The 105,477-nt window shown below is 46.0% G+C and overlaps 1 protein-coding gene across 7 annotated transcripts; it reads left to right on the top strand.

Moving 5' to 3' along the window:
- Positions 1-56,433: 56,433 nt before the first annotated feature.
- Positions 56,434-101,376, top strand: PDGFRA (platelet derived growth factor receptor alpha). Of its 7 annotated transcripts, none has more exons than XM_019799804.2 (23): positions 56,434-56,611; positions 66,304-66,364; positions 67,963-68,280; positions 70,616-70,876; positions 72,056-72,186; positions 73,398-73,569; positions 73,662-73,851; positions 76,982-77,097; positions 78,042-78,168; positions 79,253-79,446; positions 80,100-80,194; positions 80,404-80,536; positions 82,767-82,871; positions 83,260-83,370; positions 84,010-84,163; positions 85,030-85,196; positions 87,809-87,924; positions 88,265-88,387; positions 89,727-89,838; positions 91,153-91,252; positions 91,367-91,472; positions 92,787-93,028; positions 93,545-94,592. In XM_019799804.2, the coding sequence occupies exons 2-23, from the start codon at positions 66,313-66,315 to the stop codon at positions 93,573-93,575; spliced, it is 3,156 nt and encodes a 1,051-aa protein (XP_019655363.1). In that variant the 5' UTR covers positions 56,434-56,611; positions 66,304-66,312; the 3' UTR covers positions 93,576-94,592. The 7 variants fall into 7 exon arrangements, with proteins under 7 accessions (XP_019655363.1, XP_002919416.2, XP_019655359.1 ...); XM_002919370.4 differs by lacking the exon at positions 93,545-94,592 and adding an exon at positions 98,317-101,376 and having other exon boundaries at positions 56,435-56,611; XM_019799800.2 differs by lacking the exons at positions 56,434-56,611; positions 93,545-94,592 and adding exons at positions 56,889-57,788; positions 98,317-98,464.
- The last annotated feature ends 4,101 nt before the right edge of the window (positions 101,377-105,477 follow it).

The following is a 105,477-nucleotide window of genomic DNA, read 5'->3' as shown; positions in this document are numbered from 1 at the left end:
GAACTCCTGTTCTCTGAGAGGAAGTCTTCTCCCAAAAGGAAGGGCAGAGCTGCATAGAGCATTCTCATCCAGGCTTTACAAAATTCCAATCAGATGAGTTGGTCCCATCTTGCCAGGAGCAGAGAGAGGCTGGAGAGGCTGGAATTAATCAAAGCAACATCAGGAGTGGGGAAAAGCATTCTCTATAACAAATGCCATTTTATTCCTCTTGTCGCAGTGATTGGCTCAGGATGCGTAACAACCCAAGCCTAAGCCAATCAACCTGTTGAAATTTCCTACCTTCAAATGGCATTCTTAGTATCAGATAAACAGTCTTAAAATTTGTATGGAACCATGAAAGACTGAATAGCCAAAGCAACACTGAGAAAGAAGAACAAAGTTGGAGGCACCACGCTCCTTGATTTTAAAGTATATTACAAAGCTACAGTAACCAATATAGCTTTAGTTACATACACACACACTTTATTTATTTATTTATTTATTTATTTATTTATTTATTGCATAGTATTGGCAGAAAAACAGACACATAAATCAATGGAACAGAGTAGAGAGCCCAGAAATAAACCCATGCATATGTGGTCAATTAATTTATGACAAGGGAGCCAAGAATATACACTGGGGAAAGGACAGTCTTCAATTAAATGGTGTTGGGAAAATTGGAGAGCCACATGCAAAAGAATGAAACTGGACCAGTATCTTATACCATCAACTCAAAATGGATTAAGGGTGCCTGGGTGGCTAGGGGCTTTGGTTAAATGTCAGACTCTTGATTTTGGCTCAGGTCATGTTCTCAGGGTCAGAAGATCAAGCCCTGCATTGGGCTCCATGTTCAGTGGGGAGTCTGCTTGAGATTCTCTCCCCCTCTCTCTGCCCCCTCCCCTGCTCACTCTCACTCTCTTGCTCTCAAATAAATAAATAAATAAAATCTTAATAAATAAATAAATAAATAAATAAATAAAATCAATAGATTGGTGAGAATTACAACAGTCTGAGTGAATTGTGAGGGTTTGGTACTTGGAACGGGCCTTGGAAGAGAAGACCTCTTGTTGCAATCACTTTGCTTCCATGAGGAAAGTCAGCTGGAGAATGAAGCTAATGTGGAAGAGACCAGGGTTGTGAAAATCAGGAAATAGAAGATTGGAGCCCTGATCAAAATTAACCTGAAATGTTCCCAGGGCTTTTTCAGTTAAATAAGCCAAGAAAAAATTTTTTTTATCATTTAAGCCAGCTTGAATTAGACCTCCTGTTACTCCAGCCAAAATTATCCTAATCAAACACGTATATCTCATCTCTTCTAAAACTACACTCATTTCCTCACCTCTGGGAAGGTTTCTATAATTGACCCTCTGCATCTTTATACTTGTCTACTAACATTTCCACTTTACCTGCTATGTGCTATAATTTTTGCACTTAATTATAACTTATTATTAGTGCTTTGATAGTATATTTTTTCATTCTCTTTTTCTTTCAGTCTGTGTCCTTATATTTAAAGTGTGTCTCTTACATACAGCATATAGTTGAGTCTTGTTTTTGTTAAAATCTGGTCTGCCAATTTCTATTAGAGTGTTACGGCATTCATATTAAATTAACAACAGATACGGTTGATTTAATAGTTGTTAATATTTTAAAAATTTCCTCTGTTCTGGGGCACCTGAGTGGGTGAGTCGGTTGAGCGTCTGACTTCGGCTCAGGTCATGATCCCAGGGTGCTGGGATTGAGCCCCGCGTCAGGCTCCATGCTCAACGGGGAGCCTGCTTCTCCCTCTTCTGCTCCCCCTGCTTGTGTTCCCTCTCTTGCTGTCTCTCTCTCTGTCAAATAAATGAATAAAATGTTTAAAAATTTTTCATCTGTTCTTTGTTTCTTTGTTCTTCCTTTCCTGTCTTTTTGTTTGTTTGTTTGATTATATAAGCATAACTTAGTATTCCATTTTATTTCCCCTACTGGCTTTCTAGTAATACCTCTTGGCATTATTTTTAGTGGTTACTAGTCTAAAGTTTGCAATATGCATTCTTTTTTTTTTCTTAAAAGAGCAGTTGTTTTTTTGTTTTTGTTTTTTTTAAAAAGATTTTATTTATTTATTCAACAGAGATAGAGACAACCAGTGAGAGAGGGAACACAAGCAGGGGGAGTGGGAGAGGAAGAAGCAGGCTCATAGCAGAGGAGCCTGATGTGGGGCTCGATCCCATAACGCCGGGATCACGCCCTGAGCCAAAGGCAGACACTTAACTGCTGTGCCACCCAGGAGCCCCTGCAATATGCATTCTTAACTAATCCTTATTGTACCATTTCGTAAGCAATCTACGAACTTACTCCAGTGTAGTTAGTTCCATTTATTACCCTTCTGACCTTATGCTGTTGTTGTCACATATTTTTTCTCATCTACTACAATACATTGCCATTATATTTACTTTCTTTTTTTTTTTTGAATATTATATTTATTTATCTGACAGAAAGAGAGAGCATAAGCAGGGGGAGCAGCAGAGGGAGAGGGAGAAACAGGATCCCCTCTGGGTAAGGAGCCTTATGTGGGGCTCTATCCTAGGACACTGAGACCATGAGCTGAGCCCAAGCAGATGCCGCATCACCTGAGTCAACCAGGCGCCCGTTATATTTATTTTAAACAGTCAACAGTCTTCCAAAGAAAAAAAAATTTTTTTTAAGATTTTATTTTTTTATTTGACAAAGACAGCCAGTGAGAGAGGGAACACAAGCAGGGGGAGTGGGAGAGGAAGAAGCAGGCTCATAGCAGAAGAGCCTGATGTGGGGCTCGATCCCAGAATGCCGGGATCACGCCCTGAGCCGAAGGCAGACGCTTAACCGCTGTGCCACCCAGGCGCCCCCCAAAGAAAAAATTTTTAAGAGTATTTTATTTTTGTTCACACTTGTGCTCTTTCCAATGACCTTTAATGGATTCCTTCTGGAATCATCTCTCTTCAGCTCAAAAAATTTCTTCTAGTATGTCTTCATAGCGCAGGTGTTTAAAGGACAACTTCTTTCTGTTTTGTTTTGATTTTGTGTTCATTTGTTAAAGGGTGTTTTCACAGGGTGTAGAATTCAAGCTTGACTGCTCTTTTTTCAGATGACAGTCTATCGTTTTTCCGGCTTCTATTTTTTCTCTGATGGGAAGTCCACCAACATTTTTACTTTTGTTCTCCTATATCGTTGTCCCTTTCCCCCCAGTCTGGCTGCTTTTAGGATGTCTCTAAGTACAATTCTCTTTTTATTTATCTGGCTTAGTGTTTACTTAGATTCTTGGATATATGGGTTTGTTTCTTTCATGAACTTTGGAAAATTCTTTGCCATTACCTCTTCAAATATTTCTTTTTGCCCCAGCCTCTCCTCAATTCCTAGATTTCAGCTATCTATATGCTAGATTACTTGATATTGTCCTGCAGGTCTCTGGTCTCCTTTGTTCCATTTTTTTCTCTCACAATTTTATTTCTTCTTCAGTTTGGATAATTTCTATTGACCTATCTTGAGGTTCACTAGTTCTTTTCCCTGTGATATATGTCTGCTCTGAGCTCATCCAATGCATAGTTCATTTTAGACACTATAATTTTTTAGAGTCTTCTTTTTAGAGTTTCCATTTTTCTGCTGAGATTCTCCATCTCTTTGCTCATTTTGTTCATCTTTTATCCAAATTCTTTAGTGTATTTTTTTTAAGATTTTATTTATTTATTTGACAGAGATAGAGACAGCCAGCGAGAGAGGGAACACAAGCAGGGGGAGTGGGAGAGGAAGAAGCAGGCTCGTAGTGGAGGAGCTTGATGTGGGGCTCGATCCCACAACACCGGGATCACGCCCTGAGCCGAAGGCAGACGCTTAACCGCTGTGCCACCCAGGTGCCCCTCTTTAGTGTATTTTTAATAGTTATTTAAAATTTCTTGTCTGCTAATTCCAATGTTTGGCTTATCTGTGAGTCTGCTTTCCTTATTTTTTTCCTCTTGATGATAAGTCATACTTCTCACTTTTTCATATATCTTGTCATTTTTGTTTTAGACATTTTGTGTGTGTTTGTTTGTAAGTAGTATTCACCCCCAGAAAAGGCAATGCCCTTTCCTCTAGCAGCAAACCAGGTTGATGGGCTGATCTCTTCAGTCTACTCAGAGCTTGGGGCTGGCACGTTGGTTAGTTTCAGTTCAGTTCACCTCTCCTATCCGATGTCTGGAGCATAATCAGTTTCTTCCCTCCGGCAGAGCTTTGAAATCTAAGCACCATTAAACATGAGATCTCTGAGCTTTCCAGTAGAGTCATCAGCTTCTTGTGCCGCAGGAGCCAAGCAGGTAATTTAAACACATGAAGTCATCCAGTCATTGCAATCTGGAGGGTAGGGGGAGCCACAGGTCAACTCTATCCTATTGTTACCATGCAACGATTTGAGTCCAGCACACAGAACCTTTTCTTTTTCTTTTTTCTAAAAGAATCCTGCAATTGAGAACTTGCTGTAAAATTTCCCAATATTTAGTGTTGGCAAATAATTCAAAATTCTTTTAAAACATAGTTCAGCCCTAACAAAATACATGTTAGCTTGATTCAGTCCATGGACCACCAGTTCTCAGTCTGCAGGGTAGTCGAACTTCTTCATTGTAGACAAGAAAGAGAAGACCCCAGGGGCGCCTGGGTGGCACAGCGGTTAAGCGTCTGCCTTCGGCTCAGGGCATGATCCCGGCGTTATGGGATCGAGCCCCACATCAGGCTCCTCCGCTGTGAGCCTGCTTCTTCCTCTCCCACTCCCCCTGCTTGTGTTCCCTCTCTCGCTGGCTGTCTCTATCTCTGTCAAATAAATAAATAAAATCTTTAAAAAAAAAAAAAAGAAAGAGAAGACCCCAAAGTACTTAACCTTACTTCAGCAAAGAGGGCTTTCTGAAGTTAAAAGAAAATGTTTTAATTCTTAGAAATTTAAAAATGTTTAAATTTGGTTGCTCATTTATTATAAGGCCTTTTTGTCAAGGGTTTTGCAAAGTTAGGAAATACAGAAACTATCCATCCAGTTGTATGTGGCAAAGAGGATTAGCTTGGGTGCGGGCAGTTATGTTTATATGTTGATTTTCTACTATGTAGACAGGTACATCAGTGGTAATTCCAGATAGGTAAGGAAATAGGCAAATTTAAAACATCTCAAACATACCGGTTTTTAACTTACAGACATATACCAATTTTGTTCTGTATCTCCTGAGAAACATAACTATTTCTTCCTACAGCTGACTTCTGTGGGCATGAGATCTGCCAGAGAATAAGACTATGAGTATATATTCCTTGAAAAATTTGTTGCATTTCGAATTGATTCTTTTTAATCTTTTCAAGCCAAACTCTTATTTGCTATTTATAGAGACCTATTTGTTTCAGCTGTTCATACCTGTTTGTAATGACAAAGAAAGGACAGTCAGTATCGCTTCCTGCAAACCATTTTAATATTCCTGTTTCTCCAGACAAAGTGACCCTTAAATAAACATAATTATGGGTGCTGGGGTGCTATATTTTGTAATTAAAACCTAAAAATCCCTCCTTGTCTTATCTTCCTCTTCACATACATACATATACTCGTCCCTTCCTACCCCCTGCAAGCCCAGAACCACAATTCTGCAACTAACTGAGATGAATGTATTTTATGATGCATTTATTTCTCTCTCCAAGCTCTGAAAGAAAAACTGGCTAGAAGCCAATGAACATTAAGAACTCATTTCTTGGCAAGCAGCTACTATTATTTGTTCAAAACATATTCATAGAGTTGCCACTGTAACAACTTGGAAAGTAGATTAAAATCACACCATCCTTTTCCACCCCCCAGTAACTTTGCATTTCAATGCCTCCCTGAACATTTCAGGAATAATCAACAGGACTCAGATTTTTCTCTTTCAGCTCGAAGGCTAGAAGTTTGAATGATAGAGCTGTCAAGTCTTGGAAGATTTGACTGAACTCCTCTTTCCTCTCTTGCCCCTGTAGGCCTTCCCTAAGATTCTGTCTTTCTCTTGTTCCTCACTCTTTTCCTCAAAGCTCTTGCATCTCCCGTGGTGTCAATGATTTCTTTTATAAGATCAATGATTGGGGCGCCTGGGCAGCTCAGTCGGTTAAGCGTCTGCCTTCGGCTCAGGTCATGATCCCGGGGTCCTGGGATCGAGCCCCATATTGGGCTCCCTGTTCAGTGGGGAGTCTGCTTTTCCCTCTCCCTCTACCCCTCCCCCTCCCCCTCGCTCATGCTCTCTCTCTCTCAAATAAATAAAACCTTTTAAAAAAAAAGGAAAAAACCCCCATATGCTTAAAAATATATATATAGCAACGATTAGTGACCTTACATGGGATCAGTGACCTCCTGTTAGAAGATTTGCAGATCTAACGTCACTCTCTCTGTGTACGACAAAATACACACAACACAAAATTTGCCCCGTAACCCTTTTTAAGTGTGTAGTTCAGTGGCACTAATGCATTCGCATTGGCGTGGACCCATCACCACCATCCGTCTCCAGAACTTTTCATCTCTCCAAACTGCAACTTTTTATCCATTAAACAATAATTCTCCATTCCTCCCCTCACATGGCCCCTGGAAACCACCATTCTACTCTGTCTCTACAAATTTGACTGGTGTAGGCACCTCAAATAAGTGGACTCATACAGTATTTGTCCTTTTGTGACTAGCTTATTTCACTTAGCATAACATCTTCAGGGTTCACCTGTGTTGAAGAATGGGTCAGAATTTCATTCTTTTTTAATGCTGAATGATAGTCATTGCATGTGGACACAGCCTTTTGTTTATCTGTTCATCTGCTGACAGATATTTGGTTTGTTTCCACCGTTTGGCTGTTGTGAATCATGCTATGAACATGGGTGTACAAATATTTCTTCTAGCTCCCTCTGTCCTGAGCACCGCATCTCCAGCTGTTGCTGGACGCTTTCCCTCGGCTGAGCTGTGGCTGACCCCTCCTTCTGAACGAAACCCCCATCCCCCCCCCCCCCCCCCCCCCCGCAACGCAGGCTTTGGAAAGACAAGGTATCTTTACTTTCATCCATTTTTATTGTCACTGCCTGAACTTAGACTCTTAATATTTCTACCTCTTAGTTTCCTTAATTAATGAATTAACTGACTCCATTAGGCGTGCTGTGTTTCCCTACACCAACCTTGTAGCTATGCCACTCTCTAAACCAGGAGAGCCCTTCTTTCCTCTGTACCTTGCCATCTTCTTGACACCTTCCTGTGCACTCCAGCTACCCTTCTTGGATCTCTTCGGAGATTGTTATCCATCTCTCTTTTCAGAGCAAATAAATGTCTTGGAATTTTTTGTCCACTTTCCTATGCTGTAGTTCCCCAACACGGTTGTGCCTGTTGGAGAGCAAGGACTGCATCATTTACTCAGCCATTCTGCAGTGACTGAGTATCTACATTTTTGGCCCCGTTCTAGGCTCACAGACTAGCTTGTGGTATGCTCCCTGCTTTTAAGATGCTCACTTTTTAATGGAGATATAGCACAAAAGCAAATCATTATAAGTCACATGAAAATGTCTTTAGGAAAACCTTGGGCAAAGCTAACTTTACCAAGGGGAACTGAAGAGGTCGTATGCTTCCTGACATTCTGCATTGACACATGACCCACTGAAAATTACAGAAGTTCCTTGTGGGTGATATCTCATGATTTTCACAATTGATTTTTCTCTTTGCCTAGAGAAGCCTTTAGCCTTTCCATACATTTGCCGGCAGTATCCATATGTATATTTTTTTGTCTATTTAATGTAAATTCAATTTGCCAACTTACAGTACATCATTAGTTTCAGATGTAGTGTTCAATAATTTATCAGTTGCGTATAACACCCAGTGCTCATCACATCATGTGCCCTCCTTAATGCCCATCACCCCGTTACCCCATCCCCCCACCCACATTTCCTCCAGCAATCCTCAGTTTGTTTCCTATAGTTAAGAGTCTGTCATGGTTTGTCTCCCTCTCTGATGACTTCCCATTCAGTTTTCCCTCCCTTCCCCAAAGGCCTTTGCCCTATTTCTTATATTCCACATGTGAGTGAAACCATATAATAATTGTCTTTCTCTGATTGACTTATTTTGCTCAGCATAATACCCTCCAGTTCCATCCACACCGATGTAAATGGTAAGTATTCATCCCTTCCGATGGCTGAGTAATAGTCCATTGTGTGTATGTGTGTGTGTGTGTGTATATATATATATATATATATATATACACCTCATCTTCTTGTGTGGGCTCTTTCCAGAGTTTGGCTATTGTGGACATTGATGCTATAAACATTGGGGTGCAGGTGCCCCTTTGAATTACTGCATTTGTATCTTTGGGGTAATACCTAGTGATGCAGTTGCTGGGTCATAGGGTAGCTCTATTTCTAACTTCTTGAGGAAATTCCATACCATTTTCTAGAGTTGCTGCACCAGCTTGCATTCCCACCCACAGAGTAGGAGGGTTCCCCTTTCTCCACATCCTCACAAACATCTGTTGTTTCCTGACTTGTTTATGTTAGCCATTCTGACTGCTGTGAGGTGGTATCTCATTGTGATTTTGATTTGTATTTCCCTGATGCCAAGTGATGTGGAGCATTTTTCATGTGTCTGTTGACCATTTGGATGTCTTCTTTGGAGAAATGTCTGTTCATGTCTTCTTCCCATTTCTTGATTGGATTATTTGTTTTTTGGGTGTTGAGTTCGATAAGAAAAACAGTCTGGGTCAAAGGAACTGGAATGACGATCCTCACTTATAATTCCACTTGGTGATGGATACATGTAATTGCCCCTCCCAGTGCTCTGGTGCTCCAGGGGGCAGGGAAGTGTCAGGGTACATGGGTTACATTCCAGAAACTTGGATGATTGATGGGGGAGGGGTTGTTTGGAAGACACAGGTGATGGCACTCAGGTGGCACTCAGTTTGCAAAAGAAGGCATGGTAAAAATCTGAGATGATGTCATTTTAATGGGGGTGGGAAACTGATAAAGAGCTACCTTCATTTCTCTTCTCTTCTCAGGAGGCCCATACCCGAAGGCCTGCTCAGTATAGTTGGTTTCATGGGTCACAGAAGGAAAAACCTTTCCCTACCTCCGTGGGAAGATCTACCACTACTGGGATGCCATCCCAGCTCATTAATGCTGTGTCTGCTGGTGTTCCTCACCTGTAGGTTCAAGTAAATGTGAGGCCATTCATTTCTTCATTGATTCATTCGTTCCTTCCTTCATTCAATAATCATTTGTGGAAGCTTTATGTGAGGGGCTCAGGGTAAATCACACAAATGGTGTTTAACCTTAGACCCTGTGATACGTTCTATGAAGAAAGTGCACGTGCTGGCCATAAAGAAACATGAAAACGGATCCTCTGAACTTGTTGAGAGAAGTGCTTTCCAAGGCGATGACATTTAAGTTGACAGAAAGCTGAGAAGGAGCTGGGCACCCTTAGAGTAGAGGGAAGAATGTTTCAGAGGAGACAGAGCAGGGTGTGAGGATCGTGGGCTGGGGGGGTGCAAGTAGGGAGGGGAACTAGAGAGCACAAATCCCATCTATAGGGAACACTTTGATGTAGCCAGAGTACAGACGAGGCTACCAGACTGCCTGATTCCAGGACCAATTCTGCCTCTTACTATGCTGTGACCTCATGCAAGTTCCATTCCTCAGTTTCCTTATCTATAAGATGGGGATTAAAAATAATACCTATGTAACAGAGTTTCAAGAGGAGACATAAACTCAGATTTTTTAAAAATAAAATTTACCAGTTTTCAAAATTTGGCCACTAATTTTAAAAGGATTTTTAAAAACTGGGCAAGCATCTATGAACTCATTGCCTGGGAGTCATCAGTTGGCAGCCTTTTGCTCAGGACCCCATGTGCCACGCTACCTAGTTTGGATTTTTTCCCTAAGTGGGAACTCATTGAGGTGACATGGTCTGATTTATGTTTTGAATGTGATGTGACTGCCCACGAGAAGATGGATTAGAGAGGGTAGCAGTAAAGCAGGAAGACCTGGTAAGACTTCAGCGTGGTTTCTGGAAGGACTCCAGAACATTTGAATGCCCTACCTCTCCTGATCAGTTGCTTCCTTTTCCATCCCATCCTACCAAACTCCCATTAGTTCAGAGTCATTTTTTAAGATTGTCCTAGGTCTTCATTTACTTAAAAAAAAAAAACACCAAGAACACCATAGACTGTCTTTTTAAGAGTTAATTTAAGATCACAACAAAATTGAGTGGAAGGTACAGAGATTTCCTCATTACTCCCTGGCTCAACACGTACAGAGCCTCCCCCTTTTCAACATCCTACATCAGGATTACCATTTTTCACAATTGATCAACCTACATTGACACATTGTTATAACCCAAAGTCCCTAGTTTACATTAAGATTCACTCGTTATTATACATTCTATGGGTTTAGACATGTATCTACCATTATGGTATCAGAGCCAGTAGTCTTACTGCCCTGAAATTCCATAGTGCTCAGCCTATTCATCCTTCTGTCCCTCTTACCCCTGGCAACCACTGATTGCTTTGCTGTCTCCATTTTTGCTTTTTCCAGAATGTCATATAGTCAGAATGTTCAGTATGTAATCTTTGCAGATTGGCTTCTTTCACTAAGTAATATGCACTTAAGTTTCCTCCATGTCTTTTCATGGCCCGATAGCTCATTTATTTTTTACCACTGAGTAATATTCCATTGTCTGGTTGCCCCACAGTTTATCCACTCACCCATTGAAGGACATCTTAGTTGCTTCCAAGTTTTGGCAAGTATGAATAAAACTGCCGTAAACATCTGTGTACAGGTTTTTGTGTGGACATACTTTCAACTCTTTTGAGTCAATACCAAGGAGCACAATTGTTAAATCATGCGATGAAAGTATGTTTAGTGTTGTAAGAAGTCACCAAACAGCCTTCCAAAGTGGCCACACCGTTTTGCATCTCCTCCAGCAGTGAGTGACACTTCCTGATGTTCCGTGAGCTTACCAGCATTTGATCTTGTCGGTGTTCTGAATGTTGGGCACCCTAATAGGTGTGTAGTGTATCTCATTTAAATTTGCGTTTCCCTGATGGCACTTGATTTGAGCACCTTTTCATGCGCTTGTTTGCCATCTGTATATCTTCTCCGGTGAGGTGTCTGTTAAGGCATTTGGCCCATGTCTATCTGGTTGTTTGTTTTCTTACTGCTGAGTTTTAAGAGTTCTTTGTATATTTTGGATTTAACTTTACTTTCGGAAGCTCCTCCCCACATTATCTACTCATTTACTCATTCATTCATTCCTTCATTTAACAAATACTTATTTTTTTTTAAGATTTCATTTATTTGTTTGAGAGAGAGAGCAGGAGAGAGAGAGAAAGCATGAGCAAGGGGGAGGGACAGAGAGAGAGGGAGAAGCAGACTCCCCGCTGAGCAGGGAGCCTCATGCAGGACTCGATTCCAGGACTCTGGGATTGTGCCCTGAGCCCAAGGCAGACACTTAACCGACTGAGCCACCCAGGCGCCCTAACAAATACTTATTTAGTATTGTCCTCCGTGCCAGCCACTGTTACGAGCACTTTACATTTAGTTCTCAGAGCTTTCTAGAGGTAGATACTATTACTATCTCATTTTACAGATGTCTTGCTCCAGGTCACACTTGTGGAATGGTGAAGAGTTTTTATCTGGGCAGTCTGGCTCCAGAAGGCACTCAGTGTATTTATTTGTTGGATAAACGGATGATACTGAGATGCTTTTTCTATTCACCCTTTCTCCCTGGTTCTCTTTTGTCTCTTCCCTTTCCCTTTATCTCCCAATCCCTCTTCTTTCTTGTCTTCCTCAAATTCATAATCTCTTCACCTGACAAGAGATATTTTCCCTCTTCTTGTTCATGTATTTTGAAGTGAACGGCTGCTATTTTTTCCCTCCAAATTATCATCCTCATTTTCATTTTTTTTAAAGATTTTATTTATTTATTTGACAGAGATAGAGACAGCCAGCGAGAGAGGGAACACAAGCAGGGGGAGTGGGAGAGGAAGAAGCAGGCTCCTAGCGGAGGAGCCTGATGTGGGGCTCGATCCCAGAACGCCGGGATCACGCCCTGAGCCGAAGGCAGACGCTTAACCGCTGTGCCACCCAGGTGCCCCATCATCCTCATTTTCAAATACGTGCTCATACAATACTGCTCCCCACCCCACCCCCCAAATATACGGCAGCTTCAGCAAATGGAATCATGAGTTAGAGGCATAATACTTGCAAACATAATAATGTTGAATAAAAATAGAGGAGAAAGAGAAGAATTCTACTTTGCACTGGAAAAAAGATAGTGGGCAATATTTCTCAACTGTCTTGACATTCTAACTCTCTCAATAAAAGATAAATATGATTTCCTTTAAACGGTTTGCTTGTGAAATATTTTCATGTTTCAAATTTGTTTTGGTTATTAAGCTTATGTAAGCTAGTAAAGCAGAAATTAAGTTAGAAAAGTCTCGTCAGGGTTGAAAGTGGCAATAACTCATTAATCTAGACCTCTTTAAAATGAGACAATTTCTTGCAATGAATGTTTTTAGTTCCTGAAATGCTTGTCACTTGAGACCATGCAACTACCTGTAAATACAAATGGTCTTATTTTCCTGTGGATAAAGCATTTAATACTATTTTGTACTAGAGGTAGTGTTTCTAATGAGAAGTCTAGCTGCTCGTTGTTGGCCCCATGAGGTCAGGGAGGTATACATTGAGAAGAGGAGACTCTATTTTGCAAGGGGAAAAAATGATCACCAAGAGGTCAAGTGACCTGACATTGACTAGAGGAACAAATGAAGCTCTGGAGAATTCTAAGAAAGCCCAGATTTCTCTTCTGGAGATCACTGGCCCTGAGGAACAAAGGAAAGGTGAAAGCTTAGTTTTTCCTATGTTGACAGTTTTTTTTTAAAACCTTTTAAATCACGTATGATACTGGACTATTCCCCACTCTTTTATACCATTAGGGAATATGTTTAGAATAGCTTTCCTGGGGGCACCTGGGTGGCTTAGTTGGTTGGGCGACTGCCCTCGGCTTGGGTCATGATCCTTGAGTCCCAAGATTGAGTCCCACATTGAGCTCCTTGCTCAGCGGGGAGTCTGCTTCTCTCCTTCACTCTCTCTCAAATAAATAAATAAAATCTTTAAAAAAAAAAAAGAAGAAGAGCTTTCCTGGTATTTTGTGTTGTCAAATATGGCGAGAGCGCCGTGTCACAGAAACAACAGTCCACTGAGTTCCCGACTCCTGGCCCTGCCGACAACCAGCTGCATGCCCTTGGGCGCGTCCTCACTGTTCCAGCCTCCGTCCCCCAACCAGCAGGAGGAAGACGTAGAACAGGAAGATCATGAGCTTTTTTCAGTTGTAATAGTCAGCACCACAATTCTTTTGCTTTATTTCCTTTTCCTTTTTGTTCTTTATAACAAGCTCGCAAGACACACTTCACAAGAGAGAATGTGCAAGACACCGTTGAAGTACATCACTTTCTCCCTTCTGGTTTGGGTTAGGCATCTAATAATTCCTTTCTAAAAAAATGAGTTGCTCTGTGTGTTTTCACAAAAAAGGAGCAGTTCACAATCAGTCTGGGCCGTAAGAGAGCGCCCTTCCTGCTCAGTGGAGGGAAACCCTTCTGTCCGGCAAGGGCAGAATGACTGGCTGACAGGTGAAGAGGCTGCAAGGGTCCCTGGGCATTAATCTGTTTGATTTCGTTCTGGCACCTTGACCGTATTCACCAAAGACCTGGACCTTTCCTGTATACCACATGGACAGTGAATGGCTGCCTTTCATTCTGCTTTGCTATTAACTCATATCCATATATGTGTACCAAATTTCTAGAAAATAATGTGTACAGCATGGGGAATACAGTGATGTCAAAAGCACTTCCCTAATCTACTGAGATTTGGATGGGCATCACAAAATGTGCTCTTTCTTTGGGGATATGCAGCTTGTCTTCGCCTTTGTTTGGATCCTTTTAGTCATGAAGATCAGGACACTCAAATTGCCCTTAGCAAAATGAGGAACTCCACTGACTTTTAACGTTGCCTAGTCCAGGCGTAGCTGGATTTCACTGGAGTCATGTCCATTTGTTGGCTGGATTCCCGCGTGTTGACCTTGCTGTCAGGCAGACCTTTGCTGGGGAGGTGAAATCCAGCCAAGCAGCCAGCCTCATCTCGACAGCTTGTGTTCAACAGCATATAGAGGACCCGTTGCCTGGTCCCTTCAGCACAAGTTGTGGCATTAGCTGAGTTGGTCTTCTCGAGTGGAGTGCCATCTCTGAACAAGTCACAGCGGCTGTGGGGGTTGGTGGCGCAGGGGAGCAGGGGTGCTCTGATAGGCTGGGCTTAGTTACAGGTCAACAGAAGGAGCTGAGAATGTGGTCAACCTCACTCCTTCGAGAGGCCGCGACTGAGAGTAGTGGAGGGGGAGTAATATTTCCAAAGAGAAGGGAGGGATGACATCACCCCAAGAAGAGTGAATGAATGCTCGGCAAGCAAAGAGGACCAGTATTGACATAACCTCATCACATGAACCTCTTGATTCAGAAAAATAAGTGAAGGGGGTCTGGGCAGGAAGAGAGGACCAGGAGACATACCAGGAATGGGCTAGAAACCCGACCAGCCCAGGATTGTCTTGTTCTGAGGACTGATTGGACTAGGTACTATATCCACCACTTCTCTGGTTATCTTCATCAATATTACAAGTTAGAACTCTGACGAATCCTTAGGAAAGCTGCTCCTTACAATGCATACACAGAGTTTTAGTACATTATTGTCTAAATGTTGAAAAGGGTTTCTTTTTTCCCTCCCTCACTGCATTTTGGCTTTTCATAGTGTGCAATTTTGCTGCGTTTATAATCATTATGTACTTTGTTTGGGGAGAATGCATTTTGTCATAAAAGCTTTTCATACAACTAGAGGAATGATCAGCCTCCCTATCAATATTCCAGCACAACCCGCGCCTTCCCTCCGAGAATATTTAAAATAGGTTGCGAAACTCAGATGTAGAGCAGTTGCAAAACTAACACCAATTGGATTCTCTTAATTGAGAAATAACTAATCAGTGCATGACAATATTAGAGCACTACCAAAAAACCCTCCACGTATTCCTCTCACTTTCCCTATCACAAAGTTACCATTTAAACCTAGCTTTGTTTGTGATCGAACAACGTAGCCCTTATGCACAAAGTGAGACTAAACTAACGCAAAGACTTTTTTCCCTATGAATAGGAAAAATGAATGTTTTTTTTTTATTTAAAGGAAACTGTATTTAAAATGTAATTTTTGGAAAATATAATAAAGTCAAATATAAATATTGTGAACAGATGTTTCTTAAGAAGTTTCTGAAATGAATAGTCACCATCTGGAGCCATTTACAATAAGAAGAAGGTAAGCATGCACCTGTTCCTTTCTTTAAAAGGATGTAATCTCTGCACCAAATTATAAACAAGTATGGCAGTTTCCATAAAAATGCAATATTCAATTTGCCAAAACTGTTGAGAAAAATATTGATAAGAATGTGGTTTTGAAAAGTGTGCTTCTAAAAGGCCCAGTCTCTTCCGATTTCATTGTGTACTTGCAATGTTTTAAAGATAAAACTCTTCAAAGTGGGTGCATGTTCCACCATGTTGGAGACAGACACAAGCCGGAATAGCCATGGCCACCACCGCCACCGCTGTCCAAGGTTTCTCTTCACCCGTCGCCACGCTGCAACCCCGTCCTCTGCAGTGTTGTGTTCCAGCAACTTGCACTAAGAGGTGGTTTTTTCCTCCATCCTTTGAATCAGGACTAACCTCGTGACTTGCTTTGAACAACAAAATGCAGGATAAGGGACAGCCTGTCTGTTCCAGATTTGACCTCCAGAGGATTTGCACACTTTCGTTCTCTCTCGTGGAGCCCTGCCACAACCATGTGTATAAGCCCGGGCAGCCTGCTGGAGGATGAGAGACCCCATGGGGGAGAGCCCAGTTTTCCCTGCAAAGCCCATCCTAGAGCAGCTTGCAGCCAACCGACCCCCCACATGTGAGGGAACCAGCCAAGATCAGCAGAAGTGCCTCTATCATCAGCCCTTAGCCTTTTGCCCATGGCAGGAGGATCGTGATTTTTTGATGACCAGTGATTGACAGGGGATGATGCCAGTTGCTAAAGAATTTGAACCTCTGGCTGCTGTCCTTTTATCATCTCCTTGAATGATAAGCAGGTACAGTCGCAGGGATGTAGTTCAAAAGAGAAGACGTGGGGACTTACAGGTAGATCTCAATATGCAGGTTGGAAAGTTTGAAAACATGAAATAGGAAACACAAACTTGGTGTAGGAATATGCTTAAATGACTGAATAGGATAACCTATATTTATTAATTTCAGCATATTTTTTAATATAGTTACAAACCTGGCTCATCTCTTTGTTGAAACCTGTCCCTCCACAAGTGAATTTTCTTGTTTCAACAGTTGCTTCCACTTGCTGTATGTTTATATTTAAAATTCAATTAATTAATTTATAAATTAGTTCTACTTGCTTCCTGGCTAATTAATCTTAATTAGAATAGTTTCACTGTAACCACATTGATTGGGTTATAGTAACTCCACCAGCAGACTGACGTGTTAGTTACTGACAATGGATTTCAAAGAATAGAACAATCAAGGTTATTTTTCACATTTGTGATGATCATTTACTGGTTACCTCCCTGGCACCCATCTTCCACTTTCCCTTCTATCCTTACTACAAGATTTCTTTCTCTTAGTCATGTGATTTGGGTGGGAATACCCTTACTCCCAATTCCAGGGACAGGCTCTGGTTGGCTTCTATCCCACAGCCACATGTGGTTGTTCTAGGATAAAGCACAACACAATCAGAGTCAATAATATGCAAGGAGGTGTTTGTTGGATTTCTCGTTTGCAGAAGCTTGGCTGTTTCCTAGCATGATGTGAGATCTGGAATTATGGAGGGCATTTTTCTATGAGATTCTGGAGTTGTCAGGGGGCCACAAAATGAGACCTAAGGATGACGCCACACCATAAAAAGCAAAAAAGAGAGATAGAGAGAAAAAATGGGTTTTTGAAAACGCTGATTCTTGTCCTCCTGTCTGCTAGCCAAACTCAAGGATCCCAACCCAAGCATCCTTCCCCCGTGCCCCCAGCGTGTCAGCAAACTTCTCCCCAGCCTGAGTCCCCTCGTACCTCTCTCTTCTGACACTTATTACATTTGTGGTGACTTATTCAATGTCTATCTACTCTCCTGGACCTTAAGTTCCTTGAAGGTGGGGACTGTAACTGTTTTGTAAATTTTGCCCCTGCACTTTAATTTTCCGTTGGAAAAAAATACTTTGCAGAAAGAAAATGAAATGCGAAAAGCACCTTCTTTAGGATGCTTACCTAAAAAAGAAACACAAATCATTCCTTTTTTTAAGAAAAAAAATCATGTTTACATAAGCAAAAAGAACTGGAAATGAGCTTAAAAGGAAAGTAAGTGTTTTGCATAAAATAAATTTCTTAAAAATATATTCCTAACTCATAAGATAAGGAAGTGTATACAAGAGGCACCAGGGTGGCTCAGTTGGTTAAGCATCAGACTCTTGATTTCGGCTCAGGTCATGATCTCAGGGTCATGGAACTGACCCCGTGGGGCTCCATGCTCAGTGGGGCATCTGCTTGTGATGCTCTCCCTTTTCGTCTCTCTCTGCCCTTCCCCCACCCTCATGCGGTCTCTGTTTCTCTAAAATAAATAAATACTCTTTATTTTTAAAAAAGATTTTATTTATTTATTTGAGAGAGAGAGAGAGAGAGAGAAAACGAGTAGGCGGGAGGGGCAGAGGGAGAAGCAAACTCCCTGCTGAGCGGAGAGCCCGATGCAGGGCTCGAACCCAAGATCCTGAGATCATGACCTGAGCTAAAGGCAGATGCTTAACTGACTGAGCCACTCAGGTGCCCCAATAAATAAGCTCTAATTAAAAAAAAAAAAGAAGTGTATACAGATGCCCTTTTTAAAAGAAGATTTAAAACCCATTATTTAAATAAGCCTCTTACAAAACAATCAATTCGGGAAAGCAAAGAAGTAAAAACTCTGGAACCTCTCAAACATAGCTCTATTTTTGTACCTATTTGTTAACTGCAGAGGGAATTGCTGACACAAAAAGTTAGATAGATGGTGTAAATTGGAGGCAATTGCTAATAACAATGTTGCAAGTAAAAAATTTGAATTATAAACGTTGACTAATTGTCATTACATGCAATTTCTTTTGATAGGATTCTTTTAAAAGTAGTCCAAATTTTAGTTTAATGCACTTAAAAAATAAAATTTATGCTACCTATCAAAAGAAAACGTGGGCTGATTGTTAGTTCAGCCTTTGTATTTAGGGTAAATGAGTCAGAACCTTCCAGCACCTAAGCTTTTCATAAGTGGTAAACTAAGATTCTCGGAAATCTCTATTAACCCTTTCTAGCCACAGAAGCAGTGTTCAAGACACTCCAGATTGAGAGCTGTGCTAATGGAGAAGACAGGAGAGCCCAGAATATGCATGGAGTTCCTTCTCCTGTTGCACTCAGCCAAGTTAGCCCCTATGGCCGTCAGTTATCAGAGCCTTACTTTCAAACAGGCAGTTTTAAAACTTAGCATATTATAACTATATTTAAGGCCCCAAATACACCACACATACTTTTAGGTATTTTGTGATCCTGATGACAATAACGGATACTCTTCATAGCACAATGCTAAGTGCCCTGCCTACATCACCTTCACCTTCACCACAATCTCATGTGATAGCTACTACTATTTATTTCCCTTATGCAGTGGAAGCAACGGAGGCTCCGAGAGATTAAGTAACTTGCCCACAGTCACACAGCTAGGGGGAGCTAGAATTACCAGCCATGTTTTGTTGCTGTGTTGTTTTGTTGTTTTGTTTTGTTGTTTTGTTTTTATTAAAGCTCTGTTGGCCTTTTTTTTTTTTAAGATTTTATTTACTTATTTGTCAGAGAGAGAGAGAAGGAAAGAGCACAAGCATGGGGAGCCGCAGGGAGAGGGAGAACAGGCTCCCTGCTGAGCAGGAGGCCCAATGTGGGACCTGTTCCCGGGACCCCAGGATCATGACCTGAGCCAAAGACAGACGCTTAGCTGACTGAGCCACCCGGGCACCCCACCAGCCATGTTTTCTGCCTCCGAAGCCAGTAGATTCAGCCACAGTGGTATACTGGCCTTCGTCAGATTATGAATTTGAATGGCACTGTTCTGGTAAAGCGTTGGGGATGATACCAACCTCAGATTATGCAATGATAAAAAGCTTAATTTGATACCATATGGGATTTTTCTAACTTCCCTCAGGCAGTATTTTTCCTCACAAAGAGTTTAACAAACAAAAATATTTCTTTAAAAGAAAAAAAAACACATTTCTTTCTTCCAGGAAATGAGAGGACTTCTCTTATCTCTGAACAAACAAAGGCTATCAGTATGGGTTTGATTTTCAAATACTTCTGTTTTAAAATAGTTTAAATTGTAATTGTGTAGATAAGCCCTGCCCGTCTCCCTATCAGTCAGGAGCGAGGATTTCCTGGAAGGCAGTCTAATGGGAAAAGCTGCGCACTGCCCTGTGGTGATCTGCCCCGGGGATGATGGAATTGACACTTCCAAGATGAGAACATTTTCCAAAAAAATTAATTCCTCTTAAGCAGAGAATTGGGAAGCCTGCAGTCCAACTCACAGCAGCAGTTTTGATACCTGTCCCGTGGCAGGTGCTGTGCTCCCTGCTTGTATCTGGTTGTCTGTCCGCTCGCTGCCCCCCCACAGAGCCTCCTGGGCTGGTTGGAGTCAGACTGGGGCTCTACTGAAACATACATGAATCTCACTCTTTTCCTGCGTGTACCCAAAGACACGTCATTAGGCTCCTACTAATGGCAGCGGAAAGAGAAGCACACAGGTCAGTCCCGACGTGCAGCATGAAATGAGTAGCAGGCCAGGGGTGCCTGGTGGCTCAGTCCGTGGAGCATGGGACTCTTGACTTCAGCTCAGGTCATGATCTCAGGGTCGTGGAAACGAGACCCGCTTCAGGCTCAACAGGGAGTCTGCTTGAGGATTCTCTCCCCCTCTCCCTCTGCGCTCTCTATCTTTCTGAAATAAATACATAAAATCTTTAAAAACAAGCAAACAAAAATGACTAGCAGGCCATTCAATGAGTTGACACCATCCCACTCCACCTCTATGCCCTGCCCTAGGCCCGTTAACACCCGATGTGCCTCAGGACAGAGGTGGATGGAGGGAAGAGGCAGTCAGGGGCTCCAGAGGCCCAGTGAGGAAATGACTAAGCACCACAGAGGAGAAATAATGAAAGCAGTGAGCGCTCGGGAACTTACGAGCGGCTAGCTCTCTACCTTTACAACCACCAGCCCGGGTAAGGTGAGAGGATTGCATTTCCCAGATGAGGAGACTGAGACTCAGGGAGGTCACGAAAGCAGAGCAGACTTGGGATTGAAGGCCGGAAACGTCTGACTGTAATCCAACGCTCTTTCTACTGCAGGACTGATGGTGTGTATAGAGGCTGGGATCCAGAAACTCACTGCCTGCTGGAACCCCAGGATTAGGCCGCACTGCCCAGCACTGCGAGGGCTGGGACAAGCATGGGGCATGGCTCTCTGCTTGCCGGAGGATGTAGTCTTACTTGCTCTGGGACTCTGGTCCAACAATTATTTCTACTCTTGACTGCATTTTTCCATCTCTCTCCTCACTTATTAACGGGCTTACATTTTCTTGATCTTGATAAAAAAAAGCCAAAACCTTTTCCTTGACCTTGCTATGCCTTTAAGCACCTGCCTTATCTGCTATTTGTTGCCCTATCTCTTAAAAGTGGTCTACACTAGGGAGGAAGGAATGGGAAGTTCTGGTTTAATGGGTGCAGAGTTTCAGTCCTGTAAGATGAAAAGGGTTCTAAAGATGGACGGTGGTGGGGGTTGACATTATGACCCTACTTAATACCACTGAACTGTACACTGAAAAATGGTGAAAATGATTGTCAACTATGCTTCAGTAAATGCAATGATCAAGATGATAAGTTTGATGTGTATTCTATTACAATAAAAAGTTGGGGGGAACCTGGTCTCTATACCACCCGCTAATGCTAAGATGATCAGCGGGAGCTTCTGGAAGACGGGACTTTCAGTGCTAAAGCTTGGAGCGTTCTAGACAAACCAGGACAGATGGGGACCATGGCACCATTCATCCCTCACACTGAGCTATGTTTAGATTTCACCTTAGGAATCTGCCTTTCTCCTTCTGCATCCACTGAAACCTACACAAGCAGGTAAACCTAACGGTCTGTTTTCAGTTCTGCAGCCTTTGACTGGTGAAGATTTCCTTCTTGAAATTCCTTTTTAAAATTTTTCTTCCATTACCATCTAGAGCCCACAGCTTTATGATTTTTTTCTCCTAACAGCTCCTTCTCTTTTTCCTTCATTTACTCCTCCCGGTACTCCCAAATCCTGGCCTCAGACCACATGAGGTTAGGCAGGTCTGGGTTCAAGTTCTACGCCTTTATTTGGGAATTCCATGAACATGACAAGTTATTCAACCCCCCTGTGTCTCGGCTTCCTGGTCTGTAAGATCGAGTTAATCATACCTACTTACAGTGTACCCTAAGAATTGGGAAAGGAATATTTAGAGCATGTAACGTATTCTGGGCAGAAAGTAAGACCCCAGTAAAAGGAAGTTATTGTCATGACTTCGTTGTCTCTTAGCTTCCACTTTCCTTTCTGTGCTGCTTACTCAACTGCTGCCTCAAGTTCCATGACCGTATTCTAGTCTGTCTTCCAGCTCTGTCAACTCAAAAATTTTAAGACCAAAGCCGCCATTTTCCCCTCACACCAACTTTAAGATAAAGTGTCTCTTCCAGTTTCTAGGATCCCCAGGGATCCAGGTTCAAATGCCCCTGGCTGTCTTTGACTCACTCTTCTCTCTCCTCGTCTACATCTAGGCAGTTCCAGATCTGATTAATTCCATCTGAGGTGCATTTTTCAACTGTCCCTCTTCTCCTTTTGATTCACTGTGTCACTGCTGGCCCCCTGCCCCCATCTTAGTACCCCGTTAGCTTATACCTGGACTATTTCAACAGCCTCTTAACTGACTCTTCAACCCATGAAGATCTGGTGCCTGCTTCTGCCTGGATACTTTTCCTAATGCAAATCTCTAAAAGACCTTCAGAATCGGGGTACAGACTCATTCGTCTGGTTTTCAAGACTCAAGTCTCAAGCCTTTCCAAAATGTCTCCATGAAATGATTAGCTCACACATTTGCTTAATATATGCTTTTTGACTATTCAGATTCCAGCAAATTCCAGGAGAAATCATGATGCTGTTTCTTCCATGTGCTCCAATCAGGATTTGACAGCATTTTTCAAAAACATTGCTCTTCTCAAAGTCACTGATGACCCCACACCACCAATTCCTATAGTCTCTTTTCTGTGGGTTCATGTTACCCCACCTCTGGACTGTAGGATTTTGTCTTTCTTTACACACTTCCTCTCCTTTGCCATACTGAATGGAATGAAGGCTAATTCTAAAGTTTTTGGCCTGAGCAACCTGAAGAGCAACTATGAATAAGGGAAGGGATGAGCTGTGTTAAAAAACAAAATTCAACTGAGTGAAATGGAAGATCTAATTGGCTTAATTAGGTGATTCATGAATCAGGCAGCATCCCACCTAGCAGGTAGAGAGATGCTCCAAGGTGTAGTACAAAATGGAGTGTTTTTATAGGAAGGAGGATTGTGCAAAGAAGTTACTAGCAAAAGAAGAGAAAGGATTATTTCAGACAAAATCACTTTCTCTAGGGAACAAACAGGGGGTCTTATCATGCAGATTACCTTGTCTTCCTTTGTGCAGGGGTGGGGATGCAAACTGCCCATGTGACAGATTACCTCACTGGCGCTGATCAGAAAGTTCCTGACTGACCTTTTAAGACTACAGTCCACTTCTGGGGGAGGTTGAAGCTACAGTTAGGTTAGGACTTAAGCCTCAGTATGGTAATTTGGCCTAAGTGACTTTATTTTGGGTCTGTGGTTTTCTTTTTGACAGCTGGAAATATAGAAATGGTGGCTGGAGATGGGATGGTTGACTGAGACTATGGAAGGGATGCTTAATACAAGATTATGGGATGAGAAAATCTACAGATCACCTTGGGAGTGAGTGATTGAGGTAGGGTAGAGACAAAATCATTAGAAATGAAGATATTTTAAAAATGAGAGGCCAAGATTTTGGGAAGAATATTACAGACAGTGAAATCAGCAAGCATTGTGACATCACCACATACAACTCATAATACATGTTTAGTCAATTAAATTGGGGAGGGAATATTTTGTAGAGATATCTTAAGAGGAGTGTTTAGATTACAGCATTACTCTAAGAATACATTCCCATGTCTTATAGTTTAGATTTGAAGTCAGTAAACTTTTGCCAAGTAGTAAATATTTCAGCTTTCAGTTCACACAGACTCTGTTGCAATTTCTCATCTCTGCCATTGCAGCACAAAACAGTCATAGAAAAAAAGGGAGGGCACATGGCTGAGTTCTAATAAAACTTTATTTATAAAAACAAGTGGAAGGTCAAATCTGGTCCACCAGCCATAGTTCCCTGATTCCCAGTCTAAATCAATGTTGCCCGGGAGAAATATAAATCAAAATGCCAGCTGGTCACTTTTCTAGCCTCTCTTGCAGCTATACGTGGTCATGTGACCCAATTCTAGCAAATGGAACCTGAGAGGACATTGGCCGAAGTGACTTCTGGAAAAGCAAAATGACAGGTGTGGAGAAAGCCTCCTCCTGGGCCATAGCAGATGTGTAAGGACTGTAGCTGTGGCGGTCCTCTTGTGCAAGAGGGCCCACCTAGGACAAAAGGTGACCCCAGAGGTTGGCAGAGCCAAAATGGAAAGCACCCAGGTCCCTGATGATGTCGTTGCACCTTATATAATCAACAATCATATCAGACTTCCTGTTAAGTGAGCTAAGGAGTGTCCTCATAGCATGAAACCTCATTAAGTTTTCATTCAGCCAGTTGCCACCAAAAGCAGCCCAGTTGGGGCGCCTGCGTGGCTCAGTTGTTAAGCGTCTGCCTTTGGCTCAGGACCTGATCCCAGGGTCCTGGGATTGAGTCCCACATCGGCCTCCCTGCTCTGCTGGGAACCTGCTTCTTCCTCTCCCACTCCCCCTGCCTGTGTTCCCTCTCTCGCTGGCTGTCTCTCTCTCTCTCTGTCAAATAAATAAATAAAATCTTAAAAAAAAAAAAAAGGGAGCCCAATTACCCTGAGAAAATGTTTTAGAATCCTTCTGTGTCTCTGTTAGTCAGGGCTGTTTTGGTGGCCACAGGAATCCAACTTCAATTTGCTTAGCCAAACAGGGCATTTTTACAATTAATATACATGGGTGTTTTGTGAAACTCAGCAGAAGTATGACCGGCTCTCAGAACAGTTGGAACTGTCAGGATTTTCTCTCTGACTCCATTACTGTGTCTCACCACTTTGAGGTAATAAATCGTTGGGCATTTGTCAGAAAGAAAGAAAGAAAGAAAGAAAGAAAGAAAGAAAGAAAGAAAGAAAGAAAGAAAGAAGGAAGGAAGGAAGGAAGGAAGGAGGAAGGAAGGAAGGAAGGAAGGAAGGAGGAAGGAAGGAAGGAAGGAAGGAAAGAAAAGAAAGAAAGAAAGAAAGAAAGAAAGAAAGAAAGAAAGAAAGAAAGAAAGAAAGAAAAAGAAAGAAAATTTAAACCACAAATGCAAGCCACGTATGTAATTTTAAATTTTCTGGTAGCTACACTAAAAATGTAAGAATCATGCAAGGTTAATTTTAATTATTTATTTGTTTATTTGCTTATGTATTTAGTTAAGATTTTATTTATTCTTTTTTGAGAGAGAGAGAGCAGGAGCGGGGTGAGGAGCAGAGGGAGAAGCAGACTCCCTGCTGAGCAGGTAGCCTGATGCAGGGCTAGATCCCGGGACCCCAGGATCATGACCTGAGACAAAGGCAGGCGCTTGACTGACTGAGCCACCCAGGTGCCCCAAGGTTAATTTTAATAGTATATTTTGTTTAACCCAATATGGACAAAATGTTGTTTTTTAAGTTTACCATTTGTTTATTGCCAGTATATAGAAATACAGTCAATTTTTACCTATTGATTTTATATCATTTAACTGTCCTCTGACTTAGTATTTTCTTCTTAAGGTTTTCTTCTTAGATGACATTTTCCCCCAGTAGGTGACGTATTGACAATATTAAATCTCCACTCCATTTACATTGTATACTTCTTAATTTATAGAGGTCTCTTGATTTATTTCATCAGTATTTTGTACTTTTCTGTGTAAGGATCTTGCACACATTTTGTTACATTTATACCTAGGTATTTCTCTCTTTTGGGGGGTGCTATTGGGAATTATCCAAAATATTATTTCTGTGTGTAATGAACATAGAAAGTATTCAGTTATTTTACATTCTTTTTTTCAAACTGAGTCTTCTAAATGTCACGTATTTGTAGTACATCTCAATTCACATTAGCCATGTCTCAAATGCTCAATAGTCATGTGACTAGTGGCTGCTATATTGGACAAGGCAGATCTGGAATTTTTCTTGCTTACTTAAAATCACAAGCTAAGTGGAAAATAGGGAGAACTTAACTAAATTTGTATTGAACCATTTGCTTTGGGTCTCTAGAGTCTGTGCTTTTACAGATTTTTTGGTAGTAAAATTGTTGTGAGTTGTTTTGGCAAAGTTGAGTTGATTTTAAAGGAGTATCCGTTAAGGCAGGCTACATCATGCCGGGGTAAGCATCACAGAATGTATTATAACACGACAACATAATCAAGCACATAAGCAAAATGTCCATTATGANCGGGACTTGCAAGGAGAATGAGGAGAATGAAGGCTCCATTTTTTTTTTTTTTTTTTTTTTGAGAGAGAGAGAGAGAAAGGGTGCATGCACGAGTGTAGGGGAGGGGCAGAGGGAGGAGGAGAGAATCTTAAGCAGGCTCCACACCCAGTGGGGAGCCTGACCCGGGGCCTGAGATCATGACCTGAGCTGAAATCAAGAGTCAGATGCTTAACTGACTGAGCCACCCAGGTGCCCTGAAGGCTCCATCTTAACATATGATTCAAGGTCTTAAGGCAGGAAAGGGGCTGTGTCTCTTAAATTCACCTGTTTGGAAGGGTAGCATGTTATCTTTGTCCACATTTCATTGGCCAAATGAAGTCACATGGCCAGACCTAACTTTAAGGATGGCAGGAAAGTGAAATCTGACTTCGTGCTTAGAAGATCAGAAATTTGTGTGATTAACCCTAATATTTATAACAAGTTGGCAACCTGCAAACTTCCCCAAATACCATGTATTGAAAAACAATCATCATGTAATAAGTTACTATTTGATATGGCTGCCATGTAAAAATACATAAAATGGAAACCTAGGGTCAGGAAGTTTTCAATAAATAATGCTGGGATAACTGTTTATCCAAATAGGTGGGAAAGCAGAAGTATATTCTTATATTACATCATATTCAAATGTCGGTTCTGGGTAGATTAAAGACAAAAACAAAACTCTAAAACTTTTAGGAGAAAATATAAGAAAATATCTTTCTAAAGCCCAGAGTTGGGAAGGATTTATTAACACACAAAATGCACAAATCATTCATCCATTGATTTATTTTTCCATTTACTTAACAAATATTTGTTGAAAATCCTCTGGACGCCAGGCATTGATCTAGGCACTGGGAATAAGAAGAGGATAAGACAAGGGGTGCCTGGGTGGCACAGCAGTTAAGCGTCTGCCTTTGGCTCAGGGCGTGATCCCAGCGTTGTGGGATTGAGCCCCACATCAGGCTCCTCTGCTATGAGCCTGCTTCTTCCTCTCCCACTCCCCCTGCTTGTGTTCCCTCTCTCGCTGGCTGTCTCTATCTCTGTTGAATAAATAAATAAAATCTTTTAAAAAAAAAAAGAGGATAAGACAAACACAATTCCTGATCCCAGAGAATTTATAGTTTAGTGGAACCAAAGAGACAAAGAGGATTGCAAAATGCAATGAAATTACATTTAATGATGTTATTACAAAACTTTAATTTAATTACTTTTAATTATATGAAAATGAAAAATCTTCTAAAGAACAAAAGTTGTCACCAACAAGATGACAAGACAGACCACAGGCTGGAAGAAAATATTTACCATGCACACAACAAAAAAAGATCAGTATCTGGGATACATAAAAACTCTTCTTAATCTAAAAGAAAAAGACAGAAAACTCAAGAGAAAAATGAGCAGTAAATATAGAAAAGGAAAGCTGAATGGTCAATAAACATGATGAGATGAGACATTCAGCATCATTCATAATGAGGGAAATGCAAATTACAAGACACTTCATGCACAGAAGATTAACAGAAATCACATGTATGACAATACCATGTATTGTTGACCAGTAAGACCTCTTATAAGGGGCACNGGGGCACCTGGGTGGCACAGCGGTTAAGCGTCTGCCTTCGGCTCAGGGCGTGATCCCGGCGTTATGGGATCGAGCCCCACATCAGGCTCCTCTGCTGTGAGCCTGCTTCTTCCTCTCCCACTCCCCCTGCTTGTGTTCCCTCTCTCGCTGGCTGTCTCTATCTCTGTCGAATAAATAAATAAAATCTTTAAAAAAAAAAAAAGACCTCTTATAAAAGGCTGGGGAGAGTGCCGATAAGTATGACTATTTTAGAGAGCAATTTGGCTAAGCCTATTCCTACCCTTCCACCCAGTAATTGTACTTCTTTGTACACAACCTCAGTGCAATTTTTGCAGGTGAGCTCAAGGGAACAAAAAATGTTTATTGTAGCACTGTTTGTGATTGTGAAGAAATGAAAACAATTGAACTATCCATCAATAGGAGATTAGATAAATAAATACACTGTAATATGTTCATGCTACAAAAACTTTCAGCAGTTGAAATAAAGGACCTTGAGCTGCCTGTATTAAAATGGACAGATTTCAAAATTATAATTTTGAGTAAAAAGAACCAAAACTGAAAACAAAAGCAAGCACCATGCTACTATGGTTTCAGATGATACTAGGTTCTCGAGTTCTAAAACTTGCAAAACAATGCTGTATCTTGTTTATGAATATAAACCAGATTTTAAAAAGGATAAAAACATACTTGTGAATGAAAATATCAGATTTCAGGAGGAGAGGAGACAAAGGAAATGGGAAAGGAGAGGGATCTGCTATTATTTTTTTTAAAGACTTCTATCCGCTTATTTGAAAGAGAGAGAGGAAGAGCATGAAGGAGGAGAGGGGCAGAGGGAGTAGCAGATTCCCCGCTGAGCAGGAAGCCCTGACTTGGGGCTCCATCCCAGTACCCTGGGATCCTGACTTGAGCTGAAGGCAGATGCCTAACCGTCTGAGCCACCCAGGCACCCTGAGGAATCTGCAGTTATTATTATTTCAACATCATCAGAATATTACAGAAAAAAATTGAAACTGAAATTACAATATGGCAGCCCATGGGTCCCATCCCCATGCTTTTATAAAACCACTTTTTTGCACACACAAAAAAAAAAAAAGAAGAAGAAGAAGAAAAGAATAAGAAAAAAAATTACAGGACAAAATTTTTTTTTAAAGATTTTATTTATTTATTCGACAGAGATAGAGACAGCCAGCGAGAGAGGGAACACAAGCAGGGGGAGTGGGAGAGGAAGAAGCAGGCTCACAGCAGAGGAGCCTGATGTGGGGCTCGATCCCATAACGCCGGGATCACGCCCTGAGCCGAAGGCAGACGCTTAACCGCTGTGCCACCCAGGTGCCCCTACAGGACAAATTTTTAAAATTTGAGTCATTTAAGAGTAAGTGGTTGATGACGTAATAATGCCCATCAGACTCAGACACTTTAGGATGTATTTTCTAAAACAAGAACATTTTCCTATATAACCAAATACAATCATCAAAGTGATGAAATTAGAATTGATATTGCTACTAGCACATCTTCAAACCCCATTCAAGTTTTGCCACTTATATCAGAACAATTTGATACAGAATCAAGCACTGCATTTAGTGGTCATGTGTCTTCTTTTTTTTTTTTTTAAGTATTTTATGTATTTATTTTAGTGAGGGAGGATAGAGACAGCACAACTGGGGGGAGGGGCAGAGGAACAGGGAGAGAGAATGCCGAGCAGACTCCATGCTGAGCACAGAGCCCAACGTGGAACTCGATTCCAGGACGCCAAGATGGTGACCTGAGCAGAAATCAAGAGTAAGATGCTTAACTGACTGAGCTGCCCAGGCACCCCAGTGGTCATGTGTCTTTAACCTACTCTCTTATGGAATGGTTCCTCAATCTTTCATTGACTTTTATGGCCCCGTTGCTTTTGAAGATTATAAGTCAGTTATTTTGTAGAATGCCTTTCAATTTGGGTTTTTCTGATATTTCCTTGTGGTTAGATTCGTGTGGTACATCTTCAGTGGACTGTTACAAAAGCGAAACTGTGTTGTTCTCATGGTTTTTCAGATGGCGACAATTTCAATCTGCCTTAATAATAATGTTCATTTTGATAATGTGATCACAGTGGTGTCTCCTGGGCTTCTCTACTGTGAAGGTCCTCCCTTCTCCTTTAGCATTGATAACTGTCTAAGTATCCCGTTCCTCTTCAAACTCTCAGTTTATTCATTCGCTTATATTTGTATTGGCTCATGATTCCTATTTTACCAAATGGGTTATAATTTATTACTATTATTATTTAATTTTATGTTGAAATCATATCCTTTTTGACCATTGGGAGCCCATTCCATCTCACTTCTGTGTCCTTTGACAGATCTTCCTCACAGTTTGAACACTCTTGGTTTCTGGCACAAGATGTGTGTTCCAGGCTCAACTTTTACTTTCTTAGTCCTAGCTCTAGAATCGACCAGTTCTCCAAGAAGCCCCCATTCCTCTTGGTAGAGAACAGTAATTAGAAGTCAAGCTCTGTGTACTAGGTGTGCTCATTGTGAATGGAGTGTCACCGCTCCCAGTGGACAGAGCTAGGACATATACGTGTGTATATATATACACATATATTTACATCTATTGTTTTTGTTATCTCTAAATATGGAAAGCCTTATGTTTTCACCAACACATCTAATTCCAGCCCAACACCACAGAGTTTATTCTAGTTTTCTCCCTTTCCATAGAAACCTGTCTCCTATTATCCTTATTATATTTATTTGATCAATTCCCTGAAATATAGCTTGTCTTCTATCTCTTCCATCACCCTTTCCCCCATGGGGCAACTTTCCTCTCCTGTTTGGGCTCTGAGTCCCCACACCAGAGGTTGCCCCTCTGTGTAGACATCATCCTCACCCCTTCTGGGTTCTGCCACTCCATACCCTTTCTTTCATGTGGGGGATCCCATGTATCTGTTGTGCTCAAGCTTCACTTCTCCACACTGGGCCACTAGGGCTTCCTCTCTTCCCAATCATGGCGGCCTACCAGGCTCTACCTACCTAAAGGGAAAGAGGAAGGGAGAGGGGATAGGAAGGGGAAGGAAAGGAAGGGGAGGGGAGGAGAAGGAAGGGGAAGAGCAATCAAGGGAAGAAGGGATGAGAGGGGAGAGAGAGGAGGGAGGGGAGAGGAAGGGAAGAAAAGGAAAAGCAACATGTGGCGTTTTATCTCTAAAAAAAGTAAAGACAAACATGGTGAAATGTTTAGATTTGACAAGTTTGGGTAATTAATGGGTATGTGAATGTTTTCTGTAGTATCCTTTGTGACTTGCTTTTCAAACTGTATGTGATAGTTTTTCTTTTTAAATTTCCAGTCCATCACAGGCTAACACCTTTGTAAATACAAAAGAGATGAATATCTAGAAAAATGAAATTAAAAAACCAAACACATAAGAGATAGGACACCTAATTTTTATTATTAGAATCAACAGACATAGGTGACACTGTGAAATTGCTATGAAAGTTTCTGAATGCATTCTCTCAGTTCTGCACTCTTCCCTCTGTTGACCAGAACCGTGTGTGAAGCAGCAGCTGTTCCTGGCGTCCAGTCTGAGTAGTGCTGTTGTCCACGCTATGTTTTTAAGATTTTTATTTTATTTTGAGACAGAGAGAGAGAGTGTGTGTATGAGGGTGTGCTCACGCATGTGTGTGTGGGAGGGGCAGAGGGAATCCGGAAGAGAGAATCTCAAGTAGACTCCCAATTGTGCATGGAGCCTGAGTCAGGGCTCAATCTTACTGCCCTGAGATCATGACTTGAGCCAAAATCAACAGTCCGATGCTTAACCCACAGAGCCACCCAGGTCCCCCTGCAGTCCACATTTTTGATGCAGGCTGGCTGGGTCCAAAGACCCAGAGTGGGATCCCACAGGACCAGCCAAAAGGGTCCTTGGCTTCACACGGGATATAGTAATCAAACACGAGCTGACAGGACGTGAAAGCAGAGTTTATTGAAGACAGAGAGAGTATAGATACGGACAGATGTCTGGAAGACTGGAAAAGAAAGGAAAGTCAGTCTCATCTTTTCTTGGGGCCTGCAGTTTTTACTAAGGAGGGTGGCCTGGTGCATGTGTCTTCTCAGTAATCCAGGAACAAAGACGAGTGTTTAGCTGTCCTTGGTAAGTCACTTAGGCCCTGAGCCAAGGGTCTTGATGAGTCAGTGGTCTTGGACAACGTTCATGATGACCCCACCCGGTCACTCCTTAGATGTTATCTATTGTGCTGAAAGACTCCAGAGACATCATTAAATCCTTGACCTTTATAAGGACAAGACATGATCTATTCTAATAAGGACTATGTAGGGCGGGGGTGCAGGTTCTAGCAAGGATAGAAGCAGGAAAAGGAGCAAAAAAAAGCAGTTTTTCATGGGGTTCCTTCAGTTTCCCTGTCTTACTTTTTCATGCTTCACATATGAATTTTTAAAAAAAGATTTAAAAATATAAGGGGCACCTGGGTGGCTCAGTCGGTTAAGCATCTACCTTCCGCTCAGGTCATGACCACGGAGTCCCTGGATCCAGCCCCGTTTCCAGCTCCCTGCTTAGTGGGGAGTCTGCTTCTCCCTCTCCCTCTGCCCCTCCCTGCTGCTCCTTCTCTCTCTCTCTCTCACTCTCTCTCAAATAAATAAATAAAATCTTTAAAAATATATTAAAAATATAGATATATAATAAAACCAAGGGCCCTGCTTCTGCCTTGAAAAGTCAAAGGTGTGCCCTCGAATTTGCCTCCACATGATCTTTTGCAGGCATTCATTCTGTCAAAACACCTTGCCAGAATAAAGGTGTTTGGGAACTAGAAAGGTAGGGTGCTCTGACTCCCGCCTTCTGGAGTCGAGAGAGGAGGGGAAGAAAGGAGTCCGAAGACCAGGAAGAGAAGGCAACATGGCGGCGCCCAGAGCCCTTAGGAAGCGGGAGGAGGCGGGCAGGGGCTGGTGGAGGGTCTCGTTACAACAGTTGCATCTGCGTCCTGGCGCTGTGCTGGGCAAGGCAGGCTCCTTTCCATCGGGTTTCTGGCCCCTGGGCCTGAGTCATTCAGCGAGTGTTGGCGGCCACTCTGAAAACCCCACCTTCGGCTCCGAGGTTTGCAGACAGGCCATCTCCCTGGAGACTTGTCTCTTGTCATCTGTGTGGAGCGACCACGGCCCCTGTCGTGTCTGGGATCCTGCACACACAACCACCGTGGAAGGGGAAAGATAAGGAACAGATGTGAGAACCAAAACAGAGCAAAACCCGGGTACTGCTCGGTTTTCTGTACTGGTCTACACGGACAGGCGCGAACCAGATTTCTAGGGAGCTGGAGGTGTCCGCGGCGCAGATGCTCGGGGGGCCGCGGGCGTCCCCAGCAGAGAGAACGGGCATCTTCAGGGTTTCCTTCAGAGGTGCGACCACTTTGATTTGAAGATGGGCCAGGTTAATGCCCTTTCCCGGGTAGCCTCAGAGGCCATTTCTTTAAGTGTGATTTTTCCCAGCAAAATATTTACCAGCTTTTTTTTTTTTTTAAGTACATTTAACTTGGAATTTTCCATCATAGTTTCAAGTGTGTGTGTGTGTGTGTGTGTTTTAATGAACTCTTTAGTGCAGCCATGTGGGAAATATTATTCTTTATATTTCCTCTGCTAGAAGCCTTCAGATTGCATTTTCCTTCAGGCCCATGGTATTGCTCTCGGTGCCTAGAAGCCACCTTGCAAGGTGGCCCTGAGAATTTTCCGGAGGCCTGGGTGAGGCCTGGACGCCACTCCCAGGTGGTCTGAGAACAGGGTGTTCAGAAGCCAACTCAGCATTCTGGGTCTGGAATCGTTTCTCACCCAGTTCCTCAGAGCAGTGCTCCTTGTTCTAGGAGACTGTTTTCCTTCCAATGTGTGAACTGGGATTTTTGGCTGTATGTGCTCATTAAGAAAACCCATGTCACTTGTCACAAGTGTAAAAATGTTTCAAATGTTCCTGGAAAACTTTCAGCTGGTTCATGTCCATGCCTAGGTCCTCCCTATAATTTTTCCTATTCCTCCCCTCCCCAAGATGTCGAGCGGAGTTATTTCGGATGCAGAATGATTGCACCGTTTCAGCCAGGCAGACGGGCTGTGCGTAGGTAACGGATGAAGTCATTGATGTGGATTACTAACTGACATTGTAAAGTTCTTTACGGATGGGATGAGGGGGGTTGCTGGGCTGGGTTTCTGTTAGTGTGGCCAAGAAATGAGATTTACAACCCATCAAGGATTTAATACCCTTTTGCGGACATGCTCCCAATGGAGCTTATTAAATACAGAGGATTTTTTTAAAGCAAGGAAATTTGATGGGTGTGAAAGTACAGGGGAGAGAGCCTAACCTTTATTTCCAAACATTTATTTAGGGCAGGATTTTTCCCAATGAAACTCCATTTAAATGTAATTTTTTTGATGCTGTTTGATCCTATTTTTTCTAATTTCTGATTACCAACAGAAAACGTCTAGTGAGATCCTTCTGAGTTTGTAGCCAACGTTGTTTATTTTATTGAAGAAGGGAGCACTAGTCCTAGCACAATGGCACAGCGGAATACAACCCCTGGGGATTAAGGAGTATTAACTTGCATTCAAAATAATATGACTCTTCAAAGCATGAAAAGACAAGTCACAGACTGGGAGAAATGCTTTGCAAAACATGTATTTGATAAAGGACTTGTATCCAAAAGATACAAAGAAATCTTAAAACTTAGCAATAAAAAAAACAACGCAATTAACAAAGGCAAAAGATCTGAACAGATATCCACCCGAGAAGATAAGTAGACGGAATAAGCATATAAAAAGGTGCCCAACCGAGATGCCATTAGGGAATTGCAAATTAAAACAACAATGAGATACTACTATAGTCTTCCTAGAATGATGAAATACTGTAACACTGACAACTCCGGAGGCTGCCCAGGGTGTAGAATGATAGAAACGCCCATTCATTGCTGGTGGGAATGCAAAATGGTAGAGACATTTTGGAAGGCATTTTGGCAGCTTATAAAGCTGAACAGTCTTACCACACGATCCAGCAATCATGCTCTTAGGGATTGACCCACATGAAAACTACGTCCACACAATAATCTGCACGTGATTGTTCATAGCAGCTTTATTCGTAATTGCTCCAAACTGGAAACAACCACGATGTCTTTTGATAGGCAAATGGGTAGATAAACTGTAGTGCGTTGCACAATGGAAATGAGCTATCAACTCATAAAAAGCCATGGAGGAATATTAAATGTTTATTTCTAAGTGGAAGTAGCCAGTCTGTAACAGCTACATCTTTTATGATTTCAACTCTATGATATTCTGGAAAAAGCAAAACTATAGACACACTAAAAAGATCAGTGGGGGCCAGGGGTTGTATGTGGTGGGGGAAGGACAAGTAGGTGAAGAACAGAGGATTTTTAGGATGGTGCAACTATTCTGTATGATACTGGTGGATACATGACAGTGTGCTTTTATCAAAATACACAGAACCGTACAACATAAAGAGTGAATGCTACTATTAACTATGGTCTCTTAATAATTATATATCAGCACTGGTTCTTCAACTGTAACAAATACAGCACACTAATGTTAGATGTTAGTGATAGGGGAAACTGTGTGTATGTGTGGGTGGGAGGTATGGGAACTCTGTATTATCTCTCGATTTCTCTGTAAACCTAAAACTGTCCTAAAAAGTTGTCTGTTTAAACAACAACAACACCCGGGGCGCCTGGGTGGCTCAGTCCTTAAGCGTCTGCCTTCGGCTCAGGGTGTGATCCCAGAGTCCTGGGATAGAGCCCCACATGTGGCTTCATGTTCTGCTGGGAGCCTGCTTCTTCCTCTCCCACTCCCCCTGCTTGTGTTCCCTCTTTCCCTGGCTGTCTCTCTCTCTGTCAAATAAATAAATAAAATCTTTAAAAAACAACAACAACAACAGCAACAGGGCTCAAATGATCAGTTTTCATCATAAAGGAAAACTCTGTCTTCTGGTTCATCTTGTTTTTGTTCCCTTGGCTATCTTGTCCACCACTGGATCCCCATGGCACATAGTAGGTGCTCAGTAAAGACTGCTGAATGAATATGTTCACAACAGTTTAGCCAATAAAACTCTGCTCTTGTCTTTTATGCCCTGTTGGATTAGATAAAACCTTGACCAAATGCAAATCACTGTAATCTGTTGCTATGTATGAAACATTCAGTGTGTGTCAGGCATTTTTCTAGATCCTTGACATGTAGTAATTCATTTATTCCTCGAAAGAGCTCTGTGAAATAGGTACTTGTTTTACAGATGAGGAAACTGGGCCATAGAAAGCTTAAGTCATTTGTCCAAAGTTATAGGACTCACAAGTGGTAGAGTCAGGGTTTGAACATAGAAAACTAGTTCCAGAGGCCACACTCTTTGACAACTGTGCTAATGTAGGAAATGTGGGAATAAGAAGATGTATCAACAAAGAGTCTCCTTTAAGGATATTTTAATCCATTAGGATAGCATGCACAAATTCTGCAAACAACAATCGAGGGCTGAGCTCTTTCCATTGGAAAGCTTACTCAGGGCCAGCCCAAGTTGGCCCGTGTGGGGCTGCTGGGTCATTTCTCTGTGTCCTGAGCTTAGTTTTCCCATTACATACCATCACAGTGAACACTCAAGGGCTATTGACGTTACTAATTGCTTCCTCTGCGTTTGTCTACCCCCAGTTAGACTCAGACTCTTTTAGGTCAGGGATAACTTATCATACTTCACTCTCTACCTGCATGGTAGGTGCTGAATAAACACTTTTGGACTGATTAAGTGTTGGGAGAATGTTCAGTAAGAAAACAAATTTAAGTTCAACTTTCAATAAAATAGATTTAAAAAATGTGTGTGTGTGTGTGTGTGTGTGTGTGTGTGTGTGTGTGTGTGTGTTTGCTTGTTTTTTAGGACTTTCGGTGGCAAATTTGCACTTCATTTACAGTTGATTCACTGTGAAAGTCATGGTGTTTGATATTCCATTATCTTTGATGGCCCATTAGAGGGCAAAGTGCTTGAGTAAACCATTAACATACAGGTAGGGAGAAGCTCACCTTTGGATTCCTGAGTTCAGAGGTCAAGGGTCAGAAAGGTAACTAGGAGTCTGTATTGGGGAATTGGAGATCAGTGTTTTACTGAGATACTGTTACAGATTGTGTGACTGAGGGAGATTATTTAAATTTTCTGAGCCTCAGTTCCCCCAACCATTACATGAAGCTAATTCTACCTGCCCTGTCTACTTCTCAGGGTTTTTGTATCAACCGAGGCTTTGGTGAGTGAAAGATCAGGATGTCACGTAACTTGAAAGAGAGAAGGTGGGGGGAAAGGACAGGGATGAAATATTCTGTGATTCATCTTCATTTTATTCTGCAATTCTGCATCCGAGCCTTATTGTTTGAAACAGGGCAGCATAGAACACTTCTGCTTGCTGTTTTAGAGCATATAAGAGTTTTGACAGGAGGGTTAGCTCATTTGGGTCAAGGACTGTTGAAGGACACCAAGTTAACAGCCTGTTTTCTCTCTTAATAGATTTCCCTCGAATGGGCTTGAAGTATTTGTAACCACTCCACTGTCGTCCAACCGAGTAGTGAGAGCAAGTGCGTGCCGGCTACTCGTAGCAAGGGTTATAACGGTCTGTCTCCTACTGGGGGGAGTTTAAACTGTCGTTCCACAATTTTCCTACCGGTTAATCAGTGGTTAAATAAAGACCAACAGCAAGTAAATCTTAATAAATCATCCAATTCTATTTCATATTTGCTGACAGCCATCAGAGCACTTTAGGGTCATGGGTAGTTGGCAGAAACAGTGACCAGGTTGCCCAAGAAGAGTCACTATGATGGCATCTTGACTGCCCTTACCTTTGGAACCAGAAGTCAGCAAGTCAGGTTTTGAGAGCTAGGTCTAGGCTCAGGTAAGAGGTATGAGAATGGTCAAAGCAAGGATATGAGCCCCTTGCCACCTCATGCTCTCCTCCTCCATTGCCTCCCATGGATACTGCTATCAATCCCATCTGTGGGTATGAAGGCGACAGGACAGAGAACTTGTCCACTGTCCAACCATCACTGTTCTTTCTTCCCATCCCCAGAGAATAAGGAAGCCAAACAACCTTCGCAGAAGTGCCATAGGCAAGCTCCACCAGTGTGGGGACGCACTTGACGGATCTTTCCCCCACGGCCTCCTCAGCAAAGAGGGGTGGTACCAAAGAAGGAAGAGAAGGAAGCCTCATAATCAGGAGGCATTCCAATGTTTAAATATGCCCACCATCATGAACTACTTTGGACCAGAAGCCTGGGTGGAGGTTGAGTGTGTGTGTGTGTGTGTTTCCAGTCTAAGAAGAGAGACTTCAGAAAACCACTTTGCAATTTAAGGGAAACACTTTGGCCCTTAGAAGACAGTTTGTCAGAGACAATGTAATTGTCTGAAAGTATGCACTCAAAATGAGATACGGGAGGAGGGGAAAAGAAAGTATTTGGGGGGAAGGATGCCTTTCAGTGACTGTAACTTCATGAATCACACTGATACCAAGCTCTGGGATCATTCTAGATAGGGCTGCAGGGAGGGGAAAGAACTGCAGTGGGGACACTGCCCAGAGTAGTATCTGTGATAGGACACCTGCCCAAGGCTAGATTCTGGAGCCCCTCACTCAGGCAGAATGCTGTTGGAGTTTGGGCCCCCATCCATTTTTGAGCCTTTGGTGAGTGGCTTCAAAGTGGCCCAGAGGCACCCCTGGATATGTACAGCCTCAAGAGACACTTAATGGAAAGAGGCAGGGGCCTGGGAAGGGTGGAAGTTGTTTGAGACTAGGTTACTTCCTCTTTCCAGGCCTCATCTTCATCAAGGTGAAATAGAATAATAATGAGAACTTCTGAACAGTAATTCTACTTCTCGGGGTTTACTCGAAGAAGACAAAAACACCAATTTGAAGAGATATATACACCTTATGTTCACTGCAACATTAGTTACAATAGCCAAGATACGGAAGCAACCTAAATGTCCATTGACTGATGAATGGATAAAGAAGATGTGAGCTATAGGCCATGGAATACTATGCAGCCATCAAAAAGAATGAAACCTTGCCATTTGCAACTACAGAGGGAGCTAGAGAGTATTACGCTGAATGAAATAAGTCAGACAGATACCATATGATTTCACTCCTGCAGAGTTTAAAGAACAAAACAAATGAACAAACACAAGAAAACAGAAACAGACTTGTAGATACAAGAAACAAACTGTTGGTTGGGGTTGGGTTATGTGGGGGGGCAGGTGAAATAGGGGAAGGGGATTAAGAGATATACACTTCCACTTATAAAACAAATGAGTCACAAGAATGTAATGTACAGCAAAGGGAATATCATCAACATTATTGTAATAACTTTACACAGTAACAATAACTAGACTTATTGGGGGGATCATTTCATAATGTATAAAAATGTCACATCGCTATGATGTACATCTGAAACTAATATAATAAAAAAATAAGAATCTCTACCTAATAATCTGCGGGGGGCGGTTAAATAAAATAACATGTGTGAGGCATCTAACACAGTGTCTCACATGTAGTAAGAACTCCGTCATTGCCAGTAATTATCGTTTCACATGATACTTACGCTGAAGTTATTTGCATATATACAAGTCACTCCCTTTCCATTATAAATCTCTCAGGCAAGTATATTCATCTTTGGTTTTTTTTTTTTTTTTAAAGGTTTTACTTTTGTTTATTTGACAGAGACAGCCAGCGAGAGAGGGAACACAAGCAGGGGGAGTGGGAGAGGAAGAAGCAGGCTCATAGTGGAGGAACCTGATGTGGGGCTCGATCCCATAACACCAGGATCACGCCCTGAGCCGAAGGCAGACGCTTAACCGCTGTGCCACCCAGGGGCCCCCTATCTTTGGTTTTTTTGTTTTGTTTTGTTTTGTTTTTTTGTTTTTGTCTTTAGGAGCTGAAAACCTCTTGGAGGCAAGGACCTTTTCTTATTCCTCTAGATATTTGTTCCTAGAAAGGGCCTGGCTCATGGTAAACAATGTAGAAACTATGTTTGTTGAATGAATGAATGAATGAATGAATGAATGAATGAATGAATGAATGAACAGAGAAATGAACAACACACTAAAGTGAAAAGAATGGAAATCTGAGAACAGAGTGTGATTCCATGTGCCTGTTATTTTTGTTTGAAATTAATTCTCAGATCTCTGCTGGGATCTTGGCTGACATACATTTACTGGGGTTGACTAGATTATATAATTGCTGTTTTCTGTCTCTAACCACTGTGATTATGACTCAAGTAGTGGATACATTTATGGTGCTATGTAAATAATAATTATTTTAATTATGGTTTGACCTGTACAATATATTCTAACAACGTAGCTGACTGTGCATTTGTGTATGTGCACTCTCGAGAGTGGTGGAGAAATCCCCTATTATGAAGGGACAAAGGAATCTGCCCTCTATGCACACGGTAATTTCAGAATTATAACATAGAGAAGTACAATACCACTGTAATTATAGCAAGTTTGCAGAAAGAACTGGCTTTGAAATCGTATATAAGCTAAGTGTATTGTATTTAGATAATGTAAAATTTAATTTTATTGACACTATTTTACTTTTGGTGCCAGGAAAAAGGGGTAATAGCAATTTTTCAGGCTTCCTGTAAGATTATAAAAGTGCCTTCTAGATTTAAGTGTGATGTAAGCAACCACAGTTGTGTAATGTGCTCAGTCAGGTGGCTGGCATGCAGTAAGTGCTCCGTAAGTGTTAGATGTTGTCATTGGGCAACAGCATGTATGTAAGTACGCATTTAATGGAAATGACGCGCTCTTTGCATTTTCAGAATGATTTCCAAGAACTCAAATTTGATCCACATGGAACCTGGTAGACCATAATCAGCTACAGCAAATGTTATTTTTTGCACTTGAGTGCACAAGGGACCATTTTAGACAGCAGATGGAGCGGAGGATGGTTTGGGCCTCTGGGTGGGACACGAAGATGAATCTCATAGAACCTGCTTCTAAGGAGCTTACAATGGAATGAAAGAAGCAGATGCTCGTGGAGTAGTCCTAGCACTTGAACTGAGCCCTTACTACACGCCAGGCACTATTCTGGGTGCTTTGCTCCTACTGACTCTTCACAATCCTCACACAGATGACGTCAGTTAAGTAAGGTGTCACAGATAGCAAGCAGCGGACAAGATTCCAAACTGGGCTGTCTGACCCCAGTCCACACTCCCTCCCCGCTAAGGGTGTGCATAGAACAGTAACGCGAGTATAATCTTCAGAAAGGGGTAAGAAAACCGCTATAGGAACATTCCAGCCAAGAGATTGGGAAGGCTTCCCTGAGGACTGGCCTTTGAGTAGAATTTTTGAAGACGGGAGGAAAGGAATGCTAAGCAAGAGAGAACAGCTTCTTAGAGCCTTTGGCAGCCCCCACCACGCCCCACACTTCCGGAGTAAATTCCTCCTCTGGGCTCCTGCATCAACCACAGTCCCCTGCTGTTATCCTTAGTACATTGATTGCAGTTGCCTCCACAAAATATACACACTGGAACTCTCTATCCTGAGCACCTAGGAGACCCTCAAGGGCTTACTGCTATGATCTACCACTGACTACTCTTTTTCTGAAATCAGATATTTTACACCACAAAACGACATTTAATTTAAAATACCATGTGACCCACAGAAATGTACATTTATACGGTGCAAAGATACACTGAACACACAACTCAGGGATCTCCTCAGGGCAGACTTCATGTCTGAGATAGGAAGGGTGGGAGAGAGGGTGGGAGAGAAAGACTTTTCCCAGGCTAAGGAAGAGTTGTGTGCAGGGCCAGAGGTGGGAAAGAGCTTGACACATTTTCAGAAGACCAGTGTAGAAAGAGGAAGACAGTGATAGAGGGTGACATTGGAGGGGTAGGCAGGGTCAGCTGTAGGAGTCCGGGTTTTGTTTTAAATTCATCGAGAGGCCATTGAAGGTCATTAAGTAGGAAGTGACGTTGATGAGATTTATGAAAGCACACTGTCCATGAGAATGACTAAAATTAAAAAGACAAACACCGAGTTGGCAAAGATACAAAGCAAATGGAACATTCATACATTGCTAGTGAGAGCGTAAATTGGTACAGTTACTTGGGAAATTGGCAGTATCTACTAAAACATGTACATTCCATGACCCAGCAATTCCACTTCCAGGTATATTCCCAACAGAAGTGCATTCATAGGCTCACCAAAAGACAGGCATGAGAATGTTTATAGCAATATTATTCTTGTTAGCTGAAAACTGGAAACTATTTGTGTATCCAACAATGATAGAATGGTTAAATAAATTGTGAATTCATACAATGGAATGCTTCCCAGAAATTAGGATAAACAAAGTACAACTACAGGCAACAGCATGGGTTGTTTCATTAACAAATGCTGACAGAAAGGTGTCAGACACAGAAGAGTTCACCTATATGGTTCTATTTATCTATGATTCACATAGAATCTATGATTCAACGATAAAGTTTTAAAGCAGGCAAAAACCAATCTATGGTGTTGCAAGTTAGGACAGTGGGCACCTTTGGAATAGTGTAGAAATGGGTAGAAATGGCATGAGATTTTTGGGATACCAGTCATGAGTGGGTTCACTGTATATACAATCACTGAATTATACACTATGGTTTGTGTTCTTTTTGTATATATGTTATATTTCAACAATATAAGTTTGATTTGCATAAAAAATTAAGAGTTTATGTTTTAGGGGGCGCCTGGGTGGCACAGCGGTTAAGCGTCTGCCTTCGGCTCAGGGCGTGATCCCGGCGTTATGGGATCGAGCCCCACATCAGGCTCCTCTGCTGTGAGCCTGCTTCTTCCTCTCCCACTCCCCCTGCTTGTGTTCCCTCTCTCACTGGCTGTCTGTATCTCTTTCAAATAAATAAAATCTTTAAAAAAAAAAAAAAGTTTATGTTTTAGAAAGAGTATTCTGACTACTGTGTGGAGAATGGATTGACAGCTGGCAAGAGTAGAGAAGCAACCAGAAGGTGATTCCTAGTGAGAGGAACCTCTTGGCATGAGGGGGGGTACAGTGGAGAGGGAGAGGAAAGGACAGATTTTAAATATTCCTGGAAGATAAAATCAATAAAACTTGTTAATGGCCTGAATACAGGGAGAAGGAACAAAGTAAACACCTAGATGTGGGGCTTGGGCAACTGAGAGGATGGTGGTGTCATTACCTGAGATGGGAAAGACTAGGGGAGAATCAAGTTTGGGTGAAAACCTATGGTTTGTAAAAATCAAGGCTTCCCAGCTGCTCCATTGGTACAAGGCTGATCTCAAGGGAAGTGGAGAAGGTCAAAATGACTCAGAACACCTACAGCCTTGCCAGACATGGGATAGATTCTGTGAACAGAAAAAAGGGGAACATTCTCATTCAGAAAGAGATCAATTCTTCCTAGGACTTTACTGTTTGTCTCCAGTTCCTTCCCACTCCCTTCGGTCTGGATCTAATAAGCCGACCTCTGCCACCAGGAAGCGACAAGGATATCCTCACAGTCCTCTCCCAGCCAGAAAGTAGAAAGTTCCCATCTCTTCCCCTTAGGTCATAGATAGCTGCAATTAAAGAAAAGATTTTTGGGGCAGCTGGGTGGCTCAGTCGGTTAAGTGTCTGCCTTCGGCTCAGGTCATGATCTCAGGGTCCTGGGATGGAGCCCCTCATTGGGCTCCCCACTCAGCAGGGAGTCTGTTTCTTGCTCTTTCCCTCCTCCCCGCCCCTCATGAGAGCACTTGAGCTCTCTCTCTTCCTCTCTCTCGAATAAATAAATAAATAAATAACTAAATAAAATCTCTAAAAAAAGAAATAAAAAAAGACTTTCTCTAGGAATAAGAGGAAAGGAACCCAAACACCAACCAGAGAATGCAGAGGGGAGGAAAGTAAGAGTGCTCTGAGTTGTGTAGGGTCTGACTCAAACAACGGGGCACCGAGAGCCCGCAGTGCTAAAGCTGCTGAAGGCGCAGAAGACGTCACACAGGGTGAGGCTGGGAAGGCAGCCAGGACCCTTTATGGTGGCCTTTGTAGCCTGTGCCAAGGGTTCTGGAACTTGCTCTTTTTGGAGTTGGGAAAGTTAGTTGGGGGGCTGTGGTCAGTCTGGAGGAGAGATGCTGAAGACTTAAAATAGGGCGCTGGAGGCGAGAACGGAGGAAAGAAGCGATGGTGCCAATAAGATCTGGGAGATCCACCTTAATGTCTTGGGGACTGAACAGATTCAGATGGGGAAGGAGATGGGCCCGTCAAGGATCACGCCCACACCGGAGGGACCCTTGGGACTGTGGTATGAACAAGTGAGAGAACACAGGACAAGAACAGGTTTAGAGAAGTAACTTGAAATGGATCAGTTGAATCCTGACCTGGTGACAGCCTACAAACTGCTTCCTACCAAAACCCCCTTGTTGACACCATGTCCAAGCCCTATCCCCAGGCGCCGAGTGCCTGGTTCGCTCGCTGCATTTGTTCATATGCTAATGTTTGTTTCTTAATAAATAGATTTTAAACTTCTGGGAAATAGTTCTCTATTTCTTGTAATTTCTGTGGTGTCTCTTCCTGGCGACCTAGCACCCGGCCTTGCACATAGAAGGTTTCAATATGCCTTTTGAATTTTGTGGCATTTATATAGCGTGAACCGTAATACTAGAAAAAAAGGCACAGGAACATGAAAACCTACTCTGCTCCGATTACAGGAGGAAAAGCACATACTTTACTTCTGAGTTCCTTGATTAGCAATTCTGTCCCCATTATATCCACATAAACTATTTGTAACTGGGAAGAGCATGATGGTGGTGGGGAGACCATTGCTGGGAGCCAGGAGGGTGCCCGGGCCCCCTCTGCCTGAGAATGATTTCTTGTATTCATCAGAACCTCTCCTAGTCAGTGTCTGTGTCACTGCCCTTCCGCTCATGGCTGTGAGGGACTTTGGATGAGGCCGCATATCCAGAAACACTTTTAGAAGGTGTAAAACAGCATGGGAGTAAGAACTCATGAAAAATGGAATAGAAAAACTGAAATTAAAGGGAAGTGACCTGTACTTCCAGTGGTCTGTCTGGATTCGAAAGTATCAGAATAATTGAAATGCTTTTCATCTGTCTTTTGGGTAATATGTAGACACGGCTGCCCTTTATCCTCTGCATGGTAAGAAGCGACGGTGCTATGAGGACGAGCTATTTGGCACGCAGCTTTAGAATGAAACTTACAATGGTCAGGGACGGGCTGTACATTTTAACCAAGCCTCTTGCAAGTCTCTGTGCTCAAAGACCAAGTATTAAGCAGCACCTATCAGACAAGCTCTTCCTTGGTCATCCAGGTGGGGTGGGGGCAGAGAACTCTCGAATGGCAAATTCCACTTTCTCAGGTTTATTGGTGGCCTGAGGGAAAGCAGACAGCACACAGAGAGGCAGATAAGATAACCACTATCTGAAGTGTGAGTCTGCTATTTTAAATTGTTTTTTATTTGGAAATACATTCAATCTCATTGAAATATCAGGACAAAACTTAAAGATTCAACTACATAGCTATAGACAAATCATTTTTTTCAAGATTTTATTTATTTATTTGAGAGAGAGAGAGAGTGCGTGCAGGAGCAGGGGAGGGGCAGAGGGAAAGAGAGAAGCAGACTCCACACTCAGTGGGAGCCCCATCCTAGGACCCTAGGATCATGACCTGAGCCAAAGTCAGACACTTAACCGACTGAGCCATCCAGGCGCCCCAGACAAGTCATTTTTTAAGTGTGTAGAATAAATATATAATATGAATTTTTACCTGCAATAATAGAGTAGTTCAGTAGGCTAGGTATTACACCGTACGAATTGTCGATGCTTACCTGGTTTGGGACCTCCGGAATTAGCACTTACATATGCCAGAGTTGTCAAATTTACGCCAGATTCTGTCACTGGAAAGTTCAGATGACTCACACGGATCTTTGACAAAATTTATATAAGTTATTCTTTACCTTTTGCATGTATAATAGTCTCGTGTGTCTCTAATTATCACAAGGAGTACTGAAACACATCTTAAATTTACTTTTGCATGTTTTTACAAATCATGCCATTGCACCCTTATTTAGCAAAAGATGGGTTTGTAGTTGAGAATTAAATGCAAAGACTGGAAGTCATCATAATCTTGCCTGAATTCAGCTAAAATGGAAATAAGTATTGGATCTCAATTACCAAAATTCTTCTGAAAGACGTAAGCATTTGTCAGTCCTGTGTTATCTGTGTTCCTAATGACATGAGCTAACCATAAAAGCATGAGTGTTTGAGTTGGATAAATCACTCGGTTCAATTGGCCTTCCTGTTCCCAAGTGGAATAATGGTGCTCACCAACTGTATTAATATCAGGTTTTTCACAGGGCTGCCATGGAAAACCATTTGATAAGAAATATTTTCCATGAGGCCTGCCCATTTTAGAGTGCTAATTTCATAGGAAAACCTCAGAAAATTCAATCTTTTAGCTCCACAGGGCAGTCTAGTCTGTCAGAATACTGACTTTGTGGTAATACATGCAAAATGAATTATGATATTCCTTACCGATAGGTAAAATTTTTGTTTTAATGTTTGAGAATTCCAAGAATCAATACTGGCTCAACATTATGAAGCACTGTTATTATAGGAGCCAATTCTAGACATTTCGAGTTGAACTTAGGTTCAGGTCCTGAGTTAGCTTTTTGAAGTCCCGGCGGGAGGGGGGGCCTTCAACTCTGCTCCAGAGAAGCCCACAGAGGCAACAGCTCCCCACCCCTGACTCTGGGGGACAGCATGGCCTCCCTTCTCTCTACTCTGGTCTCTATGCCTTTGCTTAAACCGTTCCCTCCACAGGGAACACACCTCTCCCCTTTTTTCCAGGGTTCCTCTACTCACTCTTCAGGTCTTAGCTCAAGTACTGCCCCCAGAAAGTTCTTCCCAACCTCTGAGGTTGGGTAAAATGCCCATTCTGTGCTTTCACAGCTTTATATTTATACCTCTATGTTCTCACCTCTCACCGACCTTTTCATGTCGACTTTCGCTAGCACAGAGCCTGACATTTGGTAGGGGAGGGCAACTGGCTGTATCGCCTTAGCGTTTTAGTTTGTAATTGCATCATGTACCCTCCTCCCATCCCCCTCGCGCTGACACCCCAACCTTAGTGTTCTGAGGATGTCACCAGACAGGGTCAGACCTTCAGGATGAACCTGAAGCTTGTCGAGGGCTGGACTGGAACTGAACCAGTTTCTAGGGGTGACTGGGGAGTCTTAGGGAAGGGAGAGACCTTAACCTGGCTCCTCTCCAGAACCTCTGGGAACACTGGGCTGCTTTTTACACGCTAATGGAGCCTTGCTGAGTGGACTTAGATTCTGAGCTGGCCTCTTGCGCCCTCTAGTGGTTCAAAGTCACAGCCGGGCAGAGGGAGAACTCAAGGACAGCTCACGGGTTTTTATTCTTTCTTTAATCAGGTCTAACCACTTAGCTACCTACCAGGCAGTGAGGTCATTTCATAAATACACGTAGGGTGCAATATAGTAATTAATCGTATGCATGCACAATAAGGAACTTGGAACATCTTGTGGAATCCTTGAAGGGCCGTGGGTTCTTTATTTTGTAGTGCAAACTCTTAAAAGGCTGTATGTGCCCAGTGGATAATTGAAAATGTGCTTTCATCAAAGGCAATCATTCTGTCATTGTCAGCCTGTGAAACATTAGCTCAGGGAGCTGGATTACAGCATGTCTTCCTCTTATCTCCCCAAGACTACTCCACCCCAAGGATGACCCAAGAACCAGATCTGGCTTTGTCCTTGAGTCTCGGTTATATTCAAATTTCATGATAGGCAATCTCTAGGGAACTCAAGTGTCTCCTTTAAACAAGGACAATTCCTTAGATGAGTGTGTTCAATCATTCCGTGATTTAGTATCAGAAATTACAGTTCCTTGGGGGCACTAGAAACTGTCATTTCTAGAAACATGAGCGTATGCTTTGCTCCCTTTGAAACAGCCCCAAACACATACTTCTTGTGGGACCTAACTTTTTGAATGACTTAAAAATAATAGCAGATTATAGCTGCTTTCCTCAGAATTGCATGCCGCTTTAAATCTCACCTCCTGGGGGAAGATTCCTTGAGGACTTGGAGCAGCTCTGGCTTCCTGTGGTAGCTTCCCGCATCACCAGAGGACAGAGGGACACTTGTCACGCCTGCCATTTAATCAGGGTCTGGGTTTGTTTTCTGTCTGTCTCCCCCCCAGAAGCTGAGCCCCAGAGTGCAGAGGCCTGCTGCAACCCCAGTCTAGCGCAATGCCTGGCACAGGGGGTGGCGAGTAAACATTCGTCAGCTGACTGATAGAATCCAGAGGGGAGAACGCTAAGGAGACAGGCCACAGAGGAAAGCTGCTTTTGCTGCTTATTTTAGGGCTTCACGCAAATTATGAGCAGATAGAATATATGCTTAAAGACTCAGTGATAGCTGGGTTGGAGGGTCGAGATTAGCATCCAGAGGCCACGGCATGGCATGTTTGCAGCTGTAGATGGAAGGCAGGGAGGGGACAAACTCAAGTTCTCTCATTAAACTCCTGAAGCAATCAGCAATCAGCATCTCCTTGCCTCATGGGCCTGCATCTCTCTGCTGAGGGCTTGGTGGAAGCTGGCCTAAAGTGTGTGGATGTTGACCTGTAGGATCGTTTTATTACCTCAACATGTGGGCATGAAGTTTACCTTTCTGGAAGCGTATTGTTGAAGTCCTAAGTCTCATACAAGAATGTAAGTAGGTTGAGAATCTAGAGGCAGCAAAGAGGGCCAGAAGTGCGCAGACTGTAAGAATATGATGAAGGGTATGAACGACAATGTAATAAAGAATGAAAACAGGAGACCAGGTGAAAGGATGGGGGAGAGGGAACTAAGTCGCACTTTCTTTGTCTCTTTCAGAGTCCCTTTTCCATTACTGACTATGCAGAGACAAATTAAGTTGAATAAATGGCATGCCTGAATCGAGTGTCTAACACACACACACACACACACACACACACACACACACACACTTAGATCCCACAGGGATACTGTTATTGTGAGTACGTCAGCAGGGAGACATCCAAGCCTTGGTAGGCTTACTGGGGATGTCATGCAGCTGTGTATGTGTTTCAGCTCTTCTGCCCCAGACAGTTTTCATTTTTGGGTGGAGGTGATTGTGCTTGTAGTTAGAATGAACAAACACCTTCTGATTTTGTTAGTTAGCATCAAGCTGGGCTGCCAGTAACAGAAAAATTCAACATAAGAGGCTTAATGAGATAGAATTTTGTTTTCCCTACATTTTCAAGAAGATAATAGATCGTCTCTCAGGGTGTGTTTGAAGCTTCACAGGTCAGGGACCTTCCATTTATTGCACCATAGTGCATGGTTTCCTCTTTCAAGGTTGCCTCATAGTCTAACATGGCTGCTGAAGCGCCAGTCACATGTTTGCCTTCCATTCAGCAAAAAGACCAGATTGAGAAGGATGTGCCCTTTCCTATTAGGGACACTCGTTGGCAGTTGCACCCAACACTTCTGCTTATATACTGTTGACCAGAACTTTTCTTCATGAACACATCTAGGTGCAAGAGAGACATGAAAGAAAAGTTTTGTCCCATGAAGCAAAAAAATCAGAGGCTCAGTTATGGAGAAGGAAGGGAGAATAACTAGGGGACAAAAAATATGCAATCTTTGTCACTGAAATCATACAATATTTTTTTGGTCCCTGGAGGCTCAGTTATGGAGAAGGAAGGGAGAATAACTAGGGGACAAAAAAAAAAAGCAATCTTTGTCACTGAAATCATACAATATTTTTTTGGTCCCTGAAAGTAAGTCCTGCCTCAATCTTTCCAGGGCACGGTGAGGGAGAGAGAGCTAGTACTTGAGTACCCTTCGGACAAGGATCTGGCTTCAACCCCACTTGGATCTTCGGGTGATTTGAATCCAAATGTGGATGCAAACCTACTTTTAAGAGTATGAATGACAGGGGCGCCTGGGTGGCTCAGTCGTTAAGTGTCTGCCTTCGGCTCAGGGCCTGATTCCAGGGTTCTGAGATCGAGCCCCTTGTGGGGCTCCCTGTTCTGCTGGGAGCCTGCTTCTCCCTCTCCCACTCCCCCCTGCTTGTGTTCCCTCTCTCGCTGGTTGTCTCTCTCTCTGTCAAATAAATAAATAAATAAATAAATAAATAAAATATTTAAAAAAAAGTATGAATGACAGAAACCATAATCTAATATCGCGAGCCATCTAATAATTAAAGTTCTCATGTCTTCATAGAATGTTTATCAGCACTCAAATACAAAACTCTCAATAGGTCTGGCCACAACTTGTTCCTAACGCTGAACTTAGATACATGTACACAGCTCTTTAAATTCAACCAACTCCCATACAATCCCCTGTATGGATTCAGAGATGACAGCTGAACATTCAGGGGATGAAGATGATTCCTGGCTATCCTTTCTCAGCCTCTTCTCGCCCACCAGAAAATGCTGGAGTTACCCGCAATTCTGTTCTGGATTTTCTCCTCATTTGACTCTTGCCTTCCCGAGCTTTTTCAAATGTATCATGTTGAAGACTGGGCTCATCATTTTCCTTCCCAAATTCGTGCTCCTTTAGTTCCCGAACTGAGTAACAGCACTGGCTAAGACTCCCTCAGGGCTCACATTCAGTTAGGAAGGATGTGCATTCTACTTTCTCTTTTCAGAGTCACTTTCTCCAAACCCCCTGCCGTGAACCCCCGGTGGGGGGGGGGGCCAGGGAAGCATCCTCTCCTGCCAGATTACAGTGGGGGCCTCCCTGCCTCTTGGCATCCTTCAGTCTGATCTGGTCTAAAATTCAACTCTGCTCCAGTCTTGTCCTTACTTAAACCAATTCTGGTACTTCCCTAGAATCAAGTCCAGACTCCACAGGGCCTGGAAGGCCCCATGATCTGGCCTCCTTTTTCCTCCTCCCCATCACCTTTTCCAAGCTCTGACCATTCCAAACTTTTTTCTCTCTCTCACCTCCAAGTCCCTGCACAAGAGATTTCTCCCTTGGAATAATGGCCTAGACTATTATTTCTCTTAGGTTCAAAGAGAAGATGTCCCTTCCCTCTAAGAAGTCCCCTCTGGCCCCCAAATTGGGCTAGGCCCCTCCTACATGCTCCACAGCACTGTGCCCCTCTAAAATTTGAGTACAGCACTCTATGCAACTGTATGCCTCACTGATTGACTGTTCGGCCAGTCTGCGCAGGCTGTGCCCTTACCACTTGGCCCAGAGTCCTGGGCATCTTCGGCTCAGTAAGAATATATTGTATTGAATTGGAGCTCCTCCCAGCCCAGGCTGGAAATCCCAGTTGTACACATTCTGGAGAGTTTGGGAAGGTTGTGTGGCCCGTGATTCAAGAGTATGCCTGGTCCGCCTTCTCCCGCCATCTTCTTCATAAGAATCTCACAAAGCAATGAGTGTTATCCCAATGTGCTCTCTCAATCCTCAGCAGTGAGGCTGCAATGGGGGAAACTTTGGTGGCCAGACAAGCATATTCTAGCAACTTCCCTGAAGGCAAAGACCATATCCATTCTACTTACTACCGTATCACACTGCCAGACGCAAGGCAGATGCTCAATGAGTGTTTTTTGACTCAATGAATCGACTCCAAAGCCGAGAAGAAACTCTGATCGGCACAGACCATGAGTTTTTGATGAATTGAAAAATGGAAAAAGAAACTCTTCCAAAAGCAAGGTTAAGGGGGAAAGTCTGGTGGGGTAGTGTAGCCAAGTGTGATGTGCATGCTTGTGTCATCCTGTCAAAGTCAGGGTGTCTGTCTGGTGCACAGCCCCACAAGACAGCCAAGGGGTTCCCTCACTGATCCTTACCCCAAGTTCCCCACGCTGAGGCCCCCGCCTTCCTTCTTCTTGGCTCTCCTGTAGCCCCTTCTGGCTGGTGAGGCCAGGCCGGGCTTCTCATTTTCATTCCTTCTCTTTTTTGAATTTCATTTTATTTTTATTTTTAAAAATATTTTATTTATTTATTTGGCAGAGAGAGAGAGAGCACAAGCGGGGGAGCTGGAGGCAGCGGGAGAAGCAGGCTCCCTGCTGAGCAAGGAGCCTGATGTGGGGCTTGATCCTAGGACCCTGTGATCCTGACCAGAGCGGAAGGCAGACGCTTAACCAACTGAGCCACCCAGGCGCCCCTCAGTCCCTCTCTTTTTCCTTCCTGGCTCCACCTTCTCCTTCCCTCCCCCCTCGGGCTCATTTTCTTAGGAGGGCCTGAGACATTGGGGAGTAACAGCTGAGAACCAAGACACCCTCCCCCCCATCCTTGATTGAGAATATGAAATAGAAAACTGGCCTGGCTTTCCCCCAGCTCCTGAGGCCAATCCAAGGGAACTGGAGCTCAGTGTGATGGTGATGATGTCTGTGGAAAAGCCTGGAGAAGCGAGAGAAGGATCACATTTATTTAGCTCTTTCCTGGGCTTCATATACCTCATCTCACTTGATCTTCACAATGATCCGGGGACATAAGGCAGACCTTGTGCTGTTCGTGTACGTAGGGAAACGGAGGCTCAGAAACATGACCTGTCTTGACCAGATCACGTGGTACCTGAAGCCAGGACTCTGTAAGGCCGATTGAGGCTCTGCTCTATGCAAATTGCTTAACCCCTCTGACTTTGTTTGCTCATCTACTAAATGGGGGTAATCATGCACAACCTACAGGGTTGCCTTGGGGATTATATCATGCCCTGATTAAATAATGGGGCCCATATTCAAACTTAGGTCCTATAGTTAATGTGATTGTGGGACGAAGGTCCCAGTGGCTTTCCACTTCACAAAGCCTCTGCAGGATTTTTTTTTTTTTTTTTTAACATCACAGAGCCTTGCTGTACTCCTGGGACTTCAGAGGACAAGGCCCTTTCTTCAGTCAGGCTGACCTAAGCGCAGCCAGCCCTCCCAAGCCACAGCTGTGTGTTGGAAAGCTGGACCTCAGGCCCCTAATAAAGAGCAGACCTCCCAATCTCTTCATTCCCTCTCCCTCCCCTCACAAAGGTTTTCAAATTAAAAGTAACTAAAAGCTAAATCCTAAAATGAAGGAAAGGGGGGGATAGGAGGCCCCAAGTTACCCTGAGTTGGAGGAAGTGGAGCTCTCTCCCTAGGAAAAGGGTACCCTAAAATCCAGATCCAGAGGGGGGTTCAGTCCTACCACATCTTTCTCAGCTCTGAGGAGTGTAGGCCCACCTGGGCTGGGCTGGGCCACAAAACAGAGCTGCCAGTCTCTGGTCCTCTGTGCAGTCTGTAAGCAGGTTGCCGGGTTAGGGACGGTAGAAGACTGCAGCCGGTGGCCAGCCCCAGGGAACTGCTGTCTACTTCTCCCTAGACCCAAATCTCTGGAGAGAAAGACCCAAGGAACCCAGAAGAGACGCTGCACCCTTAGCTAGCCAGAAACCGCCAAGGAGAGTAGATGTGAGGGGAGTCCTGGACAGAGAACTGTCACCCCAAGTTACACGCTAGTCTGGACTCTTCTGGAGAACTCTTCCTCCTCCTTTTTCAGGACTTGGGCCTCTCTGCATCCTAAGCATGCAAAGAGGCTCAGAGCAAGCTTCCAAGCCTCGGCCGGGGCAGACCCGAGGCAAGGGAGGAGTCCTTGCCGCTCTCCCCCCTCTCCCCGCGGGGACCCCACATCTGTGCGCCACAACCCCACGCCTCCTCCCAGCCTTCCCTAGGAAGGTCCCTTTGCGGGGCCCAGGGAGCGGCTCTTCCAGGCGTAGGCAAGTATTGAAGGGGTGGAGGGAGGAAGGGGTAGTTAGCCCCGTTTTCTTTTGCAAACCGCCAAACGGTTTGCATTTTCAAATTGCGAAGCTAGAATTGTGTCCCCATCCCATCAACCTCATTTGGGGAAAAAAAAAATCACAAGTTTGTTTAACTGTGATTTGCACAACGAACGGCTTCGGTAACTGCTACAACCGTAAGTCTTCTAAAGCCAAAGGACATTCTGAATTCTCTAAGGAAAGCAGAATCGGGGGTGGAGCTGTAGAGCAGGGGAGTCGAGAGAGGAAACAAACCCCAGCTCAGCGGGGAACGCCCACGAAAGCCAAAGGTGTGCCGTCCGGGGCTGCGGCCGACGTTACCGAGGAGTGGGGTCAGCGAGCCTGGGAGCAGGGCGGGGGAGATTGTTTTGTTTTCAGGGACCATTTTGGTTTGGTCGCGCGAACTTCGCGAGGCCCTCTGTTTGATGGCTGGCTCTCCCTCATCTCTTTTATACCCTTGCACCCAATTTTATGTCGCCTGCGGGCAGGACGAGCGAGGCGACTCCAGAACGGCCGTGCTCCCTACGGCTTTCCCCAACTTCTAGGCCCAGCTCAGCTCCGGAGTTAGGCCTCCTTCCCAGAGGGCCGCAGCCCCCCGACCCCCCGCCCCCGACTCGCGGTTTGGGGAGAAAAATCCTCATTTTTAACCCCAAGATGATTCCTCAAGGGAAAAACACAAGTGGTTAAAATGAAAATCCGGGTGCGGGCTGGAACCTTCGCACAGCTGCCCACGTCGGCGAAAGTCACCCCTCGGCGCGCACCGGGTGGCCTGGTCCCCCGCGGTGCCAGGGGCTGGAGCCCGGGAGAGGAGAAAGGACCTCGCAGTCCGCCTGGGCCAGCGGCGCTTCTTGCCCTTGGCGGCCCCAGGACCACCCAGGACCCCGCGCGCCCAGGGAGCAATCTGGAAAGATCTTAGAACAACACGGGAAGAGCACGGCTCGCCTCCCCCTTCCATTCCTCCCCGCCCCGCCGCCTCCCGGCCTGACTACGCGGCAAACCAGTCCTCTCCCGAAGGCTCGGACAGGCGGCGGAGGCCGGACGGCAAGATTCAAACCCGCCTATGAGCCGTGGGAGGCGCGGGTGGGTGGTGGCTGCAGGGGCAGGACCGGTTTTAAGGCACGAACCGCCTCTTTTCGAGGGCCTCCAGGCCCAAAGCGGCTCCAGAGCACTGGGTTTATTTTGCTTTGGCAGGGGAGGCAGATGTTGACCTCTCTCCATCTTTGCTCGGCCCAGACTCGGCGAAATCATCCCCCCAACCATTTGCTTCCCTGCGCCACCCCCCACCGGTGCACTATCCCGGGAGTCAGCATCCCAGTCCTTTAAACCTTCTGGAATGTCACACATGGAAACCTTTAGCAAATGTTTGTTAATGATCATAACAAAGGCATCATTCAAATTAGGCAGGTAATTACTACCAGAAGGACAACTGGGGGCTCACTTGCTCATCCATTCTCCATGCTTCAAACTCACGAGGAGTTACGACCCGAAGACACCCAAGCCCAGCCTGCTTTTCGGGCCCCCTTTAAGCATCTCTGAAATGAACTGTGAAGTTACCATTTGTGGGCGGGGAGCCCAGTGCACTGGAGACCCCGGTGAGACCGGGCTGCCAGTTTCCCAGAGCAAAGCGGTCCTTCCTGGCCTGGGTAGGCTCCCTACCTTGCCTCCTACTCATTAGGGTATTTGATATAAAAACTTAGATCTCAAGTTGTCTTTATAAATAGCATGAAAGCCAGCATCACCTTTTCCTATTATTCCGCACGCTGATTTTTTTTTTGGGGGGGTCGCGCAATCCGGTTCATTATCTACAAACATTACGGTATCCTGTTAGCATTCCGAACAAGGGACTGTTCATATATTTGCCTTCAATGATTTCCTGAAGGAACATGTGGAAGTAATAGTCAGCAGTGCAGTCACCCGAACTGAAGATGCACGAGAGGCGGGCGCGCAGAAGAGCTGGGGAAATGGGGCCCCTAGCCCAGCCCTAGGCGTCTCCTCGGAGCCTGACACCCCAGAAGCCCATCCCAGAGCAGCACAAGACCCCACACCTCTCTGTGACCCTCTCCCGCTGGCTGTTCCTTGTCCAGCCTCCTGATGAAGGAGAACGTTGATGACTGTCCGACGTTCCAGGCTCCACCTGGACGCCGTAGCCCTTCTGAGAGCGTGGAGGTGGAATGGGGGTGGAGATAAAAAAATGACCCCTTCCATCCAACAGGGGAACTCAAAATTAGAGAAGGCGGGGAAGGTGAACGCGCTCCCCTCCCCCTCCGTCACTTGGAAGCCCCACTCCGCCTGGTCTGGTTCCTGGAGCGTCAGCGCCCCCTTTCCTTCGCGAGCAGAATCGTCCTCTCCCAGTACAGTCTCTTGCCTCACTCTTGGGGCAGAGGATTTGGGGCTCCGTTCAACCCCAGGGCTTCGGTAAGGTCCGTCCCACGCGGCGGGAGGGAGCGCGCGGAGGTGAACCTTCCCTGAACGCGGAGGTGGCAGGTTTGTTGTAGACGATTGCTCAAACGCCCAAGCCTGAGCCTTTTTGTGTGCGTGATAGAAGCCAGGGCAACCTCTCCCAGATTACCCCGAAAACAAAGACACGACAAGATAAGTGACTTCTAGGGAGTAAAGGTCGTTCTGTCGGAGAACGTTCCAAACCTACGCAGACCCTCGATTCTTTGTACCGTCTTTCAAACCTGATTTCAAAGCAAAACAAAACAAAACCAAAAACAAAGACCATCATCTTCATATTGGACTCAACAGTTTGCCTAATCCCATTAAAGGATTAGCAACTACCCGCCACTTTCCCTAAAAGACCCCAAATTGTAAAGACGCAACCGCTTGGAGACCTCTCCGGACAGCCCCTTGTCTAGCTGAGCTAGGAATTTCTACAGAAGGGACATTCTCGATTCCAGATGTATACTTTTTCTGTGCATTAACTGCAATTTCACGAGTTCTTTTTCTTCCTTTCAAAGAGAATGCAAAGCAGTACAGCAGGGTAGGAAAATGCCCCCTAAATCAGGAGGCAAACTCGTTCTGGAAATGATGGGCAGTTTGCATTTTCACGAACCTCTTTCCCGGCAGAACATCAACACCTCCCCCTTCCACCACCCCCACCCCATCTGGTCTGCTTCTCCCCGCCCCCCAGTTGTTGTCGAAGTCTGGGGGTTGGGGCTGGACCCCCTGATTGCGTAAGAGCAAAAAGCGAAGGCGCAATCTGGTTGCGTGGAGATTTCAGAGCGCACGGAGTTCGAGAGAAACTTTTATTTTGAAGAGGCCAAGGAGGGGGGGCCGCTTCATTTCCTGACAGCTATTTACTTAGAGCAAATGATTAGTTTTAGAAGGATGGACTATAACATTGAATCAATTACAAAACGCGGTTTTTGAGCCCATTACAGTTGGAGCTTGAGGGAGAAAAAGAGAGGAGGGGACCACAGGAGAGGACTGGAAACCGTGGACACTTTTTACTTCATATGTAGGATTTTCAGTACGAATTGACATAGGAGGAGAAGGTAAGAAAGGAGAAAAAAAAAAAAGATTTTTGTTTCTAAGAGAAGTCCCTGATCAGGCCCTTTGGGCTACAAGAGAAGTAACTTCACTCCAACTTTGGACGATGAGGGAAAAAATGGAGTTGAATTCCAGCTGTGTGTCCAGAGAGTCATTTATTTTGAATAAACTTCACTTGGAGGAAAGATAACCATAGAGTAAGAAAGTCTAGGGATTAAAAAAAACACATTTTCCAGACCTATTTTTAAAAGCAGTGTTTTTCTAACAACCCTATAGCCTACCAACGAAATTGTTTAGGCTTGCATTTTTGAGGTTTCTTTTGGGGTTGGGGGTGGTATTCGTGTATACTGGGACGAGCACCAAGTAATGCTGGGAGTGGGGGCAGAGGTGTTTGCCCTCTTCTTGGCAGTAGGTCCTGGAAGGCGACAGGTTTTTAATGAGTATTTTCATTCCTCGCCCGCGGTTTGGCGGGACAGCGCTGCAGCCGGTGGTGTGGAGCGCGGCTGGAGGACTGGGGGAGGTGGAGGGAGAAGAGCGCCGAGTGGGGCGCGGAAGGGGATGCGAGGAGGGGAGGCGTGAAGGGCTCGGCTGGAGAGGGCCGGACCTTGGGTGCCAGACGGGGGGCACATGGCGCCGGCCGAGGGCGCGTAGTACTGGACGGCGCAGAGCGCCGGGTGCGAGCCGGGGCCAGACACAGCACAACCGCGGCGGCTGCAGGACACGCAGAGGGGGCGCGGACGTGGGCGAGAGTCTGGGGGAGTCCCCAGCGGTTTGCGGGATCAGTGAAGTGAGAGGGAGAGCGGGCGCCAGTCCCGCGGTGCGCTGGGGTTGCGCGCCCTAGTGCGGGGGCGAAGGCGTAGCGGGCGGGCAGGCGGTCTGGAGTAATGACAAACACATTTGGCCCCGAGTGAAGAAGTCGTCGTCGCCTCGCATTCCAGCAAGTGGGATTTGAGGAATTTCGTACTGCGCTCCAAGGGGCCCTCATTGTGCGCTGTGGTCCCCACCCCCACTCGTCTCCGCGAGCCCCCTTTTCTCGGTGGAATCGTTTTTTTTGCGAAGCCCGGGGCTCTACTGCTGCCCAGTCCCGGCCACAGGAAGGAAAGAAGGAAGATCGCCAGAGAAGTTCAGAACTTCTCTCGGGGAAGTTAGGGACTACTCGGAACAGAGAAACTTGGTTCCCAGGTAAGAGAAAGATGGTAGGCGAACCGGCCTCACCACCTCCCTCCGGGCACCTGAGCTCAAGATCCCCCCCCCTTGGGTGTCCCTTTCCTCGCGGGGATGCGTGGCACTCGCCGCCTACACTCGCCCTGCTTCGTCCTCTCCAGTGCCTCTGTTTCACTCTTTGCGCCGGCCTCCTTGCCTGCTTCCCAGCCCCTCCTTCCTCCTCCGTCTATCCCCATGGAAATCGGCTTTTCCTTGTGAGATTAACTTCTCCCGGCACTGCGGGGGGGACGGGCGGCGTCCGCTTGGCTCGGAAACAACTGGGGTCAGCGGTTCTGTTCGGAAACTCAGCCAGCTCAGAGCCAGGGGGACTTGAGTACGACTGCCCTAGGGGCCAGGAACCCGGCCGCCTGGCCAGGTGTGTGGGAGCTCCAGTGTCCTGGCCAAGCGTCCCCGACGGGAAGAAGTCCTGGGCTCTCTGTATGTTGGCTGTGAGTCTTTCCAGCAGCCGGAGCGCCCGTCCCTCTCTCTGCCTCCCTACCTCTGCTAAGACCTCAGGATTGCAGAACGAGTACCTTGAAGAACTTGCCACTCACTCCATCTGCCAGGGTGAGAGGCAAACCTGGGCTGGAGAGGGAGCGTGGATGGCCTTTATCAGGTCCGGACTGCCCCGAGCCCGGCCCAGCTGCTTGGAAAAGCCCCGGGCTGCGCCGTGTGGGAAATGGCTTTTTGGCTCCGCAGCCGAATTGCTCAACGTTTTGGACCGACTCGTTTCGCCGCAGTCGCTCGCGACCAGAACTAGGCAGCTTTTGAGTAGGGAGACATCCGGGTCATCCGGGCAGGACAGTCAGCCGCACAGCTTGCGGGACTAACACCCCGGAGCCCAGCGAGCGTCCGGGCTTCTGGAGGGGAGGAAGAGTCTTGCGCACCGCCGCAGAGCCCTGGTGGCTCTGGTTTTAACATCCCCCACCGTTTACCCGCCTCTGACCCACTCGGACCCTGGCGCTTCTGCTTTGCATCTCTTCCCTGTTTCCTTTCCTCTTGGTTTCCCCCTTTCCTCTTGGTTTCTCTCTTTCCACTCTCCCATGATAAAGGGGCCCTTCCTCCGCTCCCCGACAGGCGAGGGTCCGTCCATCCTCGCCTTGACACCCTGGTCAGTCCCTGCTTCGAGGCTCTTACACAGTCTTGTTTATGGTTTGATCCAAGTGTAGCTGGGGTGAGTCCCCGCAGCGGAGGTGGGGGGGGTGGGAGGCAGAAATCGGGGCACCGGGAAGGAGCGGGTAGCAGACCCTCGGACCTTGCACCAGTCCTTAGGTGGACCGAGAGGGACTCGAAGCAGAACCTCGCCTCCCGGCCGCAGGTCCGCTTTCTTCCCGGGGCGCGGACTGGGGAGGGGCGCAGGAGGAGGGGCAACGGGCCGGGCTTTCCAGCTGCAAACGCGTCTGGCGCCGAGGCGGGTCCGTTTTGTGCCTCCTGGGGACTGGCCGTGGGCGGCGCGCAGCGCCTGGACGCGTCCTGCGGACGTGGTGGCCAGCGCCTTCCTGCAGACTCTAGCGGGTGGGACTCCCTCTGGCCTCCGGGGAGCTGCGACAGGGTTACATGCTGCTGATGGACGAGTGGCAGTTCTGGGGGAAAAGCTAAAGCTTGCTCGGTGACTGAAAGGTGCGGCTCTCAGCGTCCCTTGAGTCGGGCTTCGAAGGGCCCACGCGCAGCATCGGCCGTCGGGGTGCTAGGGGGGAGGTCCCGCGCGGGATTCAGGCTCCCGGCAAATTGCTTTTCTCTGCAGCGCTCTGGTCCTGGCTCTGCCGATGCATGTCTTTTGCTGAAATGGCTCTGCGGCTTTTCCTTTTGTTTTAAACTGAACAGGGAGTCAGGAATCGGTTGGAAAAACAGATCAGAGTAGCTAAAGAGGACCTCGGATTTGGGGCGCTCCCCTCCCAGCCAACTGCAGTCCTCCCCTTCTCGGAGAAAGGGAAGCGAGGGGAGCTTGCGGGAGCGAAGGTGCGCTGGGTTGCGGGGGCAGAAGCGAGCATGCGGCAGGGGGGCTCAGGGGAAGGCCCGGTTCTTTGAAGACGAGAGGTCTCAGTCTCAGCGCCCCGCGGCCTTCTCCGTGGGCAGCTGCCCGCGGCCGTGTCGTTTTTGGGCCCATAGGAGGCGCTGGCGCGCGACTGTAACCCTAAACCCCGCGGCCCCTATCCCTCCACCCCTCCCGGCCCCCTCTTAGGTCTCAGCCGAAAACAATGCAAACGCCAAGCGTCGTGCCTGGGGCTCCAGGGCCGCTGCAGCTCTGAGGCCGGGAGTGCGGCCGATAGGGACGCTAAACTCCGACCGAGCGGGCAGCCCTCGCCACCAACCCCGGAGTGACAGAACGGCCGAAGGCGTGGGGGCGGCGGGAAGGGAAGCGGCTGGCGCGGGTTCGTGTGGGGCAGCTGGGCAGTAGGCGGGACAGTGCGGAACCTCCCCGGCGAAGGTAGTCGAGCTGCCGGGCCGGGCTGCGCTGTCGGGGACCCGGAGCCTGAGCGGCCGGCGGGCGGGCAGTGAACGAGCGAGCTGGGTAAGATTCGCGGGGCTGCTGCGCCCTCTAGTGGCCATCCGGAGTGCGCGCCGCCTGGGTCTCCTGCCTTTGGCGCTCCGCGCTGGCGCCGCGTCGGAGCGCGGCGCTGAGCCCGAGGGCCCCGGGCCGACCGAGCCTGTCGCCTTTGCGGCGGCCTGAGGCCTTGGAGAGACGCCTGCAGGCACGGTGTGTGTGGCTTGGGAGGCGCTGGAGGGCGGGATGGGCGGGGTGCAGGGTTTGGGGATGGGCTGGGGGTGTCGTCGTGATTGAGCGTGGGAGAAGTGGAGGAAGGTGGAGGGTATAAGGTCCCGGGCGCTTTTGGGGAGTAGCCGCTGACTTTTGAGGCCCCTCGCAAGGTCCCCTGCCGCGCGGGAGCCCCCCGGCTGTTCGTTTGTTTTACGACCTTACGCTATTGAGCAATTGGAACAGTCGTTTCCAATCAGCCCGCGGTTCCCGGCTGCGCGGTCGGCGCGGCCCCGTGGAGAGAGGGTTTACGAGGGGTGACAATGGCCTGCGAGGGTTACGGCGTCTGGGTCGCCACCCGGAGCGGCCCAGGTGGTTCCCCTCCTGCGGGTGGGCGCCATCTCCCGGGTGGCGAGAGCGTGGGGAAACAAAGCCCTGGGTCACCCGACCTCTTCTCCAGTGGCTTCTCCTGCCGAACCCTCTGAACCTGTGTGACTGGGATAGCAGCGCCGTCTTCCGGGCTCCCGAGGCCCCTCCGCCCTGGCGGCCTCGCTCGCAGCGACGGTGCTGGTGCCTGTCCCTCACCGAATTCTCCTTGGGGCCCCGAAGACAGTGAAGCGTTTTCGGTCAACAGTTGCCCTGTTCCTGCTTCCATTCTGTGGGCTCTGAACTGAAGTCACCGCGGCAGCTAAAAGTACCATCCAAGAAAAGAAGAGATTGGAAGTTAAGATTTGGGACATTTTAGCACAGAACTTCTAGCGGTGTCTGTGTCTCCACGGACCCCGGGACGCACGTCCTTGGACCAACACTGTCATCTGCTGGCCGCACTTGAGAACTGCAACGACCCTCTGTGGGAATGGGCTTCGTGGAGATTCGAAGGAAGTTGTGGGATGAGAAAGATGCATTTTCTGCCTGGTAGGACCAAGTGGAAGATGACTGGTTTATTTTTACTACAAAGCTGCAAGAATCATTGGGCTGATCACATTTGTTTTGTGGACCTTTGTGTAGTTTTTCGCCTTAGCTCGTTCTTTGCATTTATGTAACGAGCAAAGTGCGAACCTACCACCTCTGACTATCAGAGCAGATCTGTGAAGAAGCTAAGCGGATATTTGCATATCTCTTTAAGAGTGAGGCGCTGGAGTTGGGAGCTTGGTGATCTTGAGTGCGCTGTAAGTGACTACACCCAAGGGTTCTCATTAGGAGTCACACCAGTTTGGTGACAATCAAAAGGAAGTGTCGTTTCAGGCTTCCGTGGCTCAAAGATCTGATGCAGGAAGAGCAGAAAGGTTTACGAGCTCAGATTGTCCCATAAAATGCTCCCAAGTAAAAATACTCCAGCCACCACCCATCACTGGAATGTCTGATGGAGCGCGGAGAAATCAAAACAGCGCAACAGGGTCTGGTGGGGTGTAGATTCTGGTAAACACACCCTCGGTGAAGTTGCCATCAGTGCAGGTCAGCATCTGGATTGCCGGGGCTGAAGTTAGGAGACCGAGTAGGACATTTGTCACAGGGATAAAGCAGGATATGTAATTTTCACAGTTAGAATTAACTCAGAGCCGAAATTAACTGAACCTTGGAAATCTGAATCTTGAAGTTGTCAGTGGCTTTGGGGACTGTGAGAGCGTCTCCTGTGGCCTTTAATCATGCCAGGGTGGGGTGAAATTCAAGATTCAGTGGCTCTGCGGCGGGGTGTGTTGAGCCGTTGGCGATGGGGAAGCTGGCTTTCTGAGAAGGCTAGCATGCTCTCACTCTGGAAATACTACCCAAGCTCTGTTTACTCTCTGGCTTAGTATGTTGTCTTTGGTTATGGAGGTGCCCTTCACGGCTCTTCACTGCTGTTTGCCGGGACAGGGTTGGAAGCCCATTAAGGACGGTGGGTGCGGACAGATTTCTTTTTCTGTTTTACGTGATGGTATGTATGGGTTCAAGTTCAAACAGCCTTGATCATTATCAGGCCTTGGTTGAACCTGAGTTTATTTATTAATTTTTTTTAAGATTTATTTATTTATTTATTTGAGAGAGAGAGAGAGAGAGCCAGCGAGAGAGGGAACACAAGCAGGGGGAGTGGGAGAGGAAGAAGCTGGCTCCCAGCGGAGGAGCCTGACGCGGGGCTCGATCCCAGAACGCTGGGATCACTCCCTGAGCCGGCAGACACTTAACGACTGAGCCACCCAGGTGCCCCTGAACGTGAGTTTAGATCCACCTCTCTGATAGCAGGTGATGAAGGGCAAGTCCAAAGGCCTTTGGGCCTGACTTTCTCAGTAAGTAGGAGTTGAAGGAGTTACTCTGACACCCCTGTCATTTCGGACATCTCAGGGGGCGCCTGGGTGGTGCAGTCTGTCTGCCAGGTTGAGCGTCCGTCTGACTCTTGGTCGTGAGTTCGAGCCCCACATCAGACTCTGTGCAGAGTCTGCTTGGGATTCTCTCTCTCCCTCTGCGCCTCCCCCCACTCACGCGTGCCCCCGCCTTTCTCAAATAATAAAATCTTTACAAAACATCTTAGGGGTCTGCAGGAAAAGAGTCAATATGGAAACCAATGGCTGCAGTTTCCAAGGCACTTTTGATTAAACTATAACTTAGTCTTTACAATAATGTGTTAAGGCAAGCCAGCAATCAGGTATTATTAGTTCCCCTTATAGAAGAAGAGCCAGAGGTTCAGGGAGACGGACTAGGCGTCCGATATGGCGTGAACCTAGCCAAAGGGATTTCCATCATACTGCAGAGAGAAGGAATGAGAAAGACAAGAAAATGCCATGGAGGAGCAGGTCACTTGGCCTGAGAGGGAACGTGGCAGAGGTCTCTTTTCCCTGTTTGTTTTTCTAACTCTTGGCAGCGCGTTCTACGTTGTGGTTATAGAGGATGGAGACTGAAACCCAACTTGTAGCTGGCATGAGAAGACGTGATGATGATTTTTTACAAACAGATTTGGGTGAAGCCCGTGGCTCTCCCTGCAGAGTGATTTGTTCTTGCCAGCTCGTAGCATCCCAGGTTTCTCTGAATTTGTGACCTCAGTTCCTCGTGCCTGCACACCTGACTTTCGGATGTGCTCTAGGACAGGGGCTACTGATGGAGGGTGAACGTTGACTCCCCGAGTGGAAAAGCCCTGGACGTACCGAGCCAGACTCTACATCCTCACTATGTGGCCAATAGGCAGGGAGGCCATTCTCTCCTGTTGTTTTCCAATACCTCCCTGTAGGGCAAACACGCTGTAGTTACGACGAAATTGTCTGAGTTACAGATGAGTCACGACATGAAATTTCACAAATACGCCTGCGTTTCCAGCCAGGGCACTACTCTTATCAGAGGAGGGAGGTTGAAGTCTTCGGCAAACTCGTTGATTCTCAGTGCTCCCATCATCGCTGGCTCTGAGGCCCTGTGTGCATTACCCGCGTTGTACGTCCGTAAAGAATCGTCCCTGGCGGCAGGACCATGGTATCTGGATGCGCAGAAGGAAAGCTGGTGGGCCTGGCCCAGGGCAAAACGCTCCTCAGAGCCTGCCCTGTGAAAGCAGCCCTTATGCTGGGGGGGGGAGGGGAGGAGGGGCGCTTTAAAGATGTGTTGTTGGCAAGCCCTGCTAGAGAAATACTGGATAGAAATGTGATAAAACCCAAGACATGAAGCTGGCCCTGGAGGCTGCTTTGAAGTTGGCTAAGTGGATTATCGGTGGGAGGCTGATATGTATATGTACAAACACAGGCCTTTACTGCTAATTGTGGTAAATCAGGCTGGCCAGGCTGGCTCTGGGGCCTGCTGTGCCTCTCAGCACAGCAGTGAGGAAACCCTGCAAACCGCCCCCCCCCCACCTGCCGGGCACATGCCAGGGGCCTCAAAGCCATCAGCCAGCCAACGTTGTGCAAATTGCATTTGGGTTCACAGCCCTGCAATTGTTCTTCTCTCACTGGGGTGAGCAGAGAAGGGAAGCAGGGCCCCAATTTGCATTAGGAAACAGTGCTGGCGGAGTGGGGGGAGGAAGGGGACACGCAAGGCTGAAGCGCTGACCTTCCCTTGAGGGAGACCATATGGTGAATTGGAGAGAGCACAGACTCCGCGTTAGAATTCTGGCTTTAGCACCAGCTGTGTGACTTGGGGTGACTTGCTGAACATCTCTGAACCTCACCTGGCACTTCTGAAAATCAAATATGTCTCGGGGTTATCCTTAATAGACATGGCACACATGGGAAAACCTTGGCTTGTTAGTACATACTGGTTTCTTATTCCTGCCCTGGACAAAACAGAATTAGCATTTTTTTCCTGTCCACCCTCCCCCCAACCCATTGCCAGCATTCTGCCTTTCACCCTGTCTGTCTTCCTTCTCCATTTTCCCAGGAGAATTCAATGAAGAAGAAATCTGATTGTGCACATGGGCCATCTTGCCTGCGTAAAGGCGAAAACATATGATCAGGGGCTAACCACAGGCATACACGGAACTTCTCCTTTTTTGATGTGTTTTTTGGGTTTGTTTGTTTTAGGCCAGTTTACTCAGGAGTCACGAACACGCATCTTAGTTTCCAAAGCTAGTGGTGGAACAAATTAAATCCCATGAAGCCTTCTGTTGCATGTGTTGGGGGTTTGAGCAAGTCAGGGATCCAGGACATCCTAGGCCAAGGCTTAGGTGTTTTTATTTCATGGGATATCCCAAGCATTGCACCCCTGCCGGGGTCCCTCTGAGGGGGGGCTCTCCAGTCGAAACTTGGGTGCTTCGCAGTGTCCACACCTGCCAGTCTGTGCACAGGTGTTTCATTGACTGCAGTCAGATCATGTCATTAGTGACTTCACGTGGGGAGTGATAGGGGCGATAAATACGGTGAGTGGGGATGAGCACGAAAAGAAAAAGATAAAAAGGGGCCTTTTCAGAGTATGACCTGAATAGACTGTTCCGTGGCTTCACCTTGGGGCTCCTTGGGTCCCTCTTTAATAAGAATTTTCCCTCCCTTTCCCTGCTTGTGTCTTGCGACATTCGTTTTCAGTCCCTCTCCACTTCTCTTCCGTTCCTCCGATTTTACGGCAGGAAATTGGAGGCAAAGAGTTGGTTTCTCCCAGTCTCTACCGAATTTTATTGGGTGGTTTGCCGCATCCCCCCCCAAACACGGACATTTAGGCCTACTTTTCTCCCTGTTTCCCCTCCCTGCCTCACCACCCTCACGGCTCCTTCCACACCTGTGCCCTCCGTACCATGTTCAGCCTGACCCAGTGCACTGGGTCCTGAGTCTGCTAGGGGCCCATGCAGGGCAAAGGGACGTCCTCCAAGTGAGCTTGGCTTTGACTTTCAGAAACTTGAGATCAGAATGCCTTGTCAATATGAAGGTGTTTGTTGTGGCCCAAGCATCTGTTTTCCCAAAGATTGTGGATGATGTGAACTTCCCATACCATCTGTAGTGGAACACCAAGCAAATGACCACCTGTTTTGAGTGAAAACAGCTCCAGTGTGGAAGTTGAGCAAATACGTGTGTGCTTGTTTTTCACATTCTTCATTTAAATGGGTTAAAAGGAACAGTTCTGCTGTGCTCTTGGATGCATTCTGAGACCATAAAAGCCAGACTTTTTGGAATTTGAAAGCTGCGCGCAACCCAAAAGGGTTTCAGCTTCAGATGGCTCCTGTCATGATCTTGGGGTTCAATTGGGCTATGGGATTCTTTTTTAGGTATCTTAACTGCTTTGACCATGAACCTTAAACCAAGGGGTTTTCAACTAAAATGATGCTGTTAACATTTTCCATATTGCAAAGCAGCAAAAGAACGAGGCTCACTGGAGGTTTTATTGGCTGACGCTGCTTCTGTTTGACATTTGGTTTTCCAGTTTTCCGGAATGATGAGGACTTCCCTTCTGGGCTTCCTGATCTTAGGCTGTCTCCTCACAGGTAAGGATCCCAGTACTCTCTGACTTCACTGTTCTGTAGGGAGCCTTGCCTTCTAAGTTCTGTGCTCTGGGAGTGCTCCCTGTACTCAGCAAACACAGTCCAAAAGAGGGAAGGGAAGTCAAAAATGATGAGAAGTACCTAGAATGACCACAAATCTTCAGTTCCCTTTGACCTGTCACACTGACTCCCCCTCAGAAGGAATGCTCGCTAGTGGCAGTTTTAGTATATGTATAATCCTGGCATTGACACGTGGTAGGAATAATTGCCTGAATTTGCCCACTGCTCTTTTCTTTTTCCTGGGACATGGGTTTCCAGAGACATTTGTGAATAGTCCAAGGAAATAAACAGTGGAAGATTCGTGACCAGGGAGTCATACCTTTCTTAAGTGAAAGATGCTTAAATTGCTGGAAAAATCTTAGAGCACCTTTTCCCCGGGAATCTAGTTGGAAGAGTATTTGACTCGGAAATCCTGCTAACGTTTTTCTACCAGGAGGATACTACTTGGACCGTTTGTGGAAATATTTATTGGCATTTTTTAGTTTTCATCCAGATGTTTGTACATCACAGATGTTCACCATGAGCTCAATGTTTTCCTGGTCTGAGGAGTTAAGTCTGTCAGTGTCTGTAGGGCTTACCTATATGGGCATGTTAGCCTTAAGCAAGGTCAGTGGTTCGGTAGTTCCAAACTCCACCAAGTATCGTCCGCCTGCAGGAGGATAGGTGACCCGATGCACTTAGGACTTCGGCCTTAAGCTGCGAGAGTCATGGTGGGCACGCAGTGAAGTTGGGTGGGGTTCCCACATTGGGCTCCAAAGGAGATTAGAGACCATCGATGAATAATTAAGTCATAACACCTCTTCTGTCGGTTTTAGAGACAGGGAAAGCTGGACTGCAAGATGAACTTAGAGTTTTCACTCTTGGGCTCTAAGTATTCTTACTTTAAAAATTAAAATCAGGAGCTTTCAGCTGGCTTAGGGAGTAGAGCTCGAGACTCTTATCTCAGGGTCGTGAGTTCAAACCCCACCCTGGGTGTGGAGCCTACTTGAAAATAAACAAATACAATGAAATTTAAATTAAAATCCGTTGGTTTCTGGGAAGTCCTTAGGGAGAAGGCATGCCAGCGTGTGGTGAGAAATGGAAAAGACATAATTTTTTTCAAGCACAGACCTGCTTTGCGCTTCGTGCAGTCTCCCTGCTCTCCTTCTCACCCCATTTCGTACTAAGGGGAGCGTCTGCAGGGAATGGGGACAATAAAGAACCCATATGTGCTCGCATCTCTGCCCTCTTGGGATATTTTATGGGCACACACGAGAGTCTGAAATATGGAATTGGAGTCAGGCGTCCTCTCTCCATCTGAGTGTTTGCAGGGGTGAATCTCGGGGTTTGGTGGGTGCTTTTGAGGCCTTTGGAGCATTTGCGGCTCTCAGCAGATGCGGCGGCTGTTATAATGGGGGGCTTTTCATGGGCATCCAGGCCGGCGGGTTTTTGTGCAGAGACGCTCATTGTTCAGTTAAGCTGCTGCTGTTACTCCTCTCAGCTCTCTGGGTGAGCCTCTCCTTTCTGGCTGCACCCTATTCAGAGCCTGTTTCCTTTTACAGGGCCCAGCCGAATCTTCTGCCAGCTTTCATTACCCTCCATCCTGCCAAACGAAAATGAAAAGGTCGTGCAGCTGAATTCATCCTTTTCTCTGAGATGCTTTGGGGAGAGTGAAGTGAGCTGGCAGTACCCCATGTCTGAAGAAGAGAACCCCAATGTGGAAATCAGAAACGAGGAGAACAACAGTGGCCTTTTTGTGGCCGTGCTGGAAGTGGTCAACGCGTCGGCGGCACACACGGGCTTGTACACTTGCTATTACAACCACACGCAGACGGAGGAGACCGACGTCGAGGGCCGGCGTATCTACATCTATGTGCCAGGTGAGCCGTGCGGGCGCCTGCTCCACGCTTGTGGTCCTCGTCCCTCCCGCCGACCGGATTAACGTCTTAAGAAATAGGAACGTACCAAACATTTATGGGAGAAAAGGTGAAAAATATGAGAGAACACACAACATTAACTCAAGGTCACTTGTGAGACCATTATCAAGAAATATGTATGGGCAACGTTTTGGAACCGTGTTAAGTTTTAGAAATCATTTTTATCATGGCACGTTTTATTGGCATTGTGCAAAGAATCTGAAATGCCCTCATTTCTGTTCAGTTCAACCAAGTTTGACAAGTATTTGCAGTTGATTGTGTGTCAGGCGCTATGCGAAGTGTTGGGGACCCAGAAATTAAGTAGGTAGGTCCTGTCTTGGGGCTGTTTATTGTTTATTTTAATAGCTTCCACATAACCATGCTGTTTTTTCAGATGGAATGAAATAGATATATTCTTGATTAATAGGTGGGGTTTTTCTTTTTGATTAAAATTTGGGGGCAAATCCATGCTCATGATGCTGTCTCTGACCTGTGAGAGACAGGTGCCAAGACAGGAGAATGAAGGGATGAAGCACACTGGGGTTCGATGAGGGGACAAGCCTGTGAGAGAAAGTGGGGAGGGATCCCGCAGAGCCTGGGAGGGCTGTCAGCCTGCATCGGTGGTGTGCCCTTGAATGGAGGAGGGGAGGCGGGAAGGTAGAGTAGGTGACTCCAAGAGCTCTGTGTCGGGGAGGTCTGGGAGCCTAAGGAACCCCAGGGCCACACACTGCTTGGCTGGGGGGACCTGTGGAGGGCGTGGCCTTGGGTGTGATGGATTTCAGAGCCTGCCCCTAGAGTGGAGGATGGTGGGGTGCTTTCTCCCAGCAGCCCCGCTAATCAGCTAGGCTTAGCCATGAGCTTGAGGCTCATCTGGTTTACCACCCCCTCGTGTATTCCTAGTGCGCTCCTGCAGTGGTCTACACCTACATCCATCCCCGTATGTCTGTATCTGTACCTTTGTGGGTCTCTGTCTGTCCGGGTATCGAAATCTGTATCTTCTCTCTCTGCGTCTATCTCTATCTGTATATATCGGCTTCTACCAAGGTCAGTTGTTTAAAGCAGGGCCATGATGTTATGCAAACATTGCATAGATAGTGCATAATGGTAGGGAAGGCTTGCATTTTTAATGGAAGGCCTGGCTGAGGTGTAATGATATCAAACGGTGTATTTTAACCTGAGATGAATTCATAGCTTCATTTGCTGAAATCTTTACTAACAGAGTTCGAGGATTTGGAACTCTGAACACAAACTCAAGCAATGGCAGTCTTCATATGTAAATTAAAAGGGGCTGTAGCTAAGTACTTGGCTTAAAACAAGCAGACGCACAAACCATTGATACCTCTTGCCATCCTGTTTTGGCAGAGGTGAGGTAAGGGGGTCTCTGAAGTATGTCTTCCTATCTTTCTGCCTTTTCTTTGTAAGTTTTTTTTTTTAATTGGCCACGCTTCTTGTCCTCTGTCACTGTGGGCACCCACAGCTCTAGATAGACCCTCTTCATTTCTTTCATGACACTCAACTGTCTGAACCCTTCTTCCTAATAATAAAAGATTTTAAGAAGGGTAGGCATTGAGAATGGCACCCCAGTTTTGTTCACACATAAATGCCCCCTGCTTTGAAGAGAACGGTAGGAATATGGGCTTGTTAAAGGCATATGGTGTTTTGATCATCTTAAGATTGTCCAAAAATTCTTGTTTCTCCCCTACCCTCAGCACAAGCATACCCAGGTCGGCTCTGCACTGCCATCAGTTAGAGGGCTTTTATCTGTAGTCACGGAAGGTAAGGGCCCTTCTGAAACTGAGGTCTGAGACTCTCAGTACTCCTTCCTGTAGTAGCTTACGTGCTGGTGTTCTTTGGAAATAAAATTCTCAGGCTGTGGGACTATAAAGTCTATTTATTACTTGACTGATGATTTTTTAATAGACAGGTTTCTGCCCTACTTCTCAGTAATACTGACTATAGGCAATAGGGATCTTTGAAATTATGAATATTTTCTCTTGCTTTGAACAGATTTGATTATTGATCATCTTTTTGGTAGTGCTTAAATTTGATTTCAACTCCTGGCTAATACTTACATTCATCACCAGTCTTCTTTTACTAGGGTGCAGGCATTTTGGTGGTGTCCGTACTTTAGCCCTCTAGCTCTTACGATGATTAATGTCAGTGTGGTGACAGTTCTGGATATATGCGAAGGTATCATTTGTACCTAATGTGATCAATGCCAGTGGGATAATGTTTCTGAATATACGTGTAAAGGTGAAATTAATGCCTGACGTGTTTCTTGTTCTTTCCTAAACCACAGACCCGGATGTAGCCTTTGTGCCTCTGGGAATGACAGATTATTTAGTCATCGTGGAGAATGATGATTCTGCCATCATACCATGTCGCACGACTGATCCCAAGACTCCGGTCACCTTGCGCAGCAATGACAGGGTGGTGCACGCCTCCTATGACAGCAGACAGGGCTTCAATGGGACCTTCAGCGTTGGGCCCTATATCTGTGAAGCCACCGTCAGGGGAAAGAAGTTCCAGACCATCCCATTTAATATTTATTCTTTAAAAGGTACTTGTACCCTCTCTCTCCTTTAAATAGTTAAAGGTAAAATAATTAGATGTATATAGGATTTAAAAAAAAATCATAGTCCCTGATGACGGAGACCCTGAATATTTGGGGATTTGGGACCCCACTTTTACCATACAAGGTTAGGCTGCCCTCTGTGGCTGTAATAACATTAAGCTTAGCATTACTAAAGACAAATGCTGCTTTACCCCTGTAAGATTTCATATTTCATCAGTTGACTTCGAAATACTGTAAGGAATTCTTTCCTTGCATAAGCCTCTTACTGTTGTACCCACATTCCTGACTACAGAGGCCCTAAAAACAAACACACACCTGTGGGGGTTGGACGCCTAGATTAACTTCAGTAACTTGAGAAAGGTGATTTTGATTTTGAGCAAAGCTTGTTGCTATGGCCCTCCCTTTGATGTGAGTGGTTTATGGGAATGGGAAAGGATAATGCGTGTTTGGGGTCAGCAGTTTGGGGTCAGTAGAATGCCACTGAACGCCGGGTATGGGCTTCTTTGATGCCAGCGCTGTGCTCAGTTCTAGAAAAGCGCTGAAAATAGCTGGGTAGCAGGGCGGGAGAGAGGAGGAGAGAAATGGTAGGGGAGGAGCAAAGTGCCCAGAGCAGTGCTGGTCAGTAAAGGCTGGTTGATTAAATGAATAAATACATCCATAAAGGTGGTTGCAGGAGAGGAGAGCCATCCTTAACCCAAATGCTCAGGCATATGGTGTTCGGTTCGATTGGAACTTAGTTTTACTCTTGCTACTGTTGTCTGTGTAGGTATTTGTGTGTGTGTGTGTGTGTGCTATTTTATAACTATGCGCCAAATTACACATGCCAACACAAAATCAAAGCTTCTGAAACCTCAAAAATTTTGTCTTGATCACAATGGTTGGAAAATTATTTTTCATGGGGCAGCTTGGTGGCTCAGTTGGTTAAGCATCTGACTCTTAACTTGAGCTGAGGTCATGATCTCAGGGTTGTGAGTTTGAGACCCGTGTCAGGGCTTAAGATTCTCTCTCTTCCTCTCCCTCTGCCTTCCCCCTGCCCCAACAAAAACACCAAGCTTAAAAAGAAAAAAAAATCTCAGAGTTTTAAAAAATAAAGCAAACCCAAACCTTGTAAGGTTCTAACTATACTATGGATATTGAGGTCCTTGTGTTTGTTCTTTTAAATAGCAACGTCAGAACTTGATCTAGAAATGGAAGCTCTTAAAACTGTGTATAAGTCAGGGGAGACGATTGTGGTCACCTGCGCCGTCTTTAACAACGAGGTGGTCGACCTTCAGTGGACTTACCCTGGAGAAGTGGTAGGTACCTGCAAGGCTCCTGGTGGCATGGAGCGGAGCACAGCAGGGCTCAGAAGACCTGTCACTGATGGGGCATGACACCGAGCTTCTCCAGATCTCAGCTTCCCATCACTTCAGTGAGCCCGTTTGACTAGATCACTTTATGGCTCTTTGGGCAGTGGGAGAGGTTGAGACGCTAGCTGGACCAGGACCTTCAGAATCTATAAAGGTTGTACGCTGAGCCGCCTTTCTCATAAGTCAGAAAGAAATAGGAAGGTTCTATCTATATGGTTCTATCTGTCTGTCTGTCTATTGATCTAATTCCTCTTCACTCCTGATTGGCAAATTTCTGCTCCCTGCTCTTTTTTGGCATTTGATTGCTTCTCTCCTTTTATCCATTTCTCTCCCCTGTGCTTTTGCTTCCCCTCTTCCTTTCTCTCTGGGGCATCGATTGGATATTGGACATTTTCACGTATGACCTTACGACCTCATGCATTGAAGAGACATTCTTAGTCCCATATGTGTACATCTTCCCTGAATGTGGGGCGGTTTGGTTTCCCTGTCTGTACTTGATTGCCTTTAATCCTTAAAGCATAAATATTTCTTCTCATTTATTGGAGATAGACATTTTTCCCCCAAACCACAGTGTGTGCTGGTTGGCCCCAAAATATATAATCCAGGTACTGTTTTATGAAACAAAGTTTTTAATCAGATATAAAAATAATACAGGTTTATTGTTGTAATGTTATAAAATGTAGAGAAACAGTGGAAGAGTCACTTCCCAGGACATCACCGTTAATATTTTAGGAAGATAAATCCTTTCAGTACTTTGTATACAAAATAAATGTAATCATTAATAGGTATTATACTTCAAATAGTTATTTTGTCCCATCCTTTTTCCTTTGGCAGTATAGCATGAACACTTTACTATGTCATTACATATTCTTTTAAAACGTGATTTTCTAAGGAGCTAGCTTAAGAGAAGTTTTTTTATTAGACTTTATTTTTTAGAGCCATTGAGGTTCGTAGCAAAATTGAGCAGACAGTACATGCCCTGAGCATGCACATCTCCCCCCATTACCAACAGCCCCATGGGGTGGGGGTGGGGAAGAACCCTAAAATCCAGGAACCTCCATTAGCACCTCATCCCCACCCACAGTCCACAGCGTACATGGGGGTTCACTCTTCAGAGCTAGCTTCTTACAGTTGGTTTTCCTCCCCTTCTGCTGTAGAAAGGCAAAGGCATCACCATGCTGGAGGAAATCAAGGTCCCGTCCATCAAATTGGTGTATACTCTGAGGGTCCCTGAGGCCACGGTGAAAGATAGTGGAGATTATGAGTGTGCTGCCCGCCAGGCCACCAAGGAGGTCAAAGAGATGAAGAAAGTCACCATTTCTGTCTATGGTACATTCTGCTTTCTAAAACATCAGTCGTCCCTGCTGCTCATGGTCCCCTGTGTGGTACTCATTACTTAATGGAAACTCTTCCCTGTACAGAGAAAGGGTTCATTGAAATCAAACCCAACTTCAGCCCATTGGAAGCTGTCGACCTGCATGAAGTCAAACATTTCGTGGTGGATGTGCAGGCCTACCCCCCTCCCAGGATATCCTGGCTGAAGGACAACCTGACTCTGATTGAAAATCTCACGGAGATCACCACGGACATAGAAAAGATTCAGGAAATAAGGTAAAGAAACACCCTTCCCAAGTATGCCTTTCTTTTTACTGTGTCTCTAGATAGACTGAGCTTTGTGCATGTCTTACCACACACACAGAGACTCAATCTAGAAAATGAGCAGTCTGACACAGGAGATACTTGCAATCAGGTACCTTTAATGATAGCATTGCCACGTGCTAATACTGTGTTGATAAATATTTAACAATAAAATAAGAAAAAAGAACTAAAGAGCTCTGTTCCCACTGAAAGACCATTTCCTGCATCCAGGAAGGGATGGGGAAAGGAAGTAAAGTTGGACCCACTTGGATTGAATATATTCCGTGACGACCACTTTCTGTGTGGCAAGTGGACGTGCATGGTGACGCCAGTTGCGGGCAGTTATCATGTCAACCTACATGAAACAAAACATCATTGGTTTCATTGGAAACACATCTGCCCCAGGGAGGCCTCCACCGGAAATAAGAGTAGTGTCTGGTTAGATCTGGTTTAGAGAAAATGTACAACAAATAGTTTGGATCTCTGCCCTCTGATGAAAGAATCTACTGCTCTCATCTCTCAACTAGGGGTGGAGTAAGTCACCTTGGCCTCAGTCTCCCCGTCTGTAAAGTAGGGTTAATAATGCCTTACATCCTTCAAGGCAGGGGGTTAGAGCAGACGCTCTCTTGAGGTCTCTTGCAGTTGTGGGCTCTGATTAGCATCCCAGAGCAGAAGGTATGTCTGGAGTTGCCAGGTGCTCCGTCCCCACCCTCATCAGAAACCATCCCAGAGAGAGAGACGTCAGTCCTCTGTAGCCTTCAGGGAAGAGGGGCAGACCCTCTTTCATCAGTTCACTTAAACTTGGGATTTGCTTTCTTCTTTCTGGACTAAATCCCATGTGTCATTGAGATGTAGTATCTGAGAAAACAGGTTTACAGCCTCTGGAGAACAGCGGTGGAAAGTGTCAAGTGCTGAATCTGGAGGGCTTTTCTGATGACAGGAGATGAAGGTGTGTAAAGAGGTGGGCAGGGCGGAACTTTGCATCAGGCTGTGAGGCCAGAGAGGAAAGGAGTAATCTTGGCACAGCTAGCACTTCAGATGCTTGTAGGAGCGTTACACGCAGGCCATACTCGATAGTCAGGACGAGACAAAGCTCAGCAACAGAGAGGTTCCGGGAGTCTGCCTGTGAAAGTGATTCAAGAGTTCCTCTAGCACAGATTCACCTGTTCCCGTTGTGGGCCAGGGAACATAAGGATGAATACACTGGGTGGGGAATGTGGCTTCCTGTAACTTAGAACGAGCAGATCCCCAGTTTCCTTGGCTAAGCACGTGTAGACAATGAATGACCGAGGATTGCGTGGTGACCACTAGCCAGGAGTGCCTATGGGGACTCGCTAAGAAAATCCCAGCCCGAAGCATGTCCAGTATGGTCAGTAGAGGACAAACCAGCCCACTGCGCTCCTGTGACAGGTGCTTGTGCCCAGCATCTTGGGCTAGAAGACTCTACATTTACAAGGGTACTTTTGGGCATTCAAAATCCTCTTGCACATATAATTTCACGTAATTAGTTCTGAAAAGGACACCGTGCGATTGCATCTAGTTATTCCATGCTACACACATGGATGCTGAGGCTGGGGAATTTCCGTGATGCCCAAGCTTTTCTCGCTTTATGACCGTCCCGTTGCTTTTCAGCACTGTGATGTTTACATATTGATGGATTGATTGATGGATTGATTTAAAGATTTATTTACTTGACATTTGACAGAGAGCATAAGCAGGGGGAGTGGGAGAGGGAGAGGCATTCTTTCCTTCTGGGCAGGGAACCCAGTGAGGGGCTCGATCCCAGGACCCTGGGATCATGATCTGAGCGGAAGGCAGACACTTAACCGACTGAGCCACCCAGGCGCCCCTGTGGCGTTTTATAAAAAAGGGCAATCGAATGGGCAAATACTTCATTGATGAGCCCTCACAAACACACAGAGCCAAATGTCATTTGTAATACGTGGAAGAAATCTTTAGGGGAAACTTCCCTTTAGTAAAGTATGAAGAAATAGGTTTTTGTAATTTATTTTTTTTTAATAGGTGATGGAATCTTGTGGTTTGTAAGTATTTAAGCGTCAAGAAGGGGCATTATAAGAAACCTCGCTCCGTTCCTGGCGCCATTTGCCCAGGTCTCCCTGCCTCCCCAGGCAGAGGAAGTACTTCAATATTATTAGTCTCATTAGGTTCTTCTGAAACCTTCCAGAGTTTCTTTAAGCGAATACCAGCAAGTAGGAATGTTATGTCCCGGAGACCTCTCCATGTGAGTGTGGAGACTGTGTCCTCATTCTTTCTTCCAGTGGTGTCCCATTGTTAGGCTGAACCACCTAAATCGGATATTTAGGGGAAGCAAGTATTTTTAAAAAGGTAAAAATCAAGGGTTTTGTTTTTTGTTTTTAAAGGAAAGTTGGTGGGATGTGCCTACTTTCATTCAGAACTCAGGCCTTACCAGAACTGATTGCTGTTCTAGCTGCATAAGCTGTTGCTCATCTCAAGATGTCTGATCTTCTTTTTTTTTTTTTTTTTTAAGATTTTATTTATTTATTCGACAGAGATAGAGACAGCCAGCGGGGGAGGGAACACAAGCAGGGGGAGTGGGAGAGGAAGAAGCAGGCTCATAGCAGAGGAGCCTGATGTGGGGCTCGATCCCATAATGCCGGGATCACGCCCTGAGCCGAAGGCAGACGCTTAACCGCTGTGCCACCCAGGCGCCCCTCANTCAAGATGTCTGATCTTCTGTTTAAGAATTAAGTGTCTAGGGGGCACCTGGGTGGCTCAGTCGGTTAAGTGTCTGCCTTTGGCTCAGACCCATGATCTGAGTCAGGGTCCTGGGATTGAGTCCCGCACTGGGGTAGCCTGCTTCTCCCTCTCCTCCCCACTTGGGCTCTCGCTTGCTCTCTCTTTCAAATAAATAAATAAAACCTAAAAAAAAAATTAAGTGTCTGTAAGTCAGACCTTCAGCATATAGAAAAGTGCACCGAAAATCCCAGAAAAGTGATGATACGGACAAAAAAAAAAGATGTTTTTACTTTTTACGAAAACAAACTTTAAAGTGAACTTGGTAACTGAATGGTTGGCATCTGTTTGGCTATGACTTGCTGACACATAATCCTTTCTGTTTCAGGTATCGGAGCAAATTAAAGCTGATCCGTGCTAAGGAGGAAGACAGTGGCCATTACACGATTGTCGTTCAAAATGAAGATGACGTGAAGAGCTACACTTTCGAACTCTTAACGCAAGGTGCGTCAGTGCAGCATAAAAGTAATGTTAACTCCGTGGTGAAGTGAGTGAGTGCCCCCAAGCAGAGCCTGGCACTTTTCTCCCAGGGTGTGGAGAGAAAAGCAACACTTTATGGGAGAAGCAGCGGGTGTAGACATCACCTGTCAGGGAGAGCTTTGTGGGTCTTATGAATTCACACAGTTCTGGGAAGTTCCAGGCTGCCCTGAAACAGTCTGGGGAATTCCTAGCTTACAACACCACCTGCTTCTCAGTCTGGCACCTCCAGTTTTTGGAAGAGTAAAGTGATGCATTTTGGTCCAAATGACCTTAGGTTGTTCCAGAAAGTTTTGGCCTTTTTGCTTCACTTCCTTCATAGGCATCGCATAGTGGCCCTTACCAGGGGAGAGTGCCTCGGTCTATTTACATTCAGGTCCAGCCCCCGTTCACTGGGTAACCTGCCGTGTGCCCAGGACTGCGTTAGGGGCCTCGCTTGACCCTCACTGTAAATCTGTGACACAAGTATTAGCATATTTCTAATTTATTTGATCATGGATTAAAAAAAATCTTTAAAACCTAGTCACATTCCACAGACGCACTTTGGAAATGCTGCTTTAGATTACACTCGGGCTGAATCCATTAGTTGAACCCCAAGCCGTAATACAATTTTCAGAGCCTCCCTGCCTTTCAAGCCAAATAACCACAGGGGCTTTTTGCTTTTCTCACTCCAGATTTAGAACACCACGGGATGCAAATCCCTAAACACTGCAACTGTGAAAATGCTCTTACCCAAGCGGGTCTGCCCAGAGTGGAGCATTACGATCACGCACAGAATTGCTTTCAGCCCCTGCTTAGGTGCTTGCTTGCCCGGCAGGTCCGGATGCGACGGGGACATGTTCTGAACCCGTGGTTCACGGGAGTTCTGGGACCCAGACCATTTGATTCTGATCGCTTGTCACCTCTTGCAGTTCCCTCATCTATTCTGGACTTGGTGGACGACCACCACGGCTCCACGGGGGGACAGACCGTGAGATGCACCGCTGAAGGGACACCTCTTCCTGATATCGAGTGGATGATTTGCAAGGATATTAAGAAGTACGGAAACGAGAGGTTCCTTTTTCATTTGTGATCAGAATGTTTCTTCCTTGATACAAAGAACTTCAGATGCATTTTTCTTTCTTTGACTGGCCCTTCTTTTGTATTTGTGCCTGGGCCCAAGTCTCATAAACTACAGGATAGGGTCCTAAGCACGGGCCTGGTGTGTACGCGTGCATGGTACGCGTGCCCGTGCACCTGTGTGGTCAGGAATAGCTGTAAGGAGAAGGTCCCTGGCTCTCGGCCAGACTCTCCAAGGGTGCCTAATCAGAAAAGAAGATGAAATTAAAGGACCACAGCTCTAAGAGGATTTTTACTATCCTGGCCCGCTTCACCTTACATCTCTTACAGGGTGGGCTTTATTTGGTAGCTAGACTGGCAGGTGAACGTAAATGATAGTAGTGCCCATGGTGACTGCTAGCCTCATTTGCCTACCTGCTGTCTGGGGGGAGTTAACTCGCCAGTTCCTCCTTTACCCCCATCCGTCTACCTTCTCTGATGGGTGCTTGAGTGATGTGCTCATGCTTCCCCCCATATCGACTGCTCGTGTTCAGAAGCCTTGACTATTCTCCTGGAGGCTGAGACTCTAGACCCTCCCTTTCCTGGGGTAGAGGATACCGGACTTGGATCTTGACTGGGCTGGAATCTAGGTCTCGTAACTCAGCCAGGGGATCGCTCCAGCCCTAGTGACCTGAGGCACTTACAGTGCAGGTGGGCAGAAAAGGAGGGAGCCAGGCTTTTTCAAGGGGTGGGCACTTGGGATAGTTAAACATTCTTGAAGTGGATCTGTTCAGTTGGCTCATGGGTTCAAGGCTTGGGATTGGTAATTATACTTGATGGACTTATTTCTACCTTGCCTGCTTCATAAATAGTTAACTTTCAATTTTCCACATACAGGTTATCCTCTGTTGGGTCTGTGCAAACGAATTTCAGTGTTATTGTGCACATAAAATAAAGTCTGCCCAGAGCACCCCCAAATGTAGGCACGTTCAGAACTGCTTGCCCCATAGGTGATTCTCACTGCTTTACTCGCCTCCATTATCCCAATAACTGGCTCTATATTTATGTCCTCTTTTCTCTCCAGGTGTAATAATGAAACTTCATGGGTGATTTTGGCCAGCAATATCTCAAACATCATCACGGAGGTCCACCCCCGAGACAGGAACACTGTGGAGGGCCGAGTGACGTTCACCAGAGTGGAGGAGACCATCGCCGTTCGATGTCTGGCCAAGAATCTCCTTGGGGCCCAGAGCCGCGAGCTCAAGCTGGTGGCCCCCAGTGAGTCGCTTTTAGTCGTCAGCCAAGCCCTTCCTCCCTCAGGCAGGACTCGGAGTCCCGGCTGGGGTCCCAAAGGAATGAAGGTCCCAAGGCAGAAATTCAGCTCTGAATGCTCTTAAAGGGCCTTCCCTGGGCATCCACGTGGGAGCCCTTTCTTTCAGATTCTGACCCCCAGCTGCACCTTGCAGAGGCATGCTAGCATCTGCTTGTCTCCGTGCCCGGAGTCTGAGTGGGGCGGGGGGTGGATGATGGGGAAGGAGGCTCTTCGCCTTGTTGCCCCTTACAATTGTCGAGACAGATTGAATTCTTTAAAAAAAAATGAGCGAGGCCAAAAGGATAGTATAAACAAAACGCAATCTTTCAAAATAAACGGAGCTAATGTGGCTTTCGATCACATTGATCAGTCTTCATATTCCAGTCCACATTCTTACTGGAAAGTTAATGTTGCAGCACCTTTGGAGGGGGCGTGGCATTCCCCTGATTGAATTCTGTGCCCTTCCTCCTCTGAGGGAAGGGCCGGGGTAGTTTCATGTATGTAGATGGGTGAGGGCTGCTGTTGCCCATCCTCGAAATAAGCCAGGCAGCCTTGATGCCTTTCCTCGCGCCCTCCTGCGTGTTTGTGAACCGCCGCCTTGTGCGTCTCTGTCCCTCAGCGCTGCGCTCTGAGCTCACTGTGGCCGCTGCCGTCCTCGTGCTGCTGGTGATTGTGATCATCTCCCTTATCGTCCTGGTTGTCATTTGGAAACAGGTAGGTGTTTTCCTCAAAGAAGTAAAAACCTTTGAAGCCAATAAGAACAAGAAGAATAGCAGCATAGTTCCGCGCTTGGCATAGAGAAGCTCAGTAATTAGTGTCGAAGGAACGCGTTGATCTGCTGTGTCTGGTCACCTCGCTGCGGTTAAGCTGTGGTGCGTCTGGGCTTCGGTAATTCACCGGTTACCTGTCCTGGTCATTTATAGAAACCGAGGTATGAAATTCGCTGGAGGGTCATTGAATCCATCAGCCCGGATGGACATGAATATATTTATGTGGACCCAATGCAGCTGCCTTATGACTCGAGATGGGAGTTTCCAAGAGATGGACTAGTGCTTGGTAAGCGCCTCCTGGGGTGATCTCCCAAGACTCCCCTTTGATTTGTACATGACTTTACTTTTTATAGCCTTGTGCAGTAATCAGGGATCTGACTTTGAGCCTGGTAAGAGCTAGGCAATAGAAGTTGGCTTTCAGAAATCTTTTTCTGTCTTGAAAATGAATTAATTGCAGCACTGTCATCGTTTTTAAAAAATCTCGTTCCAGGGGCACCTGGGTGGTTCAGTCGGTTAAATGTCTGATTTCGGCTCAGGCCATGATCTCGGGGTCCTGGGATCGAGTCCCGCATGGCGCTCTGCCCTCAGGGGGAGTCTGCTTGTCCCTCTGCCCTCCCTACCCCAGCTTGTGCTCGCTCTCTCTCAAATAAATAAAATCTTAAAAAAAGAAAAACATTAAAAAAAAGTAAAAATCTCATTCTATAGCAAATTATGGTTAAAGAAAATTTTATAAGAGGAGAAGAGAATGTGAGGAGGTCCTGCCAGAGATACTCATCGAAGTGGCTTTGCTTTGGGAGTGACACAAATTGATGAAACTCTGTGGCTGGAAAGGAACAGATGAGAATTGAATGAGAACAACCACACAGGGTATTTTCATTCAGTGCATTCTGGGATGTATTAGATACTTCTTTAGAAATGTATATTTAGAATATAGAATATAAAAATACAGGTACTTTTCAAAGAAAAACATATAAAAATAATCAGTGTGTCACAAGCTTTTCAAATATTTCAATCTTGGGCTGAGACCACATACATGATGCTTTAGTCCCAGGAATTTTTTTTTAAATTACATTGTGAATGAATGAAAACAGGACAAAGACACAAAACAGATGAACAGGGGAAGAGGAGGAAAAATAAAATACGAAAACAGAGAGGGAGAGAAACCGTAAGAGACTCCTAATCATAGGAAAGAAACTGAGGGGTGCTGGAGGAGTGGGGGGTAGAGGGATGGGGTGACTGGGTGATGGACATTAGGGAGGGCACGGATGTCGTGAGCACTGGGTGTTGCATGCAACTAATGAATTACTAAATTCTACCCCTGCAACTAATAATCCACTATATGTTAACAAAATCAAATTTAAATAAAAAATAAAAACAAGTGGAAGTTGGAGCTAGAGGTGGTGTGACTGGGTGTGCGCTAATGCTGTGCACTGGGGGGATGTCGGAGGTGGGGTTCAACGACGCGCTTGTCTCATTCCAACGTACAGCAAGCTTAGGTCTTCTTAAAGCGTTGCTTACACTGAAACCAAACAAGATGTCCTAGCTACTCCGATTTCAACTACTTGTACCTGGAAAGGAAGCCTTCTTTACCGTCTCTCCCCCCACAAATCCCACCCCTACCTGTGCCCCCCCCCACCCCCGATTTTTCAAAAAGAGCTGAGGAACTTAAAGTAGTGAAATGTGGGGGAAAAGGGCAACATCACTTACATGCTAAGAGGCATTTCTGTGTCTCTCTGCTCCTGCGTGTTCCCCTAAGGCAGCCGTACCTTTCCTGGTACCGTTTCCCACAATGCAAACATACAGTCAGAGGCACTTCGGACTTCTAGTCCTTTATAAGCCCAGTCTTCCCCCAGCTTAGCTCTGGTGAGACTGAGACTCTGGGAGGCGTTCCTTTTAGATTGTGAGCTCTCTAAGAGTGGGGACAGCAGCTTCTGGTTCCTTACGCTGCCTCCAGCATGGAGTCAAGCGTGTGCTCCCGGGGCACGGTTAGCCTTTGTCATTCCTGGTCCTTCCAGCAAGCAGGCAGCCAGGACACCAGCCCCGAAGTTCACTTCATCATGCCTTGGAATCTGTGATGTCTCGAATACTGAAGTATTTCCAGTGGATAAGGACTTACTGATGCAAAAAGATGCCTCTGTTTGCATGTGGAGAACAGAAGGGTAGAGAGGCAGGGGGCTTGGGTGAGAGCCACAGGGAACAAGGGCCTCGGAGCCTGCGGTCTGGGCCAGCGCTGGAGCTGGGAGACAGAATGCTCACACCAGGGAGGGATGCACCCTCCTTACTCCTGCCCGTGCTTTCCGTCCCCTTGCAAATGTTATTTGACAAAAGCAATTGCACTCGTTTCCTTCCCTGTGGGCTCAGTCTGGTCCTGACTTGCTGACTGGGAGGAATCATTAGGCTTACTCCTTACTGGGAGAACAGCCCCTGCGGGGCGCCTGTGCGTGCTGGCCATGGTGAATAAAACCGAGGGGACGAAGCCGCAGTCTGCCTGTGTTAATGGTTCTGATTGCTCGCAGGTCGTATCCTGGGATCTGGCGCGTTTGGGAAAGTGGTTGAAGGAACTGCCTATGGATTAAGCCGCTCCCAGCCTGTCATGAAGGTAGCAGTGAAGATGCTGAAACGTAAGTGCCCTTTCCGGGGAGGTTTTGGACGTAGCGGTTAGTCAAGTGAATTGCGCAAAATGACTCAGCCAGTCAGTGCCAAATTTAGGACCAGATCTTGGTTCTTTCGATTCTAGGTTTTACGTGTATTTAGGCTCTCTCCTCAGCCGGGTTATTTAGAGCGTTCTTATTGCCCGTATGTTGGAAAATCAAGAGGAGTTATCTTTGATGACTTCTTTTTACCCTCCAGACTAAGCATTAGTTATTAGAGTCTAGACCAAGTCACTGTGTGTTGCTTTCTTAGACTCTCGGTAAATAAAATGATACCCAGTCATAGGATTAGCCAGGTTATTGGCTTTTTCTGGGAAGTAAATCACTTGAACTGATACGTGATTGATTTCTTCAACAGCCACAGCCAGATCCAGTGAGAAACAGGCTCTTATGTCGGAACTGAAGATAATGACTCACCTGGGGCCGCATTTAAACATTGTGAACTTGCTGGGAGCCTGTACCAAGTCAGGTAGGCTTCCAGACCTGGGAGTAAGGACTTTTATAGGAGACCTATAGTCGTGAATACTGTCTGGGCTTTTTTAAGTTCTTACTCTCCACCTCCAAACATGCCAGCAAATACAAGTCCCTTGAACAGAGTTGCCTGGACCCCACTGAATTGTGCCCCTTGTTTTTAAGCACCGTCTCCTGCCGGTGCAAACCTAGCATTTCATGGCTTTTCTGTTCTTCATTTTCATGCCCATTTCTTTTTTTTTTTTAATGATTTTTTATTATATTATGTTAGTCACCATACAGTACATCCCTGGCTTCTGATGTAAAGCTCAATGATTCATTAGGCGTATAACACCCAGTGCACCATGCAATACGTGCCCTCCTTACTACCCATCACCAGCCTATCCCATTCCCCCACCCCCTCCCCTCTGAGGCCCCCAGTTTGTTTCTCATAGTCCATAGTCTCTCATGTTTCATTCCCCCTTCTGATTACCCCCCCTTTCTTTATCCCTTTCTTCCCCTACCGATCATCCTAGTTCTTATGTTCCGTAGATGAGAGAAATCATATGATAGTTGTCTTTCTCTGCTTGACTTATTTCACTTAGCATTATCTCCTCCAGTTTCATGCCCATTTCTTAACTGGTTTCGGTTCCCACAGGCCCTATTTACATCATCACTGAGTACTGCTTCTATGGGGATTTGGTCAACTATTTGCATAAGAATCGGGATAGCTTCCTGAGCCGCCACCCAGAGAAGCCAAAGAAAGAGCTGGACATTTTTGGATTGAACCCTGCCGACGACAGCACACGGAGGTGGGTGCAGAGGGATACGTTGTGTGAGTCTTCGGCTTGTCCTCACCAGTAGCGAGAATCCATGTCCGCATAGAATCCATGTCTGCAGATCCAGTGCCAGCAGGCAGGAAGACTTAGAATCCCGCCGCCCTGCCCACCCTCCCCCATCCCCAGACACGGCCGGTACATACCTGCCTGCAGGCGTTTTGGACCAGATATCACCTGGGGAGGCCTTGCTGAGAAATTTGTAATGGAAGCAAGAGTTGGAATCATTCTGGGAGCCATTTTGCTGTTAATGTGTGGGTCACTTCAGACGTGTAAAATGCGGCTCTGGCCAGGGATGCCTCCCTGCTGGTATCTTGTGAGAAACTGTGTGAGGGTCTCCAAGTCTGAGCTGCTCGTCCTTGCTAAGCCTGGGCCTAGAAATGCAGCCCGTGGTGGTAATCCCAACCGCAGGAACCTACAGGTCCCTACAGAGATCTGCGTTGGAGTTCAAGTTCTGTAGGATCAGAAAGCCCAAGTTCACTTGATATTGAATCACGTGATGGACGCCACATGGGCACTGAATTTATTGAGGCGCCCAAGCCATGGGGTCGTGTGGCCCGGGTTCGTGGCCCATGAGTTGAAAAACAGAGCAAGAATATAGACAGACACACCGGAGTTGAGGTGACCCATGCATTTGCGTCATTACTGATGAATGCTCCTGTCACCTACCAGACTGCCCCACGTGGAAGGCACACAGGGCTTCTGCTTTCACTCATCCCTTGCTGCCCCCGCACCTGCCGTGCCGCCTGGCCTACTGTCGGCCCCTGGCCATCGCCTCCTGAAGGTGCGATGACCACCCCGAGGGGCACCCTGAATAAGGGTTCTTTTTTCTGTTGTTACAGTTACGTCATTTTATCTTTTGAAAACAATGGTGACTACATGGACATGAAGCAAGCTGACGCCACCCAGTACGTCCCCATGCTGGAAAGGAAAGAGGCTGCCAAGTACTCGGACGTCCAGAGGTCGCTGTATGATCGCCCGGCCTCGTCTAAGAAGAAGTCTGTGTTAGGTAAGCCTGTCCCTGCCCACTCTCTGCCCCTTCCAGCAGTTCACTACGATACACGCGTCCCCTGCGCTCCGCAGCGGGTTTCTGCCACTCTGCTTTTATGAAAGACCTACGTTAGTACTTGTTCGCACTCACTGCAAGGGGTCCGAAAAGGAGTTGTGGTTTTTATGAATTAGTAATTGCTGCTTTGCTTTACGCTGTTCGGACTTATGCAGGGGTTCGCAGGAATGCTCTGCTTGCAGATAGAGGTGGAAACCTGTGCTTCAAATACTCAGAGGAAGGGGCCCCCCGGGGGACTTGGTCGATTAAGCATCTGACTTTTTGGTCTCAGCCCAGGTCTTGATGTCAGGGCTGTGAATTCCAGCCCCGTGTTGGGCTCCACGCTGGGCGTGGAAACTACTGAAACAAAAAAATTCTCCGGGGAAGGTGAGCAGGCATGGTGAGCAGAACTACCAGCCCGTGGTCCCTAACTGCATGTCTGCACAACTGCTTCTGTGATGTGTTTTCAGAAGTTTGTGGCCTGTGAATTGAAAAGAAGAAAAAGAATAAAGACTTTTTTTTAAGATTGTATTTGTTTGAGAGAGAGAGAGAGAGCGTGCGTATGCACGCGCAACCCCCCCCCACAAGTGGGGGGAGGGGCAGAGGGAGAAGCAGGGTCCCAGCTGAGCAGGGAGCCCAATGCAGGACCCTGGGATCATGACCTGAGCTGAAGGCAGATCCTTAACCGACCGTGCCACCCAAGTGCGCCAAGAGTAAAGACTTAATGCAAAGTATTTTCATACTTTAAGTGTAAACCTTTGAAAGGATTATTTATCTTGATATACTTATCTTCTTTTTTTGGTGTTAATGCCCTTATTGGCAAAATTAAGAGTTGGTTATCTTACATTAGTTTCTTTTTTTTTTTTAACGATTTTATTTATTTATTTGACAGAGATAGAGACAGCCAACGAGAGAGGGAACACAAGCAGGGGGAGTGGGAGAGGAAGAAGCAGGCTCCCAGCAGAGCAGGGAGCCTGATGTGGAGCTCGATCCCATAACGCCGGGATCACGCCCTGAGCCGAAGGCAGACGCTTAACCGCTGTGCCACCCAGGCGCCTCTCTTACATGAGTTTCTAATATTTTTTTCAGAATTTTAGTTCTATACGTCTCTGGTGTCTAGGAGTTCAGTAGCCCTTGCCTTCAGCTTTGTTAATATCCACTTTGTGATAGAAACCGGAAAGTAAACAATTGGAGGTTGTATTTTTCTGACAAGAGTGTTGGGTGTTTCTGTTGAATGTTGTTTGAAGGAAGGTCTGTCTGATCTTTCAAAACAGATGAACATGTGGCAGGGTTGCATTGATTTAAAACTCCAGGGAACCTAGCCCATGCCCAGAGCAGATGGACCACCCCGCTTCTGCTGGGGGGGTGGACGGCCTTTCCAGGTTCTCGTCTAATCCCAGGCTTGGAGTGGGGAGGACGCTGCTATTGGGTCTCATGTTGACACATCTTGTGATTTTGTGTTATTGGGCCTGAGCCCTCCCATTAGTCAGTGTAAAAAATGTTGAGCTGCCATGGAAATTATTTTGAAAATCACTGATATGCTCTGAATGCTTGCGGGGTTCTTCAGTGAAAGGTACAATCTGTTAAAAAAGAATGTGCTTGTTTTGCAAAGCTCAGTACACAAGAATATTTTCCATTGCTGCAGTTCCAAGTTCCATTCACTTCTCATTGCCAAATGGGTACACTTCCAAGCCCTTTTAAAATATTAGCCAATGAGAGCTGTCGGAACCAGTGCTTCCTCTCCCCTCCCGTATTGTTAAAAATAGTTTACATTGCTTCCCAGGCTGGACCTGGCCCCAGATGTCAGGGGAACCTGATTCATGCTCAGCCCAGGCCCTGCTGGCAGGCAGATTGCTGCTTCTGGCCTTCTCCTAGCTGGCTCGAAAAATATGAATGGCTGTAGCTACTCTTCACTTGCCTGAAAATTTTTAAAAAGAAATGAGAACTGCTGGCCTAGATTACCTCCTTCCTCGAAAACCCTGGGACCCTTCCAGATGGGACTAACTGGGGAAAGTGGACACGTTACAAAAGGAACTAAAGGCGAAGTCCTTGGCACTGACCTTTAAGATTGTTACCTCTAGTCTGACTGGGGCTGGATTTTATTCAGGAAATGAGCCAAACACTATGAAGGTGGCTTTAAAAAGAGAAAGAGAAGGGGGGGGGATTCCTAGAAGCTACTTTTTCAAAGGGCCTTCATGTATATTCATCATGGAAGATTTTGCATGTGCGTGTGTGTGTGTTAGAGGTGACTGAGGTAACCTGCTAACTAAGGCTGAAAAAAGAAATTTTGGGAGGCAAACAACAAGATACGTGTGAGAACCCACTAGACTGGTCCTTATGGATATATATGCATATAAACCAGAGAGATTTCTGCGAATTTCTTCTTAATGGTAGAGCCTCTGCGTGGCTTACATACCCACCCGTAGGGCTGGAAATGCTATAGGAAAATAATTTTAGATCTGGTCTTTGGACAAGCCTATGCAGCCTGACAAGTGGCCCAGCCCCATGGGAACATCCTGGTGGGGGATGTTTCATGCCATCCTCTAGGGCCAACACACGTCATTCTTTTTCTGCAGACTCAGAAGTCAAAAACCTCCTTTCGGATGATAACTCAGAAGGCCTTACTTTGTTGGATTTGTTGAGCTTTACCTATCAAGTTGCGCGAGGAATGGAATTTTTGGCTTCGAAAAATGTAAGTGTGTTGATGGAACAGAGTTCTCTGTAGATCCAGGCCACAGGTATGAGTGAGCTGAGCGTGGAAGGTCTCGAAGAGGCCGGTAGCAATGGCTGCTGCTTTCTTCCTTTTCCCCAAAGTGTAGTGGGGAGTCTGATATCATCAGATGTCTACTCTGCTCTAGAGCTTTCTCCCTCTTGGGAGTGGCTGGGAGGAGAGCTGGAGGAGGTGAGCGCTCTGTGCCGGGACAGCCTCCCTGAGGGTAGTTGCCAGCACCACCGGGAGGTGGCCAGTCTTGCAGGGGTGACGTTGTCTAGTGGCAGATGGACAGACTGTTGTTTCTTCCCTTTCCATGCAGTGTGTCCACCGGGACCTGGCTGCTCGAAACGTCCTCCTGGCGCAAGGGAAAATCGTGAAGATCTGTGACTTCGGCCTGGCCAGAGATATCATGCACGATTCGAACTACGTGTCAAAAGGCAGTGTATGTGCTCTCTCCGCTCCCTTGACATGCTCGCCTTTCCTCACTGAATCTTTGCACCTAGGTGTTGCTGCTGGCCACTCAGTGTCCGTATTTTTAACGTGGAGTCTGTGAAATTCAGGAATGGGCTCCAGGGAATCAGTATGAGAAGCACAGGCCCTGCAGCCAGACTGCTGTGCGTGAGTACTGGCTCCAGGACTCACTCGAGTGGAGGTTTGCGGCAAGTTACTTGACCATTCTGTACCTTGGTTTGCCCTGTCCGTAGCAGTGACCTGGTAACAGTACCTATCTCCAGGATTGCCGTGGGTGATGCGGTGACTTTACTGTTCATGCTTAGACCCATGCCTGGAACATGCGAGCACTGACAAGTGTTAGCTGTTCCTCACATGCGTCTGTGTACATGCATTCATTTCCACAGAGAGCAGCTCTGACTTCTGTCAAATTTGCAGATGGCATCTGTGACCTCTATAACATTGACCCATTTGAGTGAATGGATCTTAGAGGCCCAGTCTCCTGAAAGACAGTCATTCTAAATTAACCCTCGAATCGTCCTCCCCACCCCTTGCCCCTCTAAGCAGATGTGGTAGCTTGGAATGCATTTGCCGCCTGTCGGTACAGTTCCAAATCACACCACTGCACCGGCTGTGAGGCTGCTTGGGCTGCTGCGTCCGCCCCCAGAAGGCCCCTGGTCTGTGTCTGGGGTCCATGTGGTTCGTGTGCTGTGTGGCCGTGACCTGGAGCTTCAGGCAGCCGGAGCAACTCAGTGGGTTTTAGGTGGAGTCACTATCTCACCTGCTTAAGAAGCCGACGATCTGAGATGTCGCCCGCCATCCCAGAGGGCCAGAGGATGCTAACGTGATCCCTTTATGTGGCGACCTCAGCTTAGTGTTTCCACCACAGCCAGTACCAGCCTCACAGAAGAGGCTGCAAAATTATGAAATGACTATTTCCAAAAAGTTCAGAAATGTAATTGGTTCTCAGATCACTGGATCTGTTTTTAATTTTGTTCCTAGGAACACCTGCAATAGGAGACAGGCCCATTCAGGCTGTCACTCTTTGGGTGAACATTCAGGGTTAAATATTTTTGGATGCTATTCCTTGGGAGGACACAAGAGGCAGCGTCGACCATCCATCCTTCATGACGCATTTATTGAGCACCCACTAAGTGCCAGGCATGCTTCCGAGTGTGGAGAGCGTAGTGCTGAACAAAAAACACAAAAGATTTCGTGGGCGAGGTTGTTAGCGCAAGTTATTATTAGTCCAGAAAGAAGCCCGGCTGTTTCTGCTGCTGGACGCCGTCGGTGGGTATGCTGGGTTGAATTTCCTCCCTCTCTCCATGCAGACCTTTCTCCCCGTGAAGTGGATGGCCCCTGAGAGCATCTTCGACAACCTCTACACCACACTGAGTGACGTCTGGTCTTACGGCATTCTGCTCTGGGAGATCTTTTCCCTCGGTATGGGCTTGATGTCTCCGCTCGTTGGGGTGGTTTTGCAGCAGCACTGGAAGGGAAGCACTGTTTTCCAAGCCCCGGGGTGTAAACTGTGGTAAGCTACCTGCTGTGAGTCAGCTGTGCGGCAGCTGATTGACATCACGCCCTGTGCACTTGCGATGTCTGCTGTATGCCCCCTTGGCTGGAGCTGGGAGTGTTGGGGGGCTGTGCCCTCACCTCTGGCCTGTGCTCCTCCTCTCCTCTGGGCTGTGCTAGAGTGACTCTCCCACTGGAAGTGTTCCCGAGGACACCCACTCCCCAGCTGCTTTGCACCTGGGGCTTGGAGTTCCGTAGGTTCCCGAGTGGAGAGTTGCCTGTCCGTGGCTTCATGGTGATCGATGCTCAGGTGGAAAATGGTACCGTGGGGGAAGGGGCATGACTTGCCTTCCTGGTCCTCGCTCTGGAGCAGGAGAGGAACCTCCTGGTCGTTCAGGGAGTCAGTCACTAGGTCCCAAATGATACAGGTACCCCGTGCTGCTAGGCAAGGGCCCTGGGGGAGTAGGGAGGAGTGATTCACGGCCCTGACCTTAGTTCGTCTGGAGAGGTAAGACCTCCATGTAGCAATGAACTGTGTGCTGCCGATGTAAACTGGTAATGGGAGAGGAAGGAGAAGGGAGGCCTGCCATAGTTTTGGAAGGCTTTAGCAAGGAAACTAAGCTTGATCTGGCCTTGGCTATACACAGTGAAATGTTTCCTGAATTCTGGTATCTTAATGTGGTAGGAAAGAATTTCTTCCTTGCCTCACCTCCTTTTTCGATCCCAGTTCTCCCTGATTGGATGTCACTGCAGGCCATCCCAGGCTGCGGCTTGACTGAGTCTCATAGTCTATTAAAAGTAGAGAATTAACTAGATATTCCAAGCCCTGACTTTGACTTTTGCTCTAGTTATTTGAACATTTTTGGTGAAAATGATTTTTTTTTTTGCCTTCAATGGCTCAGAATTTCTCTTGCTTTTCTATTTTGCTTTGTGTATGTAGATCCAGTAGTCAGATAATTGAAAAACGCTTTTGTGCTTTTTCAAAAGATGTAGAATTTTTGCCTTGGGTGTCTGGACTTGACCAACATTAAGTCCTGGTTCCATTTAAAATTTGAGGGAAGTCCTGGTTCCATTTAAGATTTGGGGAAGCCTGTGAAGTGAAGGAGATGGTAACAATTTCCTTGAAAGAACCTGAACTTCAAGTGGGGATCTCCAGATGTTTTCTTTAGGTTCTGTGACACCCTGAGAGTTTCAGCAGTGTCCCACCCGCCAGTTAATCCTGGTGGTTCCCTTGGTTTTCAGGCGGCACACCCTACCCCGGCATGATGGTGGATTCTACTTTCTACAATAAGATTAAGAGTGGGTACCGGATGGCCAAGCCTGACCACGCCACCAGTGAAGTGTGAGCCCCTGCCCCATCTTGTGGGCCTTGTGTTCATGCCCAGTGGGTCTGTGGGTTGTGGGGGGTGCCCTGACACTCCTCGCTGTGCCCACTCTGAGTTCTGTGCTCCCGCAGCTACGAGATCATGGTGAAATGCTGGCACAGTGAGCCGGAGAAGAGACCCTCCTTCTACCACCTGAGTGAGATTGTGGAGAATCTGCTGCCCGGACAGTATAAGAAGGTTTGTCTGGGCCCCTCAGAGATGGGTGGGTAGGAATGGGCGAAGGGAAGACGTCAGTAGCTGGTAGTTCTGCGAGCGAGCAACACCGTTCAACACTGTTTCAAAGGAACATTTTCAGAGGAGGAAAAAGATCGCTTGATCCAGTGGCCTGGGTTTCCTGGAGTGCTCCCCAGGCCCCTGGTAGCAGTGATGTCTGAAACCCTCCCCATTGTGCAGGGCTCCCCTTTCCTCTTAAGTGTGCAACACCTGTAAGCACTTTATTCTCCAGATGTTTGCATATCCGAAGCTACTGTGCAGTTAGAAGTCTCCAGGCGCCCACAGCCATTACATCGCTCCTTTGGATGCACTTAAATCCATGTGAAATTGGCTTTTACCAGCTGACTGGAAGGAACAACCTCGGCTGTTATCTGTGGCTCCAGCTGGTTTTCTGTGGAATAGGAAGCATTGTTCAAAGGAACAAATGTCATTTCATGGAACCAAGCAGGATATGTTAATGAATAAAACAACTTTCTGCTGAGATGCTGTGAAGGAACCCCAGACACAGTTGTATAATAAATTCAATTTCTGAGATTCGGATTAGTCCCTGTGTAGACTCTTCGTATTTGTTACTTCTCCTTCTCAAAGAGCAGCGGCGTTAGGAGGCTGCGTGCTGAACTGGGAGTTTAATACTTTTGTCTATTAATTATTTCACTGCCCATTACAACTCCTGTAAGTGTGGCAATGAGGAGGCAGAAGAAGATGATGGTAGGTCAGTCAAAGAGTTCTGGCTGGGTTAAGTAAGACGTGTTGGTGGGAAGAGACTGGAACTGTTGTCGAAAATGGGGTCTTGTTAGATCAAAGGTCTCTTAAGTTTTGACTTAGAGTTCTCCAACATTTAGGGATCAGGAAGGTTTCAGGGATGGTGCTCCCAGTGGAAGTCTTGCCACCTCTTACTGGGACCCATCCAAGCCCTGGGGAGACTATGTAATGGGGACCAGAAGGGTCCATGCTAGTCCCAGAGAAGGGAGCGGGTGTATGGGTGGGGAGTGAGGAGACACAGTCCTAGCTGCTGACTCAGAGAAGGGGCTCATGGTATCTTAGGTGAATGACAGATCTTACTGGCAGGATGGTGGGAGATCTCTGTCATTGGTGGCCCTTTCTTCATGTCCCACATCTTGGGGACGGTTGACATCTGACTCTCCTTCAGTTGTCTAAATCCCGTTACCTGTGAGGGAGTTTGGAGACACAGGCGGTTAAATGGGAGTAAGTTCCGCGTGTCCTTTCTGCAGTTCGGTCCGTGACACTTGGCTAACTGTGTCAAATGAATGTCCGCAGAGTTACGAAAAGATTCACCTGGACTTCCTGAAGAGCGACCACCCCGCCGTGGCGCGCATGCGCGTGGACTCAGACAACGCCTACATTGGCGTTACCTACAAAAACGAGGAAGACAAGCTGAAGGACTGGGAGGGCAGCCTGGACGAGCAGAGGCTGAGTGCGGACAGCGGCTACATCATCCCCCTGCCCGACATCGACCCTGTCCCTGAGGAGGAGGACCTGGGCAAGAGGAACAGACACAGGTAGGGCGTCCGGCCGAGCCCCCCTCGGCTCCCCGGCGCACCTGATGGTGGGGCTCGCCTGGTGGTGCATCTGTTCCACGGCAGCCGGCTGCAGAGCCCCCGACCGGTCGGTTACGTTTTATAAATGCTTCCCAGAGGATCCTAACGTGGGCCCTGTGGGGCTGGGGGGAGGTGTAGAGCAGACAGGGACGTGCTTCCCTGGTGGAGAGTCATTGACCTGAGTCCTCTGGTAGTTTGACCAAACCGTCCCTGCAGCCCTGCTTCTTGAGATACTGTAAGCCTCTCTCGCTGTTTTCTACGTCGGTCCTGGGACTGGAGGGAGAGTTGAGAGAGAGGCTAGACTGGGCTATTTGATACCGACTGTATCAGTGGATCTTAACCCCATCTGCAAGTTCAGATCTCCTGAGGAGGCTTGAAGACTGATACACACGCTTCACCCAGACCAACAAGTTAGAATGTCTGGGAACTGGGCCCAGGCGCCTCCTGGCTGATTGTTCTTTCTTTTTATAATGGAAGATTTCTAACCTGCCCGATTGAAGTCGAATAGTGAACTGTCAGTTCGTCTGTCACCCAACTTGAGCGTTTATGAACTCAAGGCCAGACTGCATGAATAGCCGTATCTACGCTCCTTGGATTGTTCTGAAGCAAATCCTAGCCATCATCTCATTTCATCCATAAACATTCCATTAGATGCCTTTAAAAGATAAAGGCTCTATTTAAAAAAATCACTGGAGTTACTAAGTTATTAAAAATAACCACAATACCATTATCTTGCTGTCCCCCCCCATTGACAATAAATCGTTAAGAACATCAGATACTCAGTGTTCAAATTTCTGACTCTCTCATAAATATGGTTTTGCATTTGTTTTGTTCTAATTGAGACCCAAATAGGAGTCCCACGTGGCATTTAGTCACTATGTTTCCATACGTTTGCCCCGCCCCTTTTTGCCTCCTTGCATCGTATTTGTGAAGAAACCAGAGCATTTGCCTGGAACGTTCCCACATTCACAGTGTTGCTGATTGCATCCTGTGGTGTGTCTTACCACATGCTTTGTCTTCTGTATTTGCTGTAAACTGGTAGTCTGGAGCCTTGAACTGGCTCAGGTTAGATTTTTGGCAAGCGTGCTTCAAAGATGGTGCTGTGTGTGTCCAGTGGGAGCTACATACTGTCCAGCTGTCTCCCCTTCTGTAACATTAACAGTCATTGGTGATCACCTGGATCCATTAATTTATTACCAAGGCGATGCTAACACCCAGCGTCTAGGACTAGCGCCGTTGGTTTATACAGTCCCAGTGAGGGGACCACGTCCAGTTCCCCACTGTCTTTGCATAGATAGCCCTTGAACAGAGGCGCAAGAAAGTGATGATAGCGGTCCGAGTTGCGTATGAGTATTTTTTTTTTCTCTTGATTCAGGATGCTCTTGGCCCATTTTCCTCAACCTTTTGGTTAGCTAAATACAGTTATTAGGCAGAGGCACATGGCATTATTAGTCTGGAGCCTTGTGATTGTGACATCCCTTGCTGTTGGTATGAACCAGGTAATTTAAAAAGTATAGTTGCATTTTTTGTTTTTGGAATGTGTTATGAGAACAGGGGAGGTTGGGCAGAGTGCCCTGACTTGCCTTTGCTCAGGACAGTTTCAAAAATATGTTTATATTCTTAGTAGCAGAGTGTTTCTCCGAGCTTTGGGTATCTGTGGTGGCATCGACCCCAGATCTGCCACCCATTTTGGTTATTTTATTTGTGGGGGGCTCTGAATAATATTTCAGTTATAAAAGGGTTTTGCTTCAAAGTTAAGTTAGAAAGTTGTATTGATAAATAAATAAGGTGCCCAGAACTTTTCTGGGGGCACGCGAGGCTGCACTGGAGAATTTCACATCCGTTACATGGAGAGAATAATTCTAGCTGAGAGATAGTTGTTGTCTTAGATAATTAGAATTTCTGCAAGGGTGATAATGTTTTATTCTTGAATTGTGCAAAGTATGTCCCAAATAACTGCCCCAGGTCAGGCGAGTTCATGGCTCTGACAGGTGGGCTGAGCATGGGGCGCGTCTTGGTCAGCTAGGCTGCCGTTACACGCTATCATAGGCTTGGGGGCTTAAACAATAGAAATCTGTTTTCTCACAGTTCTGGAGGCTGGAAGTCCCAAGATCAAGGTGTTGGCAGGTTTGGTTTTTCCTGAGGCCCCTTTCCTTGGCTTGCAATGTGTCCCCATGTGGTCTTTCTCTGTGTGCACATTGTGAGTGTCTCTTCCTCTTACAAGGACCCCAGTGCTATTGGGTGAGGGCCCCACTTTAATGACCTCATTTAACCTTAATTACCTCCTAAAAGGCCCTATCTCCAAATATTATCACAATGGCAATTAGGGCTTCAACATGTGCATTGTGGGGGGGAGTTAACACAATTCCGTCCATCATGGGGATGGGGGTGCCAGAGTTGGGGTGCTCTGGGTCTATGAAGGCCTAATGGTCCTGTGGAATCCTCTCCTTGGGCTCGGAAGGCTTGGTCTTGGGGAGGGGGATGGGCATGAGACTGGGCCTTGCTTGCTGTAGAGGGCTTGGGGGTGCTGGCTCAGTAACTATTAGGAGCCAGGCGCTGGGCCACAGGAACAGAATGAGAAGTAAGCCCAGTCATCAGCTCTAGGCCCGCCGCAAAGCCTGGTGAGCAGCAAGGATGATCTGGGGCTGAGTCTCCGTGCAGTTGGCTTCCTCCATGGCCACGCCTCTGCCTTCTCTCGGTGACATGGACCAGCAGAGAGGAGCACGCCAGGCCCAGGAGGGTCAGTGCAAGGGGGGTGACTTCACTGTAGGACTGGCCCCCAGGGAGGGGGCCATTAGTCCAAATCACAGTGTCCAAAGAAGTCTCATAACTGCACGTGCTAGTTGGGTTGGGGTTCACATCCAGGGGTTGGCTCCGGCCTCCCGTTACTGGCCGGGGCCCCAGGAAGCAGATCTGTCTGGTCCGCGGGGAGAGGGCTTGTCAGGACGACATGATGATCAAGACCAGCCCAGCGGACTGGGGTTCACAGCGAGTCTCCAGGACCAGCGTGTAAGTTGGGGGTAGGGTGGAGTACAAATTAGGGACAGAGACAAACGCTCGGTCCTAGGGAAGAGCCCAGTCTGTGGGGTTGCGAAAGGAAACCTCAGTTTAGTAACCCTGCAGGTTCTAAGAGCCCTCTGGGCCACAGGGGCCTTGGGGTGGATGGCAGCAGACTGTGTCCCATAGGCCCCTACCTGCCAGGCTCAGGTCTCTGCTTGGAAACGGAACTGACCTGGAGAGGAGGGGAGCAAGGCAGAGGAGTCAAGCCTGGCCCTCTTGGAAGAAAACAACTGGCAGGGCGAGCGCCCCGGCGAGCGTGTGTGTGAGCCTCCTTCCTCTGGCTGGCCAGCCAGCGGTGTGGCTTACCTGTCACATCTCCAGCCTCACGGTGAAAAGGGATGGGCCTGCCTGTCCGCATATAACCTTCTGGGAGCAAAAAGATACATATAGACATGTTGTAGTCCAAGGCAGGAGAATGATAAGGCAGTAAGAGTGTAGAGACAGGAAGACAGACAGGGCATCATGACAGGCTAGAGACTAGGGAAAATTCTTTCCTAAAAATTTTCATGAGAAAGTTTAAATGTCCAGAAAAATTGAGAGACTACATCTACCCCTTAGCTTTAGTAGTTGTTAACATTTTGCCACATTTGGTTTCTCTAATTAATGATAGAATATATAGTTATGCATATTTTATGTATATACACAATATATAATTATATATAATACATATTTAATAACATGTAATATGTAAAATATATGTACCACACACGTACACACACATACTTTATTTTTCCTTGCTGAAACATTTGAAACTCCAGCAAACATCTCCTAAGGATAAGGATACTCTTGGGGACGCCTGGGTGGCTCAGTCGGTTAGGTGTCTGCTTTGGCTCAGGTCATGATCTCAGGGTCCTGGGATTGAGCCCTGCATCGGGCTCCCTGCTCGGTGAGGAGTCTACTTCTCCCTCTCCCTTTGTCCCCTCTGCCCTGCACCCCCCCCCCAGCCACGCGCCCCCCCCCNCCCCCCCCAGCCACGCGCCCCCCCCCGCTTTGTGTGTGTGCACTGTCAAGTAGATAACTAAAATCTTAAAACAATAAGGATACTCTCCTGTATAATCATAACAGCGTGATCACATGTAAGAAAATTAACAACTATATCCTTATATCATCTGCTATTCAGATCCTATCCAGGTAGTAGCTTGAGTAATAACAATAGTAGTAGCTAATATTTATCGGGCACTTAGTATGTTCTAGGTACTGTGCTCAGTGCTTTATGGTTATTACCTTATTTGATCACCCTGACAAACAGGAATATCGTCAGGCAGTACTGTCATCCCATTCTGTAGGCCAGGGAACAAGCTCAGGGGGTTAAGTGACTGGTGTGGCTCCCACAGCTGCTGAGTGGTGGACGATTCCAGACTTACGGCTTCCAGACTCTAGAACGCTCCCCTTCAGCCGCTCCTCTGGAGGGTAAAGAGCCTTCAGTGGCCTTCCAGACTGGGGCTGGGGGGCGGTGTGGGGAGAGGGTAAGGAGGGGGAGGAAGGCATTCCCGGAGCGTGGGCAAGGATCCTGAGAGCTCTGTTTGGACACTTGGGAGGTTTCATGGACAGCAAGTGACCGGCCCGGTTATAGTTGGCAGCTGATTTCATTCCTGCTTTTCCTTCCCTGCTTTTCCTTCCCTGTGGTCTTCTGATCAGGCACTGCTTGCTTGCTTTTCTACTAGGACTGAGTAGGGAGGCTAGAAATGGTCACAGCTTGTTAGCAACTCTGCTGGAAGATCTGACAGAAGACGGGCACCTGGGTGGCTAGTCGGTTAAGTGTCTGCCTTCAGCTCAGGTCTTGATCCCAGGATCCTGGGATCGAGTCCTGCATCGGGCTACCTGCTCAGCAGGGAGCCTATTCCCCCTCTGCCTGCCGCTCCCCCTGCTTGTGCTCTCTCTCTCTCTCTCTGACAAATAAATAAAATCTTTAAGGAAAAAAAAAAAAGATTTGACGGAAGAGAAGGAAGGCTGAAGCGTGGAGACGACCTGCGGATCTCGGTGTTGGACGGGGCCCACCGTGGTGTGATGCCTGATGAGTAGCCGCCTGGCTTGGCGGCAGAATCCTGCCAGATTGGGTGGCCTGAGGTTGAATGCCACATACTCACAGGAAGAACTCCTTTGCCTTTGGGGGGCCATCCTAGCCCCCCAGCCACAGTCTCATGGGTCTGTACCTGGGCTTAGCCTTTCCTGTCCTCTCTCTCCTCCAGCTCGCAGACCTCCGAAGAGAGCGCTATCGAGACAGGTTCGAGTAGCTCCACCTTCATCAAGAGAGAGGACGAGACCATCGAGGACATCGACATGATGGATGACATTGGCATAGACTCCTCAGACCTGGTAGAGGACAGTTTCCTGTGACTGGCAGATTCGGGGGGTACCTTCCACTCCTGGAGCCACCTTCGATCCCTTTAAGAAAACCACTTTATTGCAATGCAAAAGTTTGGGAGGAGGACTTGGGTGAGGTGTAAAGAGAAGTTCCCAGCCACGGGCCTCAGGGAGCCTGTTCACGACGGATGATGGGGGATTTCGAAATGAACTTCGTCAGCGATGCCTCTCGGCAAAGCCTCAGTAGCATCTGGGCGGCACGGGAAGTTTGGAGATGGAGGGACAAGGAAGCCATAGATAGGCCACGTAAGGTGAACTGTGTTTCAAGGGCATGGGTGAGATTCCAACATACACGACTTTGATAGCGAGAAAACTCCAGCATTGTAATTATGTAAATAGGTCTAACTGAGGCTGTGTTTAGAGTTTGTACGGACTGTCTTCTCTGGACTTCTGAAGAGACCACTCATCCCATCCATGTACTTCCTGCTTGAAACCTGGATCAGCTGCTGTTGAGCTCCTCTATGAAGTACATGCAAAACCACTTTCAAACCTTAAAAGGTACTGGTTCTATAGCATTTTACTTTTTTTAGTGTTAAAGAGATAAAGAATAATAATTAACCAATCTTGTTTACTAGATTTGGGTCATTTAGAAGCCCGCCAACTCATTTTCCTATTGTAGTCTACGTTTATAATACTGCAGTTACCAGTAATGCTAAATGTGTAATGTGTAACACGTTTTCCCTACAGAGAATGCACAATTAAAAAAAAATTCTTACTAAGTAGGCGACAAGTTTGACAGTTTTTGACATTTATATCAAGTAACCGATGTTTCTCTAGAAAATATGGTAATAGCTGTAGTGGTTAAATTTAGTTGAACATAGAGAACAAAGTAAAAGTAGCATCTTCCAGAAAGTCAGTGTTTTTAACTGTGTACTGAATAGGTTCCCTAATCCGTTGTACTAAAAACACGTAACTGCCCTCTGAAGTGATGGGATTTGAAGAAACAAAACCCCTAAATCGTAAATGTTCTTAGTAGAAAGGCGTAAGTCTATGCCTAACATGACTTCTCATGTTATTACCCAATGGAAAATACAATCATCGCTAAAAAGACTGAATTTGCAGAGGTCATTTTCATGCCTGGTGTATCCCAACATCTATATTTTAAAAATTTTACGAACCCTGGAAGAGTCAGAAGGATGCCTTGACTATGGCCTCCTTTCCTTCATCTCCTACCCCACAGAGAAATAGTTTGAAACTGTGAGAACATGCGGGCATCGTTCAGTGAAGGCTGTGTGTGCGTCAGCCTGGATCCTTGCTTCCCAAAAGTAATCGCAGCCAGGATCACCAAATTCTAGGTCCCCACCCCAGAGCTTCTGAATTACTGAGTCTGGCCAGGAGCAGGAACCTGTATTTTTATAAACTCCTTGGCTGTTTTGATGAGCCAGGCTTGGGAAACACCAGCTTAGGTTACAGGAAGTTGCCATGGGAAACAGATCATTGGAAATCAATGAAGTCACCCGTGCAGGAAGCCTGCTATTGAAATCCTTGGCCTTGGGTCAGGGACACTAAATGCCCTGTGTCTAGCCATGGCTACCCTTTGTTTAACTTTGTCTCAGCTGAGGCTGAGAGCGCTACGTCTTGGTTTGGCAGGTCTTCTCGAAGTCGAGACACTGCTTCCCACCGCATGGGGCAGCTGGACTCGCCCCCCCATGGCACGCACGAAAATGACGCAATTCAGTGGTCCGAGTCTCTGTGTAACCAGGTCAATATTTTGGTGAGAAAAAAATTTTTTTTTAAGTTTTGCTGAAATTTTGGGGTGAGCCGGCAGGACACATTGTCACATCCATCCAAACTGTCAAACTGATCGGTGTGGGTTCTGATCGGTGTGGGTTCATTGGCATTCTTTGCGATACCACTTCATGGCTGACGCCGTCTGAAAGAAACCTGGGCTGTGACGACTGCAGTCACTGTGCGCTCCTGCAGGTGCTGAGCTGGACGGTGCAGCCATGGTCACCAGGTCCTTGACGACCCGCTGGCGCAGTCTCAGTGCAAACCCGACTTCCTCCTCCACCTTGCTCATACGAAGTGTGAAGACTGAGCCAGATTGGGCAATTAAAAAAGAAAATCTGACTAGGTTCTGTAGAGCCAATTAGACTTGAAATACGTTGGTGTTTCTAGAATCACAGCTCGAGCACTCTGTTTATCGCTCACTGCCTCGTGTACAGCCTTCTTTTGTCGGTGCTTTTGCATTTTGATGTTCCTTTGAGTTGTGCGTGACACCATGAGGCTGGATGAAAATTCTCAGACAAGCAGGTTCCAGTCCCACTTGAGTTTGTGTGTGACTGCATTTTTTTAATTTTACAGTGTTTTCAGTGTATCACAGATTTGTTTCCTTTTTGGCCTCCTGCAAAGTCCCCAGATGAAAATTTGCCAATCCTTCCTGCTTTCTATTTTTATGAAGACAATCAAAGCTAGCCTGAGAAACACAATTGTGACTTTTTAAAATGATCGATGATGTCCTTAAAATGTGGTCTGCCAATCTGTACAAATGGTCCTATTTTTGTGAAGAGGGACGTGAGATAAAATGATGTTATACATCAATATGTATATATGTATTTCTATATAGACTTGGAGAATACTGCCAAAACATTTATGACAAGCTGTATCACTGCCTTTGTTTATATTTTTTTGACTGTGATATTCCCCACAGGCACATTGACTGTTGCACTTTTGAATGTCCAAAATTTATATTTTAGAAAAATAAAGAGAAAAATACGTTAAGTGTTTCCAAAACAGTGGTGTGGCGAATGTGTGAGAAGTAACTCAATAGGTAGGGTCTACTGATAAAAAAAAAAATGTATTACAAAATGCCCCACTCGTGTTTTTGTTTTAAAACGTGTAAATGAAGATCTTTATATTTCAATAAATGATATATATAATTTAAAGTTATGCTAAGGTTCCAGCATTTTTGTTTTTAGCCAAATCACATAAATTAATGCCATCCCGTTCAATTTGCTTTGGTAGCAACATTTCAGTAGGCCTCCTATTATGCTTTCGATGAAACCAGGAGGAAATTTAAGATTTAAACATTATTTGAGCTAGTTAGTTTTCAGACCCAGCATCTGATTTAAAGATGACGGGCACTTGTCTCATCTTCAAGGCTACTGTTTGTTGTTTTAATAGCAGTGTATTGCATGGTATTTTTCTCTCCTGCAGAAGGAGTACAGGACAGAAGTTACCGTCTACAACATTCAAATATTGTACATGTGTGTAATATAAAAGATTACAGACTCTTTTCATTCTGTCATCTTCCCTGTCTCTGTGCTGGTTCCCAGAGGCAGAATACATCTTCTGTCTTTCCAGGTCCCTTTCCATGCATCTGTTTCTATGCATAGGTATACATCTCTATTTTTGCTTCATGTTTTACCTAAATAGAGTTTACTTCTTTTTTTTTTTTAGAGATTTTATTTTTATTTTAGTGTGAGAGCATGCGCATATGAGCGGGGGAGGGGGGCAGAGGGAGAGGGAGAGAATCTTCAGCGCCTCCTTGCTGAGCGGCACAGAGTCCGAGGCCGGGCTCGATCCCACGACCCTGAGATGATGACCTGTGCTGAAACCAAGAGTCAGACGCTTAACCAACTGAGCCACCCAGGCGCCTCCATATTACTTGGTAAAGTGCTCCCCCCCCCCATTTTTATTTTATTTTATTATATTATGTTAATCACCATACAGTACATCCCCGGATCCCGATGTAAAGTTTGATGCTTCATTAGTTGCGTATAACACCCAGTGCACCATGCAATACATGCCCTCCTTACTACCCATCACCAGTCTGTCCCATTCCCCCACCCCTTCCCATCCCCCCCCATTTTTTTAACCTAGACATTATTTTCTAGAGCAGTTTCAGGTTCACAGCAAGATTGAACAGAAGGTACAGAGGTTTCCCCTCTCCCCGCGCCTCCCCCATCGTCAGCATCTCCCAGAGTGGCGCCTTTGTGATGATTGATGGACCTGTACCGACACAGCGGTATCAGAGTTGATGCTTTTCTCTTCCAGTGCAGTGTCGTAGGGATCTGTGTGAGAAGTACCTATAGATAGACCTCCTGCATTTTTTAAGAGCTGTACAGTTTCACAGTATGTGAATGCACCAGAATCGAGGGGCATTTCCGGTTCCGATGCTTTGCTATTGGAATGACTTCATGAAGCCCTTTGCACACACAACCTTGCTCCCGCGTAGTAGTGTTCCGTTAGGACAGAACCCTAGGGAGGAAATGGCTAGGTGTGCAGATAAGTTGCTGTGAAGCCCAAGTCTTCCCGTTATGATTATAAATTTTCGAATCACCTGCTTTGCAGATTACTTTAGGAACCGTAGTTTTCTAGGGTTTCCTCCGCGTCTCATTGCTCACTGGAATGTGGTACGTGCTGGGAGGATGTTGGTTTTTGTGTTCTGAAGCGTGTCGAATCAAATGACTTTAGGACTTAAAAAACAAAAATTATACAATTATTTTCAATTTCTGGATGATGGGAATGGCTTGTTATTAGTAATTGGAGTGTTCCAACATAACACCTTATTACCTATATTGGATTAGCGTGCAGATCAAAGTTCACCTCTTTGGAGTTCAGTTGGAAGACCCTGACCGTAGGCTCTGTAGGCTGGGTATTGATTGGCTCTGCTTCTGTTCCAGCCCCAAGAAGGACGGAACTTTGGGGACAATAATTCTGATGAAACGAGCTGCCTGATGGAGCATCCACACAAGGCGCTAAGCCTGCAGCGATCTTTCTGTTCTTTTTAATGTATAGTTCTGCCTCTTAATACAATACAGACAGTGCGGCCTCATGACGAAAAAAATGACTCTTACTATTGGAGGATTTCTTTTTTTAATTTAAATTCAATTAGGTCACATATAGTACATGATTAGTGTCAGATGCAGTGCTGAGTGATTCATCAGTTGCGTGTAACACCCAGCGCTCATGACATCACGTGCCCCCCTTAATGCCCATCACCCAGTTACCACTACTGGAGGGTTTTTAACTCTAAAGATCCTTTTCACATTTACTTCTTCTGATTCTTTTGAGGCAGAGAAGACATTTTATAGATGAGGAAACCCAGTGACTTCTAAAAACCATACAGCTGAGTCACGAGAGCCCCAGGGCTAGAAATTCCAAGTACACCGATCCCAGTGCTGTATACACCACACCAGATCATGGGAAAACAAGAGATACCGAGAAAATGTTAGTGTTCAGAAGTAGGTTGCTTTGCTTCTTGAGATATTTCAAAAGACAAGTGATGGACTAGTTGGCCTGTGGAAGTACTTCCAACGTTTATAATAACAATTTCATTTGGGGCTATAATACAAGAGCTCTAATAATGAATATTACGATTCTAATAGTTATATGCTTCATAAAATGCCGCTCAGGAAAATGACATAGAATGTCTGAATCCATCATAAACTAGGCAATTTCCCCCACATAATGGCGATAGAAATGCTTCATTATGTCTGACTCCAAATACATGGAAGGATTAAACACAACCACGTTGTTAACAGCAAAATCAATATACTGTGTTTATAACAGACACAATTTTTTAGCCCCACAATTAAATATATGTGAAAATAGATATGTGTCCTTCATTAGCAGATTATAATGTTCTGTTCCACCCAGCTACATAAATAGTACCCATGTCCTAAAGAAAAAGAACGCACGCTCCAAACTCTCTTCCTCCATGGGTAATGTTTCCCTCACCCACATTTTAGTCTACATAGAGAGCAATGGAGATACCAAGGACACATGGTTTCACATGGCAAGGGGAGCATATTTGCTCCCTGTTTCTGGTTTAAAGGCTAATTGGAATTTTAAAAAGATTTGCCACATTATCCTGGCAGATGGTATTTTGCTGTATCATTATTCATGGGTATTCATGACTTCCCTCTGAGCATGTGTATCCTGTCTATTTTGAATTTCATTACATTTCATGCTGACTGCTCCAAACAGAATTGGATCCAGTATTTTCTGTGTGGTGCTCAAGCTGCAGATTGTTGGGTTGGTCAAAGTTTTAGACTTGATTAGAAATTAAGTAACTCTTTGGAACGAAGAAAACCGTTTTCTTCTCTGACTTGAGTATTCCATTACATTTTTCATTTTGCGGAGCTTGCTATCCCACAGGGTTGCATGTAATATCTGGCGTATATGAAGACAATTGCAAAGTATCCTTCGTTAGCCTGAGATGATTAGACATCCTTCCTTCTTACCTAGAAGGGTTGGGGTGGGTTTCCTAAGTGCAGAAAATGCACGGGGACATGATGTATGATCTGGCCACAGAAAGTCGTTTTTTAATTAATCTCTTCAACAAATATTTATTGGAGAACAGCCTCTTCTTTGTTTAGCTGATCTCTAGAATACTTAAGCCTCACTGAGGCAGCTGGCAGGGTTGATTCCAACTGGCTAATTACCTGAGGGGAACATTACATCACAGAGCAGAGCAGCCCAGAGCAGAAAACTGGTGGATGGAGGGCCACGGTCTGTGCTGGGGAGTAACGAAAAGCTGGAGGAGTATATCGTGTATATTCTGTACGATATGGAGCAGAGCTTAATGGGGCTTTCCTGCAACCAGAGGACACAAAGTGTTGGAACATTTGGGAATGGGAAGGCAGGGCTCGGTAGCTGGACCCGGTGGACTTGCTTCCTGCAGCCCCGTCCTAGCTTGATTCCAGACACTTCACGGCCCCCTTCACATCCATCCTCCCCAAATTTTATTCCCCTATTCTTAGATATTATTGAGCTAGGCACTGTTTTAGGTCCTGGGATTCAGAAATTAATACAACAGACAAAATCTCTACAACACGGAAGATAGTAGTAGTCTTTCTCGAGAGCAGAAAGCAGATTTGTTTGATGGCGGGTATGGTAAAGAAGATGTCCTCTTCTGGGACAAACGTTGGTCAGATGTGCTTGCAGCCTGTTATAAAACACTGGTGTTTCCTAGTCAAAAAAACTAAGAGGCAGCCCACGGAATGGGAGAAGATATTTGCAAATGATACTACAGATAAAAG

Source organism: Ailuropoda melanoleuca, chromosome 11 (assembly GCF_002007445.2).
Source record: "Ailuropoda melanoleuca isolate Jingjing chromosome 11, ASM200744v2, whole genome shotgun sequence".
NCBI classification, from domain to species: Eukaryota; Metazoa; Chordata; class Mammalia; order Carnivora; family Ursidae; genus Ailuropoda; species Ailuropoda melanoleuca.
Note: the sequence above shows the minus strand (reverse complement) of the source record. Positions and strands in the feature narration are given on the sequence as shown.

Excerpts from the sequence above, each read along its gene's own strand:
- PDGFRA (XM_002919370.4), top strand. The coding sequence starts at position 66,313 with ATGATGAGGACTTCCCTTCTGGGCTTCCTGATCTTAGGCTGTCTCCTC. Across the intron at positions 66,365-67,962 it reads CTTAGGCTGTCTCCTCACAG|GGCCCAGCCGAATCTTCTGC; the intron begins GTAAGGATCCCA and ends TTCCTTTTACAG. Across the intron at positions 78,169-79,252 it reads ATTTGCAAGGATATTAAGAA|GTGTAATAATGAAACTTCAT; the intron begins GTACGGAAACGA and ends TTTTCTCTCCAG.